The sequence below is a fragment of the Bombus impatiens genome, unplaced genomic scaffold (assembly GCF_000188095.3).
Source record: "Bombus impatiens unplaced genomic scaffold, BIMP_2.2 scf_0096, whole genome shotgun sequence".
Lineage (NCBI taxonomy): Eukaryota > Metazoa > Arthropoda > Insecta > Hymenoptera > Apidae > Bombus > Bombus impatiens.
The window spans coordinates 430417-574595 of record NT_176515.1 but is presented as its reverse complement, the minus strand read 5'-3'; the positions used below and the strand labels follow the sequence as shown (position 1 = coordinate 574595).

The following is a 144179-nucleotide window of genomic DNA, read 5'->3' as shown; positions in this document are numbered from 1 at the left end:
ATAAGAATTTATTTCTTGTTCTATACATTTGTAATTCCAATTAAATGTTTATTAGTAGCATCTAATAAAAATTCAGATATCTTACATTAGAGTACAATTTTACGTAAAAAGTATAGATATTTTTTCAAGAAATTATAATTTAATATAATGATTCTTTCCTTTACGAGTTCGTAATAATTTATCTCTGTAATGCTCGACAGATTCAATGCGTTGAGAGCAAAGTAAAGAAGACAACACAGTTGTCTCTACAAAGCAAAGAAACGAACGTAGTGAACTTCATGAGATTACTCGTGATGAGACTTGTGTTTGGAGTTGCATCGGCGATGGGTCTCGGTGAAAATTTGTCCGGTGTGCTCGGAGGGATTTTCGTACCTCCTGGAGCAGATGATTACAGTGACTATGCCGATGATGATTTTATATCAGATTTGTTTTAATAATAGTGCACGTTAAAGAGCAATTCGAACATACAATTGTGAACATCAATCGGTTCGAATTATGATCTTGCATTTGATTCTGTTTCGTCCTAAAATTGCTGCACAAAGTCTCAACCAAAGTGTATGTATATACTTGCGTTTTTATACCGTTATTCGTCATATTTTCCGTATACAACACTTGAAATATGCAATAACCGAAGATGCATCATTAGCGGTCTCTACTATCACCTCCTGTTTTATTATTGGTAATGAAAATACTTCTGATTCGAACAACTTAATATTTTTATGCGCAGAAATAAAGATATATTGTTTATTCTTATCTTCAAATAATTACACTTGACTATCTTTAGAACATTTAGTTAAAGTGAATTAGAAATTTTGGTTAATTTATTCTAAATTTAAAATTAATTCAACATTTCTCTTAATATTTTTATTAACTGAATCTATGACTAAATCTATTGTATCACGCTTCTTATGACAAACAGTAATTATTTTATTATTATTTGTAAATAATATTATATTATTTATATTTATTATTTATTTATCAGCATAATTATGAAAAAATGGAACCTTGCGTAAAAAGGCGTCTTATATTAAATATGTAATTTAAACTGCTCTTTGTACATATTAAGGTTTTAGTGAAAAGACAAATCGCTACTTTTATTTGTTTTCTAATATTACAAAATTATGTACCTAAAAATTGTTTAATTTAAAAATAAATTGAAAATTATGTTCTTAAATAATTATGTAGATGAACATTTGTGTTTCTTGTAAGATTTAAAAACAAAATAGATTATCAAAAACAAAATATATATATACATTTTATAAATTATTTATTTATAGAAAGGTATAATCATTTGTTAGCTTAAATATATGTACATATATTTTTGTACTAAAGTATTTTTCGTAATATAAGTTTATACATAAGTTGGCAAAGTAATTACGTATATGTATCATAATAATTTTGAAATTTTTATTCATAATAAATCACCATATAATATTCGATAAATATATAATATGTATATGCATATACATTCTGTCAAAATTGATACAAATGACAATATTCGCGATTACAATGTTGTCCTTATATACATTGCAGTTAATATAAAGAATAGAAATTTATATGTATATAACGTAAAAATATGTTGTTTTTTCAATGTATAAATTATAAATGAATGATATAATGTATTGTTTAATATAACATAGATAATAAAAGTGTATGAAGTATATTAGCATTTTAAAGATTTGTGAAAAATAAAATAACCTAAAATTCTGATTTAATATCTTGTCCAATGTATTTAAAATGGAATGGCAAGAAGTATTAGAAATTCTTACACATCAATTAAAACCTGTTTTAAAGAAAAAGGTAAAACGTGAAGATGAACTTATGTCAATTTTATGGAATGATCAAAATATGAAGTAAGTAACAAAATTTATCATAAAGAATAATTAATATTTTTTATAAATCTATATTACTTGTTATTATTTTTTATTTATTATTATTGTTAAATTTATATTATTACATTTTACTATCTAAAATTTTATTTTATTTGATGTTTAGGAAACTTGTGTATTTATGGTTGGAAGATCATTATGACAGGAAAGAATGTAAATCTATTTCCAAAGCACAAATTTTCAAGAAAATGGGTAATAAAGAATTTCAGGAAAAAAACTATATTAAAAGCATAGAATTATACACAAAATGTGCATTGTATGCTCCTGTAAATAGTTGTGAATTGGCAGTTGCAATCGCAAATAGATCTGCTTCATTATTTTATTTAAATAGATATCATGTGAGTAAAAAGTAAATAATACTTTAAAAATATGCATCAATATATAATATATTTTAATATTATGTTACAATTTTCTTTTTATGTGCATTTTATGCATGGTTAATACAATTTGATGATAAGAAGGATTGCATAAAAGATATTGAACTAGCAACTAAGTTAAATTATCCTAAAGAGTTGCAGTATAAATTGTATTTACGCGCAGCACAGTGTTATTTGAAATTAGGCAAACAGCAATTAGCTAAAGAAACACTTTCCAAGATACAAAAAATGATTCATGATTCTGATTATATTGCACCTTCTATGAAAGGTAAATAGTAAATGACTATGATTACTAATTTATGATAATTTCTTTATAATCAAATATTTTATTAACTTCTAGGTAGTATTGAAAAAAAGATAAATAATATAACATTTGCTGAGTCGTTTCAACAAAATATTGTACAAAATTTTGTACAAGATATTGATGATTTGTTAAAATTAAAATCCCACATTACGTTTGAAGAAAATACTAATTTCCCTAATGCATCTGTAGCTATAGATAGAATATACAACCAGGAATTAGGAAGACACGTAATAGCAAATAAATCTATTAAGAAAGGTGATATTCTTTTTCTGGAAAAACCTGTAAGTTTTGTGGTACTAAGTCATGATACATATAATCGGTGTCCACATTGTAATTGCCAAAACGCAGACATTCCTGTTCCGTAAGTAGGACGTTCACTTTGATATTAAATATTTTCTCCACAGTACAAAAGATTTATGATATTATATTACTTCAGGTGTACAACATGTTTAAATACCTTTTATTGCAATGAATACTGTTCAACTAAAGCATGGTCTTTGTATCATTGCTGGGAATGTCCAGGAAATCAAATGAAACTTTGGGAAGAAATTGGAATAGGGCATTTAGCCTTAAAAGTTTTATTAACTTGTTCAACTATGACAGATGAAATCAAATTTAATGAAATACAAAATTTAGTTACTAATTTCGATAAATTATCTATGGATGAGTTAACAGTATATGGAGTTGTATGTATATTTCAAGATGAAAAATACATTAAAGAAAAAATGTTTTGTGTAATTATCTAATCATAACTTCTACAGACAGCTGTTATGCTCACCATATATTTATTGAAGTATACAAACTTCTTTCAATCAAGTAATCTTGAAGACTGTTTAAAGAAAAAATTCCCAAATAATTCATTGAACACTTCGTTTAATATTTTAACAACCAATGACAAGCAACTTTATGTAAGTTCTTTACTTTTACGATATATTCTTCAACTTATTGTTAATGGACATGCAATTACAAAATCAAATACACTATTAAGAAAAAATGACTCTTCTATGAAACAACAAGATATTATAGCTACAGGAATTTATCCTTCTGCAAGCATGATGAACCATTCGTGTGATCCCAATATAATTAACATGTAATCCTAAAATTTATTTAATATGTGTATATATATATATATATTTATATACTTCAATATCAAATACATTTGTCTTATTAAATTTTAGCTTTGTGGGTCAATACCTTATTGTCAGAGCTTCGAGAGACATTGGTCAAAGTGAAGAAATTTTCAACTGCTATGGTACATTATTTAAGACTGTATCTTGTTTTAATTGTGGAAGGAACTTACTAATATAATAAAATTGTCATTAGGGCCACATTATAGACATATGACAACAGAAGATAGACAAAAGATTTTAAAAAGTCATTACTGTTTTACTTGTAAGTGTAAAGCATGCACTCTACCAAAATTACAATATTTTACAGTGAGTATGAAAACTATTTTCGATTTTTGAATCCAGTTTTGTTATAATGTATATATTGGGTCACATTATAATTGTATAATAGGATTATAATTACAGGAAAGATTTAATGCTGCGAAATGCCTGAAATGTAATGGTCCAGTATGTAATATAAAAGATTCTATATATTGTTTGGATTGTGGTGACAAATCTCAAATTTATTCCCCAAATAAAATAATACAAGCTAAAGAAATTTTTGAAGCAGCCCAAGTTTCTGTTGATTTAGGAAAAACGAAAGAAGCACTAAATAAATTAAAAAAATGTTTACATATTAGAAGAACAGTGTTATATGAATATAATGAAGATATTACAGATACATTAATTCTTATGGGAGAAATATATAAAACAATGGGTTTGTATGCTCAAGGATAATATAGTAGTACAATAATGATAAAATTAATTTTTAGGACAATGGATAGATAGCATAACATGTTTTGAAAACATACTTGCAACAGTGAGAGAAAAATTCGGTTCCTCTAGTATAGAACTTCTTAACCAATTAAATGATCTTACAGATATATGTCTTATATATCTAGAAAAGAAACTAAATATTAATACAAACACATATAAGTAAATATTTTTGCAGTTCTCTATAAATTATAAATATTTCAAAGTTATAATATTTGTGGCTTCTTGTTACAGAAAGATACTACAGAAAACTCAAAATTATTTAAATCAATTAGAAGAAATTACCAATTTTAATTATGGATCGTGGAATAAAGTTTATGAAGAAATAAAACAAAAGCAAAAGAAAATCGACTATTATATGCAAAATTTAAATGAATAAATAAACATATTTTCTAAAAATGTGTATATTTATTATTTCATATATGTACTTCCTTTGTATGTATTATATATATATATATATATATATATATATATATATATATATATATATATATATATATATATATATATATATATATATATATATATATATATATATATATATATATATATATATATATATATATATATATATATATATATATATATATATATATATATATATATATATATATATATATATATATATATATATATATATATATATATATATATATATATATATATATATATATATATATATATATATATATATATATATATATATATATATATATATATATATATATATATATATATATATATATATATATATATATATATATATATATATATATATATATATATATATATATATATATATATATATATATATATATATATATATATATATATATATATATATATATATATGGAGAGAAATTTATCTTATCTAAAACAATGAATACATTCTAATAAACCATTTCACGATGTGCGTAACGAGATAATTTATTACATATATTTACGAACATCAATGACAAAAAGATATAAATAAAATATAACTTTACACATAAGGTAATAAACTAAGTGAATTGTAATATCTGTAAACAATTTTACTTTGAATTAATATTCTTTCTTTCTTTCTCTTGTCTCTTAGTATTTATTATGTTGTAAGTAAAAAATAATGAAATATGCCTGAAATATTCTTGTATATTTATGTTAAGGATTTAAAGGTTATATTCCGTGACGTTGACCTGAGTCAGCCACACATAAATATATGTGAGCAAATGAGCGTATCTTTATTCTTGAATTATATCGATTTCAAGAGTATGAACGAAGATCATACCAATAAAAAAAGAGTAGGGAAGAAAAGGAATTATCAACCATAAAAATGACCGATTACATAGAAGAATATCTTGCTAACAGTTTACATCACAGTCACATCATGGAAGAAACCAGTAATGAAATATGAAATTGTTTGGTTAATTCATACGTTTTGACATAGCTATTTTTCACATTTGATTCATTTATTACAGATATTTCACTTTTTTCACTTGTTACTGAAGATGGCGTACCAATTAGAAAATTATTTATCAGCAACTTAGCAGAGAGGGTTTGTATATTTTTTTTTAACATTATAATGTTTTCTTGAAATATACAAATCAGTGTATTTCAAATCTAACAACAAAGTGTTTCTTTTTTTAGACATCGTTTAAAGATCTTATAAAATTATTTTCCAAGTATGGAAATGTTGAAAGTTGCTTCTTACGAAGAAATCAAGGAAACAGTAACTACGCATTCATTACGTTTAACAGCGTAGAAGCAGCCGCAAGGTAAACTTCAATTCCAATAAACATGAAGATGAAATTACAAGTAAGAGGATTATAGTTTTGATGTTATACGGTGATTCGTAGTGCTAGATATGATGAAGGAATAAGATTACACAACAGAGATTTAAGAGTCTTGGCAGCTGATTCATGGCATCAACCAGATAGCATAGAAAATCAATGTTACAACATAAAAGATAAATCAAAATCTAACAAAATATCAAATGACATTGCACATAACTTTGATTGCATACAAGATGGCATTACAGATACTAATATTCAAACATTAAATGATGATTGTTTAATACACATTTTTCTTCAATTGCCAATTATAGATAGAATTAGAATAGAAAGAGGTAAGCACATAAATTTTGTTATAGTATTATTATTGTTTTAAATTGTATTTTAATATTTAAATTTTATTTATATGTAGTTAAATATATTATACACAAAGTAAATACAACATTTTTTCAATAATTGTAGTGTGCAAAAGATGGAAAGCATTAAGTCAAGAGTCCTGGAGTAGTGTGAAAAGACTGGATTTATCCATGTGGAGCTTATCTGGCTTAAATGGAAGAGAAATTAGTATATGTACCGTTCGCAAAGTATTACTGCGATGTGGTCCATATTTAAACGAAATTAATCTGTCCATAGTACCATATCCTTTACGTCAGAGTACAGCAACTATTGTTGCGAAACTGTGCCCTAACTTACAAAAAATAGATATTACTGGTGTTGTTGTTTCTGCATCTGGTATCAATTCATTAATCGATAATTGTCACAACATTACAAAATTTAGTCTTGGTTCTACCACCTACATTTGTGATATAGATCTACAAAAATTATTTAAAGTGAATCCAAAGTTACGATATTTTAAAGCGTATAGCAGTAAAATAAGCGGGCGGTGTTTACTGTATTTGCCATTACAAACAATGGAAGAAATTGTCTTAGAATATTGTACCTGTCTTCAAGAACATTCGTTAACACAAGTAAACTTCTTAGTTTGTTTTATTTACCTCTTAACCGTTTGAGTCCCAGGGGTCTTTGAAAAAACAGGGTCGAAAAATCCCGAATAGCGCGATAGCGCTTGTCATAATCTATTGCGAAGAGAAACAAGCGGCACAATAGCACTCGTCACATTTGTTACTTTATGAAATACATCTATATTATTATATATGCGTATTATTAGTTTATAAGTATTTCAAGTTTTGTTCAATAAAAATTATTGAGAAGATAACAATGAAATACAAAATACCGTCAGTCGTCCGTAGCGTTCAAATGTACTGGGACTTTTCGACACAAAATCTAAACAGCGCGATCGCGCTTCTTGGGATTCAAACGGTTAAAAATGTTGATTTTAACAAACAATGTCTACTTTTCAGGCATTTTCGAAATTAGGAAACTTGAAATCACTTACGACGAATAGATGTATTGACGTATCTGGTAACGTTATCCAGACTATCGGTAAAAATTGTACAAATTTAAAAACATTAGAGGTCTCCTATATTTCGTTTTTATTACATCCGAACGACATGTTACATATTGCGCAATTGACTAATCTTGAAGTGCTGAAAATCAGTATGAATGCGTTAGTCACAGACGAATTTTGTACTAATTTGGCATCAACATGCCTGCGACTCAAATATCTAGACATTTCTGGTAAGTCAAATATCATTTGAAAATAATTTACGTGTAATACACATAATTTTTTATCTGTTGCAGAATGTTTGCTCGTTACAAATATTAGTATAGCTGCTGTAACAGCTTTACCCAAATTAGAAGTATTAATAATCAACTACTTAGAATTAGTAACCGATATAAATTTACAAGATACGTGCAACATAAAACAGCTAGAGTGTCGGGCTTGCAAATTTATAGATAAAACAATGATTAATTTTCTTGAATACGCGCCACAGTTGGAATTACTAGATCTATCAGGATGTCGGGGTATTACGAATGAAACGCTAAAAGAAGCTGCCACGGTTACGGTTAATCGAACTAACAATACCATTTTGAAAATATTTGTCGGCGGAACTTCAGTAGATCTTAGTACATTTGATAAGATATTACCGTTTCTGCAAATAGTAAATATAGATCTATCTAATAGAGAACTCTAAGTAGAGGTAGAGAACTCTACTTTAATCTAAATCAAAATACTGTGTATTATAGCGACATGCTCAAATTAATGTTAATAAAAACGAAATTTATTACTTTGTATTTAGTGAGACAAATTAATATTTTCATAAATATACGTAGTGTATATTTTATTTCTAATATTCGGATTTCAATGCATAAAGAGTATGCTTCAATGTAGGATAAATTTATTCTTTGAATAATTACAACATTTAGACAGTGAATCGATACAGCGGCAATTATTATGCACAAATTTGCAACAAGGAATATCCATATATTTTTAGTAAGTGCCAGAAGTAATTATCCTTTTGACAATTAAAATTCGCTGTTTGGTGAACAGAATCATTTTATGGTTGTATGTTAATAATATCTTACATAATTTTCTTAACAGGATTTATCGAAAAATGTTTCTTTCTGTTTACGATATATCACGAAATATAGTAAATAGGATTACGCACATTGTTATAGGACATATAAACATAATATGAAAGATCAGTTCTTGAGCGTCTTACGCTTAGGCACATAAGTGGATATTCCCACTGTGCTTGCAAACATCACAATACGCTCGTAGTACACTCCGATATTTTTTTAAGCCAAATCGGAAAAAGGCTAACACCTAAACTGGCAATCGCACATGTAAAAAAGTAATGGCTAAGCAAACATGAATATCTATGGGGTTGATATACTATAACTAGAACCTCCATACATATATATAACGGATCTTTCTCATTATTCTCAATTAATAATTTCATTACGACACTTTCGATAGGAAACAGAAATCGTAACGTATAACGTTTACATACAATAGAATAAGAATGCTTATAATATTGTTATACTATGTACATATAGACATTTTTTATCGGCACATTACAATGATAAGCAACTATGTCTACTGGATTGTACAATATTAAACATCTGTCTATTATTACGGACCAAATATTGTTCGACTAAGAGAAACAACTGATTATTTGTAACAAAAAAGAATTATTGATTTCTACGTTTGTAGTATTTTGATTGAACGCTTTGTTTGAATAAAGGTTCAAGAAATTTCAACCTTTTTCAAATTGTTTCCCTTAATCATAGATACAATAAAAATTATTAACATCTTTTAATTACATATAATTGTTGAAGTATGTGTAAATACGAAGGTAGCCAGACAGTGGCTCCGAATCTTTCAAACACAGTTCGCAAAAATTGCGCGGGAAAGACTTGATTCACAGCTATACAGTACATACAATCATGTATATTCATTATCGTGTGAACACATGGACGCGCATCAAAGTTATGTTGTTAATTTCACCTATGAAGTGCAACGTCTCAGACCGCGATATATGTGAGAAAATACGATAAACGTACGTATTTTTAAAAAGATATGGGTCTAACATGCACTGTTGAGAGAAGAGATAAAATGTTTAAAAAGGTATTGTTTATCGTTTTTTAATATGTCTTCCTTATGATTTGAAAGTCTCACATTAGTTGATGTTTAATAAAATAGTATTTCATAATTATTGTAACCATATTATACAACAATTATAATAAATATTATGGTTGATGATACAATTTTTATATAACGATATTCTAAATACATTATCATTATTATTATTATCGTGAAAGATTTCAGAACTTTTCAAAACAGTAGAAATACAAAAGTTTGTATCAATTTGTTGAAATACTATTTTATTTAACTATAATTTGAAATTTTGTTCAATCGCGGACTGATGTTTCATAAAAGATATCATAGCATTCTCGCAATGACTAAATAAAAGTTCTTTTTCAATGGTGTGAATAATGCTCTACGAATGTCAGGTACAAATGTTATACTAGTAACTTGTTCTCTAGTTAACACTTCTCTCTTCAAATTATGTCTTCATAAATCCGATGCCCATATGTATCCTAATATCATCATAGGAAACATAACTTGCCCATGAGTGTACAATAAACGTTAAACTTATAAGGATAATTGTTTATCTTACATACTTTCAACAGAATCATAAGATAAAGGTACGAAATACCTGGAAAACGAAATAAAGATCAAGCACAGTGACGCGTTGCATGCAATTTTATATGTCAATATAAAATTTCTGTACTTCACGATAATCGTATATACATTAAAAATGTTCATATTATTCAACCACGTTCTAACACGATTGTTATCGCGACTTCAAAATCAGACTGTAACGTACGATGAAAAATAATTTAATATCAAACAAAAATTCGGCACTTTACGTAAAATACATTCTGATACAATTAATAACTAAAAGCTTATACATTTAAATCACTAAACACGATTATTTAAAAAGGAATAAATCAGTGATACGTATATCGAAACCTATATTAATACTCTTAAGTTCTACTCGATAAATGCTGTCGCTCAAACGGTTTATGAATATTTGAGCAATATTATATAAAATATAGTAAAAGAAAAAACTATCATAAATTCTAGTAAATAAGTCTGTTTTCAAAATCGCGAAAGATTTTCGTTTCATGAATTATTAGAATGCTAAAAAAGAGAAAGAAATGAAATTTATGAACGTCACTGTTTATATTAATCTAACGAAAAGAAACGAAAATTTACTTAAGAGTACTGAACGCGTATATAGGTAGTCAAGTATGTAAGAGTGACATTTATTCAGGATTGTACGTTCGCCAAACGGGTTGGAGTAGTTGGTTGTAGATCCATTGTACGACATACCCAACCAGCGATATCTACATTCTCAGATTCAGCTTTTTTTATCCATTCGTGGTTCTAAGAATAAAAAAAGGAGAGCAATTTAGAAAAGACAAAAGAACAATAATTGTTTCATTTAAATAGACAGTCATGTGAAATAAAACACATACCATTAACGTTTTTAAATCTGCTCTTTCGGCGGGATTTTTCTTCAAGCAACGGTCCACAAAATCTGTAAAAGCATCACTGAAGATACCAGCAGGCAATTTTGGTGGTGGTTCATTTACAATATAATCCAATAATTCAAATATAGCCATTGGTCTTGGGCTACCTGTATCTATAAAAAATATAAAAAAATACAATGTATAAAACATTCCATATAATAGATACAAAAAAAAAAAGAAAATAGTAAATTAACTGTGTCCAGGTGATTGCGTTGTTGGAGTAGAAGCATTATTTGTAGCAACATTCTCCACAGGTGGTTGACCTGGTGGAGAGCTGAATATCGCAGCTAAAGTTTTTTCATCAGGAGGTGGAATTGGATACATTCCAATTGCCATTTCCACAAGTGATAATCCTAGGGACCAAATATCACTTTGTACAGAGTAATGTGTGCCTTGTAATCTCTCTGGCTAAAAATGCAAATATTCATATCAAACATTTTAAGGTGGAACTACAGAAAAGCTACCTCATCTCCAATTTCAATAATTTCGAGATATGTCACATAAATCAACATTTTGAACAACCTTTTCCTATACATATAACTGACGGTCTTGCTTATTGTCCAAGGTATTCGCAACAAACTTTTGGTACCATTACATTGAATTCTGCCTATAGATTGTGAGTCTGCGATTCTAAGGTTTTTCAATAGCATGAAATAATAACAAGTTAATAGAAAATAATAGACGAATAAACAATTGATATTATTTTACCTAAGCATTGCCGATCTCTTTACAACGTTGAGAAGTCTAACTCAAATCCAATACATTGATGATATTCATTTTTAATTGAGTTATAAATTATAATAGATATATCTTACAGCGTCGCATATGCAGTTGTGCATGAGGCTTTAAGCTCACCCAACTCTCGTTTATAAACAGAAGATAAGATGCCAGCAACTGGCAACCATTACTGACACATACGCTGCCATACAACTATAGGTAGAATTCACGCAATAGTACTGACAGATTTTTACGAAATATCTCGAAAAGTAAGCGAGATCGCCGGTAATACGTATAGGAAAAAGTTGTTCAAAATGTTGAGTTTTACAACGTATGCAAAAATCATTAAAATCAGAGATGAGATAGCTTGTCTGCAGTTTCACATATTTTAATATTCCTTATATATGCATGACATTTATTAAAATTAAAGATAATAATGCAATTATAACTACATAAATTCTTACCGACATATAACTTCTCGTCCCAACAAATGAATTAGCCATGGAATCAATTAATTGTCCGGAGACACCAAAATCACAAATTTTTATTTCTCCAGCACTATTTACCAAAATATTGCTTGGTTTTACGTCCCGATGCATAATTGCATGTTTATCTCGCAAATAGCTCAAACCTTTTAAAACCTGTGACAGAAAACAAAATTGTAATCTACAAGTAGAATAAGGAGGCCATGAAAATGTCTGCCATTAAAAAAGCTGAATTCTGAAAAAAAAGAAAAGAAAAAACAGATTTTGCAGAAGTACAATAGCATTATACTTAATGTGGTGAATTTTATATATTTCGAAATGTTCCATGCAGCAAATAAGGTTCTAAAAAAATCACCCAGTCAAATCAGTAAGAAGAAGCTTACTGATGAAGAAATCAGGGAACTTCAACAGGAATTGACAACACAAGATCATATGATTCCTTTGGAACAGTTATGTAAGAAATTAAATACCAATGTAGTTACTGGTCTGACTAAAGAAGAGGCAACCAAAGTTTTTCTTGAAGTGGGTCCAAATGCTTTGACACCACCAAAAGTAATTCCGGAATATATTAAATTTATAAAGTGTATGTTTCATGGATTCGCTGGTTTGTTGTGGGTCTGTTCATTATTATGCTATATTTTGTATGGAATTAGCATGGCGACAGAAGGTGAGGGTGGTGGCACAGAATGGTTAGGACTTATTATTATGCTAATCTGCCTATTTTCTGGTTTTTGCTCATATATACAAGAGAGCAAAAATATAAAGGTAAACAAATCACTCGTTGTTATACTGTGGATGTTTATGCATTTACAGGAAGTTTAATCATGTTAAAATGCACAGAGTGCATATAACTTAAAAAACATCCAAAGTATGATATTAATGAATCTTTTTCTATAATATCTTACAGGTGATGGAATCTTTTCAAAAAATGGTACCAACTTTTGCTATGGTAATACGGGAAGGTGTTAAAATGCGGATTCCAGCTGAAGACATAGTCCCAGGCGATTTAGTGGAAATTAAAACTGGCGATAAAATACCAGGCGATATCAGGATTATCGAATGTCAAGGACTTCAAGTTGAAAATTCGAGTATCACTGGTGAAAGCGAACCAGTACCTCGTACAGACTATCCTACCGACGAGAATCCCTTAGAATCCTCTAATGTTGCCTTCTTTTCCTCTTTTGCTGTGGATGGCACTGGTGTTGGAATTGTAATGACTACTGGTGACCAAACAATGATAGGTCGTCTTGCTGGACTTACAACATACCTTGAAAAATCCGAAACTCCCATAGCCAAAGAAATCAAACATTTTGTTCAAATAATCATCACTATTGCTGTATTATTTGGGGTATTATTCTTTGGCTTATCATTGTTACTTACTCCCAACATAGTGAAAGCATCCACTTATTTACTTGGCATCATCATAGCCAACGTGCCAGAAGTTTTATTGGTAACTGTTACTACAAGTTTGACATTAACAGCCCAGAAAATGGCTAACAAGAATTGTTTGGTTAAGAATTTAGAAGCAGTGGAAACATTGGGATCCACATCGATTATATGTTCAGATAAGACAGGCACTCTTACACAAAACAGGATGACTGTGTCCAATTTATGGGTTGGCTTCACCAGATATAATTGTCCCCCTGATCAGATGTTAGGTATTGAGAAAACTTTACTAATGGAGAAACCAGCTTTCCAAGTGATACTCAAGAATGCTACGCTTTGTTTACGGGCAGAATTCACCACTGAATCTGTCTTACTGAAACCAATCGAGGAACGAAATGTGATTGGCGATGCTTCTGAAACAGGTATCCTCAAATTCTGCGAGCACATCCACCCAACGGAGCCATTTCGAGATATGTATCCAAAAGTGGCAGAAATTCCTTTTAGCTCTATAAATAAGTATCACATGTCGATACACAGAGACAACAATGGATATATTATAATCCTGAAAGGTGCTCCAGAGGTGATCTTGGAGAAGTGCACTCACATACTGACTACGGAAGGAGAAACAAAAGAAATGACACCATTAGACCACTCAGCATGTCGACAAGCTTGTGAAGAATTAGGCTACCTGGGTGAACGTGTGTTAGCATACTGTGATCTTCATCTGCCCAGTTATACTTATGGTCTAAACTATGAGTTTAACACTGATTCTCCAAGTTCATACAATTTTCCTAATGAAGGTTACAGATTCGTTGGGTTAATAAGTCTCTTAGATCCACCAAGACCAGCTGTTCCTGAAGCTGTGAGAAAATGTCGCACAGCTGGTATCAAAGTGATCATGGTAACGGGTGACCATCCGGTAACTGCAATGGCTATAGCGAAGAAGGTCGGTATAATAAGTGAAGAACACGAAACTAGTTACGAGCGTAAGTTAATACAGAGCAAATCGTATTCTCAAATAACCAATTCTGACGAACACGCGACTATCATTACCGGTTGCGAATTACGGAATATGGACACTATAGAATTAGATGACCTTATAAAGAAGTACCAAGAGATCGTTTTCGCAAGAACATCTCCGCAACAAAAACTATATATCGTGGAAAGTTGCCAGCGATTGGGTGAAATTGTCGCAGTGACTGGCGATGGCGTAAATGATTCACCAGCATTAAGAAAAGCAGATATTGGCGTGGCTATGGGTATTACTGGTTCTGACGTAGCGAAAAATGCAGCCGATATGATCCTGATGGACGATAACTTTGCATCGATTGTAACTGGTATTGAAGAAGGTAGATTGATATTTGACAATCTTAAGAAATCCATTGTTTATACTTTGACGTCTAGTGTGCCTGAAATGTTGCCAATGTTAAGCAGTATTCTATTCGTCATTCCTTTACCCTTTATTCTTGAGATGATCCTCTGCATAGATATAGGAACGGATTTACTTCCTGCTATAGCATTAGCATATGAAAAAGCCGAATCCGATATCATGTATCGGCCACCGAGGAATCCTCAATATGATCAACTTGTAAACAAACGTTTAATATCTGTAGCCTATGGTCAGATTGGAATGACTCAATCTTTAGCTGCATTTTACACTTTTTTCTTAATTCTTATGTTAAATGGATTTTTACCTGACCGTTTGGTAGGATTAAGATTAGATTGGGAAAATAAGTCAATTAACGACTTGCAAGATTCTTATGGTCAAACTTGGACCTATGATACTAGAATGGATTTATTAAATGAAGCTCGTACCGGATATTTCTTAACTATCGTTATAACACAACTTGTAGATTTGATAATGTGTAAAACGAGAGTTAACTCGATTCTACAGCAAGGAATGGATAATTGGTTTTTAAATTTTGCCTTTATTTTCGAAATTATCTTAACTGGTATATTGCTATATGTGCCAGGAACTGAGAAGATATTTAAAACCATGCCATTGAGTTCTTATTGGTACTGGCCATGTCTACCACTTGGTGCATTTCTTTGGATATATGACGAATTAAGAAGACTATGTATTCGGAAGATTCCTGGTGGAATTATAGAACAGGAAACTTACTACTGAATATTTGTCTAAAGTTCATAACTAATGTTGAAGTATTTCAATTAATGATGTCATCATGGTTTTGTTTATGGAATGCTATCAATAAGTATAAAAGCGAAAATTGTATCCTTGAGCAAAATAGGGTAGAATAACGAAGAGTGAGTGTACTTACTGCTGAAGTAATTGTGCTTAATATAGGTTCTGGAATTCTTCCAGCTTTTTTCAGTATTAAATCTAATGAACCACCATCCATATATTCCATACATATACTAATTTCTCCATCACTATAGTAGGCAAAATATTTTATATTTAATGTAAATATGTTAATGTGTTGAATATGTTAACTTTGTAGGTAATTACTATATTAGATAAAATTACTATATTACCTATAGAAAGCACCATAAAAGCCAACTATGTGTGCAAAATTGCACTCATGCAGAACTTTCAGTTCTCTAATTATTTGTTTCTTAATGGCAGGTTTGACTTCTAAATGTATTAGCTGAAATTATGATCATTATAATACAATAAATTCCAAATTGAAGCAAATAAACACATTGAAGATAGATAAGTCACACCTTTCTTGCCATTATAAGTCCATACTTTTTGTGCCTCACTTTCATGACAACACCGCCATTACCAGCACCAAGTTCTCCAAGCTTTTCAAAATCTTCATCACATAATTCTCCGACCTTTTCTTTTTGACCTAAAAAGCTTTCTAGCCTCTTCTTTTGTTCCTCATCCATTTCTAATTCCTTTAATCTTTCTTGAATGGCATCTATGCTCATCTTTCCCATAACTCCGCTGTAATTGAAATAAATGAAAATTAGTATTTGCATATAAATAAATACAATATTTGTCTTTAATAATAAAAATTTTAATGAAAGAATTAATTACTCTGGAATTACTGGCGGCTCAGAATAAATGGGTAATGGTGGTACTGGTGGTGACGGTGACACAACTGGAACTGGTTCTATCGAACCAGGTGGCAGTGTCAAATTTAACTTGTTTTTTGACATTTGGATTGCAAGGTTGAATAACTATCTTTAACAATTCTTACAAATATTACACTTGTCAATAATGTTATTGTAGATTAAATACAGCTATCTAGTCAATCGAAAATTTATTCGATCGAAAGTTTTCCTAATCGTATCTTTAAATTATAATACATATACAATCATATACGTTCTCATTGTGAATTTCATTCGAAAATTTTGTAAGGAGTAGCCCCAGCTCGAAATGTTGTTAAAGCTGAACTGTCAGTCTCCGATCTGTCAAATTCTTTGTTTAATTAGATTTTTTGGCGAGCAACGAAAAAATGTATATTTTGTTTAGAAAAATTGTTAATTTAATAACAACAATCACGAAATAGCACAAGTATGCATATTTTTTACAAATATTGTGCAAATAAGAAGAGGTTATACGAATCTTCCCGGGACAACGACAAACACGTATATTACTCGTTTAAAAAGTTCCTAGAAATAAATTATCTAAAAACTGTAATAATTTGATCTAATACAATAAGACTTCAATTAGAATACAATACTCCCTAATACCATTAATATCAATGTAAACATATAAATAACCATCCATTAATTATAAATTATTATTTAAAATGTGATTAATTTCCATAATCAAGAATTAAATTATTCAAACGTGAAATTATATAAAATGTATAGAACTTTCAAGTATAATTCAAAATAAAATTATATATTGAAATTATGGTCTAATCTAGGCGTACTTGTATCATATTTAATTAAAATAAAGTAAATAGTATTCTTTATGGTTTTTTTACTCGACATATTTTAGGTTGGTAATACGTGCGTCACAGGAAATGTCTTTCTAGTTTCTAGTTACACGCGTGATGCTTTTTCCTTTAAAATCGTGCTGTTAAAAGGTATGTATGACTTGTATAATAGCAATTTTGGAATCTGCTTACATCTTCGATTTCATTTTTACAAGTTCATTAAAACTCTGAAATCTCTAAAGACGTGATACCAAATAATAATATTGTGGAAAAAGTGTAACAAAAATATTTGGTAAACGATAATTATCGGGGACCAAATATAAGTGATGGCAGGGTTAAGTCGCGACAGCTATTGCAAAAGGCCGATGTGAAAAATTATCGTCGACTTCTATAATTTCAGAACACGATGGGACGTTACTCTCACGAACCAGTAAATGCAAGCAAATCGTGCAAAGCACGTGGATCGAATCTGCGAGTGCATTTCAAAGTAAATAAAACAACAACTATATTTCAAAAAACTTAACCTCACAGTCTAAGTTGTGTTTACAAAATGCTATACTGGAATGGTTTGTTTTATTTAATAAATTTTCTAGTTGTTTACTGCTATTCTATGTTCTAGAATACGCATGAAACAGCACGTGCTATTAAGAACATGCCCCTACGAAGGGCGCAGAAATACTTGAAAAATGTAATTGAACACAAGGAGTGTGTACCATTCCGTAGATTTAATGGTGGTGTGGGCAGGTGTGCTCAAGCAAAACAATTTGGTACCACACAAGGTAAATCACAATAAATAATTAATAATTTACTAATTCTCTCTAATACTTAAAATTACTTTTATTATCTTTAAATTCAGGTCGTTGGCCCAAAAAGTCAGCAGAATTTTTACTCCAGCTGTTAAAAAATGCTGAGAGTAATGCTGATGCCAGTGGACTAGATCTTGACCGTCTTGTAATTAACCACATTCAAGTGAATCATGCCCCTTGTTTACGTAGAAGAACATATAGAGCTCATGGTCGTATTAACCGTACGTATTTAGAACATTCGTTTAAAATATATGCATTTCACAATTTAATCAATAGTTCAGTAAAATTTTGTATGTTTCCATAGCTTACATGAGTTCACCGTGTCACATCGAGGTAATTTTGACTGAGAAAGAAGATTTTGTAGTAAAGAGCCCGGAAGAAGAGCCATCGAAAAAGAAGCTCAGTAAGAAAAAACTCGCCAGACAAAAGGAGAAAATGATGAGAGAATAATTTTAAATATTAGCTCGATATTGAATGTATAATGGAAAAAATGAAAATTACATTGGTCTCGTAATTTTTTCACTTCATTTCTATCCTTTTTCATTATCATGTATGTACATTTTTCTTAACAGAGGAATAAATAATTTGGGCCAAATTCTATTGAAATTTAATAATATTTCTATAATAAAATTTAAGATAAGAATCTAAAGGATTATGGGTACACTATAGAGGAAAAAGCTCAATTTTCTTAAATTTCTTTACTTTCTTTCATAGTTACATCGTTGTTTTACATTTCAGACATTTTGTAATTGTTACATCTTATAAATATGATGGCTGTGTCAGGAGTATGGACAAGAGATACAAAAGTACATAACAAAAATTTTACAAACACCACATGAATTATCAGCGTAAATGCTGTATCTACATTTCACGTTTAGCGAATAATACACAAAATTCACACACGATTGGAGTGTCACGATATATCTAATATTTGAACATATAATAGAAATAATATATCTTTGTTTTTCTACAAAGAAAGATACTGTAGGAAATTGTGTATTCGTGTTTCATTTATTCTTGAAAAACATATCCTCTACTATCTACTACGAATTCTAATTGTTAATACAACTTTGTTTATTGTCATTCGAGATTGATATGTAAAATAGGAATGTGATGCTCAATCGTCACGACATACGTTGTTTACAATGAATCGTTTCATGAGTAAATGCGAACAAATGCATGAACATACAATGTGTTGTTTTGAAATATGGTAAGTTTAGCAATTGGAAGGGTACGTGTATGATTGTACATTGATTTAGTTGGTCTGATGTAACTTTCCACTGGTGTCAAGAAAGTGGTTCCCGTGTTGTGTTTGGTAAGAATAAGCATAATAATCCTCCACCTGTAAGAGAAATATAATTTATACTATTTAGTAAAATTCAATTCATTTATTAATTAAAAGATAAAAATGAAAAAAAAGTACAAATTGTTTCAAAATGTAGAAATCTCAAAAAGATATTTTTTTGTTCAATAAACATATCTATATGTGTAGTAAGCGAGCTTGTCTTAACAAGTGGTCAAAAGTAATTTTCTTCTGTTTTGAGTTTAAAATTGGAAGTACATTTTTTGCGAACTATCTTAGAAACTATCAGAGATAGAAGAATTATGCCCATGGCATAATATGGATGTATAAATAGATTTTAACAAATTCATTTGGTAAAATGAGTTTAAGCAATATATAAAAGATGATGACATTTTTGCTCATTTTTCTTATAAAATATGTATCGATTTCCATGTAACTATTTACATGACGTATACAAATCGACGTAACGTAAATTTTAACGTTAATAGCATTTTAATTAGCATTTAAAAAACTTAAAAATATCTACCTATTAGAAGAGCAGCAACAATAAAAGTTGGTGCTGGACAATACATGTCCAGGAGTTGAGCTATTACGATGTTACCAATAATTCCACCGAGACGGGCCGCAACCATGGAAATAGCAATTCCTGTAGCGCGAAGTGGCGTCGGGAAAACTTCGGTTATTAGACAGTCTAAGGCTGCGTTTCCGCAGCTTATCACACCGCTAAAGATTGCCGAAACGATCAGATTATGGTGCTTGTTGTATACGAAATACAGTCCGATTGAACAGAGCCCTGATGAAAATGTACTGAACACTGCAAATAATGTATTTTATTTACATTGCCATTTGCATAAATGCTAAGTAGTTATACGTTATTCTCGGCGTTATCCTTGTAAATAGTAGATTCGTTAAAAAAAATAGAAGAGGACAAAGTATCTTTTACACAAAATACAATTGTCGGAATAAACAAAAAAATTTTTAAATATTAAATTATTAGTTATACATTACAATAGAGTTCAAAGATTTACTCTAACATCCAAAGATTTCATTTTAGAAGGCTATCTACATTTATCGAGTACAATAGTAAAATTCTGTTGCTTTAGACTACTAAATTAGATTAAATCTATCAACAACTATAGAAAATTGAAGTTTTATATCAAAATTGACAATGAACGTGTTGTATATGAAATATATAGTATTAAAAAAATCTATCGAATGTAAAAAATAATAAATGTCTTTCCTCTTCTACCTTTCTCAAAAATCGGCCATCTACGAAAAAAAAATGTTAAAAATACGTTAAAAATTTAATAGCGTGTGATAAAGTATTTATGCAAATATTAAATAATGCTTACCTAAAAAGAATTTACGACCAAGACGATCCATTCCTAAAACAGCGACGATATTTGCGGGTATGGCGGATGCAACGGTAATCAACGATTCCATAAAAACGGAAGCGCCAATTTTATCCAAGCAAAAATTCTCGATACTTTGAGAACCTTTTTGAACTACATATTCGGTTACTTGACATATCGAAGCAACTTCATCAGGATGATCACGATGGAATTCGTCGAAACGATTGAATAATTCCGGAAACCACATCATGAGACCGTAATAACCGATGTGAAAAGTGAAATTGATGATGATCGATATTACGGTGAAACGAAGTATCGGTGAGACGAACAGTTGCTTGCTATTGTCTACGATGTCAGCGAGCATTGTTTTATATTTGTTTTTTTCAACGGTATTCTTCTTCGGTTCCGGTTCTTGGAAGTCGTCCAAAATTAATTCCTTTACCTAAACCCGTATCGTAACAATTAAAATTACACTCTTTCGAATTTTCTGAATTTCTATATTCAGAAAACATAAGATAGTCTATATCATTACGTATCTAAATATAAATATACAATTTTTAGTGCTAATTAAAACAACGAATATATAGTATTTACCGTGTAACTATCACGCGGTTTGCCAGTGTTAATGGCATAGATCCCACGGAAAATATCGAGTGCCTCTTCGTATCTTCCGCAGGACAAGAGGTATTTGGGGGATTCAGGGAGCAGCAGGAGTAGCCCCGCGACGATAAACGATGGAGCAGCGCAGATCAGCAGGAAGATTCGCCAAGAATTGTACGTGAACGATGAGCTTACGATACCGATGTCGTTAGGGATGATCGACCATGCTAAACCTGGTGGTAAAGAGAAGCATACATTTATTGAACCACAAATTTCTTTTTACACTAAAACAACAATGTTATTTTGTAACGAGAAACGGCAATGACGCGAGTATAGCGCGATATTGATTTAATAATAATTAAATTTAATCAAAAGATTACGTAGATTTACCAGCAACAAAGAGGTTTCCAAGTGTCCAGAATGCAGCCATGAAGGACAGCATGGAGCCTCGTTTTGCTTTCGGTTGAAATTCAGCAAAATATGACCAGATCACAGGTCCGCTGCCGCCAAGTCTAAAAATCAGTGAATTCTCATAAAATTTGCTATATCCTTTAAAATATCGCTATTAAACTATAATATAATACAAAACTTTGGTATTTTTTAATAATCTACGACCCATTTTAACATAGTATTTTAACTCGATTCAAGCGTGTATCGTTAAAGAATATTAAGAGTAAAGTTTCATTATTAGAAGTTACGAATAACGCAGAATAATTTCTCCCTCATATTTCGTTCCGCCCTATTCTATATGCTTCTCCGTATGTAGCATATCGAAGTAATCGACGAAATCGTCGCTGAAATCGCCGTTACAAACGTTCAAATTGTAACTTTAATGTACGTCGATGAAATTGGCCAGAGTATATATAATAAAAAAACGAACGATGTTAATAATTTAGATGCAAAGTGTAAATGGACTGACTTACGCAGCGCCATTTAAAAAACGGAAGAACATGAAAAGTTCATAGGACTGGCTGAAGCTGGAGGCGACGATGCAAAGGGCATTCGTGAAAGAGATGGCGATGAGAACCTTTCGACGACCTAGGGCATCCGCTACGGAGCCCCAGGCGTAAGCACCCGCCATCATACCAATAAAGATGATCGAGTTGAGCCATCCCTTGGCTTGGGTATCGAGCTTTAGGTCACATTGTGCACTAGGTAGAATGAAGGACATAGAGATTACGTCCATCTCTTCGCTGGTGCTGACGAAGCCGCACACCGTGAGGAGGAAGTAGTGAAATTTGCCATAGTCTGAAAAGAATCAAGTAAATTCGTATATATGTATCGTAATATAGGGAAAGAAAAGAAATAACGAAGTTACCGGTAAGTTCGATGGCCTTCTCAAAGTCTGCTTTAACGATGGATCCTTTCTCTGGGTCTAGGGTCTTGCCCGTCGTTCCAATACCTGTTACAGAACATCGTAATATATTGAATATATTTAATACATTTAAGCGATGCACAAGATAATATGGCGTTTCGATTTTTGTTAACAGATAGACAGAATTTCTGTATAATACTTACGGGCAAGTTCGAGATCCTTAGAGCCACAGCCGTTTAGCCGCTCGTCTTTTACATCACACTCTGAAATAAATGAGAAAACAGGTTCGTGTTTAATTTATTCCTATATAACTGTACCATTTAATGATTTCGAAATAAGAATTGCATATTATTTAAATCAATGCAAAGTATGATAATCATGTTTAATATTTATAGTATTTTCTATGAATTCATACATCGCATTACAATACATTCGGGATGTTCTGTTTAAGATAGATCTTTAATCGATCGTATTATCGTTTCTAATAAAGAACGAACAGTTTTTTCTAGAAGTTGTAGAAGAATTCATTAAACATCCGTAGTACTTTAAACCTCCGCTGTGTTTATAAACACAGCGTTAAACACGAATATAAGATATTTGCTACTTAATTACGTGAAAACCCATTGTAAAAGTATTGCTTTACGAATTTTAGCAATTTTATGATCCTTTTGCGTTACGATTCTTCGGATTTCAACTGTTTTGTACGCAATGTACGGTAATCGTAAATATCGTCGTCTAATCACTGCGAACATTTAAAATCTAAACTTAAGTACCAGCAAAAAAATTCCTTACAGTATACTATGCGTATTGGTTTAAAAATTAGATACTTTGAGAAATAGATCTTGAAAGATACGTACTATGATTGTGCTTTGAATTAAGTTCACTCTCTACCATTCTACGATGTCGGCGCAGTTGGGTGAATTTGGCTTTGTAATAGAGTTAGATGAGAAATCTTCGTGCTCGACGATGGGCTTCGTTCGATATTAGATTGATCTTGTTTTTGCGGGCTGCTGGATCTCGGCGAAGTCTTTCTGCTGAATCTGTGCTGATCTGCTGCTGCTCGTCGGCGGGGCTAGGTTCTACGCTCACTTGTGAGCTGAAACGCCATATAAAAACACATAACGTATACGACACATTATATAAACAGAAAAAGGGTATGTATTTCGCGTTACTTTTCACTAACAGCACTAAACAGAGATACGAAAGCTAGTGAAAGTGATAAAGCCTTGCTCCGTTAAACGAACGATCGTCTTATTAACATGTACAGGCAAGATATATGTATAGATCCGTCGTTGCTATCATAAACGATACATTCGTAATAAAATTGGCTTTGATAATTTGACATGTATATTTGAAATCCTCGATATCGATCATCGATCGCACTCGATTAATTTCCTACTATATTTTACGAGGACCGCAATGTTCGATGGTGAATTAAGAATAGACAAGTCGGAAGGAATTTACTCTTTCCATCGGAAACGATATCGAGGCTTTAAGTAGGGCCAATTTGCAGCGATAATAGTGGGCGTGAGTCGTAATATTCCGAAAGGCAACGATTTGAAATCAGAGGCAACGAAACGATAATCGGGTCTGCACGAAGCATCTTGCGAGAGGGACGTGATTCGCATGTCACGAGGGTACTTAAGTTTCAGTCCCTCTTTAATATCAAGGAAAATGCTACGTGTAAATGTGTAATTTATAACGGTTGTCGAGGATTTTTTCCCTTTGAAAATCTTCGTTCTTTTTAAGTTAAGACACTTCTTCTTTCATCGGCGAAGAACTGAATTTTCAGACGCGAGATGAAACGTCAATTAAAATAGAACGAAAAATTTGTATCATCTATACGGTTACGAAGATTGACCTTGATTCGCAGATGACTGCACTCGTTTAACATATAAACACTATGATCACTTTAATTATTATGTGTTCCCACAATTCTATGCTCGATGCAACTAGCCATCGCATACGTAACAGTCGGTTTTCCGCGCTATCTTTCGACTGAACAAAGTCTCGTAAACTACACACTGAGAATATCGTCATGGCTGAACAGATCAGGCTATGAATAATTTCTTGAATTATCATAACAGCCTCGATACAATCTAACGTGAAAACAAACTCGGCTGATGCATATTTATCCAAATAAAAGGAACGAACTGAGATGAATTTTTCCTGAAACTGGATGCCAGGAAACTGGGTTTCTTGTTTACCCCAACGAGAATATCTTTATTTCTAGTGCAACTATTTCAAATCAGTTATTAATTTTTTGCGAAACTTCTTGCTAACGTCGTTTGTGTTTTTACTATTCGTGTGATCAACGTTGGAGTGTAAAAGCTCTGACGACGTTTCTAACGCGGATCGATAAAAACGTGTGTCGCATAAATACATTAATCTTCGTTTATTCTTTTACAGAGTGTTCAACGTTGACAAATTTATATCTTATGACCGATGAATTTTACACAACTGCTATTATTTAAAATAAAGGACTGGTTTTGAAGCCTCTGGCGATTATATTTTTGCTTCGAACTCAATCTATGGAGTGTTCACTGTTTACAACTTGAAAGACAAGCCTCGAACCAAATTTCTCTACATAAACTTTCTCTCTTTTTTTTTTTTTTTTAAATTGAGTCTATATTTCGGGACACCCTGTACAATTTCAACCGATATATTTTTTATAGTGAGTGATACGACTAGATCAGGGTTGTAAACTAAAATAATTACATTTACGAGAAGGGAGAAAGAAATTAATTTGGCCGATCAAAATGGAAAGAAAAAAAAATGAAAAATGAAAGGATCGACCGTGACAGGACTCGAACCTGCAATCTTCGGATCCGAAGTCCGACGCCTTATCCGTTAGGCCACACGGTCGTTGAAGGGTAGTTTTCCGAAATTGAAATTTCATTGCTAAAGAGAATGTCACCCCTATTATCGTTCGATACGAATTAATGTTATCGCGCAAACACTTCAGCTTCCGATATACGATATTATTTGATAAAAATAAACGCTCTACGTTGCTACTCTAACGCATAAACGATTATAAATCTGCATTTACCGGAACATAGGTAATTTAGCGATGATTGATATAATAATTGTAGAGTAACTTGGCTATTTTGAAAACTTATTTAAATTATATAGAATATTATATAAAGAGTGTAGCTTATCGTTTGTTTTTCATAATTATAAGATGGAATTTTCGTATCGTGGTAGATATAAATTAGATCTTGTAATTTTGCGGTTAGATTCGCAATTGAATCGAAAAGTTTGGAATTTATAAGTTTGCACGCGGTTATGTTACTTTGAAATTTCATGTAATTGATATCACATCGATATCCAACGCAACGAGATATAGAAAAAAATACAAGAATTTCGAGAAAATGTTGAATCGAATACCTTGGCAAATCCCATTACAGACCCTGAAAAGCTCAACGACATAATTGCGAGGGAGGCGTGTCTTCGTCTCGTTCTAGAAAACGACTGAATATTAGCAGACATTGACGGACATCCTGTACCAAATACTCGCTAAGTAGACGATATCACGCGCGTCTCTTCGAAACCTTCCGCAGACTTTGTGAATCGCGATCATCCGGAACCCATTTTACATATTAACTTCCTCTTTTGTTTCGCTCTACGTGCGCATTTTCTGCTCGTGAACGTTTATTCCACCGTAATCTGTTAGTTTTATAATTTCTATCAGTCGGAAATAAATATTTCATCGTTTTAACAAATACGTACGTTTCTTGATATATCTTATAACGTTTTTAATTGTCGTTTGTAATTTTAAAACTGACAAGAGTGTCCCGAATAGAAAAAGGCGAGATTTAAACATCTTTTCTGATGCTTATCGCGATAACTTGTTTTACCAGCTGGTATATAAATATAAAGTTTCTATAGGATCAAAATCTTCAGGCTTTTAATCATTCTCGTGACAAAATGATGAACGTTGAGTTGAGTAGGTAATTAATCACGTTAGTTACTCGTTCGATTGTGAATGCAAATTGTACGATAATTTAATACCTTCGTCTAAAGTATTCCGTGTGTACCTATCCTATACCTAATGATAACGTTATTATTATACGGATGATTAATATTAATCAGGTTAATGCAAGGTATATATTTAATAATAGTTAAATTTCCGAGTACGTTGTATTATTGCATTTTCTTGTAAAGTTACGTCGAAGGTTCTATCATAGAATTTCTCTATACTAAATAAAATTTTTTTTTCTTTTTTCAATTTTTCCATCGAGACAACGATCTACAGTGAGATCCGTTGTAACGAGACGCGATAGAGTGCACGCGTATCGAGCTAAAGTTCAAAGTCGATTTTCTCGAAAACAAAGCCTCGAACGACTTCTTTTCGACTTCTTTTTTCGCGTAAAATCACCCCTTTCCGCTCGTATCACCAGTTACCAACCACCCTGTATATCGAATCTTTCAAAGAATGCTTTTACTTGCGCGAAATGTGTCCCAACAAATTTTCCACAAATCTTTCCTTCGAATCGATTAAATTAAAACGTGGACTGACGCGTGCCTGCTATTTTTCAATAATGCAAGATAAGTATGCTTTTATCTCGAGGGAAGAATTCCTTTAACTCGTGATTCTGCGTTTGAAGATCTCTTCACGAGTGGAAACTAACAGTAAAATCTAATATTTAAACGTTTTTCTATTTCGTTCGTTTCCGGTATTATTTCATTGATCTTACACGTAAATCAATATTTATAAAAATATGAATTTGATCTTAAATTAGCCATCTAATCGTAACTTATATCGACAATATCGTGCGTTTAAAAGGTTTAATAAACGGTAGGCGATATCGCATTCAGGTCGTTGTACGACACACCGTAATTAACTACATCGGTTAAACTGTCAATTATCCGTTGTGAAATTAAGTTCAATGATCCGTCGTAATGTAATTGCCATCTACGATGATGCGTGCTGCAGGTGCAATCTGTGCACCACGTGCACTCTTGGCACTAATACAGAAAACCTTTTAAGCAGAGAATCTATAGAGAATCTAGTACGTCGATTATTTATTTCCTTTCTTGGGAATTTAAACCGAGTGAATTTAGATAGAATTAGTTACAGCGTTAGTTACAGCGATAGATGTCTTCTATGGTATCGCCGGAATAAATTTAATCAACGCAAACACCGACCAGAGAATTAAAAATCGAATTCTGTTTAATCCCGTTTGGTATAAGAAATCTTACAATTTTTGAAAGATTTTCTATCGACTTGATCGTCGATTAATTTTGCGAAATATCGTTACTTGCAAACATAAAGAAAATTGATCTTTCGTTGAAAAATTCCAAGATATTTTGTACGTTCAAATTGTATTTATCGGAATTTTTATTAAATTTGGTAAAATATCAAGTATCATAGGTTGATAAAAAATGGAAAAATCGTTCTAGGATTGTTTTTTTCCCAAGTTCCAACGAATATGTATTAGAAAAGAATTTACTATCTTTCTTTCTCTCTTATTTGATACGATATATTTTCCAGTTAATTACACGTTTTACATCGGTCGAACTTGTCATTACAACGATTGTAACTTTTCGTACGTGATTCATTATCGACATAGAGACCCGTTACAGAACATAAAACATAAAACGAAACATAATAGCAGTTTCAGCTGATAACGATATTTATAAATTGTCATCTGTATAAACGTTTACGCATATAATTTACGATTCGAATTTTTTTAGATATACGTCAATTACGCCTGTTGTGCGATAAATTTTACATGTACAGTATGCCCTGAAAGTTTACTTAGTTGGAATAGTTTATACCAATATCTTTCAGAGTGTGAAAACTTCCTTTCATACAGGAAAACGCTGGTTCTTAGAATATACAAAAATAATCTTACTCTTATTTGCATTTATTATGTAACTCGCCACAGTTCTAATATCACGAGCTCTTCGACGAACTTTTCGACATTTACAATAAAAGCTAAGGTTGCTGGCAAAACGACAATTAAAGAGATCTTAACTCGAATTGTAACTCCGTACAGAAAAAAAAAAAAAAGAAAAAACCTCGAAGAAGAAATTTTCACGCGTAGAGCTTTTCCTTCCAGCTTTATCAAATATCAGCAGAGTAACAGAATAGAAAACAACGTTGTTTATCACGAGGATGAATCACAAACTGTGATAATAAGAATGAGTAGCCATTCGTTGACATGTTCAGAGAACACTGATTTGAATGACACTGTTTTTTAAATATCTCGTAACCTAACAAGTTGGATGCGGAAATGCTGAAAATAGAAACGAAAAGGTCGACAGTTTCAAGAGCATAGTCTCGAATTGGTCGGTGTTCTCGTACCTGCGATGACTATAAACGGCTGCAAAGGCCATAGTCTTTACTTTATCATCGTCGAACTATGTTCCGAACCATTTTTTACTATTTAACAAATTCGCAAATACGCGATTGACATCTGTATTTTTATAGTTTCCTGTTATCATTGGGAAAAATATGGTTTCTTGAAAAATCTTCGTCGATAGTGAAATAGTAATAACGGCACGACGGAATGGAAAAATGCGAAGAATCGTGTAATATTACACGTGTGAAACGTGTATTTATAGATTACTTGAGTTGCGAATGATTTTTTAACACTCCTCGCGTTTTTACTGAGATTTCTGCGCTACGAGAAACGAGGAAATACGAAAACTTGCTGTAATCTCAATTAGAAAGCTCATTTTTATTAATTGTAACTTTGATTCCACGTGATTGTTAGTAATTTTCTATTCTCGTTTCCTTCTATAAGACGAAGTAATCCGTGAGACAGTAGAAATACTGTATACGTATATTTTTTATTTAAACAAGACATCTTCGTAACATACGACACACGTACTAATTCCCTTAAATCAAATTGTAATGGACAAATTGTAAAATGTAAATAAATAAATAAATAAATAAAAAAAGAAAACGTACTAATCCCCTACATTCTACATCGAACGATTTTTCTCGCTGTTACACCTATTGTTTTTCAATCCGGTCACACGAGAACAGTTGCTACACCTTCGTTCTTCTTCCATCGTAAAACTACTTCGACCTTGCCGATTTTCCCATAAAAGTGATGGAACTGAAACGATATTGATATCGAATTAACATAAATTAATCCTCTTATAGGATTCCGTTTCGAGGCTTCCAAGTTACATTCTCTTTCGATTCCTCGCTTGTTAATATTACTCTATCGAACTATCGTATCATTTATTTATAATAACTATCAATTATTAAATAAGAATAATTTCCACGCGTCGGTGATTTACTTACGAAAATTACGAGTCGAACAAATTTTCTTTTAACGAGTACAAGTTATATCCTCGTGCAAAAGTTTTATATTCTAAGGTCTTTTGCACGAAAGCGAATGGAAATTTGGAGAAAAAAGCAAACAACATAAAGCGGTGTAAATTGGAAAGTTCGTCGAAACCGCAAAACGAAGAACTATGAATGATAAATAAACGAGAAATTTGATCGCCCAACTGTCGATGTATATCTACGATACATTTCGCTATTTATCACGCCGCTAATAAATACCAAGTTAAATACGCGATCTACTTGTAAATATAGGTAGTTTAAGAATCGTTCGTAACCAAGTTACTTAGCTCGACTCGAACATAGTGTCGATTGAAACAAAGATAAATGGGTAAAGAAACTCGTAAAATAGATAGAGGCCATTGTAGATAGAAAAAATTGGCGAAATTCGCGATCAATGCGAACGTCGAGCGTTCATCTCCGTCACGCGACTGTTAATCGGGGGATCGCGTTTGATTAAAAACGTGGACCGCGATTGCGGATCGAACGGTGCGAAAAGGAAACGAGGTCAAGCTGCTCTCGAAAGCTCTAATCGGCGTGTCAAGCGTGTGGCACTGAAAGTAAAGCGGTTTATAATTATCGTCAGTCTCGCAAGGACATAATAATCAGTCTCGTTGTCGACAAATTTACCGGCGGCAGAGAAGCGATGCCGTCGCTGAAAAGCGGTGTCATCATACTCGTTAAGACTGGTTCACACCACGCTACCACTGCTAACTAATTGGCACGTTTTCGATAAGCGTATCGTTGATTCATGATCGCTCTCAATCAGAAATAAACGTACGATAAATGGATTTCTTGACTCCTTTGCGTTTCCGTTTTCTTGCGTGTTTTATAATTTCCCTTGTCTCGGTGGGATAGACCACGATGTAAACCAGCTCGATCGAGTAAGAACAGAAATTTCTGAATCGTTGAATATTTTACGAAGAACGTTGGAGATATCGAAGTAATAATATATTTCTTTTTTTTTCAGATTTGTATGAAAATGAACGCAATTAAAAAAGTGGAACTCGAGAAAAGATTTATTTTGCACGTGGAATACTTTTAAACTGCGCTTCGTATCAACACGTTGAATACTTTTAAATCTTTCATAGCCTACTTAGAATCTGATTTAACAAGGTACAAGGTATTTCACTTGATTTGCGAATGATAAAGTAAGAAGGACGTTTCGGCGAATGATTAAATCACTCGCAGCGTAATTTGACGTTAAATATCTCGTGTCTTATCTGATATTCTAATAATTAAATTTTGTCGATCGTGACGAGACACGCGAAAAACAGCGTTTATCGAAAAATTAGTAACAATTAATTGTCAGAATCGATCGTTGCGATTAAGAACGAAAAAATAAATTACTTACTCCTGGAAGAGGCGTGGAATTTCATGAAATCACGATCCAGGGGTCCGTGGTCCGAAACGAAAGGATCAATTAATCGATCGACTGATGCTGCATACCAGTTAGAGGATGGTCGCATTTAGGAAACGCGGAAATACCGTGAATAGAATGATAAAAGTCAGGTGCGTTGAGAAACGACAACTATCACATATGTAAATCCTCAAATTTATCGAAATTATATAACATTTCGTCGAGGTTATCGTTTAATTAGCTGTAATTATCATAGCGAACCACCGGTTTATTAGACAAAGCGATTAAAGTGCGCAAATCGATAAGAACTTCGTGCACTCGGAATTTCGAAACTAATTGTCCGAAACATGCTTATTACTGTTAATAAATAAATTGATAAAATATGTCCTTCGCGATTATGGACATCGTCCCTCTTTCGAAAAATATTCAAACGATGAATTTCTAGCTTTAATGTCTAGCTCTACTGTCTACGAATAATGACAAATAATCCTGCAAAATAATTAACTCTGCTACTGTTCCACTTGGTCTTCGCGTTTTTAAAAGGTAGCAAAACTTGAACGAAACAAAGTATTTAAACAGTTGTTTTTTTTTTAATAAATAGTATCTAATAGTACGAGGAGGAGTAGCAGAGTTAAAAGTTAAGAATTTTCCAAAATAATCTCTTTACGATAGGTAGAATGCACTTGTTTAAAAGTCTCGAAAAGAAGCTTCGAATCGACGATCTAATAACAAAGAACATGAAAATGCACAAAAATTTGCGACGCACCGATTTGACGAATAAGAACGTGTTTTATCGTGTTACACGCGGCTTCTACGTATAATAAAATAATATTGGATCCGCGAGAGACGGTGCGGCGTTTGGTAATGAAGTGACTGTCAGAGAGTATCGAAGAGTAAAAGCAAACTGCCACCTCCTATCACTCGGTTTGCAAACGTTCCCGTTCGTTTCCTAGTCTATCGAATGACATGCCGATGGTGGCCATGAAGGGAGATGCCCCCGTTACTTTGCCCGATTCGCTTCAAAGGATATCAGATCCTTCGATCCTTTCGTTTCGACGTTGTTTCATCGACTCGTTGACGCTCTTGTTATCGCGTTATATCGTATTAATTTGTTAAGAGAGAAAATTCAGTTAACTGTTACTTACGTAGTTGCTATACGTAGATCGTTAATTCCTTGGATATAATAATTTTGTTATTTTCCTATATTTCAATTATGACGAATTACAATCCTTGATCCTATAGGAAATTACATCTCCTGTAAGAGGAAGCGTAAACCGGAAGCCATCTCAAGCCCAAAAGACAAGAATTACCAACGATAATAAATAATATCACGTTACTTGATATTTTATTTCTATTGAAAATAAATTGCATCATATTTGTACGTGGAAGAATTGAAACTGATCTACTTAACGTTTACGTGGCTTCGTTAGCTTTTACTTATGTTACAAAAGTTTCTGATCGACGGATGAACGTGTTAATAAGTTAAGCTGAATTTTACCAGCGGAGCTTTAGCAGATCTTAGTAGTAAGTTAGGATGATGCGATTAAAACGAAAAAACGATTATTATTATTAATATTACGGCTAAATAGATATTTAATAGCTAAAACACGTTTATACTCAGATCCTAATTCTTCAGTTGTTCATGACGCATATGAATCGCATAAACATTCACAGTCCAATTATTAAAGATATTTTCGAAGCGAGACAAGCACGTGTTTACATTCTATTTTTTCTATAAAATTATATTTACAAATATATCTAGGAATTTGCATAAATACCGGCAACTAATTAATTACGATAAGCGTTTCATCGTCCATTGCAGCTCATTTATGTATGCTTGCGCTAAATATATATCTCCGAAGTAACAAACTAATATTATTGGATTAATAGAATCGAAATGAACGTACGTAAGTATATATGTTGAAGATTGATCTAAGTTTAACGAGCTAAACGAAGTTGATGAAGTTTATTATTGAAGCAGCCATGCTTTTAGTTTTTACGCAAGAAAGAGTGCGCTTATTTTTGCAAAATCATTATGACGCGTTCTAACGTTAACGAAAATTCGTCTCCGATGAATTAATCGTTTGTTAGCTTGTTAATTAAGGGAGAGATAAAAGGCAAGCGTAACTGATAACAGCGGTGGAAAGCGACTTTTCGCCTAATGTAACATGGAAAATGGAAATAAATATGTCGACCTCGTCGTCACTAGGGCAAGGTTTATTCCGTCTACGCTCCAAGAATCATCGTAATTTCTTACGCTATATTTTTTTATCTTCTATAACAAAACGTATTTTAATCCTTTCCCATTGATATTGATTGATTATACAGTCAAAAAGTGTCGTGAAATTCTTGAGAAATGTGTAGAAATTCAGAGAACTACAGATAAATTAATCCGAGTTTTAAATTTAAAAGTACCATAATTTTCGAAATCGCTTCCTAGAAATGCTAGAATAAATAACTATATCTTCGCGTATCATTTGCAAAACTCGCACGTCGAAACGATTTCGAATTGAATTTGAGGCGAACGTAATTCCGGCATTGGCGAATAAAATCAAAGATTATTTACTAAAATACTGCTGTAATTTATAATTCATAAACGCCTTTAAACTTTATCGTATCCATAGGACGACCAATTTGTTAAAAAATCTATAATTCTCCGCAGTAACATCAAAATGAACGAAATATTATTTTAGTTGTTATTTTGTCGATATCGCGGCACGTCTTACAGCGAATCGACAATCCATAGAATAAGTTAGAACGCTGTTTAACATATGTAGCCACGCCAAAACCTTTTAAAACCGGTTACGTCGCGAATAGAATAAGATGCTCTAGTCTCAATGTCCACGTTTCGCGATCCTGCATTTGGAATTATTATGTGTTTACATGAAACGCGGTATGTTTACTTCGCAGACGTTCGCCATCTCGATGGCTAACTGCCGGCGTGCGGTTTTAATTTATTGATTGAGATTAAGATTCATTCGACGTGATGTCAGTCGACGTAATTGTTGGTCAATTTTGATCTTGAATAACGTGTTTAGCGTATTGAGCGAAAGTAGGCTTTTTACTGACATTTTTCAAACAGTTCAATGGCCGACGATATTTATACGAATTCAGAGTCGTGACAAACTGGTACGTTTCCATAGCTCGAATTATGGAAATCGGGTAATAAAATAGACGAAACGTAAACATCACTATAAGATCTTTAATTCTTGAAGATTCAATTACATTGATAAGTAACAGGTGCATAGATAATCATGAACAACTGCGTCCTCTGCTTCTATCGAACGTTCTAAGCTCGATCTGGCAAACAAGAAAGAAGACGTTTGTTCCTTCTCGCCATCATCTCTCAAAATAACGCAATAGAATCGAAGAACCTAATTGTGCCATTTGTGCGAAACAGAAAACACAAAGATATTAACAATTTCAAGAGATATTAACAAACGTAAATATCCTCCAACTATACTCGAACATCGTGATATCGATACATCTTGATCGACCGATATCGGTATAACCAATTTCGATGAAAATACGTTAAATATAAATATGAATCGACTGCTACGATCGTTTCTTTGCGTTTCAGACAAATTTCACATTTAACATTGACATCGATAGGCCACGGTTTTTTGCGCTATTTCGTATTATTATCGCAGAATATTAAGAAAAGTTTCTCTTTGAAACGTTAACGGGCATGTCTGAGCCAAAAATCGACACGAAGTTTTACATTTAACGGTAGTTAAATAGAAGAAAAAAAGAATTGTAAAACTTACAGTGTGCGGTTTGCCAAGTCTCGGAGAAGTTGCCCGAATTGGGGAACCGAGAGGCAATGGGAGAGCGCAAACCTTATATAGGGGAGGCCACGAGGCACCAATATTCCCCACTCTTCGTTCGTAGAAGCCACACACAAACGTATCTGCATCCAGAGAGTCAACGACGAGTCGTTGGAAAAAGAGCAAACGAGATCACGAAAACCGACATCCATCTTTTGATGAATAAATTACTTTATACGAGTTTATAGCGAAGTTTCGTTCTGACACACTTCGCGTTGTGCGAGTGTCAGCTTGCGAATGCTCTTTGAGAGAAACATAAAAGCGCATGGCGCTGAAGAAATTCGCGGTACTCGCGACGACGCGACCATCAGTTGCGTAACCTCGTGTAAACGATTGCCACGAATATCGCCGCGACATCGATAGCAGGAGTCGGTCGTTGGACACCCGCGAGAAAGCATTTTTTCCGCTTTAATTGATCGTTTATCGATAACTAACCTATAGTTGGAAAATCGATGATGCATTATCAGTGGATTAATATCGATATTAATCGTTTTATTGTAACGAGGCTCGCGGCCGAGTGCGATCTTTCGTTCGACATTGCACGTTTCTTGCGGTTTAATAGGTTATCCTGCTGAACATTATGTCGTTCGTATAATATTTACTAGATCGATTGTCAGTAAGATGGTGAATTCTTCTGCGTTTATGGGGAATTTTGAAACTGCGATATCGCACAAAATACTCGTCATATGCAAGAATATAGAAAGACAGTGGATATTATTGGAAGGTCAATTATTAGTAGACTGCGAATTTTTATACATTCGTGGGAAATTTAGAAGCGTAATATTCCACAAGATACGGTACATTACGGTAAATTGTGGAATATATGGAAAATTTCAAGATGCAAAAAAAATATGCAAAGAATAGAGCAGTAGCAGAGCGTTGATTCGTCAGAACGGCAATCTTAATCGCACACGTGGCCCAACAGTCGGTTCGAAACGAGGATCAATCGAGACGTTCAATTCCTTTAAATCAGTTCTCTAGTTGTTTCGCGTTATCGATTATCGACGTTTGATCGAAATGGGAATTTCGACCAGCAGCTAGTAGAATTCAGCGTTGGTTCGAAATCAAAGCTAATCGTGATATTGGTTTCAGATTAATTTAGTATCGTCGTATAAATTAGTTCGCGAAGCACAGCGAAGGACACGTTTCGAATTCTTCCGCGCCATCTACACGTTGTTCCATGTTGTACGATCATAAATTTAGACAAGAGCATTTTGACAGATTTATTACACTTTTCTGAACTTGCTCTCCTGCCAACGATTTTGCTGGTCATTAGCTAAGAAAAAAATTTCACCTTAAAAAGAATCTCGCCGTTCGAGAAGAGCAAATTTAACGAGTCGCTTAACGAATAAACAAATGATAAATTGAATTAATTCGACAAATGTATCTGGCGAACAATAAAAAGCACCGTAATACTCGGTCTTATTTTTTTGTTCTTCGTCTTACGCAATATTACTTAATCGCATTACCGACGAAAAAATAAAACAGCTCCTCGTGAAATTTTTTTACGCGATTTCTTAGTTCCTTTTCATTGTTACTTTAAATCCTGTATGATTTTAATACCGATATTATGCCATCGAAGCTATATCGAAACCAATATATTATCGAAAATCGAAATAAATATCGGTATTTTTCCGATTTTCCTCTTGTAGAGACGTTACACTAAAATATGTTTTTTTTTTCTCAATAACTAAGAATCACGACAATATATCGATGCTGGTCGTCTTCCGTGATTATTTATTTACAATATGAAGGAAGTACTTTACGGTGTAGCGAGATACAAATTTCCGGAAACGACTCGCCGAAATCACCGACGGGTTTTCGCGTTCTTGCCATCGATCTCGAAAACCCTGATCCCCGTTCGTTTATATTCCATATCCATCTTATTGCTTAACCTATCTGCTATTCGTTTCTGACACAAAGCATATAACGTATTTGCGTCGACTAAACTAGTTAAGGTTAACAGCTACCATGTAGTTATTATACATCGGGAAATTACGATAATTAGGAAAATATATTAGGAAACGTTTAAGATCTTCTGTTTTAGTTTTTATCGGAAAGTGAACTCAGCCTTTGGTTGTATCGAAAAATAATCTGAAAATAAATATCATACGGAGAGATCGAAAGATAATTTTAACGCAAGCTTGCAAACGAAATGTTTAACAATTACGTTGCTTGATTTTCGAAGAATATATCTCAATTTTTTTTGGTAAAGCAAAACATCGCGGATGGACGATTGTGCGTTTTCCAGAAGACAAATTGGTGGCTCATAAAATCAATCAACGGTAAGAACAGAGTCGAAATTGAACGAGAATGTATCGCTAATTGCGCAGCAATCGTGTCGTCAATCATGTGGGTTTACCAACTTTAAAAAGATACACGTCAACTCGTGTTGAAAGAAACGTGATAATGGAGACACTGTTTGTAGTAAATCTTACGGCGGCTTAACAAGCGCCAAAGTGGAACCAGCTTTTCGTGTCTTATGCACACGAACTACAAACCGTTGCGAGCTCGCCACTAACTTAAAGGCCGATTCAGACACGGCCAGTATCCATCAAATAGCAAGTAAAGCCGAATCTACACTCTTAACTTTCGATGATCATTGCGGATGAAACGAGGATGAAAGCGGTGTAAATTCGCTTTTACATGCTACTTGACTAAACTACCGACCGTGTACGAACCAACACGGCTTTACAGCTTCCAACTTTTACGATCCTATAAAATAGAATCGGATGATAAATTCGATATTTATTTCAAACTACTTGATGTTTATTCTGGCTATGGTGTATTAGAGGAATTATAAAGAAAGTTCGATTTTACATATAATTTCGAATTAAGAAAGAATTTACTAAAGATATAGTTATAGTTCGTTAGTATAGTCGGCCATATTCTATTTCATCGAATCCTACACTACTGAATTTTAGTCACCCTGTTTAGCCCATATTTCCAGAACCGAGGTCGCCTGAATTTCCCTCAACCTATAACTGTTAGTACGTATCTTATATCTTCCACCACCTTCGCGATATTGTCGCAAACTTTTACGGACAAATGAAACGTGTGTTGCACTCACAGTCATCGAGATACCAGGCGTGATACGCGGACAGAAACATGGTTGCATTGTCTTACAATCTTACTCGGCATTAATATACGCAATGATATATGACTATCATGTAATCGATTGTCTCGCCGCGCAATGATTGTCTCTATTCGTTTCTGTTTCGCTCGTTGCAGTGTCCTTCGCGATGGCGACTTTTCAAGCTCGATGTTCTCGAAAACGAAGCCCCGAACACAATTTTGGTATCCTCGATTTTCGTCCTATTTCGGGCTAGGACTTCCCTTGTGCTGCGAATTTAGTTTCTTGATGTATATTGAAGTTAGAAAATATTTAGTACAAGCGTGTGTATAATTATTTCGCAAAGATCATAGATCTATTTAAACGGTCGATTATCCATTATATTTTAACGAAGCTCGATAATCGCTAAGACCACGTTTGACACTTATTATATACTCAAGAAGGCTATCAGGCTTTATATCAATTTTTTATTGAATACATGTTTGCAACAAATACTTTCTAATTTCTATATACATTTTCAGATTAGTCTCAAATTTGACCAATACAATTTCAGATATACCAATATAAATTGCGTCGCATGTCTCTGCGTTTGATTTTCATTCTGTTACGATTTGTTCAATTTGCTCCGCTCTTTGACCCATTTCCTACTCGCATTTTCTGTTCATTGTCAGTCGTATTTCTCTATTACCAAGAGATTTCTTAACCCTCGCATAGTATCCTCGTGGATTGCAGACTACAATGATTTATGTTGGATCATTTAAGTTTACGACATTTAAATTCCGTATTTTTTATTCTCAGTGTTAAAAACTAGTAACAAGGTATTCTTCTATCTCTGTTTCTATCGCTAAGAGAAATTTCTTAAGTATGCGGATAACATGGGAGATTCATTTATTGATACGCGTTATTTTACATCCGAATTTTATTATATGTATATGATCAGATCCTCGGGAAATATCTGAAATGTTTGCCGAGACTGTATCATATATGCGTTAACTGGAAAGTATGTAGTATAATGGCCATTTTATTATGTAGACGATATCGTAGGCTTCATAGGACTGGATACTACCGATACATCGTCATGTGATCTCCCAAGTTCAACAAAGTTCGATAACATCATCGTTGATTAGAATGCCAAAGACCATAGTCTGGAAAATATTTATTACGTATCGTTTCGATCACCACGCCATTGTTTCGCTTTCTTAATCAGCCAGTAGCTAATGAAATCTATTTCTTACTAACCGCGATATTCCTAATTCTTTCTCTAATTTTGTACTTTTATTTCAAGATCGATATTTCTTATCTTACATTTTCATTTATTGAAATAAATATTTACGCGACATATATTTCGATAAAATAGTTTTAATGTAGTATTAGAGGCATTTTTTAATCAGAAGCCTCATCGGAATCGCAAAGTCAATTCTTCCTTAGAAAACCAATAAAGATCCAGTATTTGAACACTCACCATAGAAAAATTCTATATCCACGTTAAGCATTTATGTTATACAGGGTGGTTGGTAACTGGTGGCACCAGCGGAAAGGGGGTGATTCTACGCGAAAAAAGAAGTCGAAAATATAGAATAGAAATTTTTCGTTCGAGGCTTTGTTTTCGAGAAAATCGACTTTGAATTTTCGCTCGGTACGCGTGCACTTTATCGCGTCTCGTTACAACGGATCTCACTGTAGATCGTTGTCTCGATGAAAAAATTAAAAAAAAGAAATATTGTTATTCTATATTTTCGACTTCTTTTTTCGCGTAGAATCACCCCCTTTCCGCTGGTGCCACCAGTTACCAACCACCCTGTATAACATAAATGCTTAACGTGGATATAGAATTTTTCTATGGTGAGTGTTCAAATACTGGATCTTTATTGGTTTTCTAAGGAAGAATTGACTTTGCGATTCCGATGAGGCTTCTGATTAAAAAATGCCTCTAATACTACATTAAAACTATTTTATCGAAATATATGTCGCGTAAATATTTATTTCAATAAATGAAAATGTAAGATAAGAAATATCGATCTTGAAATAAAAGTACAAAATTAGAGAAAGAATTAGGAATATCGCGGTTAGTAAGAAATAGATTTCATTAGCTACTGGCTGATTAAGAAAGCGAAACAATGGCGTGGTGATCGAAACGATACGTAATAAATATTTTCCAGACTATGGTCTTTGGCATTCTAATCAACGATGATGTTATCGAACTTTGTTGAACTTGGGAGATCACATGACGATGTATCGGTAGTATCCAGTCCTATGAAGCCTACGATATCGTCTACATAATAAAATGGCCATTATACTACATACTTTCCAGTTAACGCATATATGATACAGTCTCGGCAAACATTTCAGATATTTCCCGAGGATCTGATCATATACATATAATAAAATTCGGATGTAAAATAACGCGTATCAATAAATGAATCTCCCATGTTATCCGCATACTTAAGAAATTTCTCTTAGCGATAGAAACAGAGATAGAAGAATACCTTGTTACTAGTTTTTAACACTGAGAATAAAAAATACGGAATTTAAATGTCGTAAACTTAAATGATCCAACATAAATCATTGTAGTCTGCAATCCACGAGGATACTATGCGAGGGTTAAGAAATCTCTTGGTAATAGAGAAATACGACTGACAATGAACAGAAAATGCGAGTAGGAAATGGGTCAAAGAGCGGAGCAAATTGAACAAATCGTAACAGAATGAAAATCAAACGCAGAGACAGATTTGATGTTGCATCGATCGCCAAAACGTACGCGTTAACTTTTAAAATTCCTTCTCTATAAAAGACGAGAAATATGAATTGTGCTTTTCATGTGCGGTCTTCGCACGATGCTGAATTTTATCGCGCACGGATTGCTCTAAATCGACAGAAATAGAATAAAGTAGTAACGTGAAAAACAATCCAACATGGTAAGAAACGCGAACGTGGCCGAATGTATCAACGCGGCAAATGCGTTCAGGTGTACAGTGTACACAGACGCGTGAAAGTAATGCGAATTATGCACACGCACGGTCATATGTGTCCGGCGTCGTGTACACGAGTTGCTCGTAGTGAATCATCGAGCGTACTGACGTCATCAACGTGCTCTGGGGGCAATCAACCGGCAAGCAGCGTAAAAATCTTGCGGATCACGCGTCACGTACTGCACGGTTGCAGCGTGATTGCGTGGGTGGATGTTGCGAGTTGAATGGGAGCTGAATGCGCGTCGTTTCGGCGGAACCCAAGAAATTCGATGCAGTTCGCTCTCTTCTCAATAACCTCTTCTCGTATATACAGTGAGCGACAAAAGTATCTCGATACTTATCAAATATTACAACGACCACTATACATTGAGCATTTCGTATATTTTTGCATATTATGCATTCTTCGATCTTCGAACTACGCATAAATATATAAAAATCCGCCATCCGCTTGTTATACTTATATTCGTCGTTGAAAGAGCGAATAGAGAAATAGATTTTAATTTACAGAATTTAATCAACCAGGTATGTTAATCTTGTTTACTTGTGTTCGGTTCAAGAAGATTATCTTTCATTCTGATTGAATGGGCTCACAAAGGAGTCTAATTTTCTCGATAAAGGTACTGCAAAAGAAACCATTCTAGAATTTCTAGGATCTAGGACTCTCGAGGGAGGTACAGGCTGTAACTCGTTGGCAATGACATCCTGGTTCAAATAGCGATCCACGTGAGAAAATCGGTTTCATTGCGACATTTGCATTTCAAGCTAAAGGTAAAGCAATATTTTCGCCTATTACGATGCTATATCAGGTTTACGTGTGTTAAACCACGCGCGTTTGTCATGCATGACTTGATTCGATCAATAGCGATATAATGAAATATTTAAAATATTTAACTCTTCGTATGTTTATCCGTCTCGCGTTTGGTTACTCTTGCTTTACCGTGACTTGCATCGTGGAATACGTATTTTAATATTTTGATCAGCCGTTTAAATATTTGTCTTGAAAATATATGTACGTGTGTATTTTTTAAACAGAGTATTATTTACGAAAATTACATTTTACGATTGTGATATTATACAAACATTGGCTGATTTTAAACGGATAAACAGAAGGATACAAAAATATCGCATCGACCATCCTGTCCGAGTTCAATAGAATCGCAGTAGATCGATTGTATACTTCTGATAATAAATCTGTCGATCAATGAGGCCAGAATCAACCGATCGATGGAAATCAGATTGGAAATCCAGTTGTTGCTGCGCTAGATTTCCGCCATACCTACGGTGAGCTATTACGTTTACCTGGTTTTATTACTCTTGCAAGATTTCAATTTGTTCGTCTCACGGATTTATCTCATTTTCCAACGCGAACAAATTTGAATTTCTGACGTTGGACGTATGATTTTTTTTTTTTTGAAAGAATCAACTCTGCGCTATACATACCAAGTACGTGTAATAAGCACGTGCTTCTGTCAGTTTTTATTATTACGACTCTCAATTCTTTTTTCATTTGTCTATCTGATTTTTCAATATTAAAATTTTTCAAATCGAAGATATATCTTTAAGTAAATAATGTAAAATTGTAGAATTTTGAGAATTTTTGCATCTACTGTAATTGCGAACAGCTGTAACTTTACGCAATTATCATTTAATTATCGTAAGACGTTGAATCGTTCAACATCTGTTTTTTGTCGATTTTTTTTAAAGATTTATTCTTCCGGGTGTCGTAATTTTTTTAACGTTGCTTAAGTTTTCAAAGAAAATTGCAATTTGATTGTGCTCATCTTTTCATGTCACCGTGCAAAATATGATAATGATGGGCTGTTATCTGTGTTTACCAAACCGTTTCGAAAACTAGCAAGCAAAACGTGCTCCTTTTAAAGAAACCAGATCCGCAATTGTAATTTTGTTTTCTCAACTACAGTTTACTAAAATATTAAATTTGTGCCTTCAAAAAGTGAGATACAGAATTAAGCTACTCGAAAGAAGTCTTAGGAAAATGATAAAATTAAAAGGTTATAAAATAATAAAATTATATTTTCCTGTGTCGTTATTAAATTATAATATAATTATAAAATTGTAGGGAAGTTAAGCTGCTCTAAAAAAGAAATTATTCTCTTATATGAACGAAAAGTCAGAACAAAGCACCACGTAATAAATTTTCCAAGGATTCGATCATTTAATAATATTCTGCTTTCTTTATTCTTTCCATAAAATTAACAATTTGCGTCACATTATGGCATATATATCGTGTACTTCGCAATCTATTGCAAATTGTACTTACGATGAAGAATTTTCAAATTTACGATATAGACACGATCTTGAATCTTACGTATGTTACCAACACGGTATAGGCATTTTGTAGGTTAGGCAATATTTCAATGCTGGATAAACTTCTTTTCCATTGATTTATTGTATCGCGTAAATCAAATTTAGAGGTCGGAAAATTACGTCGTTTCGAATGGAAAAGTGTCTAGCACCGAGCTTCAAACCTTAATTATCTAATGCATTACTCAATCGTTAACTCTGACTTGTTAATGTTGTTACATAACGCATATAGCTGGTCTAAATTTCTCATAGGCCTCTTATCTGTATAGGAAAAATTAAACGAAATATTTTCTGATCCTTGTTACTACTAAACGAAATGTGACTATTAAACAAAATGGGCGTCGTACATTTTCATAATGATATTTGATTTAGATAAGTTTACGAAAAACTAAAAAGAATGGTAAACGACATAAACCCTGTTGCTTTCATTGGATCAATGTGTCTTTAAATATTTAATTTTAATATTCGATGTAATTTTACCTTTTGCGTATTCCGTGCTTTTTACGAATAAAATATCTCAAGAATAGAAAATATTTAAAGACATACGTACCAATGTGAAGAAAAAGCGAGAACAGCAGACTTAAGTAAAATATTATTCGAATTTTCTGTGTATAAAACGTATCAGATCTTGCTACTTTAAACACCATTGTAACTATCCCGAGTGTTCATACGTGTCACAAATGACCGGTATGATCTATTTCCGCTCGAAATCCACTAGACTTATTATCGAGCACTGTAAGCTGATTTCACCACGAATTCATTTGATCTACTAGCACCCTATTAGACACTTGCAAATACTAGGATGCACACGAAATACTACTACTTACATCAGTTCATTTAATTTACTCGCTCATGAATGGAATGCACTTCACGAAAACGCAGCGAATCTTTACTTAAAGCAATAAGGAAGTTTGAATTAAGTAATGGATTTAAAGAGATCAAGCCAATAACAAAGTTTCACACTGATATATAACCATCGAGCTTTTTTTCTATTTTAATTTGAGTTATACTTTAACCTAATTTTTTGCTGCAAATGTTATAAAATAATCGATTTATATTTTGTTTAAAAAACGTTTAAAAGACGATAATAAAGTTTCAAATTAGTACAACCACGATATTGTATTAATTAACTCGAATCTAATTTTATAGAGAAAAGAATATAAAAAGTTATCTAAGAAATATCGAAAAAAGAATATTTAAAGGATATTACTATCTTATAACTAGCAATTCTGTGGTTTTTACTAATCATACATTACCTCGTAATTAATAGCTTAAACATTACCGAGATTAAATATGGATTAAGAAAACTGGATGTTGCGATATGATCCTCGTTTTATCCAACTGAATAAATAGTTCCACGTTAATATTAAAATCTCCTTATAGAGAACTATATATTATACTTGAAATATTACTTAATATTACTTAATTTAACTTGTATCGTTAATACTAATACAATTGCCTAACAAGCTTTATTCAAACGATCTTGTACCATAGAACTTCTTCTTCTTATTCGTTTATTTATAGTCGCATCAATTACGAGATTTTTAGCGACTACTTTGGGTTGAAGAACGCACATATATCGTTGTATCTAAAAGAAATATCTTGTCACTAGGACCAAAGTCACTGAAAAATCTCTAACAACCACTGAATTGCGGAACGACGGGACGACCACTCGAAAGAAGATCAAACCTAATTTAGTTACTCACCTAATCATAATATCTCGTCTCGAGACAATTTCAAACCGGCAGGAGCTCATTCAGCGTAGAATTCGCGTTACCTTTTGATACAACACTTCCGGTAACACTTTTTTTCCTCTTTCTTTTTATTACGATCCAAGTTATAGGAGTTGGCGAGGCGTCGATAGAGAGATAACTAAATCACTACGAAGGGGTCAGTTCGCGGCGAGTACGTCTGTCAATCTGTTAGTACAACTGCCAACTCAGGGACGTCGCACGGGACCGCGAAATCAGGCGGCCCCTTCCCCCTCCTTTCCTTTGTGCACAGCACTAGAAAAAAGGTATACCTCACGCGAAGGGGGATAATAGACGACCATTGACAGCTTCACGGAAGTAATAAAACTCACGGTTAAGGATAACTAGCTAAGCGCGAACTTGTCGCTGGATAAATAAATTTACGCTGGACCGGAAGAACTTCCTTTGCACCTTCTAAATCGATCACTTTTTGATTTCGATTGTATACTAGGATTTTAGGGGAAAAGTGGCACAAGTAAATTCTTTTTTGAAAAAGAAAAAGTATAGAAAATGATATGAGATTTGTGTTATGTACATTCGTATTATTTATGTACAAAATCTAATTACGAATTTCTTTAATATGTAACATTTCTATATGTAGCAGCAAATGAAGAATATAAGGCGTATCGAAGTGTCGACATATCTCATACGTAATGTTTTTCGATGTTTCCTCCATTAGAATTTAATTTCGTCCATAGATTTTTCAAATAAAAGATTTTATTACTAACACAACTTTTCTTCCAAAGTCTTCGTTGCATATTATCATTATCTGTAACATAGAAGATTAATAACTAGTAAAGTAACCATTGGCAATTGAAAATGAGAAGTCGTGATTAATTTTTATTAAAATTCAATTTAAGTTGCCATATTGAAATATCTTTGGCGTTCTCGTAAATTATTAAAAGTATTCTTCTAGAATTTTGTAGCAATAGTTTGCGTAAACATTACCTTAATTTACATAAACTTAATAATTTTATCGATTTGTTGAGTGTAATATTCGTTTCACACATGGTAATAATAATTACCTTAACTTTTTATAGAACATTGTCTTCTTGATGGAGTCCAATGAAACAAACGAATGAAATTACATCCGAGGATCCAATTAGCGAAACGTTACGCGAAACGATCGTAACGTTGATTCAATTTTCCTAAGCGTATAACTCCTTAATTACTCGAGGCTGCTATATTGTCGTGATTATTCAACGTTATATGCATACACGACAGAAAAGTAACTATGCGAAAGAAAGAGGTCACCGAACGACTCAACCTATGCACTTGTTCCAATCAGGTTTACAAACATGCACCAATTACTTCAATAGACGCGTATACAATGCATTTTAATGAATTTTTAGTGAATATTTATCGCAACAAAATTTTTACGAAATGATACTATAAAGATATAGAAGTATCTCGTAAACAGTATAAATAAGAAAAAATGAACTTGATTGTTATCTAGTAATCTAGTAATACTATATCTAGTAAATCTAACAATCTAGTAAATAATATATTTAGTGATTAATGGATGTCACAAATTTGACGAAACAGTCATCGATCTCTAACTAACATAGATTTCAAGTAGGACCTATCATTGGAACAGCTTATCTATAGTAATAGAAAAATGTAAAATGTACAGATAAAAAATGGAAAATTTATTAATAGGATTTATTAGCATTCATAGTATTCTCATTAGCATTTAATGAAATTAACAATTAATTAAAATTGCACACTATAATACTAAAAATATGCAATCAATAATTAAAACCTAACTGTTTATTTTAGCCTACGTTTTTTATATTTCTACATTTTTGGCGATGTATGAAGGATACTGAATAAAAATGGCCGAATAAGGTTCCTTATCATAACTAAATATTCAAATTGTATATACTGGCTCCAGCCTGTTTGATTCGGTTTAATATAGCGCTTAAGGTAGCCTTTATTACTTAAATGGTAGCTCACGAGTGCACCACTTGTCTGTGAATAGTGAGATATGGTAGATATATGTCTGGATTTAAAAAGATTTTTTATCATAATTCCAACAGGAAACCAAATCTTCTCAAAAGGTATTACCATTGTTTGAATTTTGTATTTAGCCAAAATTTGTTAAGTCATACTAATCTATGAGAACAAATTAAAAATAAATAATAAACCGACTATCTGAATAGCTGATTTATGAAATAATTTTTCCATTGTAATAAAATCCATAGATTATTTAGTTGGCTTAAAATTACTTTCATTCACTTGACACGAGTGATACTCTTCAGACATAATTCCCATATAGTTATGAAGATTTACAGAAATCTAATAGAAATCTGTCGCTCCTAAAATCTAATTTATAGGAAATAATTCACGGATCTTAATTAACCCTCGAACAGCGGATGATCTTAGCAACGTGCAAAGAGTTCGTGTTGCCTTCAACCTTTCTGCAAATATAGAATATACATTAAAATAATTGCAACTTGGGAGCGACGTACGTCTAGATCCGAATGGATTCGCCATCCGCCAGGAGTAGGGTTAATACATATATTCGAAAAGTAGTACATGTGATATAATTTATTATCATTCGTCATTTACATTCAAATATATCAATTTTTGTGAAACTGCCCAAAGGACTAAATAACAAATTTATTGACTTAGATTATTCCACGTGAATTGATAGATACGCCAGATTATTCAATGAATATGAATGTTTATTAACAAATTATACAGGATAGTTTTAAACATACAATATAATATTGAATAACAAGTTGACCAGATTTTTTGACGCTTACAAAACTACCGAGTTCCAGATGAATAAACATAACCTTCATTCTTAGCCAATAACATCTCAAATTCAAGCTTCGACTAATATCGAAACCTCAAAGGGACAACTATCCAAATGACGAACAACATGCTTTTGGACGTAGAGGTCAAACACGGCTGGTCGTTAGGCCAACTCAGTGATAGTAAAATGTAAAAGGCTGGTTATCTAACACACCCCTGTGCCCTGTTCGAGTTAAATTACTATAGAAGACTTTATCCACTTTAGGCATCGGCCGTCAGGCAATCATCCTATTGCCGTACCATAGTATCATGAATGATGGTAAGAAAAGCTACCGAGAGCCGGTTGCCACGAGTTCCCCTGAAATACTGTGTGCCGCTCACTCACTTGTATTCCCACGGTCCACTTCGCGGCGAGAAAACAAAGTGAAACGATATTTTCAATCGTAGCTGCAGACCACTATCAAGACACGTGGTCCGACTTGACGGATGTCGCGGTAGTTGATATGTTTGTCAGCGACTGGCTGACATTTTAATGGGCCAGAGAAGGATAAAGCACAATTGTTACCAATTTAAGGTAATTCGAGAACGGATGGGTTATCGAGAGAGACAAACGATACGCGTGCAATCTCCTATCGCGAAACAACAAAGAAATGAAACAAGTATGAGAAGCACTTCAGTATGTAGAAGCTTAACCATTGCGAATTATAAACACAAAAAAATTTTATAATATAATATGGACAAAACATTTTGGTTTATTTAATTCTTTATTAAAATAACGTTGTCAGCAAATGCAATAAAAGACTAACGAAAGCCACCCTAAACCATGAGAAGTAATAGAGTGGTTTTCGAAAAGCAATATAGAAATAGTACCCAACAAGGGAAATAATAAACTCGTAATTCGCTAATAATATTAGGTTATGTTTGGAAAATTCGTAGCGGAAGTTAAGAAGCTCATCATCTAAAAACGATTCTTTACGTTGACAAACGGAAAAAAATTGTCTGAATACAACTTCTCGAAAAGTTCGATTAGATTAATAAAAATATTCTATTATAAATGTTCGAATACTTTAAAGAATGTAAAATATAACTGCACTGTACGTTATATTTTTGGCCAGTTAAATCAAAAGTGGGGTTTAAATAGTATTTTATGCGAAGTGCGAGAATGAGATACATTTAAATTTTTCCTAAGGAATTCGTCGTGCGAAACGTTGCCAATCCACAAAGCTTCTTATTGCGTCTCTTGCCACTTTAAGAAGCAACTGTGAAATAATGACCCAATTAGATGTCATTTATACGTGACTCATATTGCCAATTTATCCATGTCCGGCTGCCAAGCATTAATGCCTTACGTGTGTGATTATCCACATTTGGTATAGAAAGGTAAACCGCCTCGAATAACGCATAGACAACGTCGATAGACACCTGCGAGCTTTAGTTAAGAGAAATCGTTTATCGTACGGCTTACAAGACCTTCCATCAGCAAATATTTCTAATCTCATAGATAATTACCATTCGCGATGAGAAAGACTGAAATTCATAGATCAAGCTTGATCCTTTAAAGATACATGTCTTTAAAAAGAATCTGTGTTTAAGTACTACAGTATAATGTTTGAGTAAATGTTTTTATAGTGTTTAAGTATATAAGGGACACAAAACGGTGGTATTTAATAAGTCGGTAGATTAACAAATATTTTCTTTTTCAAATAAATTAAATACTCGATAGAAATCCGTTTACATGAATTTCATTTATTTGAACGCTATTTGAAGCTTTATTTGGTACGCGATTATTCTGAAATAAACTGCTATCCTAGAAACGAGAAATCATAAATAGCAGGAAGAATCTATAAACTACTTATCCTTTGAATAATTTAGGAAGGAGAATAAACTAATCGCAGAAAACCAAAGAGGCAAGAAGCAAGGACGAAGACGGAAGTTGGAAAGATTGTTGTTGATAATAAGCGTAGATATTTGTAGTACCAAGTTATGTGCAATATGAAGAAGCTTATAAAAAATTGTCGTACTTCGTCCTATTTCAAAACCGTCACACTTCACCGTATTCGTGTCAGGAAGAGAAAAATATAAACCTACTTTTTGCGTTCACTGTACATTGGAGAAGATGGAGCAAATAAGTCTTAAACAACCTTCATCAGAAGCAGTTGAACTTCCGCTATTCATATTACATAAACATATATCATTATTTTATTCAACTTTTAACACATTCCATCCTTTTTAATCTATTTTGCACTAACTATTTTACCTTAAACTTCTTTTCTACATCTTTCATATATCGTGCGAAGAATTAAAAAAAAGAAGTCTATACGCTAAGTGACAAGTAAAAGACAAAGAGCGATTAAAGATGGTTTAATATCGAGACAATGTAAAAATAAAGTGATTGATAATTGTCGTTAGAGCGTCTAGCAGCGACTCTAACCACTGAGAGGGGGCGCAAAACTAGCTAGTTGCTGAATGACGTAGTAGCTCTCATTTTCTTGACCACCTAGTATACACATCCGGTCGGCTCGGTACTCTGCAACTTTCCTACTTCATTCATCGACGCATTCTGTGGCCTTTGAAGGTTGCACAGGCAGAAAAGAGCGGGCACGGTCGCGCGCCGCCGATCAGAGTCAGTCGGCGTGCACGCCGCGCCGCGCCGACCAGTTTCAACATAATAATTCCTTCTTGGAAATACGCCGTGACTACCACTACATTCTACACCATCGCGAATACCAATCGTATTCGTTATATGTGAATCGACGCGCCAACACTTTGTGACGATCGTCTTCTTCCCAGACGTTTTTGTCCCTCTTTTTGTCCTATAGAGAAATATCGTCCAAACAATTACGTGGTTATGTAACCGTAGAAATATTACTACTATGGTAAAAACAAATTTTATACGAAAGCAAAATTATGTTTCTTTTTTTAGATTGGACATAATATTTTTGGTAATATAAGGAATTTCTCGATGATACGATTTAGGATACGAGTAGGAAATTTTAAGGTTATGAACCTTAATTGTATAACGATGGAGGGTGAACGTATTTATAATTACTTACTAATAAAGATTCTAATATGACGACGTAGAATCTAGAAAACTTTACAACGACTGTAGAAAGTATTTGGCACACCGTTTTATTTATTGTAAACTTTACATACTAAGTAATTAGATTCAAGTGTATTACTGATTTCATTTTAACAAGCAAATATAATGTTTAAAAAAATATAGTTGGGTAGAGATTAATAGAGTTCTAGTTCTTTAAAATTAATAGGTAACTTTACTTAAAATTATTGAATAATTTTAAAACTTATTAACTTCCTTCGTGGATCATTTGAAATAATTCTTTTGAAATATGTTTCTCATTAAAAGAAGTTTCTCTTAAAAAGAAGGCTATCTACCGACAATTCAATGGAAGACAAACAACATGAATGGTGGACCCATGCGACTGCACAGCAGGAAGTTATAATAACAGGGAGCACGGCATCAATGAAATGGGAAACTACCAATGACTGGAATACTATCGTCATCCCCAACGATCTCTACGTCACCTTTAGGTTAGCAACTGTGACGTGGCTGGCTTTCACCAAGCGCGCCAGCGGCATTGGAATAAGTGTTGCAATTTCTTGAAATCCATATACAATTTTGATTAATATAATCTTATAATACATTATAATCTTATTGCTCGATAAAGTTATATCTTTATCGTTACTCTTAAATTAATATATTTTATATTTCACAAAAATAGTAGCAAATCATTTATTGCATAACACGTTGACTGTCGGGTAATTTTAAATTGAGTACACGCTTCATTTTGTGAGCACTTCCTGGTGCATTAAGTAATTTTATACTGTTATTTCAATATTAAAATTATTACAAATTTTTTACGAGGAAAGAATATATTTGTGACTGTCCTTTTTATTCAAGTATTCTAATTAATTTCGTTAGCGTTGGTCACTATATCTCTCATAACAGGATCGATAAATCTAAAGGTAACTTCTATGGCAAATAGTTTGTTAAATGGTAATAGATATCGTTCCTTTGCGTTACTTCTCTATGGAATTTGAATTGCTACAATGATTCAAATGCTGCCAAAAAGAAAAGAATAAATACTATATCAAATTTTCAAGATCGATACATTGTCACACTTCGTTGTCATGATTGCACCAACCACTGTAGCAACTATAACAATTAACCTTCGATACTTAGTATCAACTATAATAATATACTTGTTATCACGTATGTATACAAAGCGAATTCGATAAACGAACAATAAGAAATTAATTCCAAACAAAACCTCACTGTATCGTATATCCGATTATAGTGGCTTAATCTCTGAAGAAACATTCTCCGTGAATAATACAGCGGCGAGAATACGGCTAAGAACGGTGGCCGATAGCAGGCGAACTCCGCGTTCCATCGAAAATTCCGTTCGTTCGATTCCCAGGGCGCACACAGGTATTCGCGCTTGTGACCGTGCACGTGCGCGAGAGCACTCTTTCGAGGGGAAGGAGGTTATCGACGGCGCCTCGCTGAGAAGGAGAGTAAAGAGAGAAAGGTGAACAGAGGGTAGGGACGAGAGAGGAAATATAGAAGAGATAGTTGAGTCACTTACACATTTACAACATGCACGTTACATTCAAACGTACATGTACAGTGAGTTTGTATGGAGCAGTGGATAACAGTGTGAACCGCGTGCCGGAATACACCAATGGTCAATGGTGGGGAGAAATCGTGAATGATCCATAGAAGCCTGTACCGTTGTGTGCACCATTCAAGTAACCTGTGTTAGTATACAGAGGGTTACAAAATATGTAGCGCATATTTCAGTCTCTCAGAAGCCATGCTGATAAAATTTTGACCACTATATCAGAGTGAGAAATGTGAAATATCGTTTCTTCGAAATTTGAATATGGCGTGTCAATACCATCCGTTCAATCATGCCCTATCGTTAATTATCAAGCGTGTCAAAGAAAAAGAAATTTATATCACGGATATCCAATATTAAGAAGATTTATAACGAAAGTATGAAACTTCATTATTGTGACAACAATGTACGAACAAAATAAAAGTAATAAAATTCTTATATATAGAATGTACAGAATCAAATAAGAAATATTTGGACTTTTCGACTTTGAATTAACCTTTTTAGAGCCGCGAAATTTTAAAATTGGCATTGTTTTGGACTATTAATAATCAGGTATTTCACGAATTACATATAGTCGAACTTTCCAACTTTCTTATCGTTAGAGAACTTTGAACTATGTAAAATATCAGAATTATTAGCGACTTTGCACGAATATTGTTAGAACTGCAACGGTAATGAAATTTCAAAAATTTCACATAATACACATAACACGTTCGTCAAAGTTTTGTACGATAAGAATCCAAACATCTTCGCGAGCCACTGTATTTTGCAACGTCCTATACAACGTGCGATGTATAGATGGAAGGGAATGGACTAGTAGTGGAGTCTGGTGGGAAACGTAAAACTCGGAGTGGGGATAAGCAGACGGAGGAGTGAGGAGCGGTTAAAGGTTCGGCTTCGGAAATGGCCGCGGGAAAGTAGAGAGCGTTACGTCGTCTGGCAGGCGAGCCGAAGTTTTTCGTGTAGAGCGCTCGTTAACCCGGCGCTTCGAGCGTTAGTTCAGCAGCTCACTCTTCAACAGACAACCATGTTTTAAAAACCCGAGAAAGGAGGTTCGATTTTTAAGAATCGCGATTAGTGCCTACGACTAATCTGGTCCCTCTCTGTGGTGAGAGTGGTTCCAACTTCTGACACACACACCGGTGTCTCAAAGAGATCAGAGAGTGCGTGCACGAGGATGGCCGGCGACGACGGTGCACCACCGGACAATGAGATCCTCACGGATGGAGAGGGGCAGGGTGCGTCAGTGCGGGGGGAACCGCATTCCAGAGTGGGCGGCATCCTGGAATGCGATCCCCCCGGTAACAAGAATTCGTCGAGCCAGCGAGTCTCTAACGACAACGACTACGCCGGCGGAAGCGCTGATACTGTGATTCCACAGGATCGTAACGGAGGCGGTGGAACACCGATTGCCGGTGATAACGGCGCTCTGTGCCGATATGCTATCGGCACTGCACATACCGCTATGTCTTTTATCGAAGTTTGTCAGGTAACCACACACATATCGATACTTTCGCTTTAGTTAACTTAGGTATTAAGTCACCGAACTAAACTTTCATTTAACTCGACTCCGTTGTCAATAAGCTATATCCTCGAATTTCCTCTCTTTCGCGCCTATTTCTTTCTTCTTCTAACTCGCGCGTAGCTCTTGCCGCGTTTTCGAGGAAGGTCAATAAAGTCGGATTTCAAAATTAAACCTCTCGCTCTCTTGTTTATTTTTGTAATTTATTTACTAATAACTGTCTTCTTAATAACTGACTTTGACGATTTTCGTCAAATTGCTGAAATTTAGGATATTTAATTCTATTTCGTATTTTACATTCGCCGTAATGGAGATTAAAAATTCCCAAATTAAATAATCTAATCCTAGATTGTTGACTCCCTGATGATATGTTAAGATTTAATATACGAAAACACTAAACTATTCGATGTTCTAAGTAATGAGAGCGAAGCACCGTTAATCGTCTAGTTACTATTCCGCTTTCTCACACATATGTGTATTTACTTCAAAAAATTGAGTGTGACTAATTTGTTAAAATAACGAAGAAATGATCTCTTTCAGATCCGATTGCAGAACTTTTTTCCGCAGCTGATTTCGTCTTCGCGGTATACTCTCTGCGAAGATTCCATAGAACGAACAGCAGAGTGTTTAGCCAACGATGTGATACGGTATCTACTGAAGGAAGATATATATCTGATATCTCAAGACCCAGTTTCCCGTAGTATGAGACACAACGTGTATCAAATGTTGAATAAACATAGTATTCTCTTCGCAAGTATGGTAAATCGTCTAAACGTTGTGCCAGATACGGCATACGAAGCGTTCATGGGAGTTGCGGACGAATTGTTCTTACACGGTGGAGTTACATGGGCGAGAATCGTTTGTCTATATGCATTCATGGGCAGACTCGCTCTGTGGGCACGGGATAGACGAATGCACACTCTAAAGAAAAAATTACCTCTTTACGTCTCCAGATTTATTGGTGAGAAAGTTGCACATTTCATCAAAGGATACGGTGGATGGGTAAGTACTGTGTTTCCAAAATTAGGATACAAATACATAGAAATTGTAGTTTGGACACACAAGTTTTTGTTACATTGACATATGCACATATTGTATTTCCTTAGGAGCAACTGTGTATAGAATACCCTGTGGCAGAAGAAATAAGTGGAGCAATTTGGAGAAGTCTTATAATGACAGGTGCTACACTTGGTTTGGTTGCAACGATCTTAACAGTGACCTCCTGATATACTCTTAGAAATTAATGTATACAGGGTATGTTTCGTGTGAGATCTTCCAGTGTACTTATTTTTTACCAAAATATGTCGAGAAATGATTTCTGGAAGCTTACATAAGTTTCTATATTGGCACAGAAAGTGAAATTGTGTGATCCAAAAGGTATCTTAAAGAATAAGTACAGGATATAAATTAAGTTTCAACCTTGCAGCCTGCACAATTATCGTATCAATGTCACTCAACTTAGAATCATCCTACATTTTATATAACTCCAACAAATATGTAACATAAGTGAACGATAACGATACAAGTTTCCTATTATATTCATATTTTATAACAACTGCAGCTCGATGGACTAGTTAAATTAGCGAGAAAACAAATTTTATTTAATATTAATCTAGATATTTTATCAAAGTAATTTCATATAATACTCAAAATTGACGTTTTAGGTATTTATACCAAACAGGAATCTCAAAATTCTGTCGAATTTAGGTAGAATCAATCTAAATGTATTTATTTATAATTTATTCTAGGTAGAAAATATATTAATAAATTTCCTTGTCAATCAAAGACCATCATAATAAATGCTTGGAACTTATAAAAAAAGCAGTTAAAATAACAATGCTCACTGAATATACAGCAACATTCTCTTAAACAGCAATGAATATTATACGTGATAGTTTCTAATGATATTGCAAAAATTTTTATACGAGTATTCGGAATAAATATTTCCACAAAACCTCAGTTCTGTTAGTTGTATCAGTTATTTTTAAACCTGTAACAAGAAAAATCATTTACAAAATAATGTGATAGGCTTAATATTATATATATATATTACATATTATATATATAATATTATATATTATATATATAAGTATATATACATACTTGGTACTATATTTTGCATGAATGAAATATTTAGTTGATATATTTCCAACTTTTTAAATATAAAACTTTAGCAAATGCAAAGGAGGCTAGATAATAAAATCCAAGTAGCTGATTTTTATAACAAATGTTCATTCGTTGGATCTAATCGAAGATTTTAATGTCTTATTGTACACTTAACGACTATTGACTATAGTATTACTTGATAATACATACTAAATGTTATCGATGTCATATATAAAATATATCACGAAAAATATAAAACCTTAATACATTTAAAAAGAATGAAAAATAATTATGTATTAAATAAGGTCACTGTTAATTTCAAAAACGATTACTCTTAAATATACTTGCTTATATGTATTATAATACTTTGCAGAAACTGATTCGTATGAAAGTCGTATTATTACCAAAAAAATTCAATTTTAAAAAAGGTATTATCTTAAAAAAGAATTAATATTTTCGCGGTAGAATTATTAAAAATATATTTAGTAGATATTGATATAGTTTTATTTAAAATAGCATACTTATTCAAACGTAAATACAATCTACGTACTACTCAAAATATATTGATTTATTATTTGATACCAGAATGCAAAGATTTCAAACCACAAAAATTTCTAAAATACAGAATAATTAGTAATGAGAGTATCTATAATATGTCCTGTATCCTTTTACCTTCCGTTTAATACGGTACCAGCGTAAAGTATCGATGTGTTTAATCTTTAGATTAAGATAATCTTTTAGATTATTGGAAAATTAAACACATACTTTTACTAATGACATACTTTACTAATAAAATACTTTACGCGATTTCTGTACACATATCACCAGTTATTGAAAACTATTAAAAAATTTGTAAACCGGGTATTTGTTTCTTCGAATAATATCATTACTTTTATGAAATTCTTGTTGCTATCCAAAAATCTCAGCATTGTTTGAATGTATTATGTTTTTCGAGATATGTTTAACAATTCAAATCTAAAACCAACTACTGAAATTTATCGCACAGGTCTTAATAATAATAATCGAATGATCGATGTATGTATAAATTACACAAAATTTGTTAAATTTCTTTAAATACTTTTTAACGTTTGAATATAAAAAAAGAAATAATTCCTTGATTATAGTTTATAACTTTATGCATTACATGAACATACAATACAAAATCATAAACTTGAGAATAATTTGCTGTGAATATATCTAACAGTTTTTCTTATTTCTACTCAGATCTTGTGACTGTACAGAACACAATTGCTTTTTTTATTTTCTTTTAATTGTTATATCCTAACGAGGATAATAGTAAGAATCAACAATTCTTTTTAATAAACCTTCAAATGTTTCTACTTTAAGGTTGCTAATATCGATATTACAACTATGTATAAGTATGTATTATGCATTTACGTGTGAATATATAACTATATAACTATACAAACGGAACTCATTTCGTTCCCCACTTATATAACAATAAGTGACCAACGTACCACAATCATTAACCATCAATTACTTGATTAATGATATATGAAACATATCGTCAGTATTAAGAATATCTCTCACCAAACATGAAATAAATTTTAAAGAAGCAACGATCACATATTAAGTAAAAGGAAAATGTTTAATTTCTTCTTGCTTTTAAATAAAAAAATAAACGAAAATATTTGATATTTCCATACCTTTAAAATTGAGTGGTTTGGATATAAATTATATTCAATTTCCTATTCGGTATATTAATGCTGAATAATGTGAATTATTAATCCCTACAAATGTTGGACCCTGTTTTAATAATTTGCTTAAAGCAAGAAAATATTATAGTTTACTAATAATTTAAGTATCTTTATTTTTTACTTATGAAACAATTTTCGATCTTTTATTTTTACAAATGCAAAAAATATTCGTTTTAAGAGTATAATTTCGTTGAAATTATGTAAACAAAAACAGAATAAAAGGTAAAGAAATATAATTTTATCTAGAGATTGCAGACAATACTGACGACATGATCACTTTAGTTCAGTTTCTCATAAAGATTGGCAGTTATAGCCTGGACGTATTACTGTCCAAAACAGAGCAAAAATGGTAAGACATTTTATGAATCTTATCCGCACCAGTATCCTGTTATATCCAATTATTCCTTTATAAATCGAGTGCACAGGATTGACAATAAAAGACAGATCAAGGTAGTCTAGTTCTATATTAGCCTTTTCATGTACTATTCAAAGCATTCTCGAAAAGTTTTTAACCATAGATCAAATAACACTTTTCCGGAGAATCTTATAGTAGTATGAAAAGGGATACACAATGTATTATACTATGGCATTAAAATATATTAAGCAAATTTTTCGATAATCCTTTTTTTTTCAATACAGCAACACACTTCGATTTCTTTTATATCATCGTTTATCATTCGACATATTTAATATATAAAATTCATTTGAGACTTGAAAATATTATTGCAAGGCATGTTTATGAGGGATTGAAATATGTAACGATAAACAGCACACAGCAAGCGCAAATTAGCATCGTTAATTAATGCGAAAGTATTTTACAATTAGCCTGATGGTAATAGGATTCAATTTTAATAAATTCAAAAATTCATAACGATATATGTGTTGCCACAGATCATATTACGTTTAAAGTATATGTAACATGTAAATCACTTGATGACATGCTCTATTTTTGTTTTCTGTCAGCTTTCTTGATTTATCACAGCTGGGGCAAAAGTGTCAACAGTGAAATCTTGTCTCGTATGCCCAAAAAACAAAGTTGGTTCAGGTCTCTATTCGACATAGTCCCACCAATCTTTTTCATAACCTTCATGTACATGTTCCAAAAGCACTTTCCTCCGGCTATCGCAATATCTTAAAATAAAAATAATACACACATGTATATATGCTCTATATCTTAAACAATTTAGTTCTTGATTTAATAGAATTGTGTTATAATGATAAAAGAAGGAAAAAATATGTTTACTAATTAATGACCTACCTATATTTGTCTTGAACCTTTTGTTTAATATCAGCAAGATTTTCACTTGTAATATCTCGTTCAAGATATTCAGAGAGGCGTTCTGTAGTGCCCTCTAGATCCTTTTGGTTGTCTTCAAAAATCACAGATTGGTTATTTTTTCGCACATAATAAGCAAAAACATAAGTATACATAAGAGTCTGTCTACAGGAACACAAAATGTCTACTGCTTTCTTTAAAAATTGTACCTGAAAATGACTCTTTTATAAAATGCTGCTTTTCGTTTCATTAAACTACATTCGATTTAGCTATAAGTAATTTTACCTCAATCCATGACATGTTATGTTGCTGCATTTCTTCCATTTTTTCTTTTACACTTGCATATAGTTTACTTTCAAATTTCAATGATTGCATGTGATTTATGTATCTATTACAATAGAATAGATATCTTTGTAATGCAGATCGCGATTTTTCTTGAGCATCTCGTGCTGCTTTAGCTTCTTCTTCATCATAACGGTTACAATTATACCAGCTTGAACCATGTGGTTCCCATGGTCCAAGACACACCCAACAAAAGTCAGTTTTACAATTTTGATTTTTGCACACCATATGATTACAGCCACCATCTTTTTCGATAGTGACGTTACATTTTGGGCATTCTTTTGTGTTTGCTGCAATCCAATTTGACGTTTCAGAATCATCGTCACACTTCTTTATCCATTTGCGCAACAAATGGCATTTTACTGGATCATGCCAATTTTCACCACAATGGAAACAGAATGTATGTCCACATTTACAGGTTACTGGTCTTGCTTCTACATACTGCACTTTTATTGCATTATTACAGTCTGGAGATGGACACCACCTTAATAACCTATTGCACTATAAAAAAAAAATATTAAATAGTATTGTTGTCACATAATTTTTCAATAAAATGAAAGATTAAAAAATATGTACTTCAACAAAACTATTTGTTATTAAATGTTGATATTTCAATTTCACTTTAGAGTCTTTTATAAGACGCATAACACTGGCATCATCAACTAAAATGTCACAAGCATGTGCTGCACATGCAATCGTTTGGCCAACTCCTTCTTCCATAATTTTGGTTGTGAGATACTCTCCCCAACAGCCAGTACAAAAGCGATGTCCACATTCGAGTCCGGTCATCATCTAAATTTGTTTTGGATATATTTAATGCATACAAGCATCGATTTCAGATTTTAACACAAATTAGTATTTTGTAGGTATTCATATACATACTGCAGATGGTTGAACAGTAAAACAAATTCCACATTCTTCTGTACCACTTGTTGAAGTTCTTCTGGCCTAAAAATTTTAAATATATTGTTAATGCAATTATACACACATACACATACACACACACATTTGTTTTTATACATAGTGAATAGTATAGAATTTTATGTACTAGTGAACTTTGAGAAGATTGAGTTCTATTTATTAATGGACCCTTTCTAAATGGATTAACGACTCGTGCTTCTGCAAACAACTTTTCCTGATCACCATCATAAAAACGCTCCATTAATTTTTCTTTATCCCATTTAAAATGATTTAATAATATACGTGTAGTTGTGGCTGGTATCTATAATCAAACAATAAAATATTTCAACTGTAATAACAAAAATTAAAAGTTTTTTTTAATCTTGTGAATAAAACATACTTCTACAACTGTGTTAACTTCCTTAATAGAATCAACCATGTGTTGCACTATTTCCTCTGTTGATAAGACTTCAAATGGATAATCGTCAACATCCGTAGCCCGTTCTCTTAAATTTCCAGCCTCTATTTCCATTGCAAAATCAACATCATCTCCGCTAGACTCATTACCAGAATCAACATCATCGTATGTTTCTTCTTCAGAATCCATTGTGAATCTTCTGATTTATTAAATAATTGAAATACTAATATATCCACTTACTTTATATATTTTGTACCTGTATAAAGAAAGAAATACAATTTATATTATATCCAGTATTTTGACCTTTAAACCAAATCTTGTGAACATTCACTTGACTCATTTGTTCCACTACATTGTAATTGAAAACAATTAAACTATCTGGTGTACGTATATGATAGTTAAATAAAAACAGTACACTAACACATTTTTATTTCAATTTGTACCCCAACTTAAATGGCCACGAAATTATGCAAAAAATAATAGTGTGAACACGAATGTATTTGCAACTGGTTTGGTATTACACTTGATGAATTTCGACACAATTTTGGTTCGAAAAGCTATCACACCTGCACCCGCGAAATACTATTGTAGCGGAACAAGGTGAAAACAGCTTATGTTCAACACATGACGTCATCGTTCGCTACTTCTCGAATAAAGCAAGAAACTTCGTCATGAGTTTACCTTAACTTACTGTCGATAGTAACTAACGAAATTTACAATCACGATACTAAACGATTCTCAAAATAATATGAACAGTTAAAACTTCAAAATATTTTTGCCATCAACGCAAGCAAGAATAAAATCAGCTGCCAAAACATCCGAGTTGAACTCCGGCAGCTGATACACTGAAAGCTATTTTCACGGAGTAAGGATGAATGAGCCATCGTGTTGTTAGCCAATCAGAACACCTCTGTATACATACTACCCAATGACATCCTCTGTTTATTGAATTGATATTTTATATTGTCCTTTTCTTACTATTAATTTTTTGCTTTAAAGTCCATTCATTTTACACAATTTTAGATTTTATATTGTGATCAACTGATTTACATAATTACGGATAATTATACCTCGATGTAAAAAAATTGGTTTAACATAATTTGTTAAACTATATCTTATATTGAAAGAAACATTATGCATATATTAGATTGAGAAAAGAAAACATACTAACACCTTTAGTGTTGAGACTGAATTGAGGCTTAACTATTTTTTGCTCCCAAACGCTTCAATCATTTTAAGTAATTGGTAATGTTTATGAAAATATATAAATAAATAAAAATATCTTGTTATTTTATGGCGTACAGTATACTCCACTTTTGACATATTACGGAAATTAATGAAAACGATAAACTGAATATATAAATATTATTATATACTTGACGAATATAACAATCACAACAATTTTCCACGAATAGTAGAAAGATAACTAAGGAAAATTCACTTTGATATCGTTCTGAGTGTAAGAAGACTAGTAAGATGAAATTGAAGTTCGATTAAGGATTTTAATGAACACCAGATACACTTTATGCTAAATATATATCGATGTTGAAACACATCACAGATATATTACCATGCACGATAATCTTTTTAGCCATTGCACTGGACAAATCACCAAATCAGTAGGCTAATCGAGTAAAACCATAAATTAATCTAGAATGCACCGTTTGCCATGAAGAAAGAGACGAGCTTATAGCTCGAACACTACTGTCACGTCCATAGCAGTATGTGCGATGACTTTTTTCTTCTATCGAGTCAAATACGTTATTTTTTTTTTGCGCGAAAATGTAAGATTTGAGTTGATCGATGTACGACAATAGACACTAAATTTCACGTGATACTATCCGAGGAATTGAGAATCTAAGAGGGACGCGACAACGAAATGTCTCGTCACCAAGTACCGTTTTTACTGACTTTAGTCAACTACCTGAAGTTAGCTTCTTACGCGACGTACAACTGACACACATGGGCGTCTTTACACAAAAATGTTTTGAAAATAATTTTCAAATTATTATTATAATATGATAATAACAATACGTTGATTTTTTTTTAGAAAATTAATAATTATTACAATAAAGTCGCAATTTTATAACCTTTCAGAGTAATAGTTTCTAAATAAGTTACTAATTATAAATAAATTACGAACCTTTTAACTTTCGATCGAGGTTTTAAGTTACGAATGTTGTACAAACTCCAATTCTCTTACTTATTTTGCATAGGGAAATAGATGTCAAGATGTCAATTTTCTTAATAAATTAATGATTACAACCATAAAGTTGCAGTTCTTATAATCTGTAGAAGTAATAATATTGTTCCACATTCTACATAAACTATGAATGTTTAAGTTATTTTATAATACAAACTTCAGTTTTATATAGGGCATAAAAATATGTTAATTCTTATTTTCCAAATTGAGTATATAAAGGACGATTATATACAATTAATTATATATAATATATGCATATAGGGTGGTCCATGCAATTGTTTCAGGTTATAACTCCGTTACCAGTACAGTTATAGAAAAATGTGAAAGGCGAAAGATGAATGGTTCAAAGAATACTACATCCGTAGGATCATGTGCTTTTTAGGAGTGCAATGGTACATGTGAGCAATGAACAAAAGATATTTTTTAAAAATATCTCGATAACTAATAAGTCTTTTATCATTGTACTTCAATACTCTTTTACGTAGAATGTCTTTATATAAAAAAAGAAGTAACCAATACCATTAAAAAAAGGAATAGAATTGTTGACTGCATGTACACCATTACTCTTCTATAACAAACATGACTCTATGGGTATAGTATTTTTTGAACCATTCATCTTTCTCCTTTCGCATTTTTCTCTAACTGTGCTAGTGACGAAGTTATAACTAGACATGATTGCGTGGTATACACCCTGTATATGTGTTATATACATTATACGAGAGGAGTGAGAAATTAAAGTTTAAACAATCGTTTGAAATTTCGGAATATTACGCCAATGTGTGTACGAACGATAAGTGAAGAAGCAGAAGCTCACGGCGCGGCGTTCTGTCAAGTTACGTTAACCTCATAGTGTAGTAATATTCAGGACAAATGTCGAAGTGAATCGAATAAGAGTTACAGGGTAAAATGAGTTTACCCAGCGTAAGTGATTATTCTTTGTTAGAAAAAATCGGTGCGGGGAGTTACGCGACTGTTTACAAAGCCTTTAAGAAGGTATGTATATTTTGAGATTTGATACGTACATATACAAATCATATGATGGCATTATTGTAACTAGGTTAACAGGCGTCACAATTGCACATGTGATTCATTGTAACATAAAATATGTATAATTTCTATTTCACAGCTTTCCTTTAATATGCATGAAATCATAATAGTAAATTTTCATGTTATTTAGGTTTAGATATATCTGAACTGTACGGCAGAAAATTAATACTGTGTTAATAAATTATTGCTTTAAGATAAAAAGTTGCTTAACGTTATATGATGTGTTTAGTTATATTTCTAGTGATTTTATTATATAACAGTAAAACTTACTAGATTATTATATGTATTAATATTATTACTTTTTGGATATACATATTTGCAATATTTGTGTATTGTGTTTCCAGTAATGGAGCTTCATGAGATATGCATATATGTATGTCATATAATTCGGTAAATGAATGACTTTAACAGAATTCTGATTCTGACAGTTTTGAATTAATTTGAATTTAATGAAAGATTAATGCATTTTGTACGCACTGCGACTATTGTGAATTTTAAGCGTGCTGCATATAATACACTTAAAACTGTGGCATACAGTACGGAGAAACATAGTACACATGTTTTAACTTTTTAATTAATGGTCCTCTTATGAAAAATAAAATATCATTGTTTAGTCGTAATTTAAAAATACGAAATATATCTTTGCATACAATAAACAAATTGGTTACAATTATTGACACTTTTTATAATATATTAATAAAAAGTTTAAGTAAGTAAGATTTTTATTAAAGGAAGTACGTTTTTATTATCAAAAAAATTAATAAATTAATATTAACTGATTTAAGCAAGAATGACAATCCACAGCATTAGTATCGTGTAAATAATTTTAAAAACGTACTGCACATATTTCCGATGTTTCCGTCGTCGATCGTTTACGAGATTATACTAACCTTTACACTATTTTTTCCCCGGCATTGATAAACACAGTAAGAAAATGTAACAGGTCATCCATTCAAATTCAACTTGTTTTAATGTATTTCTATGACTGAACATTGAACTGTGTCGATTGTTAGCGCAGAATTGAGAGGCGGCCAGAAAAAGATGTTTGAAAGTAGCGTTATCTCAAGGCGAGGCTAACCCTATGCTATTGTTGGTCGTTTTATAGGATGGATGCCGAGAGGTAGTCGCAATCAAGTGTGTAGACAAATCATCACTCTCCAAGTCGGCTATCGATAATATCGTCACGGAGATCTATCTCCTAAAAATACTGCGCCACGAGAATATCGTCGAAATGAGGGATTTTTTTTGGGACGAAGGGTTAGTTCGTTGAACATCCAACATTCAGAGTAAAAAAAGACTATGAACGCCATAAAAAATATCACGTACATATATACATATGTACATGTATATTTATATGTATATGAACATACGTGTATGCAATATACGGAGTTAAGATTTATTTGCAGTTTTATTTCCGAAATGGAGGATAATAAACGAAATACGTCATCAATATTCTATTAATATTGTTTAAAGTATTAATAATTTATTATACTCTAATATATATTATTGTTTAGGATCTTAATTGATGGATTAGATTTCCAAGTGGTGGCGACACAGTTCTTTTTTATTACTGGTCATTTTATATTTAAAATTTATTCGATATCATTATTTAGAATAATTAGGGGATTTACGTTTATAAAGACATTAATTTAATTTTTAATTAATGTAAAATCATTAATATCTAAATTATATATACGAAATACTTTTGTAAAGCGTTTTCAAGAGCGGTATAATCCTCTAATTAATCTGAACAACGCAGAAAAGTATATCTATCGTTCAGGATAATACAGGCACATATACATCGTAATGGAATACTGTGATGGTGGCGATCTATCGAGTTTTATAAAGAAGAGGCACAAGTTACCCGAGCAAATTTGTCGTCGATTTTTGCAACAACTTGCACTCGCTCTAAAATATCTACGTAATAATAATGTTTGTCATATGGATTTGAAACCCCAAAATTTATTGCTAATCAGAAGGCCACAATTAACATTAAAAGTTGGAGGTCCGTTCTACATTCTGAATTCTTATTTCTTTTGCTAGTTTCATACAATTGAAGTTTTCAGTAATAGGGAGACAGCTCCAATATTCAAATTGTATCTTTTGGAAGAGAAAGAAAGATGTAGGTTTTATGTTTAAAGGTACAAAAGTTTATTACTAGGAATATTGATTGATTATGAATTTTCAGCACATTTGGAAAAATATTGTTTGATAAAAAATTTCTAGCGAAATTAAAAAAAATTTAAAGATTATCCAATAATAAAATTTTCCTGATATTAGATTTCATTTACTTAAATAAAGATCAGGAAAATTATTTCTTAAATATAATTCGGAAATTGTGAAACAATTAGCTTCATCGAATATACAGGGTAGTTGATGTAACTGGTGGTACAAGCGGAAAGGGGGTGATTCTACGCGAAAAAAGAAGTCGAAAATACAGAATACAAATTTTTTTTTTACTTTTCTTTTTTCTTTTTTTTTTAATTTTTCCATCCAGACAACGATCTACAGTGGGATCCGTTTGAACGTGACTAGATAAAGTGCACGCGTACCGAGCGAAAATTCATAGTCGATTTTCTCGAAAACAAAGCCTCAAACGAAAAATTGTTGTTCTATATTTTCGACTTCTTTTTTCGCGTAGAATCACCCCCTTTCCGCTTGTACCACCAGTTACCAACCACCCTGTATAGTAAAATAGATAGACTATTAAAAACGCTAGAAACCTTTTGATTAACCCGACGGATGATTTTCAATTGATTTTTAGTTATATACTCAAATTGCTGTAAAGTGGAGCTGCCTCTTTATATATCAATTTCTTCAATTCGAATTCGACGACATTTAGTCTACGTTCGTTTTAGATTTCGGTTTCGCTCGATTTCTTTCGAATTCGCAAACAAAATTTGCGATTTGTGGTTCTCCACTTTACATGGCGCCAGAAATTTTATTGAAGAACAAATATGATGCTCGTGTTGATTTGTGGAGCGTCGGCGTGATCATGTACGAATGCCTTTTTGGCGAAGCTCCGTATTCTAGCAACAGCTTCCAGGAGCTAGCTGAGAAGATCAAGGACTGCCGACCTATTAAGGTGATTACGTTGTTAATCTGTTTTATGTGTACATATAATGAATAATTAGTATTATCGAATAATTAAAATGCACTGCTTCGTTACTGTATTTGTCTCTGTATTCTTATTTGTCTTATATGTTTCGTCACTTTTAGTTTCTGAATAAATTATGTGTTTTGGCTCGAACTATCTCCTTGCATGCTTAAATTATTTGGTATATTTTGTACTCAAAGAAGTTCCAAGATTAGGCAAATCTTATGAAGAAGATATTAAGAATAGTAGAACTTTGATTATTCGAGCAACGATCAGTTTATTGAGAATTAATAAGCTGCGAAATAACGCATAAATAATGCATAAAAGATACGTAATCGCAACATTATTGCACGATAACTAGGTTAAGGATTTTTATGCAATTTCATATTTTTAGGAACGTGACTTAACATAGATAGAAATTTGTTTTACTCTTTAAATAGTATAGTGAATACTTTATTCTGGATATTTCATATATTCTCGTATATTATGAGCATCCTATATATTTTGAGATTTTTCAATTCCTTGTAAATGCTTAAATATCCGCGGTCTAGCAACAATAAATTCGAGAATTTGAAAATCTGAAGATTCGAATATTTGAATATTTGAAAATTGGAAATTAAGCGTTACAGTAACGCAACATTGATTAACAAAGAAACGGTCTCTTATAAGAAATTGTAAAGCGAGGATAACAATAGAAAACATCGTGGAATTTTTTACTGGAAAGTTTTTGTTCTCATTAAAATATTATGTTATTATATTTGTATGAAATGATCCAAAATAAATAGTCTTTCCTTATGCGAAAAGAAAGTTATTTGATTATTCGAAAATTATAATTGTCCGAACAGTGTGTGATTGTGAATTGAACATGTGAATTGAAGTAAATATGTACATAAGTATAAACTTGTTCTAAGTGCAATGGTGATATGTTATTTCTTAATTGTGTGTTTAAGAAAAATGTTGACTTTGGACGTTTGTATACGTTGAAAGTATGATGAGTTTTTTTTAGTATTGTATAACATATTTCTTTTTTGTTACAATGTACTATAATGCATGTATGCAATGTACATGCAGCTAAGAAAAGCAATGATAATGTGATTTAAATCGCTTATTATGTAATTACAAGGATAAAGGTAATGCAAATGAATAGCAGTACTGTTTCTAATTTTGAAACCATAACATCTGGAAAATAAACGTAGAAAATCCTGCAATCAAGTAATCAATCAATTTTATTTCAAGAGACATCTTTAGTTAATAAAGGCAAGTACCCGAGATTTTAGGTAGACAACTATTGCAGTCGACTGTTGACGTTTGCCGACATTTGGAAAGAACAATCTGAGTTATTTAAACAACATTCTTTCAATTGAGAATACATAAATAGTTGTAAAGAATTTTCCATGATAAGAATTATGGCTTGAAAATATAAATAAAACGATATATGAAGAGCTTTAAATAAACTGTCAAAAGATATTATGCTCTACTAAAAGCCAAAGACCAGAAAACTAAATATCTTTGAAAAAGTGATTTTTACAGTAACGACAACATTAATGAAATTCTTGCTGCTTTTAAAAATTATCTGCATAACTTTTAGTTTACCTTTAAAAATATCAGAAATATTCAGATATTTCTCTTTAGTATCTTTTATGCAAATATTTACAAATAATTTATATGACGTTTCTGTGTGTTTCTATAAATCTTTTAATTTAATTCAAGAAACATATAATGTACAAGATCTGTACAAAATATACGGAATATTACTGAACATAAAGAATCTCTTTTATTTCTTTATCGTTTGAAAATTATTTGTTCTTTGTTCTTTTGTTCTTTATCGTTGAAAATTATTTATTCCTGTATTTGTCGATGTGATGAAATCACAGTTACCGAAAGGCTCGCATGTCTCATCGGAGTGCAAGGATTTATTGATGTCCTTGTTGAGACACAACCCTGACGAGAGGATAACGTTTGATGAATTTTTCGCCCATGATTTCCTGGATTTGGCTCATGCGCCAACAAAGGAAAATTACGACAAGGCGGTAGAGTTAATTCAAAAGGCTGTGAAAATGGATGCAGAAAAGAATTCGAAAGAAGCTTTACATTTATATTGTGAAGCTCTTAGATATTTTATTCCTATTGTAACAAGTAAGAAAGAGTAATACAAATGACACAAATTTGATGTTGTTCGCTGTTAATTAATTACATTCATATTTTAACTAAATTATGAATTTATTAGGTGAGACTGATTTAAAGAGGAAAGAAAGTTTAAGATCACGCATAAATGATTATATTAAAAGAGCAGAGGTATTGAAAGCATCCTGTATAGATAATAGTAATGATACAGATAAATGTGTTCCTGTGGAGCATAAAGAATATTCTATTCAGAGGATATCATCTTTAAATGAGGCGTCATTTGTGTATCACGAACTACGTTTGTATCAAAATTTTTACAATACCACCTTTTCAATAAAATGTGAAAATAATATAATTTACTCAAATTAATTGTTAATTTATATAGAAGAATTCATAGAATAATATTTCTTCTGTTGCAGAAATTACATTACATTAATTGAGATAGTTTGTTATTATTTGATAATTACATTGAATCATAAAATATAAAATACAAAGACAGATAAGATTTTTAATTTAGTTTAAATTGAATTTATAATTAGAATGTTTCATATAGGTACTATAACACATAAAGTTCGTTAAAATTAAAAATATCTATACGAAGTAGTTGCACGCCATTGTATAATTCTAATTAGGTACGAGGAAGTTTCTAACATTATTAGTTTACAATTGATTCGTTATTCATCGTTACAAAAATGTAATAAAATATCCTTATGAAATTCCAATAAAATAAGAAAGAGCAATATGGCTTTAAAAGTATTACACCTGTTGAGATGAAACGGGGTGTGTGCTTTGTTTCAACGGAAAACTTTTTTATCCATCTAGAATAGCCTGTAATTGATAGCAACTCCTGATTCAACAATCGGTCTCGTCACCAAGAGATATTATTTTATGATTATTTTTTACTAAACGTTAATTTTTTATATTTTCTTACTAGCGAAATTATAAAATTTAGGTATATGAATAAAGATTTGTTTCTTATTTACTGCAAGATTACGTGTGTATATTTTATTATATTATGGATAATTATCGTGGTTATTTATCGATAGGAACGCTTAGCAAAAGTACAACCAGTATGGCGGATGGGCTTGAAATAGGAGCAATCGCCGAACTGTATCTTGCGGAAGGAAATTATGCGCTTGCGTTAGAAAAATTTCAATCTTGTCTAGGAATATTGGTACCTCTTTTGCGAAAAGAACCTCCAGGTCGAAGAAGAGATTTGTTACATAAACAGGTGATTAATTCTCATAATTAATAGTGAATGTGGATGTTTATGCAATTTCATATTTTTCTAAATGCGATTCAAGAAATAGAACTTAGGTAACAAATATGTAGAACATACATTAAATGTTCTAGACTCTATCATGGAAAAGGGTTGTTTTCGTTGCGACCTCCTTTAACCTCATTGCCACTTTCTGGTATTAATCGGGTTTTCGCGTTAGCTGTTGGAATAAAAAATTGAGGATAAGTGGAACCATGTAAAAGCATTTCTTTTATTTGATGGTCTGTTTTGCGGAGTATAAAATTATGATATAAAATATACCTACATAGCTCGAAAGTGGGACAGCTAAATAGAGGAAAATTCGACTACTCTAATGGCTTACTTACAATAGTGCGTTTTTAACGTTTCAGCCATAAATGCGGCAACTCGAAGTCGGATTAACCGGATGTAGAATCAAAATTTTTATTTATCTAATAATCTGTCCTCCTTTAAAATTATTTGATTTTAATATTTAATTACGCCAACTGGGACGAAATTTCCATTGGCGTCTACTTTTTAATTAATTCGGTAAATGTTTTTAATCATTTTCAATTTAATTCTACAGAGTCTGGAGTATATTATAAAAATAACGGGAAAAATTGATTAACTTAAAAATTCTTTTTATATAAAACATAGAAGATATCCTAAATTCTAAATTCCATTGAACCCTCTTTATAATATTTATTGCATCGTTTTTTTACATAATGTGGTCGATCTTTTTATACTTATATTTACACAAATTTGTTTCGTTGGTTTACAATGTTTAAATAGGACAGATTGTTAACAGTGGTAAATTTTTAACTTTTAATTATTGTACTTAGTTTTTTAAATACAAATTCGTGGAATATTTGTGTACTTTTCTAATTACCAGTTTGCACGGCGACTATTTAAACATGTATTTATTTATTCGAACAAAAATCATTTTCATTTAACTTCCTTCGATACCCTTCGTTGTTAATTGTTTGTATTTAATTTATTTGATCCTTTTATAAATATCAGAATAATTTTCGCTGCAATTAATATAATTTATAAACGTACTTTCGTCATTATTTAGTGAACGTTATATTATAATCATAGAACTGCATGTTAATAACGGTGTTACAAGCAAATTACATGTGGTTATCTTAATTATTATGCCATTCATATATTATGCATCATCTCTGAGGTTTCACGTATACCAATTCAAATAAATAATTTCCAACGACCATATATAACATCTATTAAATGACAGATGATCATTAATTTAATATCTTATAACATATCAAGATGGGCTATTGTAATTAATTATGGTGTCCGTTTCAGTACCTCTGGTTTCTAATAGATATCTGCTTACATAGATAATTCCTACAATTTACAACTATTAAAAAATATGTATACATACATATGTATTGAAACTCTTTCTTTATATTGCAAATTTACCATACCATTTTTCACGTTATTTTGTGCAATAACTAACGATTTTAACGATCGAACGATTTCAATATTGTGAGACAAATAATTCGATACAACGTCGTAATTAAATTTTATGATTACCCGCAACATTTATTGCGCGCTTTTAGTAATTACGTTTATGAATATGTATACATATATGTGTAATGCACAATTCTTTTTTTCATTTTATAATGTTATGCTAATTGACAGGTACAATACTGGATGAAAGGAGCCGAAAGTACCAAAGGGCTTTTAGCTACTAAAGATATCGAGGAGTCCGCACAACATGCCTCTGATACGTACGAGCAATGCATACTGCAGTAATTCAAAATTTCCATTTAATATAAAGCATTATTTGTACTGGTAGCACGTTCTGAAATTTTTTCCGAGACAAATATGAGTACTTACTGTGTCACTTGTATTATAATGTATCTATATATATATATATATATATATAGAATGTTTCCATTTATTTATGGAAAAAAATAAATAATTTTATATTTCATTTTTCAATGCAAATGGTATACCTCGGTAATATGTTACCCGCAACGTCATACAGCACGTAAAAGCAGCAATATGTCATTGCTTCTTTATTTATTAAAACCTCCTCTAAAACGGCGCACGAAAAGATAGTGCATAGAGTAACTAGTTTTCCATTAAGATAAGAAAGAGCAGTGAAAGGGAAACGTATCATGCTTAATTAATTTTCAATTTTAATAAATTAATTCTCGTATACATACTTATTTTTTATAACAATATATGTGCACATATGTGTGTGACATTTTATTTATTTATTTCATTCTATCAAATTAGATAAATTCACTTAGAGCGTTGCAAACCTATTTACATTTACACCAATTTACACCATTGGAACACCAATATTTAAGACGCACACAATTTCTGCTTTATTTATAAGTTATCTATATTGTACGTAGTTTCAACTGAAGTAAAATTACATAAACTGTTTATACTATCTTTGTTATACTTTGCTTACATTACTTTTAATGTGAAGTATGCATACTTAGACTTGATGTCACCTTAACTCGTCCTTGACATTTTGAAGAAAACATAATTTTGAAATTTACCTACAAACACTGATAAAATTGATCAACTAGAGTTTTCATCAAATATTCACAATGACATCTTTTGTTTAATATCCAATTTTCAAAAAACAGATGATTTATTTCTATAAGACTACTTGTCACAAATATATGTATATATACCAAAAAATAAAAAATGTTAAAACTATTTGTATTATTTGGCAAAATTGGAAAGGCACATTTGAGAGTATCACCTTTTTGCGATTCAACAATAATAATAATAATATTGTATATTCACACAAACATACAAATTTTCCTCTATTTTCAATTTATGAAATTGACTAATGTGACTTTCGGATGACTCGTACAATAAATGATAACAAGCACGAAAAAGAAAAAAAGTATCGTAAAATATAATTAAATATTTTAAAGGAAAAAAATTTCGAAAAAAAAGATTTGAAAGCGGAAAAGGAGGGCGCGCGCATCATGGCGCGTCGCCCTTACAACTTCCGGTGAAGCCACGTGATCTAGCTAACGGTCGCTGTTGCCCCGAGGCGTCATGGAAAATTCCTATTCCCGAGCAACAACCCTCTCCCCTTCCCTATGTACATACCCCCTGCTCTCCCCCACCCTTTCGCAGTCCCCACTATGTCGTTGTCAGGTACTTATGTACATCCCCCACTCTTTTGCAAAATTCTCTTCCCCCACCACTTACCCAATGGTACCGGATGTGCGGCAACGTCGCAACCGTTAAGTACATAAGGACGAATGGGAGGGGGACGAAGGGGGGTATGAGAAAGAACTGGCAACGTGTACCACATTCAAATCTGGACGGAACCCGGTCGGCCTCTCGGTTCACCTCCGCACAAAACAGCAGAAAACGCGGGCCGCGAGAGAATTGCGTGTACGTGTATAACGAACGAGGCAACCGACTAAACTGTTTAAGATTCTTCTCGTTTTCCTTCCTCGTGCTTATCGGTCGTGTCTCTATGTCTATCTCTCCTCCATTGTCAAGTACAACAACCACAAAATAGATTCGCAACTCACAGAGGCGCATTTCGCGGCGCCCTCGTGCGACGACCCATTCGCTTTCCCCGCTGTAACTGTGGTATATTATATTTCGCGCGCGCGCACACACAGTTTCATGTAAATGTCACGGGAACGTAAGGGTAGCGTATTCGTGTGGCGGAAGTGTTGTTTTGTTCTGTGGAATTATGTGCATGGACATTCAGGTTAACGAGAAGAAGAAGAAGATGAACGACAGGAGCGTCGACGAAGACGTACAAATCGTCGAAGCCCGAATCAACAGAGGTAAGCTTTGAGGTTATGGGTGGCGGCGGTGGTCGCGGTGGCGGCGACAACAGACTCGCGCGTATCGTTTCCCCCTCTCTTTCTCCCGATATTCCCCATCTCTTTTTCTCTTCCTATACATCTGTATTCCTTTCTCGTTTAGATTCTCATCTTCTATCCTTTTTTACTTTTCTTGGTACTCCTGTGTACTCCTCGCTTGATTTTCTACCACGTCCAACCTCGGTACCCTCTCGCTCTGTTATACGGGTTGTAGCAGCGCCCAGTGCCTAGAAGGTACATGTCGTGTTTTCTGTTTTCTATGAGCTGCGCCTCGTGCAGACCCGGCGAAACGTGGTTCCCCGATGCGACTACCTGTCAACATCTGCATCTCACGTGTTGACAATATACCGTTGCAACAACGACACATTGAATCTAAATACACGTCTTGTTCTCTTAAAATCTGACGTATACTTTTTACCTTCTATTGCATTCCTTTTCTTGTTCCATACAACGCAACGATTGAAACTATTTCATTTTTCTTTCTTTTTTAAAGATTTTTCTTCAGTCATTTATAAATATTATATGTACCATAGTTACCCTGTTTGGGCACATGTAAATTCACAGTTATATAAAACGTCTAATGTCTATTAATTTCAATATAATACTAAGGTTCGTTTATGTGCACGTGGATACATGTTTGTTGTAAATTGACTTTTAAAACACATACCAGGGTAATCCTAATTGAGTTTGAATATCAGTGTGTGTTATTGTATTTGAATGACATACATACAGACATCGATTGCAAATGCTGGGAAAGAACTCATTAAGATTGTTTATGTTTAACGATTATTGTATTTACGTTATGTGACTGTACATATAAAAGTAAAGAATACACATAGGAAACATTATTAGTGACATATGTACGGTGCTCAATGTTTGCAAAAATATGTCTATATCCTGTTAAATATACATACATTGTATTGATTATTACTATTTAATATTTACACGAACGATAAATCGTTAATAACAAGAATTATTTGCAATACGTTTCGATGTATGATCAATAAAAGGATGTTAATTCACATTTCATTTTATCCGCGTGTGCTTGCAGAAGATGACGTCACGGTTTATTTAAAGTAAACGGTAAGATGATCCTGGCAATATCGTAGATATTTTTTTGGGAAGAAAGTGTGTAATGAATACTTAAATTACAGTACCGTATAGCTCCCATAAACAAAAAATATTACGAGAAGCTTAAAGCGTGTCATCTTTTATTAAAAACTTTTTTATATTAATGAAAGATTATATTTAGATATATTCTTTTATGAAAATTTAATTACGGTCAGATAATAACAAGTCTACATTTATTCATAGATAGCTTATTTTTTGAGCTTTGTGTGCATCGCGAATAAATTAAGGTTAGGATAATAAAATAACATACTATTATATTGTATGACATACATTATGTACATGGTTATTTTATTATATAAAAATAATATATAGCCTGTTTTCTATCAGTACAATGAAAAAGTAAGTATAGTCATTCATTATTGAAAACGCTCATAAGAATTTGTGCTTCCTGTTTTACAACTATTTTCCTATAAGTAACTATAATCTTTTTAATAATTTATGGTTAGGTTTACCATAATATTACATATAAATATGATATAATATATATTACTACCAGTATCGATATGTAATTCCGTTATTATTAAGTAAAGAAATAACTGAAATAAAAAGATGGAAAAGCAAAGAAAATTAATCAACCGTAGATAGAAAAGATGTGGAATTGTCTTTGAGATTATTATAGATTATGTCCTTTTTATATGTGAAGTATTCCAAAAGTTTTTTGGCGCCACAAAGCGTGATGAAAAATAAACATTATTGATGTCAGTTATTAGTTGCAAGATAGATCTATCTATCACTAAAAACATTTTTTCAATAATGCTTTTTTATTAGTTTTTGAAAATGATACATATAAACTTCCATTTACACTTTTGCAATTGAACTACTGTCATTAGTGAAATTTTACAAATTATCAATATTAATAAATGTCCTTGCATAATAGTAACAAATTGTGAAATCGTAAAGGAGACGTTTATATTACTTACTATTACTTTATATTACTATATTAGTAATATTACTATTATATTACTATATATTACGTTATATTATATTATGCAAGAAGCCCCTGGATTTTGTTCTTTCAAAGTAATTTTGGTTCATCTTTATTCCGTAATTTTGAGTACTTTGGCAAAATATATTTTTTTAATAAAAGTTTAATATGTATACGAAAAGTTTTATATATATATATTTTCTGAGTAATGGAATAATCAAATTTTTAAAATGCAGAAAGCACTATTGTATATTACAGTGAAAACAAATAATAATTTATTTAAAGTTACGATTTATTTAGATCTAGTGAAGTTGTAATAGTTTAATATGGAATAAGATTAGTAAGAATTTTCTTTATTATAATTGGTAAAATTATAGATGATAAAACGCATATACATATTACATACTCTAGTGTCCGTTCTAGTTGATTTACATTTGTGCGCCTCGTGTAACATGGAGCTGATCTCACTCCTCCGACCGTCCGCCCGTTTGCTTCGCCGGCACATATATGCAAAGGCAGCTATATACACTGTACATACGAGAGCGAGAGCTGGGAGGGAAATATGTGCAGACGCAGTATATAATGTATCCGCCTCTATGTACTACATAAGAGCTAAAGAATGATGTAACAAAGAGGCAGTTTCACGAAGTTTGCCGAGCATTCCCGAAGCGGCGCGACTTCGTGCAAGTCGCATGCGTGCTTGTGTACCATGAAAACGCACACCACGATGCTTGTCAGCTGCTGCAAGTGCACGCCGCCATATGCAATTCTACTGAGTTGCGCAAAAAATTACATTTAGAAAAATGATAGAGCATATTTAGATGGTCCTCTTTCATTATTGTGAATATACCGAATATTCGTTCTCCCCACTCTTCGAATCATTCTTGTTTTTCTCGTCACAGAACACTAAAGCGATGGTAACCTCGTCCCATACGTCTTATCACGATTAAGACTATCGTATTTAATTGTGTCTCTCTGTACTATATTTCATCGCGTTATGTAATGTTTGCTCTTTTGATTTCATAATTGAACGAAATGAATGATATACGTTGATATTAGGAAAAAGAAGGAAATTGTAAGAGAAAGATTGTGAACGTTAGAAAGAAAGGACAATGTAGTTATGGCAAAGAGAATGGGTAGATCGGTACAGGGCACATCCTGTTCAACGCCATATTGTTCTTCAGTAATCTCTTCCCCCTCCATTTCCACTGCCTCCCCTCCCCGCGAACTGTGCCTTCACTTGGCATAGCAACAGCAGCAATAGAGGGCTGCTATAAATAGATTGTTATGACCTTCCAGTGTTGCCAAAACGACTGGCCCAGCGTATGCCATAGAAGAAATCGGGCCAATCAAGGCCGCGACGGCCATTTTGTAATGGCAACGTTGCACGGTCATATAGATTAACATCTTTGTTATTTCTGTTATATATATAATTATTTATAGAAAAACACAATCGAAATAAAAGAGTAACAAACATATAAACATTTGAATTACAACGTATATAGTTACGATTTTTTAAATATTCTTTATTTTAGTTCTAGTTGCTCAATCTATGCACGAAAGCTAGCGATTTTTTATTTTGTATCTTAATAAAGACGTATCTTTATTCGTAAACATGCTCATACGATGCTGATAAATACAACTTTGTACATCTTTTTGTTTTTATATGTTTCTTTAAGTATCGATCAAGCGACGTTGCTTTTCCCCGCATACATCTATGTATTAGTATGTACGACTGAAAAGTGAAAAAAGGGAGACCGAGTGGGCGTGCCTGCAGCGAGAACCGGCAACGTTGCAGCCGTAAATCATGATTAAAATAATAAGTATAATACATATGTAGTATATAGGAGGCTGTCGAGTATATGTATGTAAGGCTGCGCAGAGGCACAAACAGCGACGTATGTCTGGCAACGTTCTGCGCAGCTTCAATTCCCCCACCTTTGTTATTTAACCCCCACCATCACGCAGAATCCCACGGGTAAGTTCCAGGAATGGCGGTGGGGGTGAAACGCGGGCGTTAGAGGAGGGAAGGGCACCTGAAACCACGACTATATACCGCCGCGTGCGTTTACCAATCTTGGCACTTTGCCTGAAAGAGCATATCGACCGTGCAACGTTGTCACATCGTCTGCGCGATCTTACGCGCTGGCCCTGGCCACTCTTTGAGCGGTATGTACCTAGCTGCTGCAGCCGATCCCTGACACACGATGCGAAATCCGATTGAGGATATGGTTCACCTATTTATAAGATTCAGTGACGTATCTAGCATAAAATTTCATAATTTCCTGAATCTCTTGAAATAAGTGAAGTGAGAAGTACGACCAAGTGATAATGATACTACACTGGAAAAGCAGTTGAAAATGTTGATCACGATTTCGATGATTTCTGAGAGTTATGCAGAAAAGAATTTTGAATTAATGAAATACATATGGATTTATAGACAAAGTTTAATTAAATACTACGTGATATTGCTATGGTTATAATGAAAATAAGAAGTTTGAATGACCTATTTGTTTGTAAACATCTAAGAAATCCAATTTTGCTGTATGTATATTTCATTATAACCGTTGTGCAGTTTTACATATTAATAATATATATTTGTTATATGTATTATTGCCGAAATTTAATTAAAATCTTAATTTATAAAACGCGATAATATAGAGGGAACAATAAATATTTCCTAGTTGGAAGTATGAGTGATGAATGTAACACGTGACAAGCATGCGTATTAACACAGCGTATAAAGATTTTTTAATTTTATTTTCCAATTTCCGGTATTTAAATACTTATTTACTACGAAATTTGAAAACTGAAATGATCTTGCGCATTTTATTTATGCTTCTTATTTATATAGCACAAAATTATACCTTATGTGTAAATTGTATAATCACGATTTAAAAAACCGTAAATACTGGAATAATTTCTACCGTCTTCGAAATTTTATTATCTTTGGGAGAGAAAGTTGAGTACATCCTTCACTTGTCACTGATCGGCTTCGACTAAAGACTGCTGCCAGGCAACGGTCTTATATAGCTCTCGTATCGAACACCAAAGTATAGTAATTAGTATATAAACAGAACCTACCTTCCATCTTATAAAGCATTCATTTCTTGTAAGTTAATGGACATTTCTTCGTAACGAATGAATTATTATTAGAATTAAATGTAATTTAAGGATTTTGTTGCAATATTATTAATTTTTAAGTTATTTATATTTACCGTTATGTTTATTTAAATTATCAGCGCATGCGCAACATATATGTATTTTATGTCTGGAAATAAAATTCAACATAATTAATAATATTGAGCGCGACGGATAGATGGCGACAGTTATTGGGAAGACTACCGATCCCCTTTTACCCAGAGCAATAGAAATCTTTGTATACTGTATACAATTTTAATTCAAATTGTCAATTTATTAAATACAAAATATAGGCATATTATATTATAATAGGTTAATAATCTGAATTGTGTTTTTGTTTTAAGAATCTTTTTAAAGAAATTATTGTCATTTGTTTTTCAAGTAATACATATACTTTCAAGTATGTTATATATTTTTGTATACATTTTTTCAAGTAATGTACATATACAACTCAGTGTTTTATCGAATACTCGATAACATTCATTGTATTTTGTACTTGCACATTTCGCGCAGTAAAATGCAATACAGATTTACGAAGTTGTCGTTTAAAAATACCCCGCAGTGATATAAAATTGGGGTATCTGAAAGAATTATCGATGGACATTAGGGAGTGCAACAGTAACGTCAGATTCCTAAAAATGGAAAGTTAAAGCCAACGGGTGGTGATACGTCGCGGAGGACGATACTGGCACATACCTAACGGAGTACAGTCAGCGTGGAAAACTAAGCGTGCCTCTCTAGTCCGTAAGGATTGGCGGTCGGCTAGACCGCGGAATGCCTAGTGTCCCGTGCAACTGCAGGCAGACAGCTCGATGCTACGGCATGGCCTACTGGGCGGCCTGAAATCGCAGTTTTACAGAGGCGAAGTCCGCGTAAAATGGCGCTACCCTCGATCGAGAGCTCCTTAATCAACGGCAAAGCTTCGCCGGGGTCCAGAGGTACGCCCGTGTTACGAACAGCATGTACATAGTCAGTGTGAACGATACCACCGTCTACGTACGTTTATCTACCCTCGAAATGTATCCCTCGAGAGTCGAGTCGGAAACTCTTTCGCGCCACCTGCTATAATAATTGCAATCGACAGAGGCAAAGTGAAAACGTCGTCGAGGGAAAGCGTGAAAACTTCGAAGCCGAGAGAGTCGAAACAGAGGAGGAGGATAGAACTTTTCCTCTGTCTGAGCCTGTTTCTCGTCTCGTCGTGTAACATGGTCGTGTGTCGTCCCATCGACAGTGCACATCAGTAGACGCACCGCGTATAACCTCTTCGCTGGTTTACAACTCATCCAACCGATATGTGATTTCGACTCGGCTAGAAAGCATCGTTGATCGTCAAGGATGAGGAACGATATTACAGACATGCATACGGTGAACGCTGATAGCAGCACGGACGCCATATGGCTCGAGAAAAGGAGTCCGTTGCAGACGGCACCCGATCAAGTGTCACTCAGTACGTTTTCAAATGCATCTTTCTATCATTAATGAAAGATGCGTTGTGTCTTTGTAAATCCTAGTGTGGTGAATTTTTCTCGTATCTTAATGTACACGTGCGCGTACTCTTGATTAGCCCCTTGTTTTCGTTTGATAATCGATGTCGGTTGAAAAGAGCGCGAGAGTATTTTTTCCATCGATTTCAAAGAAAAGGAACGTTTTAATTTTTTACAGAACGTAATTTATGGTTGTTTTATTTAAATGTCGATGTAGATGACAGGGGATTCAAATCGATTAAACAATGAATAATCAATTAACACATGTCACGTGTACAGTGTACAGTGTTTTGAAGTGTCTGACGTTTTACAAAACTGCGAGTGCGCAACTACAGTTTCGAATTTGTGAATTCTCGGAAAATATGGTTCCTAATCCGACATTAGACAATTTTGCAGTCCTGTGTACATTACAAATCTTAGATACGTATATATATCATGCAAATTGCCGGTACCAATCTTGTGTTGTGTTATTATATTCATCTTTTGCAATTTAGTTGAATTGTAATGTTTAATTGAAAATGAACTATTACGAAAATGTTTCTATGCTCATTTTCTTTGTCTATGTGTTGTATGAAAGGAAAAACAATTAAAATTTGTATAAGAAAAATGAATAGTTGTCATTCATATTCATAAACTTAAATTAAATATCGATGATTACAGTGCAAAAATAACTTCGATTGGATAGTGCGTGTCTTGCGCATAGGTCTTGAACACGTGTATGCTTTCGTACAAATTAACAGCGCCAAATTTCGTATAATACGAAATATTTTTTTATGTAGAAACGAACTTTATAAGTCTTGTTTAAGATGGATAAAATTGACAATTTAGTGGGTTATTATTTTTGTGGGAGTTCGTTTCGCAGAATAATCAAAGATAATTGCTTGAATTCATTTGTGGCATATGATAAATGTATTTTCCCGCGCTCTTCTCCATCGATCGTCGTCTGTAATTTTTATACACAATCATCTAAAACAATAAAAAATAATTAATTTTTTCATTATTTTGATTTCTATAGATTTTGTTAATATGTTTTAATTTTGTTGAGAAATAAATAGAATTCATAATGGTTATTTATTGTTATTTAATTCACTAAAACTTGATAATATACTGACATTATGTATTTCAGTTATAGTCTAGTATTTATAACGAATATAAGTTATTGTAATAATTAAGTGGGCTTTGTTATTGTAAATAATGTGTTAAAGAAAAGAATTATACATATAACGTATTGTTCAGTAATTTGGATTAAGCTGTTTAATTTTAAAGTATTTCATTTTAGTTTGTATTCTGTAAGCATTTTTCGTGATGAAAATTATTAATAAATGTAGAATACACATACAAATTAAATATTGGAATTAAGTAATCTAACTTAGACTACTATGGTTACCTATGGGTACCACTTAACCGTTAAATAACAAACAATTTAAGCAAAATAATTTTATCTAGAGTTCAATATTCCTTAAAAAATTTATACCACATAAATGTATATATCATATTCTCTATTTTGTAATTATCAAAAATAATAGGAGTATATTGTATATTTTCCAGCTTTTGATAAAGTCGTAGTTAAGCAAGAACTTCCCGATGAGGCGGAGATCCGAGAACTGGCTGCCAAAATGGTGGAAGCAAACAAGGCGAAAATGGTCACAGGAGTACCAGGGGCCCCACCACAACAAAGGCCCCCACAATGTCTCCTTCCACAATCAAATCTTCCTGGTATCCTGGGATACTTGAATAAACGACCAGCGGATTCGTCAACTGCCGTATCAACGAAGCCTCCTACGACGGAAGGCAAAGTACCGCCTGACGATGAAAGCCAAAGAGGCCGATTCGGATGGACCAGTTTCGACGATTGTCACATACCTTATATATTTCGCTCTGGCGAAAAGTATTGTGCTGTACGAATTTTAGAATCTAAGTTGCTGAACAAGTACCTGAGTTACCTGCACTCGGATATCTACAGTTGTACGTGTATAAGGAGTTACTATATAACGGAAGCGGAGAGTAAGCTGTTCACCGATATAAACGTTAAACACTGCGAGAATCAGTTTGGAAGAGATCCATTCACGTGTAAAGACTTAGTGGTTCGGCTTTCGGACGCAAAGGAGTTTTATACGTTTTTGGACGTGTGTTACACGAAATTAACGGCCGGGACGAATCCAAACGTGTCAAATGGGCAAAAAGCTGATAAATGTGGATTCATTCGGATAAATAAGGAATCCGTTGTTCCTTACACGGTGAAGGACGGCCTTCAATACGTCCCTCTCTTTTATTTCGAGGGCGAGACCGAGAATCTCAAGTTGAAAGCGGAAAAGCTCGAGGGTTGGGACTTATCGTATTTAAAGTTTTGTTGCAAAGTACAGGGTATTCGTAACGAACTGTTTGCCAGTGAAACATGTTCAGTGATTAGTTTGAATGACATTAAAAGTTATTTCCCGCCGGGCACGGGGTTCGAAGATTATTGGCCGACGAAAGTGATGGACTCTCAGTTGTTAGTGAATAGCAAAGGTGGTGGTAGCGGTGGCGGCTGGACCAAACAACCTACACCGCCAGCGACCAAACCAGTTCCCGTGCAAAATAGTGCGAATAAAGCGACTGTTAACGCACGTGCTGCCCCTATGCATAACATGCTACCACGTGGATCTGTCGCAAACACATCGCAAGTGCAGCAACGAGTCAGCCAACCTAGACCCGTTGCGACCACCCATCCAGCACATTCTTCGCCAACAGCACTATCCTCAGGCAGGTCGAATATCGTCACACAGCCGATGTTGAACACAGTGCAAAGTGTTAATGGCTGGACAGGCCTCGTCGGTGGTCAACCCACCTTTCAAACGGCGGCGCTTGTTTCTCAACCTAGTTCTATTGTGCGAATGCCTTCGTCCCTAAACATGCACAATGTAAGTCGCTCTCCACTATATTTCCGCTTTTATATAATTCAATAAAAAGTGTCCAGTTGTTTAAAAATATATTTATATTATTATATATTTTTGTTGTAATATTATTAAAATTTTATTAAAGTTAGAATATGTAAGAATATTTTTTAAATACATCATTATAATTAGCTATTTTTTCTATTTCTTTTTGAAGATGTTGAACCCCCAGTAAGGGTCAATGTTGTGTTAGTATAATATATATATATATATATATTATATGTCGGAGATGAAAGGACACCGGAGCCGTCCCTCTGGAACTTCGGGATAATCCGTAAAATTGCAATTAAAGTTTACAGTCGTAATTAAACAATTTGCCGTCATCCTGTCCAATTGTACTTGTTTGCGATTTGTGATAATAAACTTGGGCTCAAGGCGACCATCAGTCACCGAACGTAACCGCGGTCAACGGGACGGGCGCTTCGCCTAGCAAAGGTGTGGAATTATAGTATGATCCTCGTTAAAAGAAATACCAATAGAGGTACTTGACAGTAAAACATTCCAACGGTTCCTTCGGACAATGAATACCTGATATTGAGGCACGTACACAGCACAAGTCCAGTTAGCCCGAGGACCCGCTATAAAACCTGGGTTTTTCCGGCAATTAAGATCTTCCAAACGGACAGACGGTCTTTGTCCCAAACAGACCAATTGACAGCGACGCCAATTTCCCTTACTTTCGGAACGAGGGCTATATCCGACGAATCCGATGATCTCGTGTCCTTAGATACACCCCATCATAATTTTCCTCTGTGGCATCATTGGGACGAAGATTCTTCTTTCTTGAGATCCCACCGACGAAGGGAGCAGCGCCTGACGATCCGTGAGATTGAGTTAGAGCAAGTATCTCTTTCATCCCGTTGACCGTGGATGCGTCATCGAACCTAAGACCAACGTCGCTAACATCGCAAGTGCCTAATCACCGCTGCTGATTGTCGAATCGGTAGTGTCCATACTCGTAGCATCAGGCCGCGTCTTCGTTATCACACAACGATGGCCAACTCCAAGGGAGGTCTATCAAACGCCCACAACCCTGTTCCTGACTCTTCTCCGACATATATATTATATATTATAAATATCAAAATATAATTATATTTATATATATAAAATTATATTTTAATAAACAAAGACAAATTGAAATAATATACTAATGAGTTTTTCATTGATAATAGTTCAAGATCTTTTATTATAGCAAATATCTACAGCACCAAAAAATTATTCCCAACAATCTAGTAGGAGTAGAGGGGGTGGAGGTAGTGCAGCAGCTCAGTACCCTGGAGTTTATCCAGTTACGACTATGCAGAATGTTGTTCAGGCCCAACCACCCCCTCTTGTCAGAGCAACAGTTCACTCCAATCAACCTAATCTCGGGTAAGCAATGAAAAGTTTTCTTAAAAGTCTTCTTTATTCTTCTTTGTTTCTTAATATACAATATCTATGTATATGTTTTTTTAAAATGAAGCTTTAGAATATTCGGAGCAACTTTTCATTTTTAATATTAAGCATTCTCTCTTCTTACACAGCATTATCAATATTTTATGCTTGCTTCCAATTTAGTGATTGAAAACAGTAAATTATATATTAGATGTGAGTTTTTATTGTTAAAAAGCACGTTATGGAATATTTTGCTCAAATCTATTTAAATAACAAATCATATACACGTGTTAAATATCGTTTCCCTTTTGACAATTAATTACAATTTATCTTTCTTGATGTGTTGCTCAAATTCAAGGTGAAATTAATCATTAATTCAACACAACTTCATTCGTGTAGTAGTTACATTAGTGTAAAAATGTTTATTATATTTATTACTCACACTGTATATAGTTTATCAATGCATATTAAAAGTTCATAATAGCTTTATTTGAAAAGTGATCTTAATATGATGTATACTAGAATAAAATGAGCATGCAGTGTCGAATTTTAGGGAACCACTTATTTATTTGAAATATATAATTATACTATTTGCAAAAATGTTATTATTTATTATCTGGAAAACCTGCACTATAGCTTCTTGCATTTGTACATACAACGTATGATTTTTTTGTATAGTTATCCAACCTATGGGAAGGATGACTGGTGAGTCCCTGTAAAATGTACTATAGTCATGATTACTACACAAAAGTAAGATAGCATGCACAAGAACATTATAATTAACAAATTTTTGATTTATATAAATCTGCAATAACTATATATTGCCTGTGTTGCCTCTTCAAACAGTACTTATATTCTTTCTAATGTTTTTATTTCTTTTATTTACTATACACATATATCTACTTTATATTTCCTAGATATACTTTTATTTTCGTTTTTTTGTAGATCATATTATTATCGACCTTTTTTCATAGAAATGCTATTAAATGAGATATTGATATATGTGAAAAATGTGAATAATTTGTATTCGTTATTATTATTATTTATATACATATATGACTGATTTCTACACTTTCTTTGTTTATTATTTTAAATAATAAACTATGTTAATTTTTTATTTTAGTTATTTATTTGTTGTTTAAACAATGAAATATTGAAATTTATATAATACATAAAATACTCTTGATGCTATTATACATTTAAGCATAAATATAGTAAATCAATATATACATTTTGTAGGGAATCTGATTACAATGATTAATATCTCATGTACATATTTCTCTATTTATATTCTTTTAAACTAGTATACACTTTTAAGTTTCCCAAACTATTCAACAATGTGTAGATTTTCTGTACAATATTGTATCTTACATAAACATTTTGTAACTTTATTAAGTACTGTAGTTCGTGTAAATTACATAATTATAGTTGATCATATATATTTCCTAATTTGTATGTTCCTTAAGATTTATCGTAGAATGTTTCCATTTTAGGGTTACATCGACATATACTACGCCTACTTTAGGTGTCCCAAATGCTGTTACAGCAAGTACATACCCTCAAATGCTAGGTTTAAGCGAACAAGTACAAGCTCTGATGCCGTCACCTACTCAGGTATCTACGCTATTACACCCACAAAGGCATACACCATCCGTGCATAACACATCTCATGCGAAATATCCACCACCATTAATACCAGTTAATGGTAGTAATAATAGTTCCAGGTATGACATTGTTTGCTTTATTATATTATCATATTATTATATTTAAATTTTTAATATGAACTAAACTACTTTAAAGGGAATAAATAAATACTTTATTATTGTATCGAAGTATTTATTTCTAGGGATTCAAGAGGCAGAAAGCCATTGATCCCAATATCAGAAACACATATATCAACCTGTCAAGTTCAACCTTATCAAATTCAGAAAGCGCTTGTAGAAGACAAAATGGTACCTTGTATTAATTTCAAGCCATATATATATTCTGAATTACTGATGACGCTTCCTGACTTCGTCGCTCAGTATTTTCCTATCTGTGACATTAATAGCTGTCGGCAAGTCCTAACAGATGTCTTGCATATAGACTTATATCAAGGAAATAGGTAAAAAAGTATTATTTTTTGCATATGTCTGTACACAATGCTCTTAACTTTGTCAATAGTAAGAATTTTGCAAGTATATCCCTTTTTGTTTACCTTAAAATATTTTATAGGAATGTACATTTACCTCACATTATGACTGATGTAAATAATTTTTAATTTAAGATACTTTCTTTTAAAGGCTACAAATGAAAATGTTAATGGAAGCAGGGAAGTGTTCATCTTTAAACGAAGAACTACCATTAATACAAGTAAAAAGTATTATGAAATACATGCCTCAATTGAAATATATGTTTAATAGAGGTGGTGAGATGGTAATGCCTGCACCTGCACATTCTTCTGAGGAACACCCTGCCAAAAAACGTCAACGCACCAGCTAGGACTGGCTACAGCCTTACTGGCCTACTTATGATTACTATCATTCGGCATTTTAAAAAAAGCCGTTTCCTTTACTCTAATGTAACAAATCAGCATTATTATATGCCCTGAAAAAACGTAAACCAGATTATTCTGTATTGACGTCATGTGCCAGAAAGAGTGCACGCAAATGAAGATTACCTTTTATAATACAAGGAATCTGTGACATACTGTGAGCTACTTCTTTCTCCAAAGTGTATCTATCGACGAAAGAATACTTGTAAATAAAACTGAGATGTATAAAACTAGTGTTGCACAGTTGGCAGTTTAGATATGCTTTTATATATTAAGATTATTAATACTTTTCTTTAAGATTTTTCGTTTACAACTGGAAGTTGTCGAACGAACAATATAAATACTGTGACTATCACACACACACAAGACCATTCCTTTCTTCTTTGTTTGTCCTCATTTTATTTTTCTACCTCTACTATAAAGTATCTTACATATAGTATTTCTTTATAAATAAAATGAAAGTTTTAATATTAATGTGATTCGGAGAAAGAAAGTGCCGCCATGCGATAACTCATTAACAGATGCGAAATGCAAGAAGGTGGTTGTTTGAACTTGCTTATATTGCACGTTGAACGGATATCAAAAAGATTTGGCATTTGTATATTTAAAGAGACGGAGGTAATGCTTCTTCAAGTTCCTAGTTATTACTAATATGTATCATGATAATTGCTGAAAAATAATTTAAAACTGTTACTAATTCACAACAATGGTTTAACATAAATTGTGACGTAAGTTTACTGAATCTTACTAGAGAAAAAGTATTCTAAGTTTTGAATCTTGGAAAACTCTATTTTCTAAAGTTCACTTATCAGAGACACCGTACACAGTGATGCAAATAATTTTGTTCAAGTATTGTCTGTGTAAATATCTAAGTCAATAAAAAGAAATGCAATTTAGAATATCATTAAAAATATGACACATATTAACAGTTGGTGAGATATCTACTACCAATGTTAGTGAAGGCTTCATAACTATTTCAAATGTGAACACAATCATTTAAAGGATGTAATTGGCTTCTTTTATTTTTTATAAAATGAACAAAGTAATTATTAATTATGTAGAAAGTTATGTAAAAAAAATACAAATTTATATTACGTAAAGCATAAATTGTCTTATTTTTTGTATTAGCAAATTTCATGATTATTATTTATTAAAACATATTTCATAAAGCGAACATAAATTATTAATATATATATATGTATATATATATTAATTAAATATAATTAAATACTATATGTATATATATATATATATTAATAATTATATATATAATATATTTTATATATGTATATGTATATAAAACATTTATTTATATGAAAACAAGTATCGCAGAAAAAAAGTTTAGAAAACTTAAAAATTGTTAAACGTATAAAGCCACCTGAGATGGTCTTCCGCTTTAAAAATAATATAGGTACGGAAGTAAAATTATTTGAAATAATTATGTAATATAATTTCCGTTTACGTGCATGTTTTTAATTCGTTTAATTAAATGGAAGGTAACTAAGAAAAATGAATTTGAGTGTAAGTACGCTATTTCTGCTGATCCTGACTTTGAAAAATAGAGGCTTAAATTAATATTATTGACTGATTAACTTTCACATTCGCTTTTACTATTACATGAAACAGAAAAAGCTATGTATATGCAAAGAAAGAAACGTGTGTATATATATGTATATGTATGAAAATAATTCTAGTGATAAATTAATGTTGACCACTATGGATTTTCATATAATAAAAAAGGCTTAGGCATCCTGTTACGGTGGAAATGGTATATTTTGTTATTTATAAATTACACTTAGTCATATCACGACTTCAAAGATTCTATTGCCATTAAAAAGACTATGTACCATGGACTGGTGTCTACTCTTTTCCAATGCTAACGAGAAAGATGATAAAAAAATAACCCAAGAAATTCATACACGAAAAGCATTCAGTGAAAAACGTCTGTACAATATGTAAAATAATATATTTATTATTTACGTTTTATAACACGTCGGGTTTTGATTTTTGTATTTTCGTAAAAAAAAAACTTATTGTTAGAAAGAGAAAAGGAAATATAATTGCAATTAGTATCATTTTAGCTCGTTTTAATTTTAAGCGCATGCATCGTGGATCCTTTATTTAATAAATTAAGTACAATATGAACAATGTTTCTTGTACTAATATGTTTGTGTTATATTGAGCGCTGTTATAAATAAATATTAATTATTTCTTATGTATGTATATAACTACGTGAGAACAAAAATATTATTACAAAAAGATGTATGCCACTGAAGAGAATACGAATACAAACTGGTAAATAAATATCTAAGTTGGAAGAATTTCTTGAATTATTTTAATAATTGCTTCATGTTATCCCATGAAGTACATAGAATGTATGCACTATATCCTGAAATTAAAAGAAAAAGAAAGAAGAAATTTGTGGGCCCAGTCGAAAAATTAGAACTTAATTATTTTTAGTATATTAGATTAGAGCATTCATTTGTTAACATGTTAACATGCGTGTATTATACTTTATCACACTATCATCTGTACATATAGATCATAAGAACTAGACATATTAGACATTTCAAATAAATTCATGATATAATTAACGAGTGTTGGTTATTTTATGTTAAAATTAAATACATTATATTGACTAAAAGGAAGATTTACATTTGAGTCAATCAGAAGTTGCATTAATCTACTCCATAAAATGAAAAACAGAAGAAGGTAACGATGTTACAAATACTATTTTTTAAACTTATTTTAAAATTTAGTATCGTTTATGTCATTTTCTTTGCAATGAATGAACTTACGGAAATAAATTATTTGTTTCTTGAAAATTGAATGTTAATCATGTATTCATGTAATGAAATTGTGGAATTAATAAAAAGTGAAGTTGATTATTTTAACTTCTGATTTACTGGTATTTATTAATATAGTATAATCGGTAGAGTTTATTAATACAATATTTAAGTGTTTAGATCGAGATTAATTAGCAACCGAATTTTTAATATTTTAAGTACGTATAGTATATTTTACGTAATCTCAAGTACAAATACAATATTATTTTCGGAGCTCTACAACTAATAAGATACTTAATCATTGGTTTTTAAATATAAAGAATATGTGATTATATTTTTACAAATTTTTAGATTTATTTTGAACTTTATTAATATATTTCTGATAGTCGTGTTCATTACCGTTCTAACGAAATTTCAATAAATAACATATTGATAACACATTTTTATAAACGTACGAATACTTTCGTGAGCAATTGTATATTATCCGGATTTCGTTTTAAATGCCACAACACGTTGAGCGGCACTCAGCTGTACCGGAAAGACGTCACGAGTGTTTGAATGTTTCAGTGCTGCCATCTGTGACGAAAGAGGACGAAATTGTACGAGACTAGCCGAATTGGTCAGTTGCGGTCGCCATTTTGTCGGGCAGTCATCGGGTACGTCGTGTTTCTTTCGGGTTGCTGTACTTTTTGGAACAAGCACCGCCGAAAAATTTGGGGTCCGGCACGTTCGTTCGCTCCCCCAAATGGCTTGTTTGAACACCCTTAAGCAGGAGATTAAAACTCTTGAGTCCGTCTTCCCTAAGAGCCATGAGAGATTTCAGATAATGTCTGCGAGTGTGGACGAACTCAGCTGCAGGTTCGTCGGTAAAAATGGGAAGAAATACGAAATACACGCCAATATTACAGTAAGTGTACCAAGCATGGATGCGATTTGAGACAGTAAATCGATTCGGAACAATCGACAGTATTTTCATTTTTATATGGATAGCGTGTTAAGTTTCGTCGCTGTCTACGACCGATCGGACAAAGAAACAATAACAGTCGTGTTGTTATTTGAGGCTTTTGACAAGAGCCATGCTCGGGAGCACGTATACCGTGTCTATCGTGTACGCATTGTCCTCTCCATAGTTTCTTATTGTTCTGTACGTTTTGTTGTAGTTACGATCGATCCTTTCTCACCTCAATCAGCTAGTTTCCGTGGAGATTTTCAGACGAATTAATATTGCGCTAGAGGTCAATGTATGTCACAAATAGAGGGTAAGCCCCTCGTAATGGTATCTGTTCTCTCTGTCCATTTTTGTGTTTGCAATTTGCAACAAACAAGTTCGTTTAGAATCGGTGCCATTTAGACAGTTATATCACGATTACCAAACTACTTACTAATTTTGTGTACGCCAGATAATATTTATAGATAAATTAGATAACAATGAGCATATCCATGTATGTACGTTCCTCTTACCATCGTTGCCATCATCGTTCGCTTTTTTGTTATGAAATTACTTTCAATTTTCATTTGACTACTCCGAAATTATAATAGTTAACATATTAATGCTAAAAGTAAATAATTGTTTATTCTTATAGCTGTTTATGTTGTTTAGAGTTGAGTTCATTAATTTGTAGCGATTAATTTTAGATTCGGATCCATGTAGAAAGTTTATTATCAGCGTGTGTAAACAATAAGTCATCGCGTATAATCGCGTGCGTTTAAAAAAGATTTAAGCTCTATGTTTCTTTTGTTATGGAGCTCCGAATGCAATTCGAAATTTACAATAGTTGTCTTTTCTTTCATTAAAGGTCGATTGTGAATAAAATTATTTAGCGTTTTAACAATTCGAGCGTATTCAAAACTATCTTTTCATCTTGCGTGTATCAAAACAAATGTTGGACTTAAAAATTTGATTCAAATAGATATTAGTGAAACGCATTATTGTTCTCGTTTTATCTATTCGTTTGTTACAAAATTGACAATTTTTGTTCATTTGTTTCATTGAGAAAATATGGTCTGGTATTGCTAATTAATAATATGTGATTTCTGTTACGCACATGCATGGACGTGCACCGACGCTGAGCTAACTGCAATTGCCGATAAATCCATATTTAAATATCCTGTATACGACCGTGATAAACATTCGCCGTGTATTATAGTTGATTTTTTATTAATCTTTTATTTCACGAATTATCGTCGAACACAACTATTTTACAATTTAAGAATTTTCATGTCCATTATCTTTTTTACTATAGTTTTTTTTTTAGAATCTTAAAATATTTTTTACTTTATGAGTCAGCTTTAAACACCCAATTAGGTAACTAATTTTTATCAGTAATTTTTATATGCATAACAATTGGTAAACATATTTTTTAATTTGTTAGAGGATTTTATTATTGTACACATACTTTAAAGTGGTAGTAGTTCATTTTATATTTAGACAATTTTCTGTCTTAGTTGAAATAACAAATGAACTATGTTGAGGGAAATTATAGCATTTTTTGAATAAAGTAGTTAATTGCAATATTGAAAACTATCAAGTTTATCGAAATATGTTATATAAATATTCATTATTGTTATTCAATATTATGTAAAGTAATATATCATTACATATATTACATATTATAAAAATTAAATTATGATTATTGCGGTTTTGCTTTATAAAGTGATTATATGAACTCTAATGAATGTCATAGGAAACCTATCCTTCTACACCACCAGTTTGGTTTGCGGAATCAGAGGAAACAAGTGTTACAAATGCGGTACAAATTTTAAGTACTACTACAGGCCGTGACAACCATGTCATTAATCAAGTTGGGATTCTCTTGAAAGAATTATGTAGACTGCACTCATTACCCGAACCACCCGATGTTGAACGGTTAAGGACAGCTTTGGATCCATTACGTTTAGGAGGATCGAACGAAGCAGCGGCACAAAGGATGGAAGCTGAGGATGTAGAAGATATTGATGATGATGAAGAAAGCGATGCGGAAGAAGACCTACATTTAGATATGGACGAAGGGGATGCCAATGCAAAGAGTAAGGTAAATAAAGTAACATTAAATAAAACAATTGTTTTAATACGTAGATTATACTTGTACTGTTTTATACTGATACAAATTGAATTTTTAAGGGTGAAGAAATAGAATTGGAACATCTTGCAACGTTAGAAAGGTTGAGACAAAATCAAAGACAAGATTACTTAAAAGGATCTGTCTGTGGCAGTGTGCAAGCCACAGACAGACTTATGAAAGAATTGCGCGACATTTATCGGAGTGACAGTTTCAAAAAAGGTAGTCACATGTTTTTCATTCTATAGTTGTATTAAGACAGCTTAATAATCATATTATAAAAGGAAAGTGCAGATTTATTGACATATTCAAGTATTTACTTAAATTTGTTGTAGGAATGTACAGCATAGAATTAGTAAATGACAGTTTGTATGAATGGAATGTCAGGCTGATGTGTGTTGATCCTGATTCACCTTTACACAGCGATCTCATACTTCTAAAAGAAAAGGAAGGCAAAGACAGTATTCTCCTTAACATGCTTTTTAAGGTATGTCATTAACTTGCAAGTGTTTTTATTGTATGAATTTTGTGTAAATCAAAATTATTGATTCTAGTTGTGTTTTAGATAATAAGTAATACATCATCACTTTTAAGAATCTGTTTATTATATCTTGATGTTTTAATTACGTATGATATCAATGTAGTTTGGTAAATACTTTAGAAATTTTGTTAATTCGCATGATATTGATATTTAGGTTATTGATTTTGTAAAATTAAGAAAAAATTCTTTATTCTTGTGATTGCAGGAAACTTACCCATTCGAACCCCCATTTGTCAGAGTTGTGCATCCCATGATCTCTGGTGGTTACGTCCTTATAGGAGGTGCAATTTGCATGGAACTCTTAACGAAACAAGGTTGGAGTTCAGCCTATACAGTGGAAGCAGTCATCATGCAGATTTCAGCAACACTAGTGAAGGGAAAAGCACGCATACAATTTCAAGGACCAGGTAGTGCTAGCAAAGTGTGTGGTCAGGGTCAATATAGTCTAGCCCGTGCACAACAGTCATTCAAGTCTCTTGTACAAATACATGAAAAAAATGGTAAGACGGTCATTTTATTTCTCATTTCATCGTGTATGTTAAATTTTTGCAATACGAAGAATATCTGATGAGAAAATGATGAGTTTAATGTCTAGGGTTATTTAGACGATGAATTTTTCATTATCGTTATTATATAATATGTTTTTTAATGCGCGTTTCTTTAACAATATTGACTTAAATAATTTGGGAAGGATAATTTTAGAAACATATGCTGCTTCTTTTTTTCCTTTCCTTTTTTTTTAATATAACGTCGATATTTATACGTTATATTACTATTTGCATTCCTAACTCGAGGTTTAACGATGCAATCCTATAAGATTCTGTTATGTTAGTAAGTCTTTGTATCACATGGCTCTTAATCTTTTACTTTTGACGTATGTTTTTCCATCTCTTTCTGAAATACTTGTTTCTGAAATATCTATATACATGGTATTATGTTGTTATGTATTCTTATAGGTTGGTTTACCCCTCCAAAAGAGGATGGCTAATGAACATGAATCACGGAGAAAGAAAAGTTTGACGCGTGCTTATGGCTGAGACTTTAATTCGGTGTGTGCCCAACAAATAATTGTTACGATAATGATTTGATACACAAAACACAACATTAACTAGGTAATTTAAGATACTGAATTAATCTAATGCATAATTCCATTTATAGCTGAAAAGGCTGCCGCGCAAACAGTGAAGTGTTTGATTATGTATGCATAGATTTTTCAGTAATTAGTGATTAAATCGCCAATCGCATTTGTGAATGTGAGATGTAATCATTTTTATCTGGAATTGATTCTTACGTTTGGAATTACTAAGGATCATAATTATTCCAAATAACATTAATCTTAGTTCTTTTTTCGTGAGTACACATGTTGTACGTACGTACGAAACAGTGTAAACATTCTCTGTGAAAATGCGTTTGCGCAATCCGTGCTTCCTTTCTTCCAACAGAGGGAACACGACGATTATCAACTTAGATAGTTATATTGACAATTTTTCTAAGTGTTTTTTTATCATTGTGAGCTTTCATTCGTTCCATTCTATCTTATTATATCTTAATTTTTTCATCGTGCAATTCATAAGTAAGTTTGTTTGGACATATACATTTGTTAAAAGTAGACAGTAAACGAATCTGATATGAGAATAGCGATGTTTCTGGGGGTAAAGCGAATTTTGCTATTACCTTTTGTATTTACTCGATGCTTTCATTCATTGATCAACATGATTCGATAATGTGAACGAGCACACAACTAAATCATCACAGTTCTAGAGTATTTCGAGATAGTATATGATTTTAAGAAAATTAACATCACATACAATGAGGCTTTAGAGGTTATAGTATTACTTGTAATTCTACATACTATGCAAAAGATGAAAATTCACGAATGATTCAATTTGACAGACTAATGAAATTATATATTTTCTTTTATCAAATAGAAACTTTTTACATTTTTATTTTGTTAGATATTAAAATAATAAACGTATATATTTCTAATGTTATCTTACGTTGTCTGCTTTCTAATTATTCATATTTAATCTTTAACTAATCTTTATTTGAGGTTGCATTCTGCAAAATATTTTATAATTTACGTTTTAATTGTCAAACATTCTTATAAATAAAGAAATCGTATAGCAATACTAGGTAGTATGTATTTCCTTAACATAATTGACTACTATACAGTTAAGGGTTGTATAGATGTACAGATACACGTTCGTGTGTTAATTTCTCGAAACTAATGTTCTTCGAAGTCCATATTATTTTTTCTTGAATCTAAAACTAAAAGTATGCAAAACAATGTAGGATTCACCATTTGGTTGTGTGCTTCGTTTGTCAAGCTACTTTTGTTATATCGTTTACAAAGCGGTTGATGTGTGCTTGAGATTGATATGAAGGTTTGGTCTGTATGTTGGGCGTACGCTCAAGCGAATTTTTAGTGGTATTCTATATACATATATATACACATAAATATATATCGTGACAATTTATTTGCAATTGAAGCTCTATTTACACGACGTATCGAACGTGAAATTACGCGAGTAATTGTCGAAATTTCTTTGTGCCACAGTAGAGTTTACACTGGCCAGTTAAAGGAAACGATAAGGCATAACAAGCGAACACGCGTACATTAAAGGCACCATTAGGATCGCGAAAAACGAATTACCGCTTCTTAAGAAAAAAAAAAAAGAATTATATACACATGTATTATTGCACATGTATTTGAAATTTATGAGACTATGCTATCCTCGTGCGTTTTTCTTCGTGAAAACATTTTCTTCTAACTGAACGGGTATCGTTCCCTTGTCTATAAAAGAAACAAACAATTATGGACTTCCGGTTCTTTTTTCACGATGACTTCATCCCTAGTTAACGATAGTAGTCGATAAAAATTATTATCCTTGTATGGCAAAGACCGATGGCCAAACTATTGCGTATACGTTTATTAACAAGCGAATTTCTACATTTTTAAAAACGATTGCTTTTCATATACTCGATATATCTTGATTCCACTCCCAGAACGTCTATGCGAAATGTTTCGTACATACATACATACGTACATGAAACGCGACGTACATTTTACAAGGATACATACACATACAGACACATATGCACGCACGCACGCATGCACGCACGCACGCACATGAGCGCGCGCGCAAACACATACACACACACACACACACACACTCTACACACGTCATATTATACAGAGATATACATTTACATGCGTGCATATTATGCATTCATAACACATGCTCCGATTCGTGTATATAAATATACATATTCCGTTCCTTGTGTTTCATCTTCGTACGTTGTACATATGCAAATTTGTATCAATTAGTCGACGAAACACGTTTGAACGGCGATTCGTTTGATCACTGCGCTACTGTATCTATAAATTGGAAAAAAAAAATATGGATTTGATGGGTACGTGAATTTCAACGAATAATATAATATTTTCATCGTGTAATTTAAATAATTGTAACTAATTTTTTTGAATGTTCGACACACCGAATTGCACGGGAAAATATAATATGTATCTCAGTTTATGTCTGTGAGGTTGTTCAACAAACAACGGTACGAAGATGAAGCGGTACATATGTTATTGGCAATAACGCATGTACGATGCATCCGTAAATATAATTATTGGAATAATCGAGCGAAGTAGCATGGGTCAATAGTTTCTTTTTCGTGGTGTAATTAAAAGAAAAAGAAGAAAAAAGTAAAGCAAAAAGAAAATAAGAAATCGTTTGTGAAATTCGTGCGAGCAGTTTCGTAATAAAATCTAGATTCTTAAGTATAGGTGTACAATCGATGAGCTCATTGTCAGTGGGTATCAATGATTTGTACAGCCGCACCTGACTGACACTGAGTGATGGTTGTTTTGACGTCGTTAACCGTTATGTTCTTTGTCAAAAGAAGAAAAAAAAACAAAAAAGAAGAAAAATAACTTTTCATTTCTTTCGCGTTTGTTAAGTTTTTCTTTCCTTTTAAGAATTTGCGGAGCGTATATTGTAAGCAGCCACGTGGCCTGTATATTTTTGCTACAAATATCGTTGGTAGTACCCGTTTTTAAAAATTAAACGTTCTTACGTTTCTTCTTATTATTATAAAAGTAATTACTATTATCTCTCTCTTTTTTCTTTCATATAACTCATTCGAAGTTCTTAGAGAAACTAAAAGAGCTGATGAAATATTGACGTAATAAGATCGATTAAAAGCGAATTATATTTAATGGTTTATATCAATTATCCGTAAATCCATGCTCATTTCTCTTAGCTGTTAAACGAGACGAACTCCTTCGCAGATGCAGAAGTAATGAGAATTTTTGTAAAAAAAAAGCACACGAAGCGTGTATTTTTTATTTGATCGTTACTAATATTCGATGAAATACACGAATACAAATTCGAATATGCACGAATTTGCAAATCGAAGTCCTGGCTCTTTTGTTATTTGTTACAATTTATTAAAAAGATATCTTACGACGAGTCTACCAACGATGGAAAGATATCAAGCAAAATTTCTCCTTACTTTTGCATCGAAATTATAATATAATTTACAAAAAGGAAATATACTGTGTTTCTTTGATCAAAGTAGATCGAATTTCCCTTTGGTTGTAATTACAAAGAAAACGGTGAAGAATAGCGCGTTGAAACAAAAGCGTAGTAAGTAAAAGTAAATGATTTTTTACGGATTCGCTTCTTAAATAACGAGAGTAGTTTGTATATTTGCGATATGCTTGAACGAAACTTTGAATTTTTCACGATGATTTTACAATGAACTGTCGATTTGAAGACTGGTTTAAAAAAGAAACGAAAACACTTCTTGCGTTCCTTTTTCCACTCTTAAGATTTGTGCGTTATCACGACGTTCTATTCTCTAATTGCTATGGGCGAGTAACCGAACGCTAAACGATCGGCCTGTATCGTAATGAAAGCTCTATTTTTTATGTATTTGATTTCGTGTAAAATATAGGACGATACTGGTGTTTCCGGTTAAACAGATCGGAAGAAAGATTTGCGAATATAAATGTGCCTAGTTTTCGAATGTATTTGTGGCAAAAATAGTGAATTTGTTATTAGAGGGTCTCAAGTTCTCCCTTGCTTTCCCGACACCGTGCTTTTCTAAAAATTTTTCTAAAAAGTAGCTTTTCTTAATCCGTTAAAGGCCAACATTCCATTTGCAATTTATTTGCGGTCGGTTTACTTGTATTTGAATTCTGTCTTTTAACATTATGATTATAAAAAGGATTTGTAAGCATTTATGTAATATTTTTTTGCTCGCTATTTCTTTTTCCATTTAGATCCTACAACTTTATAAAATTCAAATTTAATTATTCGTGGCGCTATAAGGAATTTTGCATTGAACACCGGCGTTGCCAATATGCGTAGTGTTCCGATATATATTTAGCCTGACAAAGGACAAATCAACGTTGCAAGTTACTTTCTCCAATCTTGCACGTTGTTTCACTGCCCGGTTCTTGATGGGTTAATTCTTTTACTCGTCTTTTTTCCCCATTAGGGACGGGGAGCAGACTATCATTTTCAGCCAAATTTCTGTCTAGCCAAACAGTGTCTTTTTACAAAAACCGACAAAGATAGGATACGTAGAATAAATGAAGAAAAAAGACAAAGAACAATCATTACACACGACTTTTCCTATCCACTGTATCTGCCTATTCAATTAATGAGTTAATCGACGAATAAAACAAAGTGAAATCGGCTCGCTATCTATGATCTTAAGGTGGTCTTACGCGTCTTAGGAACAAAAGAAAAGTAAAGATTAGCCGTCACGTAATGTATATCTCGTTAAGCGAATATTTCGATATTTCTAGTATAAACGAAGATTATACTTTGTCTCTTTCTCTCTCCTCCTCCTACTCCATACACATGCACACCTACACATAGAGCTACAAGACACAGAAAATAAAGAATTTCGATAATAAAGGCAAAAAAAGATGGTTCTTTTGATGCCAGTTAATTTTCTTCATTCCCCCTTTATTTCTTCAACGATGAGATAATACGTATAATAATAATAATAAATACGATTCTTTTATACGATCTATCGTAAATTCTGCTTTTGTAATTTTATTTTATCAATAGCACATTTTAGCAAAAGATACACGGAGGAAATTTTCTTTATTGATCTTTGCTGTAATTCCTTCGATAACGTTTTGTCGGAATAGATATATTTATGACTTTTGACAATTCCAACTGTATTTCGATCGATGACGCTTATATCGCAAAGCAGCGTAAATAATATTCATATTTAAACGCGTAAATGTCCTGGATGTGTCGTAACGAATCGAGCGAACGCAAACAGTTGCAAATTTACCACGAACAATGGAACGACCACTCGATTAATCAACGCGCGAGTACGATGTCGTAATAATTGGAAGCCTTGGAGGGACCGCGGAGGGCTTCCGCTGTCCTTCCGGATGACGCGGTGCTCGCAGGACATGGAATGTCTGCAGAAAATCGGAAGAGAGGCGACGAACACACGTCACCACTGCGGTGAGGGCAAGGACACGGCCCAGCACACGTTGCGATTTTGTCCAGCGTGGGAGGCCCCACGTTGTATTCTACGGCTAGCGATCGGCGACAGACTAGACCCCTCGTCAGTTGCGAAAGCGATGCTGAGGGGGCAACAAGAGTTGCTCGCAGTCCGTTTATATCGCGAAGACGTAATGCTCGTAAAGGAACGAACAGAGCGCGAGAGCGTGAGAGCGTCTTACCCTTGCAGGGTTCCTCGCAAGGACGACCCTGCGCTACCCAAGGAATGCTCCCTCGGACAGGAGAAGACGCAGGAGTGCTCCGGCAGTAATTCGAAAGAGGTGCCGTGGAGTTTTAGTCGGTAAAGTCTGACACTGTTACGTTTTGTTTGGCTCGTTTTGGTTGTGTTGCCGTTAATTTTTGAATTCAAGTTAAATTGTAGCGTTGTCTGTCGTTTAATGCGATTGGCAATTGAACTCTGCTACGCGCAGGAGTACCGACACGGGAGAGGATTAAAGTTGGTGAAAATAAACGCTCGCTTAATCCTATTATATTATTAGACAAATATTCTTCACAAAAAAAATGTTTATTCGTATTCTAATTGGATATTGACAGAATTGTCGTTGAAATTTCGAATACTCGAAGTTACGATCGTTCGTAATACGTTTTCCGTCTCATAAATTAATTTGATAGATTTTCAATAATTTACAAATTGACAAAAAGAAACACGTCGATTAATAAGACTAACAAGAACTGGAAACTAATGAAACAAAAAACTAAAAGCTAAAGAACTAAAGGACCGAAGAACTTAAGAACTGAGAGCAAAAACTAAGAGCTAAAGGAACTAAGAGCTGAAAAGCTAAGGAACGAAAGAATCGAAAGGCAAAGGAATTGAGAATTTAAGAGCTAAAGGAATTGAGAATTAATCGCTATGAACAAAGAAATTATTTGCCAAGAATTGGAGAACTGATCGCCAAGAACCAAGGAATTATTCACCAAGAACTGACGAACTAATCACACAAAACTGAGGAATTAACTACTCCGAACTAAGGAATTATTTCTTCTTTCTTCTATGTCGCTACGCTTATTTATATTTAGATCTTCCGTGGAGGGGTCGTCGTGTGACGGGTTATTCCGTGGGGGTTGCGAGGCTCGAATTTGCTTTCTATACAAATTGTTAAAATTTATTTAAATTTCAAATTGGTAGTTTTAGTCTACGTTACGGCGCGTGTGCAGCGCGGGACGTGACAACACTATTCCGCCGCTTGCCAGAAGAGCGAGGGGTGTCGATGAGGATTTCCCCGCGTATAAAAAAAGAGAACATCGTCGTAACGGAGCTACCAAGCGACGAAGAAATTTTGCAGAGTTATTTCATTCATCGCTGGATGAGAATTCTAAAAAACATAAAAATATTTCCGTATGATCATTGATCATCGATCATTCTAAGAGAATTATACTTTCGTTATTTTTAAAAGTATCGATTCAAGCATCTTTTTGCATTACGGAAATGAAACGAAGAAGCTTTGTAAATTTTTATTTGTTTATGCGAAAGTTGTCCCAAAAGAATGTACGCGTTGTGACCAACGATAAGGTCGCTTGAAACTTTAACGTTGGAACTTGGAATCTTCTAAACTGTAGGTGAATAGAATACAAATTTGGGAAATCATGTCAAAACATCCGCTGTTTCTACTTTCCTCGAGTTTCTTTTATGGAATCGTATCGAAACTGTGATAGGCAAAACTTTGGATATTTGGAATATATCTCGCTTTTTATTGATTGGAAGAACGTTCGAAATAATGCCACGAACGAAGCTATTTTTCGATAATAAAAATTCCGTTCTGTATTATTTAAAAAATAAATGAACGATAAAGGATACGAACAAAAGACGAACGTACTGAAACGCATAATTTTCTCTTGTTTTAGTAAATCAAGGGATACTTGTTCGTGGCAGAGGCATATCTTTCAAGTTCCTTACGACACGGTTAAGAAACAAATTCGTTCTTTGTTTAAATCACAGTTCGCAATGGGGACAAAATGACAATTTAACGTTTAATCTCAAGAAACGAGGGTAAATTCTACAAACAAGCTGCTAATTAGAAAAGGTACAAATTAAATTGGTGTTCTGACGTTGCAGTATTTGCCTGCTACATATTTACTCAGCTTGTATTTCTTAATGACATGCTTGCAAATGATAAAAGTGCTTTTTAAGCTTTGAAAACTCGTCACCGGCAAGTCTGCTCGTTTATTCTCTTCGTATCGCTATTTCTTACGATTTTAATACGATTTATAAAAGAAGTTTCGTGTTTTATTTCATACGGATCGTACGGTGGATTAAATTTTTTAGTATTTCGTTAAAACAAATTCCGTCTATAGAATTTACGCGACTTATTATAATAACACGGTAACATTTCCATGAAATCAATTTTTACCATTTTTTTTTACCAATTTTTGAATCTTAAAAATTGAATCTTAAATTACGAATTATCCATATACGTATATCTATATAAATTAGATCTTTTTGAAATGAAAATATTTCTCTAAATGGAAATATTAAAATGAAAATATTCTGTTACGCCGGGCGACTCTCTGCCTGGCCCAGGTCACACACCGCGGGCCAGACGGACACCAAATGTCCGCTCTTCCGTACGGCGTATCCTCGATAGCCTTAAGCACCCGTCATAAACCCGAGTAACTTGCCTGCTAAGGACCTTCAGACCCAACAAATGTCTTTTTCTAAATCAGTTTCTAAAGACTATTGTTTCCTCGGCTTGACACGGGAAAGTTAGTTTTTCTCACGTACGATGCTTCCCACTAGCAACTTTCTATCGAGGGTGGTTAAGATCCTTCCTAGTCCACCAACCTTCGTTTGTCCAATCCGAGGCAATGTATACTGCCTTCACTTCCTGACCTAAAATTTTTTTTTTTTTTTATTTATTTGTTGAAATTACAATCAATTCTCGCGTTGAGAATTTTCAGTAATTTTTCTGGCGTGGCGCAGTGACATGGCTGTTTATTTACAATAAGTTAATACTTGTTATAGATAGGTATAATTTGTAGGTATTATAGGTAAGTGCATATGTTTAGTTTGGATAACTAAATGAATCTTGCGTTTAGGTCTAGCGGGTAGTGCCTCTTCAGCCTGCGAATCTGGTCGGTCGTGTCAAGTAGTCCAGTGATTAGGGGGTTTCGGTGTTTGTTGACTCTTTTGCTATATCTGTCGCTGTATTTTGCTATTTCCTCTTTGACTGTGGGTATCTTGAGGCCTGACCTAAAATGGCATGAACAAATCCGACGGTCCCGCGCGCTAGACACACCCATCGCTAGTTTTTCTCCGACACAGCATCGTCGCTCGACTTCGCTTCTTCTACATCGTTGGAAAAGTCAACTACTAAGTGTAAAGCTAACGCCTATCGGGGCAGTCTAAACATAACGCGAGAGTCGGTTCTCGGTATTGTCGAGCATACATCTCCTCTACTAAATATATTATAGTGCTACGTCCACTAATACGCTAAATCCAATTATAAGAGCCCCGCTCTAACGTACATATCTATCTTATCTTCGTGCGATAAGCGATTATCTATTTATCTATGGTCATCGGTGTAATCTAAGTGTTGGAAATATATAATTTATAATTCTGTGAATCACAGTGTTATACAAACTCAATCACCCCTATTATCTCAACGGAAATCAGGGGATCGATCAATTCGTGGTGTCGATTGTTATAATCGTAACGGGAATTTACGACTCCCGTTCACGTCTCTCCCCGCGATTGGTCGAATAAACAGATTCTATAATTTTACCATAGAAACGAACTTTCGATTCATAAAAATCTATTTTGCGTCCCTAATTGTTATAGCGGTCTTCTATAAAGTATCTATTACTCTAATACACTTTGTTTCGCTATCTCGACGAAGCCTTTGATAATTGTCTTATTTCCACACACTTTTATGAAACGTATGACGTACTTGACTTGTTCTTTTCGACAATTTCGCGTTTACTTTTACGCTTTGTCTTATCGTTGATCGATCAAATGATTCAAATCGTTAGAGATTGAAAAATGAAATTCAAGTGGAAGCAATTATCGTTGCGATTTAATTAACCGTTACAGGGAATCTCGTTGAGGATTTTTTGTTTCGTCGACACGAGAAAAACATTGGTTTTGTGCGAAAGGACGCGCGGTGCACACGAACGAAAAAACCAGCGAATCGTTGGCCGGACACGAAGTAGTAAAGAGAGGAAAAAGTCGGCCAGTAGAGAAGTCGTATAATGATCGTATCGCGTTAGGAGGTTGTTACCGCGAGTGGCGTCCACGCGCGAGAATCTTCTCTCCGGTATTGCTAATGAGATGCCGCATTTGTCTTACCTCGTACGGCTCCTTAAATCCAACGACCTTCAACCGCTGTTATTGTTTTATCAAATTCATTAATTATTCGTTACCTCGTACCGATTAAATAGAACGGTATACAGCAAAAATTGGTTGGGTGTTAGAGATGTATCGGGTTGGCGACTGAGTGATCGTGGATTTTGTCATTAGGTGGTATTGACAACATGCGCGATCGCTTAGTTGCCAAGCCAATGCTTTTATTCCGAACGTAGAAAACGTGAGAAATTTGATTAAAACGTTACGTTACGATTAGTCTGCGTTTTCTTTTCTGTACTCGTAGAAGGATTTGGGAAGAGAAGCTTTGGGACGCAGAAGGAAATCTATTTTCTCTGATTACTCAGCGTATATATCCTGCATAAAAAGTCGTCTGGGGAAACGAACCGCTTTTCTTCGTAACTTGGAGAAAAATGACGTCTACCGTGGTACGAGTCGTAGATATTTTTTATGCTATGCTTCGTAATGACGTTCTAGGAAAAGGGTTTCAAAGGGTCCGAAGAGATTCAGCCGTCTCATATTTATGCATAAACATAGCTACACTCGCGTATCTTTTATCCGAGCATCGATTATATTATTAACTCGCGATAGAGGGTTCGCTCGTTGATAAAAATATTTTCATAGCGACTCGGTGTTTAAAAATATCTCGTCTTGTTAAAATATACTTGCCAGTGTTTCCAACTGCGAGTTTTATTTTGTTCATTCGTGGATAAAAGCGCGCGTGCTATCATTAGATTGAGAACTTTTTAAACTTTTTTTTCTTTCTTTATTTTTTTAAATTTTACAATTTGTCCAGTAGGACATTTGGTAAAATATTATAGCTTAGTGGTATGATAATATAACACGTGGATGGTTATCCTCAGCGGGGTTCCATCTTCCAAGTTGTTTATTTTATTTCTATCGTGAGGTCCGCGGGATGCTTCTTCTTCGGTCTTCTTTCCATTATGGTTTTATTCGTTTCAGCAACCAGCTGGTTTGGGTGTGTTACAAGTCTTTCTTTATACTTTTTTGCATATCTAGCGATTTCCTCTTTGACTGTTGGAATTTTTAAATCTTTTCGTAAGTCTTCATTTCCGACGTACCATGGAGCGTTAACTATCGTCCTTAAAATTTTTGCTTGCCCTGTTTCTATTTTATTTACGTGACTCATTGCTGCCTCCCCCATAGTGGGACTCCGTATGTCCAGCTTGGTTTGATCATTGTTTTATATATATTTAGTTTATTCATTATGCTTAATTTAGATTTTCTATTGGTTAACCGGTACATTTGCTTCCTTTCTTCGCGTATTCTGTTTATTATTGATTTTATGCGATGCTTCCGTGTAACTTTTCAAACCCGACGAATTTTTTTTTTATTTATTTATTTACATTTTACAATTTGTCCAGTAGGACATTTGGTAAAATATTATAGCTTAGTGATACAGTGATATAGCACGTGGATGGCTACCCCCAGTGGGATACCATCTTCGAGTTTGATTGATTTATTTCTTTAGTGTGGCGAGTGCTTGTATGTTAAGTTATGTCCTTTGTGAGATCTGTTGGGTATTTCCTTTTTAGTCTCCTTTTTATGTTTGTTACCGGTTCGGGTGCGTTGCTATTCTTTCTCCGTACCTTCTTGCGCTTCTGTTAATCTCTCCTCCTTGATCGTTGGTATTCCCAGGTCTTTCCGAATGTCCTCGTTTTTAACGTACCATGGCGCGTTTGCTATTGTTCTGAGTATTTTAGATTGCATTGCCTCTATTTTGGTTATATGGCTCTTTGGTTATATGCTGCTGTTCCCCATAGTGCTATTCCGTATGTCCAAATTGGTTTTACGACCATTTTATATATTTTTAGTTTGTTTTCTATGCTTAGTTTGGATTTTCGACTTGTTAGCCTGTACAGCCTGACGAATGATGTATACGTCGATGCTTAGTACGTCCGGTCTACGTACAAACTTTGTCTGTACTATGTCCCAACTATCAGAAAAATAAAATACTGCTCTTCTAATTAAACATCAATTACGAATTTTACAGTTTACTGAAAATTATCGACAAATCACCTTTGATTCTTTGATCCTCCAATTTCGTTGTATCGAGAAAAGACAAACTACCCGCGATCTGTGAGGATTCTTCTAGCGTCCAATCGTTGTCGTATTAAAAATGGTAAAAGTTTTCTTTTTTAATTTATTAAAATTTACAATCAATCCTTGCATAAATGGTAAAAGTGTTCGGGATTTGAAGTGTCGTCTGGTAATTAAATTTGAGTAAAGGTTCATCGAACGCCCAAAATTCCAACCCTAATCCGACATATTTAAATAGCCAGTGTTAGATAATCGATATTAGAATAGCCAGTGAACTAAAAGACAGTTGTATTCAGAGTATTGAGTGGCATAAACAAGGTGAACTAAACCTTGCTCTTTACATTTCTTATAATCCTTCACCTTGGACGCCACACTGGTCGCTAGTTAGTAGAGTGTCGCAACAAAAAGAGCAGCTTTGAAATTAACTTTACCATTCGCCGTTTCTCGCTAAACAATCGGTGATGGTTGATTTCGTCGTGACAAGAGTGGACAAGACAATCGCGTCGCGTAGCTTTCTTCTTGCGCGTGTGACATCGACATCGTCAAGTTTTCCGGTGAATCGATTCGACGTTTAACGGTTCGGCGTTGCAGTCTCGTCGCACGAAAGTCAGGCCAAACTTGCCCCTTATTGCTTCCGCAGCGATGGTCAAATCCGGTGGCGAGTAACTCGGTAAATTGTCAGACTTGTCGACTACGTGGCGAATGAATTTGTAACAACGGCTATCGGCCACTGTTAGGGACGTGTTTCGACGCAATCAGTCGGTCCGGTTGTATCGAACGTGCAGCTTTCCGTGCAAAGATACACACGCGCGATCCTTGTCTTTACCATTAGCTCTGTCACGTCTATTTTCCACGTAATCCTACTTTTATACGATTTCCGTGTTATGGGTTAATCTTCCAAAGGGACTTATTTTTTTACAGTTAAGAAATTTCCTAAGTTTAATACGGAGAAGAAGATAAAAAGTTATATGAAATACTTGCGTCATTATGAAATAACACGTCATTTTGAGTTTCAAAACATATTCAATTGTACTAAGAGTTAACCCGTTGACCGTGGATTCGTTCGAACCTAAGAACATTGTCTTTACTTTAAGAGTGACTGATAAACACGTTAAATTGTTAAACCTTGTTAAATCAACACTTGTACATAATTGTAAATATAAACCTCATTGAACAACTACGATGGCTTGTTCTAACGAAGATACGCAACGCGCCCCTAAAACTAGCGCCAAGCCGACAAACCCGACAATCATTAATTTTTTTTTTTTTATTATTTATTTATTTACATTTTACAATTTGTCCAGTAGGACATTTGGTAAAATATTATAGCTTGTGGATGGCTACCCCCAGTGGGATACCATCTTCAAATTTGATTGATTTATCATTAATTTAAAATACTCGTCTCTTTCGATTTCCTCGATAATATTTCCTCGAACGTATGATTGGTAAGACCTATCTATCCGACGTTTGTTAGCTCGTCGCGTAAACGATCTTTTCACCGTTATTCACTCGGTTTCGTTCGTTTGGCCGCCACTACTATCGCCGTATTACGGATTAACTGGGTCGACGAAAGATTTTCAATAATCCAATATACCGATGTAATTTTACCTTATATACGCTGTATCCTTGTCGATGCATTTCGTATTACTATATATATGATACTATAGGTACACGAATATTGCCGAAGCATCGATGCACAGCGTTCCCACGCAACAATAGTTTACGAATAAAGTTTGTTGGCACTGCATCGCCAATGAGAATTAAGAGAATTCGTTTCGATCAATTTTGGCTTTACGGCGTGTTGCGTTAAACTATAGCGAAACGCGCACACCGGTGGGTTCTACGTTCTATATTTGCTTTTATATAAATCTGTCGCGCGACAGCTTTGCAGTATTTTTTCCAAAAATGTTTCCAAACGAATAGAATATCGATTAGTTTGTACGAGTCGATGTTATAGGACAAAACTGATAGTACGTGTCTGTGCGTACGGTTTTGCTTTATTATAAAATTGCAACATTAAAAAATCCATACAACAAAGACGTATCGATCGGTTAACGTCATCGAATTCCTAGACATTGGATTGCCGATACTGGTAACGTGTAACCAGTGATTTCCAAAACGATATCGGTAATAACAGTTGGTTCGATTGCGCAAGACAGTGTCACGTAATTTTTAGGGTTGGTTGGTGAAAATAAAATATAGTTGAGTCGTAACACAACTATTAACTTTGTATTAATTAAACTTCATTACGAATTCAGCAATCACAATGTAACACGCACTGAATTAACATAAATCGCAATTCACTCCAACCACGTTATGTAAGACTTAGTTACAACGATACGTTAAGTACGCGACTTATAAGGGTAGAGACCGATATAGATATGTTGACTATTCTAAAGACATAGAATAAGTCAGTGTTTCTGGCGATACCGTGTCCGAGGAAAGCTAGGGGTGGGTGTGTCTAAGGACACGGGACTATCGGATTTGTCGATGACGATTTTGGTTAAGGAAGCGAGGGCAGTAGACACCGTCTTCGATTGGATAATAAGACGGTTGGTGGAGCAGGAAAGGTTTCAGCCGCCCTCGCGAGAAAGTTGCTAATGGAACATACCAGATGTGGAGAAAACCAACTTTCTAAGCTAACACGTGGTAGATAATAAACGTAAAGGGAAATCTAAGACAGGAAATACTCGCTTGGTCCGAAGGACCTTAACTATGAAAATGCCAAGGCCCCTGGTGGGCACTTAAGACTATCGAGGGTGCGCACCAAGGATATGCAGACATCTGAGTGCCATCCTGTCCGTGGTGTATGGCCTGGTCTCTGATGTGAATTGACGTTACAACAGCGTCGATACGGCGAATAATTGCTGAATTCGAATGGAACGAGAGTCGATTCGCTGCTAATCGTACACTACTCTTCCAAGTGTTGCTCGTTTCGCGGAACGAGGCTTGAGAAACGTTGATGTACACGTGTGTACGGTTGTATACCGTACACGTAGGTGGATACGGGTGTGCAGTGGCTAGGGAAATATCAACAGGTGCAGTCAGTTGGTTGTTTCGCTTAATCGGTTTCTATTCTGTGACGGAGACTTCTAAGCTCCACCCTTTCGGTAATACGCGAGTCTCCAGGGAATCGAGTCGATGCGATTCCATTGTCTTAAGGCGGATGGAATTATTCGATCGTTTTTCCAAATCGTCCGCTACGCGATTACTACCGATTGAATTTACGAAAATAATTCTCTTCTTGAGAGATCTGCAGTCAGGAAAATTTCCTATTTCTAGCATTTAGACAACTACGGAAGTTGATTCACGAGCAATCTTGTAAATAATATCTGGTGGAAAGACGTATTTCATGGAAATTCAAATCGTTTCTCCAAATACGCGATTTTGTGATTTTTAAACGATAAGTTGCCTAAGTTACGCTTTGTTTACGGTTTGCTTAAATTGCACTTTCCTCGAGATGTACGTTCTCTCCATAAAGAACATCGTTTTTAGCAATTTTTAACCTTGTAACACGGATGTACGTATTTTTCAATTCTCAGGATCTTTACTGTAGGATTTTTTATTGATCGATGGATCTATTCGTCTGGTTATTTAACGCAAACTAAATACAAATAGCAATGTGCTATAACTCGGACGACTAAGTAGTTAATTCACGACACTCGTCACCACGGTTCCAACGCTCTCTTTCACGCGGACCATCCTCCTCGACAACGCTGATGTCACGTAATCTCGTGACTTAGATTATAAAAAAAAGAAGGTTGAGCCGTAGCACAACTCTTAACTTTCTTTCGTCAAACTTTATTATAAATTTAACGATCACAATAATCTTACAGAGGTAGCGTAACATACCGAATCAGAGAAAGCCCGAACAAGAACTGCCTGAGCTTGCTCGAGTCTCGGCCTATATATGTGTCGAGTCGGAATCCGAGTTCGAGCTCGAGTCGCCATTCCAGGGAGGGCTTGCGGTAGGTAGCGGTTCGGCATTGGAGTTCTCCATCGTCTTGTCGCACGTAGGGTACTTTTATCGTCGATAGGGGGATGTTACAGAACAGACGAGGATGCACAGCAGACACACGCACGCGACACTAGTGACGATGACCTCAGGCTTGATAACGAATCCACGGTCAACGGGAGGATAGGTTTCCTTGCTCTAACTCACGCGTGCACCACTCCCTGATCGTAAGGCGCGACTCTTTCGCCGATCAGATCTCAAGTAAGACTGCCCTTCGTCACAACGACGCCACCGAGACAAACTCTGGTGTGGTGTCTAAGTACACAAGATCCTCGGATCGACGTCGCTGTCGATTGGTCGATTTGGGACGCAAGCTACCTGTCCGTTTGCAAACATCTTAATTGCCGAAAAAACCCAGGTTTCATAGCGGGTCCTCGGGCTACCGGGACTTGTGTCGTATACGTGCCTCAACTTCAGGTATTCATCGTTCTAAGGACCGTTAGCATGTTTTACCGTCGGGTACCTCTATGGGTAATTCCTTTAACGAGGGTCATAACACCGCTCCGCGCCTTTGTTAGACAGAGCTCCCGTCCCGTTGACCGCGGCTACGTTGGGCGGCAGGCTGTCGCCGCGAGCCAAAGCTCACCGTCACTAATCCCGTACAATTACCATCGGTTTGGATAACTGCGATTGTTTCATTACGACTATGGTAGGCTCTAGATCACAATGTTAGGGTGTTATCCTGAAGTTCCAGAGGGGCCCCGGCGTCCTTTCGTCTCCGACATATGTTTCGCTTTGGGGATGTTGATGGGCTCGGTGTAGGTTATGACGATAAGGTGGTGACGCGTGCAAAAGAGTCCGAAGATCAGGAGCAAGTCTTATCTCTGATGTAGATCGAGATGTGGTCGATGTCACACTGACGACACTCTGACTTCTCAACTAGCTATTGCCTGTTAATTCGTCTTTCTCCCTTGAGCATCCCTTTGTCTTTTCTCATAGCTCCACCACGTACGTGTTCCGCAACTGGTCAGGTAGGTCTTTTTTCCGCGTAACTATTCGACCGAAGGACCGACGACACGTTGACGAACCTGTCAGCACTTAGGTTCTCTCGCGACATTGTTTATGGTTCGCCCGATATTTCTTACACCATTTGTCCACGATACTACAGGATTATACGTCATTTTATTTCTCGTCCGGGTCATCCTAATTCGCAAAAGAATTACATCGACGAATATTTAAATTTACGAACACCCAATTTCGCGTCTCAACCCATCGCTCAGCCTATCGATTTTCGTATAATTCTTACAAACGCGCGACGCGAGATCGACACGTGACATCGCGCATATCGTATCGCAGACGTATTTCGGAAGCGTTGGACAAGTCGGTCTATCGTATTGTCCATCTGATCCTTCCGTTTTGCTTTCCTTCCTGCGTTCGGCGCTGTAATCCAGTCGACCGTCAATCATTATCAGCACGCACAGACAGAGAAGCGTTATGCGGTCAGTGTGTGTACGAAAAACTGTACAATCATGACACAAGAGCAAAGGGATTGAGGTAATTAACGTGTACGCTTGTTTGATAAAGAAACGAATGGATGAATTGGTAATAGCAAAATATATTGAAATAAGTATAAGTACAGAGATAGCGTATGCCAATTTGATCGTCGCTCACTCAATGCTACATTACCAAAAGAATATCATAGGGAGCTGATATCATAGGGATGTTAGCAGAAAAAGTCAAGCTTCTTGCGTAACTGAAAATGACAAGAAACAGCAATAACGATCCAGTCCTTGTAACCCAAAACAACGTTAGTATTCAAGGGCACGATAGTATGGATCTCTCCCAGTTTTGAATTTTTCCATTTCAACTTGAAACTTTTTTTACGGCCATGGGCCGCTACAAGACTATTGTACGTGGCGAAATAAGTCGAAAATATAAAACACAACGCTTCGCTTTCGAAAATATAAATCGAGTTTGAAAATGTATTAGGTTGTCCGAAAGGTTTCTTTCGTTTTCTAAGGAAATAATAGACGCACAATGTTTTTGGTTTTACATTAGTTTATCGAACTATGCACGAACATAATAACAGAAATAGAACGGAATGGATCACGCCTAATTCGATAAAATAATATAAAACAGAAATTGTTGTTTATCTATCATCGCCTTATGAGACGAAAGAAACTTTTCGGACAACCTAATACATATGTATACGACGAAAGTTTGAGAAGCGAAGGACGGCCCGTTCCGAAGGATGCCGAAGGATGAATCGAAAATAGAAATGACAATTGGTCAGCTATGACAGAGTTACGTTATTAAGGTATAAATAGGGAGCGAAGCAAAGGGAAAGAAAGGAGGGAAAGTAGAAAAGGACGAATGGCGCGTAGAAAGAGGTTGGCACCGGCGTAAGTTGTTTGGCATTCGTTTGGCGTGCAATGCCGACCTCGTTCCAAGATTGAATCCCGCAAAACTGGCTGCACCACGGCGTTATAATTAATTTATAATACCTCTAATTACGTGGCCATGTCGGATGCGGCTGCCCCGACGTTTAATTTGTTCGCTAATTAAACAGGATACGCGCGCGCCTTGCAAGGCAGCAAACGCGGCTGTCTCGTTTCTCTGCTTTTCTCCGTTTCTCTTCAACCTTCGTCGTTCGCTGTTTCCAACGACCTACCAAACCTTCCATCCACTCGTGCACGGGTTACGCGCTTACGAACGATGAACACACGACCACTCGTTGCGGTCGCGGTTCAACACGCGGATGCATCACTCTGTCGCTTCGAGATTCGACGCTGCGTGCTTATCGACCATCATTTTAATCTTCGCGCTTCATCATTTGCTCCTCGAAGGTTACGTTCCCTCCACCGATGGAATGGGCGATCGAATATTTCATCTCGATCAATGCTTAAAATGGCGAACTAAAGTTCCTTCTTTAGGAAGGGAAATATAATAACCAGACGAATAGATCCATCGATCAATAAAAAGTCCTACAGTAAAGATCCTGAGAATTGAAAAATACGTACATCCGTGTTACAAGGTTAAAAATTGCTAAAAACGATGTTCTTTATGAAGAGAACGTACATCTCGAGGAAAGTGCAATTTAAGCAAACCGTAAACAAAGCGTAACTTAGGCAACTTATCGTTTAAAAATCACAAAATCGCGTATTTGGAGAAACGATTTGAATTTCCATGAAATACGTCTTTCCACCAGATATTATTTACAAGATTGCTCGCGAATCAACTTCCGTAGTTGTCTAAATGCTAGAAATAGGAAATTTTCCTGACTGCAGATCTCTCAAGAAGAGAATTATTTTCGTAAATTCAATCGGTAGTAATCGCGTAGCGGACGATTTGGAAAAACTATTTTTATAATCTAAGTCACAAGTTTACGTGACATCAGCGTTGTCGAGGAGGATGGTCCGCGTGAAAGAGAGCGTTGGAACCGTGGAGTTGTGAATTGATTATTTAGTTGTCTTAATTATAGCATATTATTGTATTTAGTTCACGTTAAATAACCATCGTTTCCTGTTTAATCCATTTTAAATAAATAAATAGAATCCTACAATTGTGTTCTCCGGATGTTTTTTCTATACGTAACACGTTTCCGCGACGATGTCCATTAATTACGATACGAATTTGATCGATAGAATTACGTCTAAATAGAATCGGGAATAATTTTCCAATTCCGTCGGAAGTCGTAAATCATGCATTACACGGTCAAATAAAAATAGACGCGGAGGAAACCGTTTCATTTAGCTTGTCTTTCTCTTTGATGGTTCGCTTTCACGCTGAAGTTTAATTTCCTATGGGAGTTCATGGCCACTCCGCAGGTACACTATCTATTATCCTGGTCCTCCTGGTTCGCTGCTATTCTGATAAGTATCCGTTTCGTATTTCCATCCTAAATATTACGTCGTTGCTTTACCGCGGCGTTTTTTAAACGTGTACTTTGCTCTCTCTCAGCAAATTATTGAAATATCTCTAACTCGATGGTTTCTCGTTACTTGGAACTTTCAGGTAAAATCGTTAGTTTCTCTATCGTACTGCGTATACTGTTCTAAGTTCTGTCGAATTAATTAGGGAACTAGAAACTCGTTCGTGACACGAAGTTTCGCGTGATTTTAAATGTACATTTATATAAAGCTTTTAATAAAATTCTACAATTACATCAGCGATCCGAAAATCCCGGTAAGATCGAACGGATTGGTCGTGAAGATACGTCGGGACATTCGAAAAAAGTCGAATCCTTTAGAAAAGTTGGATAGCTACTCGGAAGCCGTTATGAAAAATGGAGCGCTCCTTTCGGTATAATATATTTTGAGCCGGTCACTTTTGATTCTTTTCCATCAATTTTAACCCACCGCGTACGTACGAACGCGCACGTTAATCGTGCATTTACTGTTCGTACGATGCTCGACGAGCATATAAAACGAGATAGAAAAATCGGAGAAAAGTCAACGAACATAGAAATATCAATTACTTTTTTGTTTTCGAATTACAGTGTTTATAAATGATTAGTTTTGCTAGATAACGGCGGAGCCAAAGAATAGATTCATTTAAAGCAAAGCTGTTTGTTATCCAGTGTGTTGCGTGTACGATGGCAAGTTTGGAAGAAAGTATGATCAAAGTACTATCGAAGTAATCTGCGATTGCACGTCCCATATTACTTGGAAAGCTCTTGCGCGCAGCTTCCGAAAACTTTGCGGACGAACGTTTGAAGTTCGGATTGGAGTTTCAAGTGAACTCGGGGGTTCATCCCAATCGCTTATCGATGAAACACAGGTTCGAGTTCTAACTCGGAGATGTGGCGACATGTAGGAAATGTTCATCGGTTAGAGAAAATATCGGCGAATTGATTTTTCGCTGGTGAAAACTCAGGTTCTTTAAACGCTGCTGATTTCTATCGACGATTTCTATCGAATGAAAGGGATACCGATAAAAAGAACGCCTATCTACTTCATTTGTAACTCGTTAGCCGGTTTGTACACGTAATTTATTTATTCTACGCGATCAATCACTTTGTTATTAATTTTAGTCGAAACACATTTGAAATTCTAGTTTCGAACGTTTGTTACGCTACAAATAACGACTACAATTTGCATAAATCTCATCAACCAGTTACGTGGTTTCATGTCACGTGTAAATAGCTCTCCGAACTCTTACTAATTTCAAATAACTCAATTATTATCAAAGTTTATTTATTTTATTATGGAAAGCGAGTAATATATATATATATATATATATATATATATATTCTTTTTTCCTTTAGGGGATTTTCGACTTCTTATCGAAGCTCTTCGATTCGTCAAGCACTCCTTTTACCTCGATTTTTGAAAATCCACCATCTTTCACGAAATGCTTCACGGAGTAATTCAAGAATTTTATATTCAGTTCGTCGGTTTCTGTTTACTTTAAACCTCCAGGTAGCTTACCTAAAAAGGAATTGCATGAAAAATTTCGTTCGCGCTCCTTGTCTGATCCTTTGTTACTCTATATTTTATTTTATTTATCGTTAATGATCGTTTCGCAAGAACTGTTGAAATTTTTCGTTCGTAATGGAGAGAATTGAACGTACTTGTACTCTTCGTGCGAGAGATGATTCGTCAAAGAACATAGTTGTGCTTGGAAACAGTCGTTTCAATGCAAAAGTTAATTATGAAATTGTATTCTGAAGAAAAAATTTGTTTCCAAAGTGGACGGAATTGTTGACGGAACTTGTTTCACCGTGCAAGAGATTATAAACAATTATAGGTACAAAGGAATAGTTCGTGATAAACGTGGACGTGGAAGAAAAAAATTATTATTCGAACGGAGTAGAATATTTAATTTCTTTCTCATAAAACACGATATTAAAAAAATTGATATTTTCTTTCCTTTATTAAATCGCGTAATTTCGAATTAACTTCTTGCTGCTGAACAAACGTATCGTTTCCTACGTAAAATCGATAGAACGATATCATCCTTTCTACCATTATTATCTCTTATTTGTACACTTGGCAGATATTTGAGATATTGAAAGTTTTTCGCTTACTTCCAACGATCGCTCGATATCGCCACGTCATTTCTTCTCTTTGCAGAATCACCGTTTACTCATTATTACCTTTAAATTTAGAAACTGAGAGTACTAGTCTTCTGTTAATTGTTACTCGATTTCTATCGTAATGGTTCATCTTACGATGCGAAATAATTTTATCCGAAAACGGAAACGTATGTTACGAATTATTGTCAAGAATCGTCGAAATTTGATCAATGGTGTTTAATCGATTATACGAGGAAAACGCGTATTCACGATCTATCGCTTTTATCAGTACCGTGGAACTTATTTTTAGACCGATATTAATTATAAAAAATAAATGCACTGTCCGGTTGAACGAATATCGATTATAGTAATGGTAAATAGAGAAGTATAGTATAAATAGACAAAGAACGTGGAAAAGCGATTAACATATCGTGCTTTGAGCTTCAATAGATTATTTTGCAGTCTCGTTGTTTATGGAAATTGTAATTTTCGTTTATATAAATTCTTTCGAGCGCAAGTATTTTGCACTTCAATTTCTTTATAATGCAATGTATGTATATTTTACATAATTATTACGTCATTTATACATTTTTAAGAAATATTTACAAAATACTTTTTTGAGGCTGGTATGCCGATATATTTGTTAGTCGAAGCAGTTGCTTTTGTGTTATACATGCATCGCAGTATTTTAATTATATCGGCTTAATTTGCGACACTGCAAGACGTATAATTCTCTGCGAACAACTGACGATTAATAATTTTCACTTCACATAACATTCATTGTTACATATTATAATAGGATCGACGTAATTCATCTCGGTTTGCGGAAAGAGCAAGCAAACATTGTAACTCCAATGAATACCGAGTTTCTCGAGAACCAGAAACTTCTGAGTTTGACGAAGATAAAATCTCTATTATCATTTTAGCGGATTTGAAATAAAAATAGATAAACATTTCATTGTCTTTTAGACAATATCGTCTTCCTGCGATAAAAATAATAAATTTCATAAACAAGTTTATTTCGAATATCATCATTAGTAGCATTTAGAATCAAAACTTGAATTAGATACAAAATTATAAAGCATTACCAATATTCGGAATTAAAATTAGAATTAGACACAAGATTATAAAGTATCGGTATTGTTTGCAATCAAAACTAAAATCAGATATAAAGTTATAAACGAAACGATACAGTTTTATATCTTTACTTATTTATCTTTATACCGAGTGATTTTCGTATTAATTACAACGTTAATAGCGATAGTAAATAAAATATAGAATAGTATTCTATAATGGTAAAAGAAGTATAAATTTCTATACTTTCATAACGTATATATATATTATTTATCTCTGTGCTTTGCTTTACGAGATTACTTTATTTCTACGGATTGCTCTTACATTATAAATAGACAATTAATTAGTAATTTAGAACAGAAATTACATGCTCTTACTTCTTTCTTATCAATCATGGAATTTAAATTTTGCGGGAATTCGTATTCAAAATTGCGAGGGAAGTGATTGGCGCCAATCGTTAGTTCCATCCTATACCAAGCGCGGCGCTGAAGTCAGTCTGCTCACCGGAGAGAAGCGTCACATTTCGCGCGCGTTGTGATGCTGTCATATTTTTGCGGTTTTTTAGTGTAAAGTATTCTTTTCGCGCGTTCATTGTGCCTTCGGTGGTTTATAAGAGGATCCATCTTCAACACGTATCACGATATCATCGGTAAATCATTTATTTATCTTTTAATTTAGTGTCCCATGTCAGCTTGGATATCAGACGCAATAAAGTTTCGTAGCTCTTACAATTTGAAAAATGGTGTGCTGTAATTGCAACGGTAATAAATTATAACTGGCAGTTACGTCAAAGATTCATAAGTGTCTGTCAGTTTGTTAATAATAATGAGGTAATAAGCTACATCGACGTATTTGTTAATTTGTCAAATGGCAAATGTATATAAAAGTTTTGAAATATTTTCTATAGTAATACAAACGCATGTTCATTTTTCAGTGTTACCACTACTCCGTGTATACGTTTATATATTCGTATATACGATTTTTAAAGTAAGTTAACCTCAATCATTAAAATGTTCGTTTACGAGAGAGAATTTATTTTAATTGTGATCATAGTTTCTTTAATTTAATCTGAAATTTGTAATTAGAGGTTAATAATTGTTACAGGCATATTGTTTCGTGTTACAAATTGAGAAGCTCGAAGGACAGTAGTGCAAGTGACGAATAATTTGAGAGAATTATTGGTAAGTTACATTTTAATAGAAATCAGTATGCTTATAGATGTTAATTTTCTAACCCTATGTCGAACTAAACTTGAAAAAATATATATTTTCAGCAAATGTCACTTGTCTTTAGATTTTCACGTATATATAATATACATATAATCATAACGATGACGTGTCTCGTTACAGCGTTAACGAAATTGGGAAACATTTCAATACGATATGAATATAAAAGTTTTTTATGGTACCTGTTCAAATACTTTCGCGAATAGACACACAAAAATTACTGTGTAGCAAATTTTCTGTTATTAGATCATAGGTTGACATATTATTACTTCGTTAAAAGAATTGTGCATTTCCACTTACTTTCGTGATTCAATATATGTTAATTATTTCATCTTCATCTTCTACTAAAGGATAATTTACAGAATTTTCGTTATTAACAATTTTTTTTATTTATTTTATATTTGAACGAACCTTAATAGAGTACCCTTTGATATACAGAATAACGAAAGTAGAGGGAAGATTAATATTAACATATATATAGAGATAGAAGCATAAAAATAAATTAAAGTAAAATTGGTAAAATTTGTAAAACAATACATTTACGATGCATTTTCATGTACGTTCGTGAGTCGATGTATGCTAATACAATACTACAGCCAATCATACAACCCCCTTACGATAATTCTGCGTCGATGAACAGGACACGTAACATCAATGGAAAGATCGATGAGCAACGGGACGCGTGATCGACGAATCGTTGTTGGGTTGAACATCAAACTGCATCGGGTACCACTGTCTACAGGTATACGTATAGCACTCAGGGATCATCGCGACGAGGAGACGCTCGCTGGCGTACGTTGGTATTGGTTGGTATCGGTGCGACACAGGGGCCAAGGGTTCTAAGGGGGTTGATGCGTCGGCGTGTTGCGCCGTAGCTTTTGCCGCGGCGCCCGGCAGTCCGTAGGCGAAGTCCTAACGAGTAGCCGGCGAGCGAGCCGTTTCTCCAAAAAACTTCCCCTCGATTACATTGCGCTGAGATTTCCGTGTCCATCTTTCGAATTTTCGGCTCCTCGACCCGCGTGGTTTCTTTACTCGTCGCGTTTTCGCCGTTCGTTTTATGCTTCCCTCGTAAACTCGCCGTAGGCTGTTTCGTTCGAACTGTTTGGATAAGTTCGAAGTAAGAGATCGAACAAGTTAATCGATAGTGAGATTAACTTTTTATTTTACGAAATACGTACGATCGATTTATGGGTCGAGGAAGGTATTCACGAAGTGCGAACAGTGTTTGTATTGACGAATATGGAAAATTTTGATGATATGTGACGAGATTCTGTCGATCGTGCGACAAAAAGTAAATGACCCGATTTTCGACTGACAAGTCGTAAGACGGATGTACCTTGGTGGAATGTATCAGTGAGGAACGATAGGTGTTGTGATTTCGAAGAGTGTACAAAATTCACGATTCGTGATTCTCGAGACTAGTGATCGAATCAAACTCCTCGAAAGGATCTCGTATGCGTGTAAGTTGAGTCGAAGTTCGAAACGTAATTAAAATTCTGTAAGAAGTAAAAAGAAAGAACGTAATTGTATCTAATTATGTCATCGAATGATTCTTTCGAAAGAACGTCAAACGTTCTCACAAATTGTTTCTGAGATATTTCAAACTCGTTTCATTTGCCCAGGACTTTCGTCAAGTCAAAAATTTAAGAAATTCCCAGTCGATTTGCTTTTCTTCGCGGTCATTCGTGTGATCTACTGTTGGATTTTAATTGTCCACAATTAAAAGACTCGCGATACTTGAATGAGAGTGATACTTTTAAGGGTAGAAATACAGTGGCTGATTAAAGTATTTGAATAATCATAGAAAACTTTTTATGAATACATTGTGTGTATTATGCGAGACAGTTTTGAAATTCCATTAACGCTGTAGCATTACAACAATTACATTTGACAAGGAATTGCATTTTCTATTTGCATAGAAACTAAGTAAGTGTTCGCTCTCGTTATGCATTCAAAAACGACAATTTTCAGTACAAAGTTTGTAACAAAAGATATATCAAAATATTGCTTTAAATAAAAATTTATTTGAATAAAATTTTACAAAGTTTCGTATTCGTACGCGTAACACGTTCATCAAAATTTGCTACGTTAAGAGTTCGAATACTTTCGTGAGTCGTTGTACGTGTAAACCAAAATTCTCGAAATCTGCACCCACGCCGTTGTATGAATCATCGTGGATGGTTTAGCGAGACGATTCGAAGATGACGAGCTCGATAATGGACGTCGATTATAAACTTTGGTCCGTGGAAAACTGGGCCACATCCAGTCCAGCTTTCCGTTATCTCGTGATTCGTGGATCGTGCACGAGCAAAATAGAAAGGCAATATAGTGGATGAAAAAAAGCGCGTCGGGAAGAATGGGGTAACCGAGGGAAAATAAAGGAGCGAAGGGTGGGAGGAGGTTGTACGGAGAAAGAGAGCGAACCCGGAAAACCGGGAAACACCGAACAATACCAATTGCGACAAATTACACGTTGCTTTATCCGGTAACGCCGGCCCGCGATTAAAAGGGAACACAGAACGACGTGGCATCGAATACTACGAACCGTGATTCACCCCATTTTCTTTCTCTTTCTTCTTTTCTTCTATTTTACTTTCTATCTTTTTCATTTTCTTTGTTTCCCCGTTCTTGTTTTCTTCGTCCGTCATTTTTGATCAATCGAACGAAGGGGAAATTGCCGCTCCACCGAAAGTTATTGAGGTTTCCCTATGAAAATTTAATCAGTGGGTTTTTTCAAAGCTCGTTCGTTTCCCTTTTTGCTTTTACTTCTCTTCTTTTATCGCGTTTTCCGTTGTTTTCGTTTTCTTTCTTTCGTGGTTGTTTGACTTGTTCCACTTTCGATCTATGCAACAAAGGGTAAATTGTTATTCGACTAAAAGTTATCGAGATTCTCCTATAGAAATTCAATTAACGCACTGTTTAGCGTAGGTACCGATCATTGTATTTCCTTTTCCGCTATGTTTCCCTGTATTTTTTCCCTTTTCTTTTATGTTTCTTTGTTACTTGTTTCTCCGTTTGTGATTTTTGATTTCCGTTCAATGAAAGAGAAACTGCGCCAGCCGACTAAGCATTATTGGATTTTTCGTATGGAGGTTTAATTAACGCGTGGTTTACACTTTATATATTGGCTTCGCCGTTTTGATGGCCGAAGCAAATTAGATTGGTACGGAATCAAACGAAGTTGAGATACGTGATTCGAATGGTGTGCTTTGACTACAGCACATTTTTGTATCTAGACGATCCACGTGTCTTTGATTCGTTGAGAAGAATCGAGAAGAAGAAAGTTTTGCTTAAAATTAACGTCTCGCTTGTCCATATTGCTTTCTGTTATATCTTTATCGTTATTTCTTTCACAGGATTACAATGTCCCGATTTCATACACATATCGCATACGATGTTCAATACAGTGCAACAAAATATTGCTTTCTGTTTGACAACGAATATCATTAAAATTTTCATCGAACTGTTAATCCGAGGATTTAGAGATTCGATCGAGTATCACTTTCTACTAATTGTGAGAACGAACTTTGCGCTTCGTACTGAAACAGTCGAGCATTACACGGTTATATTTTAACGGGCTCCGTTACGAGAGATTCGCTTGAAATGTCGCAGCTGTCTTGCATCGGAAGAATGTCTTCGCTTTCGAAACAAAATGCCGGGACTTTGTTACTTCCGGAATATTCTCGTTTAATTCTGCCGTGTTGTTTGCGTATTTTTTTAACGATTACAGAATATCCAACGTTTCAACAAAATGTGAAAAAATTCTTATTAGCGTGCACGATTTTTCTCGCAATGTTACGTTAGACATCGTATACACCCTTTTCACTTGCTAAAATAAGAGCACGATCGAAATATAAAAATTCGAAATATAAATAAATCGAAGTTTCTTTACCGAAGATCACTTTCCATTATGGAAAGCTCTGGCTAAGCGAAAGCGAGAAAAATCGGATTTCGTATTTACTTTTCTTCGTATTTTCCTATTTTCCATTTCTGCCGATAGGAGCATTTCGAACACCTGTGATTGCAACGTATACTAATTTTTTTTCCATTGGTTCTTACTTCCAAACACGAGGTATCGTTTTTATCGGAATACTTCGGTGGAAATGTGATTCTTTTCTACTATACAACTGTCGACCGTCAATTTTAATTCAACTATATTTCGACGATATTTGTTTTCATGTTTTCGTTCTTTCAACATCCTATTTTACGTTAAATCCGTACGTTGAGATACAATTTTTTAATAAAAAATTATTTTTCGAAATTGTATTGGAATACCTCCTATCTGTTACTCCTTTGTTCTATTCATTTGCATTGATTTTGGTCAATTTTAACTGCACGTAGGAATGATAAGGAATATCAATGATTTCTGGTCGATATCGGTGGCAATCGGTTTAATCCCAGTGTATTCGATCCATTCGCAACGCGATATCGTTTCCAGCGTTACGGAGATCGTGTCGACACGTGTGCCGCGCACGTTTAGCCGTACTTGTAATCCGACAACGAAACTGGCGTTTCGCGAAATTTATATGATCCGCGGAAGATTTCTCCTAATCTCTCGGTGTTTCGGGCTTGTTTCGATATACACGCTATTTTCGTCGCGGGTATAATGTACAGTATGTGGCGTAGCATGGAGGGCCAAATGAATCGATGCTTCCTGCTTGAACAGCTTCGATGGGTCAATAATTGAAAGTGCAAGCATAGAAAGATATTTATTTCATTTCTCCATTTGTTGCATGGAATAGATAGCCTGCAATGCCGTGTTTTCACAGTTCGATTTATTATGTAAATTTGACGAAAATAAAGATAAAGATGACGGTTGTAAATTAGGTGAAATATTGGATTAAACTTTACTGTAACGGTTGAGAAGTCGAGAAATTGATTGGAACGCAAAGAAACATCCTTGAATCGTTTCGCTGAATTTTTCAGTCGTATTCTGTCCGATATAGTTGACACGATGGTTTACGGTTTCTCTATGGTCTCGATCAAATAATTTAATAATTGAAGATATAAAGATACGTAAATTTACTTTTTTCTCCATTTATCGATCCTATTGTACATTTAATATTACTTCTAAATAGCATTTTCTATATGATTAAGATTTATAATTTATTCAATTATTAATTTTCCTTTAAAAACTTTTAGTTCCATTTAGTTCCATTAAATTCTCTAAAATTTTCTCAGTTATAATCTAAATTATATAAGTCTTGCTGTCTTACTAATATTCCTAAATTCCAAGAAATTTGACAAAACTTTAATCACGGTCTTAGAAATATTCTTCGAGCAGATCGGATTACTGGTAATTGTATCTCAATAATTGTAGGCAATTGTGTATACATATGTGCAACAATTATTTAGTATAATCCATGCTAATCCTATCGAATTATCATCTAAGACAGACTTGCTTGTTATATATACAATATATGGCTTATTCGTATATTCCAAGAATTGCGTAAAGATTTAATGGGACTCAGGGAAATACGATGAAGCGCGATCAGTCGCTTCCTATCCTGCATATACGCGCGTATATGTACATAGGATATGCATATCTATGTTTCAAGCATTTCTGGTTCCACGATTGTTCTTTCCATTCTCGTCACATTGGACTCGATTTATTCATACAACAGACGTGTAATCATTTTTCTGTTTCGCATTATTCTTATTCATATTTTCCTTCGATATTCCACTACCTCGCCTACCTCCTAGATAGCTTTTCTTTCTCCCTCGATATTAGCCTATGAAAATTTCAAAGAATTAATTTTATTTTATTTCGTTCATCTTGTACGTTATTCCCACCGCAAAACTTATTTCCCTACCCTATAATTATAGTCCTGCTCAGAGAATCGATATATTGGGTTGGCAACTAAGTGGTTGCGGATTTTGTCAATACCACCTAATGACAAAATCCGCAACCACTTAGTTGCCAACTCAATACATTACATACACACACACGACATACGTACGAAAATTGATGTTAATTTATACTTTCATAAAGGATATAAACTAACATACACGAAGATGGTACCCCGCTGGGTGTAGCCACCCACATGATAATCAAACAGCTAAAAAATTCTACCAAATGTCCAAATTGGACAAACTGTGAATGTGAAATATTAAATAAAAAAAAAAATTTATACTTTAATTACCAAAACATGAAAAATGCAACGTATCGTATTTTTCTCCTTGGTCTTTGATTTTATTCGCACGTCTCCCGAATATATCGACTATTTTCAAATTTTCTATTTCTTCTCATTGAAAACGCGATAAATCCTGTTGTACAGTTCTACCTCTTTCATTTCCTTCTTCCTTTTTTTTTTTTACTAATTTACAAGATGAATACTATTCGTTAATGTTTCTTATCGTCGATAATAATATCAGCGATAGTACGCGATAGTTACGAAATTTCTTAACCGTGTATTACATATGCGAAATTGTAAGTTACAAGTCGCCGGCGACGGGTGTGCTAACAAATGCAATCGCAGCCGGCGCGATAATTCGCGATCGAGTTAAGCGTAACCAAGTGCTACAGAACGTGATGTTTCCAGGTGTCGTCATCGCGTCATCGTGCTGGCCTTAACGAGGCGCAGTTAGCGTCGGCATCGTTAGGGAGCGTGGAACGCGAGTGGACTGGTGCTTCCAAATCCTCGAAATTATCGCCGCGATTCCTAGCACCCTTGGTGTATAGTGAGAACAGTGGTTCGTCGTTCGTGTCCACCTCTTCTCGATAATTCGTCCTCGCATCTCGAAGAAGGGAAGCACGTAAACGATCGTGAGTACGCGAACGTGCTTCCTTAAAGTGAACCTTACGCGCGGATATGCGCCGTTAATGAAAGAATCTGGCGTGATTGCTCGAGGAGACGATCGAAGCGTCCTTTCGTGGCTGGTAGCCGCGAGAATAGCGAACCAAGCTAACGAAAAAGGGGCAAGTAGAAAGGAGGGAAGAAGAAATCGAGCAGAGAAGGGTGAGTGCATCGACGACAATAACAGAGTAGAAGGTAATTATTCAGAACAGGATACGATGAGAATACGACGAGGAATATATTACGAAGCTCGTGATTCTGAGTAACGTTTTCCTATGAATATAATCGTCGTTCGGTTTTAGTTTTCAAGATACACAGTGATTCACGTTCGATGTTACGTGCTATACGTGATGGTATTGAAGATAAATTGGTTTATACGTTGAAAGGTATAAATCGGTGAAAAACTATACCTCTGTTCAGAATAATTACCCGCTAGGATAAAGGAACGTAGATCTATGCTTTGGGTACATTCGTTAGCGGTTCCTCCGCGATTCGATAATACTGATTTACATATTTGCCGATAATGCCGCGTATTTCGACGTACCGCGTTAGAGGTGTAATCACGCGTGTAATTCTTGTCCGTACGTGCAGCCAGCGACGCTTATAATGGTAAGGTATTACCGGAAATCCGTCTTAAATCTCTTGTAATTAAATCTTGAATGTAGCGAGCATCATCGCGCCACACAGACCGGCATCGATGTTTCAGATAACGCGTCCGTTAGTTTGCTTTTCTCGGGATAACAGGTCGGCTTTGTCGAAGCCTAAAATGTGCCTTCAGTTTTGAACATTGTGTACATTATCGGCGCGATTCGCTATTATTAAGCGGCGATGAATTATCCTTGTCGGATTAATAGAACTTTATATGCAAATTTAATGGACTTCGTTCTTTTCTCTACGAACGCGTTTTCTAATTTTCTCGATGAAAATAATCGTAACGTGAAAATACCGTATTACAGATATTTCCGTCAATTTTGTTTGTAAAGCGTGAGACACTTTCAACGAGGAATTAAATTTAGAGTAACCGTATAATTTTATTAGAATCGTATACACATCGGTAGGTATAGGCAAATATAGGAAGTAAAATCTGTTCGTCCGAAGCTTGATGTTTGGAATAAAAATCCATTTGCACATTGCTGTAGAACAAATTAATTAATGGATATTCGATTTTATTTAGAAATAGCTAATAGCGTGCTGTGTATCGATACCTAGGAAATACTAATGATATTAGCAATATAGCAAATGGACAGATTGTGTACTCTGTGGCCGTACAATTGGCTGTGTACAACCAATTGTTTTTCTCGCTACAATTCGAGGTCTTTGTGACCAGAAATACACAACGTTCGGATGAATACAATTGAAACTGTTTATTTCGAACGGTTCCTACGATATTTCGGATAATTGCTTTCCTCGTAACATATTGCACGCGCCTTTATTTCTCTTCGAGATTAATGAAGTCTATCGTGGAGGATATCGTCGTTTTATTTTCTCTCTATCGTTATATCCAGATAAATATACCGCGCTTCACTATATTTTAATAACGCGGCTGTATTCGAAAGTACAGTTTACGAAAATCATGTGTTCGAGAATTAACTGTACCCTGTTGAGTTCTTTATGATTTCGTGACACGTAGGTGGATAATTTAAAAATATTTTGATCAGATCGAGGAAAAGGACGCGTTCAAGGGTGAACTCGTAGCTTGGTATAGCCTTCTGAATGCATTAGCGCGAGAAAACGAGTACGTGTGTCGATGTGTACACGCGAACGGTTAGGAAAGCGGCTTAGCCTCTTCTAAGAAATGCCATAGCTGGGGTAAGGTGAAAATGGGTCAAGGAGTTTCTGCATAAGAAAGCTAATTCCACGGCTGTCGCCGAGCACGCCTCGTAAAAACATCCCACTTTTCAATGATAAATTATCCTTGACTGTAAATTTATTCTTTGGCGTTCTTCGATCGGCTAATTTTTATTTTTTCCAAACTAGTTTACCGATTACGTACAGTTTACAGTGCACAGGTGCGACGTGTAATTCATGTTGTCGATGAAGTAGCGCGATTAACATAAATGGGTCCCATTTACGACTACGGTCATTTATTTTGGGCCCGATCGCAAACAAAAACACGCACGATGGAGGTTCGTTCGATGGAGATTTATGGCTCGCGAGTCACGTATTGTTCCCCTAATGCGAAAACGTACACTGGCTCGCAATTGATTTACCGAATATCGCTGCCAGCATTTCGGTCAACGGGGCTGTACACAATCTGACGGTGTGCTGGTACACGATCGTAGGCGTTTCTTAGCTCCAGACAAATCACTATAACGTGTAGTGCGATAGACCGTGATAGGGAACGATCTGTTTCCTTAGTACTCGATGTGGCGGCATTTACTTTACGCAGTTGGAAATTTACTAGCTGATAATTGCTATTATTGGCACGAATCTCGGATAATTGATGGAGGAAAAGCAAAGTAAACGTTAAATATTTCTAATTCATGTAGGAATATTATATTATTAGTTTGTAGGTAGCAGTATGATTTATGCAATATCGCTTGCACTCATACGAAATCGAATATAATACCCCGTTTCACGTATTCGTTACTCACTACTTCTACGACACAACAACGCAACGATCTTCACACGACAACGATAAATTCAACTCTGACTCTCTCGACTCTCGTTACGATGTCTTCCACGCTCGCTTTTTTCCTAAACATACCTTGGTAACGCTCGCGACACTCTTTGACAACGTCAACGTATCTTGACAACGCTAATAAACAATTACCTCTCGCGCCACGTCCTTCCCTGATGTCACGCTATCCCACATTTATGATATAATTATTTAGACGTTGTATAGTGTAGTATCGTGGACAGATTGCCTAAGAAATATCGGGTGAGGCGTAAACGATGTCGCGAGAAAACCTAAGTGCCGACAGACCAAAAGGGTCTGGAAACTTCAACGATCCCATCAATTTATGGTCGGTCTTTCGGTCGAATAGTTACGCAGAAAAATGGCCCTACGCGATCATAATCGCGGACGGTTGCGGAACACGTACGTGGTGGGTCTATGAGAAAAGACAAAGGGATTAAGACGAATAATCCTTAAGGGAGAAAGACGAATTAACAGGCAGTCGTTAGTTGAGAAGTCAGAGTATTGTCAGCGTTGATGGTCCGCGTGAAAGAGAGCGTTGGAGCGGTTGTAACGAGAATAGTGAGTGACGAATGATGACTGCTTCATCATACTTGAAGCATCATACTTGATTTTGTGTTGTGTTGTGTTGTGTTAACGCGAACGATATTGAGACAGATCATACCGTTACCAAACCTACTAGCACTATATTTTTTCCACCATAGTATGCCCGAATACGATCACTCTATTCTTCCATTAATTTTGAATTGTAAGAATTATATATGTCGGAGATGAAAGGACATTGGGGCTTCCCTTTTGGAATGTTGGGAAAACCCCCAATACCCTAGCCCAGACTTTTACTATAGCTACGCTTAAGTAACAAAACTAAGAAATAGTTGTGATATTCTAATTCGATTTTACGACGATGGGCCTGGGCTCGAAGTGACATAACGGGTCACTGAACGTAGCCACGGTTACGGGAGGGATGTGTACCTAACAGAGGTATGGAATAATTATATAGCTCTCCTTAAAAACAAAGGTCGACCCGAGAGGTGGGGAAAGGACTATATAAGGGCAGTTCCACTTGGACTGCAAGTTAGTTCATTCAGATAAGTTTTACTTGTACATTGAGTCATACGTGTATCACATCGCATTCGTCATCTCGTTGACCGTGGATTCGTTATCGAACCTGAATTGTCGTCGACATCTCGACCATCCGATTATCACGTGAACTTGAGGGTCTGGTGTCACGTAATTTTTGGGGTTGGTTGATGAAATAAAATAGCTGAGTCGTAACACACCTATTAATTTTGTTTTAATTAAACTTTATTACGAATTCAGCAATCACAACGGAATACACACTGAATTAACATAAATCACAATTCACTCCAACCACGTTATGTAAGACTTAGTTACAACGATACGTTAAGTACGCGACTGTTATAATGATATGTTGACTATTCTAAGCATACAGAATAAGTGAAGTTTTACCGACGATACCGTGTCTGAAGAAAGCTAGGGGTGGGTGTGTCTAAGGACACGGGACTATCGGATTTGTTGATGACAATTTTGGTTAGGAAAGTGAGGGGCGTTTCCGATTGGATAATAAGAAGGTTGGTGGACCAGGAAGGGTTTTAGCCGCCCTCGTGAGAAAGTTGCTAACGGAACATACCAAACGCGAGGAAAACTAACTTTCCGCGTTAACTCGTAGTAAACGATAAACGTAAAAGGAAACCTAAGACAAGAGATACTCGCTTGGTCCGAAGGACCTTAACTATGAAAATTCTAAGACATCTGAGCGCCATCCTGCCCGCGGTGTGTGACCTGGTCTCTGATGTTAATTACACGATTGCCGTTATTATTTGTAGCCTCTTGCAATAACCATATTTGTGCCAATAAATATCAGCTATAATTCACGATGGTAAATTCGTGCGAAGGTTCGTCAAACGCTCAAAATTCCAACCTTAACCCGACATATATAATTATACACAATTTTTATAGTGACGGAACAAAGTGAATGCAGCGTTTTATTTGTCATCTGTGATCGCATAGTTGGCGATAAGTTTGCAACGCTACGTAATTTTCGGAGCAGTTTACTTGGCTGACGGCTGTGTTTTGCGTCTCGAGGATATCGCTGCCATCGTAGATAACGCATAGCAATTGTGTATTCTCTAAGTAGACCAAGTAGACTAGAATTATATGTATAGCGCTACAACACGATAGATGCACTTTGGTAGAAGTAGTAGGTTTGTGTATAAGCGAAAGCAGTTGCAAGGTGCGCAGGAAAGGGACCGAATACTTAATGCCACCGCTGTCGTTTCGAACAATTCGCGATAAGGTTACTTTGAGAGCTCTATAGTCATTGATTTTCTCCAGAAACTTTGTCTAATACGGCTAGAATGTTAGAGCATTTCGACGGTAAGCGTTTTGAGGCATTAGGTCTAGTATCGCTATTGTTTCCGACGTTATCCTGTTGCTGCGCATGGTTTCTAAAGGCTTTCATGGACGACGCATTCCTGAATATTGCATCGCTGCTTCGAATTTCAAATCGTGATAAATAAAGAACATTCTATGTTTTTACGACCAGAACGACTTGAAGTAAAAAACTTCGTACGTTTTCTCATTTGTACTCGATAAGCGCTAAATTCATGGAACGTGAAACGTTCAACGATCGAATCGTTAGGCGAATGCGGAAATTATTATTTCGAGCGTTGTTTAATAAGATATTCTATAGAACGTAAAATTGATACTTATATTGAAATTATATTCAGTCGATCAATGGATTTTATAGTTTTATCTTACGTTTAACGTATCAACTATCGTACGAATAATAGATTTACTTGACGTTTCATAAAAATTCATTGCACGATTATGATTTCATACTGATAGCTCTACTAATACTCTTTCTTGCCAAAAGTAAGTCCAAATAGTTTGTACGATCGAACTAATGTCGTTAGTGGAATTTTACGAGTTGAAAATTGTTAGTATTAAAAAATTCTCTCACGAAATAACGCGACACGCTTGCTGACAAATAAAGCACAAATTTACAAGTAAATTTGACAAATTACCACAAAGCATACATATTTATAAATTCATATTTTTACGAATTGTTATAATAGGTGCTACACATAGCAATTTATACATTCTGCGAATTCATATTTTAAGTGACCAGAAACAGACGGATAAAAAAGCAACGATTTCTATTAATATGGAATGTGTTATTTACATTCGTCTATTGTCTGACTTTCTGACACGCCAAACATTTGTCTTCAGTAAAACTGTAACTGTTGTACGATGTTCGCGAGCAACATTCCAGAAGATTTAAGAGTGCCATAACAAAGCGATGAATCTACAAACAAGAAAACGCAATACCGTCCGCAAACTCTTTGAACATTTGACTAGGTTCCTTCTATCCCATTACACCAACACCGACAAAAAGACACGAGAACTTCCTTCGTCTTACACAAGGATCCTTCTACACCTACTCGACACCTAACTCGTAACTCGACGAATCTCAGATTCCTCTGTTTTTATTCCTTCGTTTGACTTCCCTCGCGGAAGAACAGGGGGAAAGGAGAGAAAAGGACCGAACTTTCTTTTGGGACGCGCCAAATTTCTGATATATTCTATAACGTACGGTAAGCTTTAAGGAATAGCATTTAACACTGGAACTACCGATAGTTAACACGAAGCTATTTCTATCGAGACCAGTGAAAACGACTGGTCTTTAAAAAATACGTAATAATAGAATATTTTTGTATTTATCGATTTATTACTTTCTTACAGAAGGAGTTCCATGTTGTGTAGTACATTTTTGGTATTATTAATCCATCTGGGATCATGATCCCTAAACGAGGGTCGACTCGTTTATAAAATTGTAGAACCAGTCATTTTCACTGCTGTGGTATCTCTAGCATTAGCATCTAGAGATCTCGCGATCGATCCGGAATTTTCCCGATAACTGATATCGTCGTATCGAATGATACGCGGTAAAAATTTGAAAAACGCGTGGCAAGTTGTAGAAAACGAGAAAACTGGTTAATCGAGGTTCGATAAACGGATCGCAGCACCCTTTTACACTTTGACAATTACCAGCCATTTCGACTGGTATTGGTATAAGTAGCCTTGATACAACATTATTTTGAGATCGAATACATAAAAAACAAAATAAAATTCATTATATTATTCTTTTAGTCATCGTTGCGAAAGTCATTATATCACTGCGGAAAAAAATATAACACGAAGTAGGAATTTTAAAATAAAATTATAAAACCAGTCGGTTCGACTGATGTGATGGTTCTAGTGTTAAAAGTGTTAGTTTTACGATGCAGAAAGCATTACTTTAAAAATTTATCATACGAGTAAGCTGTACAATTTGTATAAATTTTGTATAATAGCACTCACGCCTTAAAATTCGCCTTAAAATTTTCGTGTTCTACTCGTCAGAAACTGAAACGTGCGTTACGAATCAAGTAAGAAATTCGGTGTTGCTTAAAAGTTGGACCAAAAAGTGAAATCGAAGGGGAGAAAAAAAAAGAAAAGGAAGAATCAAGGAACGGCAACGAGAAAAGAGAAACGGCTGAGAAAATGCTTTCAATCCGAGAGAAAAATCCACGAGATTCTTATCTTGGACGCAATCTTCCAACACAGCCTCTGTTATGCGATCTAACTTCTTGACTTTCTTATGCCATTCAGCAACAAGTAAAGGTCCTATGAATATCTATGGAGTTTCCGTGCTTTTCATTCCGAATCATCGGTTACGCGAAGTTCATACGACGACTAAATTTACTTAAAAAATAAAATCGTTTGCCGTATACGACGATAGAAGATAAATGAAAAGCTTAGAACGCAATAAACGTGAAATATCTGCATAAGTCAAAATTAACATATCGTGGTAATCTTATTATATCATTCTTGGTGCGAGAAAATGAAAATTAATTAATCGAATTATTTTGATTTATTAAATCAACTGAATTATTCGAAGGTTGATATCACAGCGAGATCTTGCAGTTGCTCGATACTTCACGGCTACTCGCGTCCAGACGTAATTTTCTCATGACGTTCGGTAAGAGGCTGTCTAATTAAACGCCTTTGGAACGTTTATAGGTTTACGACGGAAAGAATGAAAGAAAAGAACTTACGTAAAGTGGCGAGACGCGATTCATCGCTTTGAAGATACGACTGTCACCGAGCTCGGGACAACTAGCAAGATAAAACATTTATAAGAGGAGTTTTCGGTTCGTCGTATCTTGTTAAGAGACCATCAATTTACGACTATTGGACGTTCCATGCGCTTAACGCGATCGAGTATTCCTTTAAATCATCGCGCTTCGCGGTCCTACGCTACCGTATCACGTTATACGTATACGTATCATAAGCGTCGACCTAAGCTACGACTTTTATCCTCTGCTACAGCATTTTAATATTTGGCCAGACAGCCGAAGAATCGTTTCCTCAGCGTCGCATTTCACCTCGTATAATATGAAAATTCGTTTGAAATTTACTTTTATTCGATTTTGACTAACTTCGATCCTATCTGTGAAAACGAAAAATTCGAACGTTTCATCTTGGCGAGCGGATTCGTGCAAACACGCGCCCTTTTCTCATTCTTCATTTGTTACAACTGAAGTTGTAATTCGATTTACTATTTATTATCTATTATTGTTTAGTCCGTGCCTTTCGGCTTTGGACGGACTTTCGGTTTTACATCTCTTACATCCAATTCCCTTTTTACGTGTCTACCTCTCCTCTTTTCCACTCTATTCTATCGCACTACCTTGCTTATTCTACCTCTAAAAACTAAGCATTAGGAACTATAAATTATCGATCAATGACTAAACACTACTGCCACTTTGGTCCTCAGCCTCCTTGTTGTGCCTCTTCCTTGTCGTTTGCCCTTCTCTTCTCTATTATTGCTTTCAGTTCTGCCAAACCTTCTCCAGTCTCGTTCAGCGTCTTTCCTATGTCTTTTGGTCCTCCCGTTATTTCACATTCTTCTATTACGCGTCTTAGGTCTTCTTCTTTCCTTCTGCACAGTCTGCGATGTCTTTTGGTCCTCCCGTTATTTCACATTCTTCTATTACACGTCTTAGGTCTTCTTCTTTCCTTCTGCATAGTCTGCATCCTTTTTCCCCCCTCTTCTTTCCAGTATTCCCTTGCTTTGGTCTCGTTTCCGCATCTGAATCTTGCCAGTATTCTTCCGTCCTTCCACTTCATCCTCCCTTCTAAGTACTTTGGTAATTTCTCTTTGGCTATGTTTCTGTTGTAATTCCATTTCCTATGTACATGGCTACTATATACTATACAGGGTGGTTGTTAACTGGTGGTACAATCGGAAAGGGGGTGATTCTACGCGAAAAAAGAAGTTGAAAATGTAGAATAAAATTTTTTTTATTTTTCCATCGAGACAACGATCTACAGTGAGATCCGTTATAACGAGACGCGATAAAGTGCACGCGTACCGAGCGACAATTCAAAGTCGATTTTCTCGAAAACAAAGCCTCGAACGAAAAATTTGTATTCTATATCTTCGACTTCTTTTTTCGCGTAGAATCAGCCCCTTTTCGCTTGTACCACCAGTTACCAACCACCCTGTATATAAATATAACGCCAGAAATAGGTAACAGTAAATTTCAAGGTAAAACGAAAATGACGTTTGTTTTTCTCTACTTCTCAATTTACGAAGTTGATCGTTGTCGCACGGCCAACGTTATCGTTATTCCACGAATTGCGGAACAGAGCTGTTATGGGAAGATAGGAAGACGAAATGCTCGCACGATATATTTCGGAATGGGCAAGACGAGTGATTAATTAAGATTTGCGAGAGCAAGATCGGAACGACACGCGATTGTGCGCAAGAACGCCGGCGTTACACTGATTGGAATTTAGTGTAGACTAGCAGAGGGCCTGGTAACGTTGCCGTTTCTCCAATTAAGCTGGCCGAATGTAAATCAGACTAAGGGAAATTCCGTGGCCTGTCGGCAGGATTCTCGCTCGCGGAAGGAACACGGCCACCGTGAATTCGTTCTCGAGAAAATTGTTAACCCAGGAGAAGATCCTCCACGACTGAGATAACAAGTCGGGAAGTTCGAACGTGAAACTTTCGTTGTCATAAATTCACGGCCGATCGCGCGCCATTATCACTTACACGACCTCTCGCGAAAAGAATCGAGCAAACGATGGAACCGATAAACTGGAAATTAACGCTCAGACTTTCCAAAAATATGGTATTTTCGTCAAATGAATTTTAACTGTAACGGTAGAAATTACACGGATAATAATAGGAAACACGTGGAAGATTTAAATACGTTGCACTTTGATGTTTCTTCTATCCGTATCTTAACGTTAATTCTTTTACTTTGACGAGATATAGCTGCAAACGATCGTGTAGTAGTCTTTAGAATCTAGCAAACGTTTACGTCGCTCGATCCTAAAGCATTTTGCTTTCGTATAATAGTTATTTCTTACCTTGGAACGTGTAAGGATCTTACGCGCGCACACATACACATTTATTATATATCGCGTGTATCAAATCTTGTTTGAGCTTTGTTTTTTTTACGTGACATTAACGAAGAGGAGAGCCGGGGAAAGGCTTCCATTTCTATCTTCTCGTCATAGATTCAAAGTAGGTTTCCGTCTGTGAATGTCTGGAACAAGACGCGCCACTTTAATTCAAGCGATCTTCATTAATTCAAACGACGCATCGTTCGTCCTCCTTTTCGTCTCTCCTCTCGGTTTACCGTATCCACGGTTCTTCTCACGTCCTTCCGCATAATCCATTTTTTATTAGCCACCATACTTTAGGAAAGCCGGCACGTTATTTTTATCGGGTCGTTGGTATCTTGGCTGTCTCCCTTGTGGGTCGATCGCGTCCCGCAGATCGCACCTACTTACGCTCATTAGTGTCAGAAAATTCAATCAACTTTTCCTCCGATATAATCGACGATATATAGCCTTGCGATGTTGCTATTTATACGCTTATTTACTCGTACGTTTTTATGTCTGCGAAGCGATGGAAAAGCAGAAAGAAAGTTGAAATAGGTCTTCGGCCCGTTAACACGCTGATACCGTGGTCGTCGGCGATCCACGTAATTAAACGTTTTACAACGATTCAAGTAAGATAAGTTTCATCAACTAAAAAATTTCCAACGATGCGAACGATTAAACGTAAGTAAGAGTAATAGTTTGGAAAAATGAAATGTCGTGGCGTAGTACGTTTCGATCGATTTCCAAGGCAAAATACGTAAAATTAGCGTGGTCGTTTAGGTGTTAACGATCGAACAAAGGGATAACGCGTAAAACTTGCTCGACTGCAACTTTGTTGATCAAACGTGAACGAAGTAAATTGTTATTTTCTCAAGACAGACAAATGTATTAAAATGACAAATACGTTGCAGAAACCTATCGCGAATCAGAGACGCAAAAAGATGTTCTATAATTCGATAGAAAGTAGCGATGTATCGAAACTGTATTAAACGCCCTTAAATCATCGTCAGATCATCCCGTACCTGTACGCGTCTCTTTTAAGCAGCCAAAGCGGTTTATTGTTTTACGAAAATGGTTTAAACGATCATAGATGCATCCATATACACATAACGAAGCGTTTACGATCGTTTTAAATGCTCTGAAATCGTATTACAGTGAATGCAGTTTAATCGGTACGAGTGATTCTCACTCCTCTGATTTTCTCATTCGCGTAGCTTTTTTCCCCATCGTCCAAAAAGTTTCGTCGAATTTGGTATACGTGATCCAGTGACGATTCGTTTTAATCACACGATACAAGCGGGTTGAACGATTGCTTTGATACGAGGACACGAAAGTATAATTACCAAGGTCTGCAATACGAATTTCACGTTGAACTGTCGACGTGTCAGTAGGCAAATTGTGCGCTTTGAAATATCAAATGTCACGGGCAAACGTTTGAATAATTGATAAATTATTATATGGTTTCCGGCAGTGGTAGGGGGTTAAATCCGCTTCCTAAAGAAGCGAATGACATTTTTCTACTCGTTTGCACATTGCAAATCGCTGCGTATGTTAATATCAAAGTTAATCGACTATGAATATTCGAAAAGCTGTTGCGCTCGTGCTTGCAGCACTATATCTGTCGTTTTCGTGGCATTTAGTTATTAAAAAAATATTTTTATATAGGTTCGCGTTCAAATTTTATGTACATTGATTGGTCAAAGTATCCGAATAGGAAAATGCCATAGAAGAGTTTAACGAATGCGTTGCGTGTACTATAAACAAAGTTACTTTTCGCATGATTGATATTTATAGATATTCGATGGATCGATGTTTGTCACGCAATTAAATAATAACTTTCAATACGGAGTTGTTCGATCGGTGAAAATTATGAGCCGGAGGAATTTTTCATTGGAAAGAACGGAAGATTTGATGGAAAAAACGCGTTTATAAACGGTTATAAAAGATATATCAATACGGTAATACGTAATTTATTATCAACCATTGAATGAAATTTCTAATAGTTTCCTACGTGTGTAGGACAGGGCCGGTTCAAAAATTTCGAGGGTCCTGAATACACATTGAAATCCTACACTCAAATTTTACAACGAGGAATTATTTATTTACAAATGCTGTTACATATTATATATTCTTTTGAGCAGTTTTTTAAACAAATCCAAGTAATATTTTTTCGCTTTCAAGGGGCAAAAAATTCAATGAAAGTAGAAAATCTGTAATCGTGTATGACTTTTGTAAAAAAAACTATTGATGTAGTTTAATTTCTCTTTAAAAGTACATTTCTCTGAAAGCGTCTGGATTTTTTTTTTTTTTTTTAATCTAAAGTAGTTTCCAGGATATGAGGATTTTACGGAGTTACATTGAATTTTCATGATTCTTCTCACTCCTTTAAATTGAATCATCGTTACTAAAAAAAAATGTCTTGCATTTATTAATCGTATCATCATTCTGTAAAAAGTTAATCAAAATCGGTGTTTTTTAATTAGGTAATTTCCCGGCGAACGTGCTGGAACGCGCTGGTGTAGGTTATAGCGTACGTGTAAGGCTATAGTATAGCTGTATATCTATTAGGTCGTCCGAAAAGTTTCTTTCGTTTTATAAGGAAATAATGAACGCACAATATTTTCCGTTTTATATTATTTTATCGAATTACCTATAATCCATTTTGTTCTATCAAAATAGAAATCACACCGTTCGATAGATTAGGTTTCATGTTTCTACGAATTATAAATTATACTTATCTATAATAAGTATTAACTTATTATAAATAATCAGCCATGTCACTGCGCCACGCCAGAAAAATTACTGAAAATTCTCAACGCGAGAATTGATTGTAATTTTAATAAATAAATAAAAGAAAATGTTTCTACGAAGATGCGTCGTTGTAAAAGACGTGTCCGTAAAAGAAAAAGACACTTTTCGAACAACCTAATATATTGAAATATTGTCGCGCGTCGTATGTACGTACTTTCGTGAAATCGTTTAGTCCCTTGGGCAATTATGTTGTTCGCGAGAAATCAGATACAATGCGATGCGCCTATCGGTATGCTCTTTCCAATGAGGGAACTTCTTTCTCCCCGGTATTTGCATATCTGAAATATTAATCACGGTTCTCCGATGAAACGCCTAAAGCTGCAAAATTTTGCATACATATAGAAATTTCTCGGTATGGCCCTATTAAAGTTTGGCAAGCCGAGATATAAGAGGAAAGTCATTAAGATAACTAATTAAATATTTTACAGCGAAAGTAGCAACTTGCCTTGTAAATTTTGTAGAACGGGGAGTTCTCTGGCTCGCGAGGAAATGCATGTTACGAGACGGAACCATAAATTTCAAACTATTCAAGATCCCGCCATGTAGTTGGATAAAGTAGCGTGTCGGAACCTTTTCTACTTTCGGTAAAATTGACACGAACACGTGTTTCAGCCAATTATCTCTAATCAATTACCCTATTGTTCGAGATACATGCTGTATTTTATCGTTTTTAACGTTCGATCGATTCTCCTTGTTAGAGATATTATATTCTCGTTGTTGATTTTATTTTAAATAATCCATCTATTTACATATTCACCGCTACTGGCGCATATGCCGCGTCGCTAACAATTATTTAATAGTTTTTAATTTCAACTAAGCGCTATTGACGCCACTATCGTGACAGAGATAGATATAAAGATATTTCTGGCGGAAAAAATGTCTACTTTTCTTCTTTCGACAGCGAATACGCGTTAACATTCTTTTTTCTCTCTGAATCTAAAATTGTACGAGATCCGAAGAAATATTAGGTTGCCCGGAAAGTTTCTTTCGTTTTATGAGGAAATAATAGACGCACAACGTTTTCTGTTTTATATTATTTTGTCGAATTACGTACGATCGATGTTGTTCTCTTGAGATAAACACAGACTTGATTTCACGTTTGTATAAAGGTGCACTGTTGTAAAAGACACGTTGGCGAAAGAAGGACACTTTCCTGACAACCTAATATCTTGCTCTCCTTTTAGATCGTAGAAATCTCTTCTTCCGTATAATGGACCTGTATAAAATTTCTATTATTCCGATAAATTGCTTAAATCTCAACCAATAGAAACAAACAGAAAAGCGACTTGTGGTACATATTCTTGAACAACGGAAATGTAACTCTTACGAATTATTTAACTATGTAGGTCCTAATGGGTAAACGCGATATTTCCTGCTGTTCTCGATTGAATTTTAATCCGAAGCAACCGGTAAAAACGCTATTAGAAAGAGGTAGAAAATGGGTGCGGAATTGTAGCGAGCTAATTGCGTGCAGGCCGACGGATAATAAACAACGGAGAGTAGGTTCGTTGAATTACTTTTCGCAGTCGGTTTTGCCAGTTTTCCACCACGATTTTGGTATCCTTTTCGTGTGTCACGGTACGCAGATAGTCCGTGTTCGTTTAACTCGCCAGTGTTTACCGCATTGGGAGATTATATCATGGTTTATAGTGCACTGCAGCGAATGTTTAATGGAGTGATACAATAGCCAGGATATACGCAGTAAGTATGTGTTACATGTGTATACGCGTACGTATATGTATTTAACCTATCCCTTGCCTCACAGATTCTTCCTGACCCGCGCTTTTTCTTATTTCTTTCACTTGTTCGTTTTTCTCCCTTCTCGATCGATCTTCTTTACTTTTTCCTTTCCAATTTTTTCCACTAATGCCCGATTTTTATTTTCCTCCGATGCCCTTTCTCGCTTTCCTCTACTCCGTATAAAGTTTCTTCGTTACATTTTTTTCCTTTCCTCGTTGGCCAACTGTTTTCCTTTTTGTTAATTTTGGCTTGTTAATTTTGGTTCTCAACGCATTTTTCACCACTTCTTATCTCTCTCGTACTTCATTTTACGCATAAAAGCAACATCGTATTTTGCAACGTTGTTAAGTAATTAAGCGACAAATGTATTTGAACAGCAAAAAAAAAAAAAAAACACGAAAATATCACTCTTGTAGACTTTATGATTTTCATGTCACTTGGTTTGTACGTGCATGCAGTTGGAAAGTGGAAGAGTAGGTGACGATTTCATGAAACGTTGGGAAGAATCGATCTTACTTAATCTCGCGATCGTGTAGAAAAGCAATCTTAATAACACAGAATCGATCACTGTTCGAGTTGATTTTCCCTAATAAAAAAATGAGCAAAAATACATGTTGTTATTTCTGTATTCAGAGGTAGGATTACAATAGCTATTGTTTTATTCTTTGGATAAACCGTTCTAAGCCGAAAAACCTTTATTGCACTTTCTTGCATGGACTAGAGATACAAACAAAAGAATATCTTCTAGTTACTATTTATTGTAATTAGTTCATCCGCATATGGATGGATCTGCATTTATACATTAATACATCTCTGTTAGCAATAATTGGCAAATAAGAAGTTATTTCTCACGATCGAAGAAACGTTGAATTGCGAAAGTTTAACATCGATTTGTTTTTTCTATTTTGGTTTTGGAATTGGCTGGACAGTTTGACAAAGGGAAAATCTCCTTGTTCCGGCAAAAGTTTTCCTCGTTAGCGGATAATATCTACTTTGACGAATATGCGACTACGCGACTAGGGGGCTACGTCTCAAAGCTCGTCACGTCATGGAAATTGAGTCGCACCTAATGATATCGATGTTAAACTAGGCGTTTACGCTGTTTCAGTGAAGTCTTTGACGCTGTTGAAAGTGTAGATTAGCTTTATTCTGAACGCATCTACTTGGAATCGCGTTTGAAACGACTGAATTGCGCTTCAGGTAATTAGTGCTCGCGTTACCATAGACGCTAATTTATTGGATGGCAATACATTCTCGAGCGATAGTGCAAAGTAACACCCATAATTATCGAAATTAAGAGAGTAGCTAAAATTTCGATTTTAATTAAACCGCTATAAAATGCTAATTCCATTCTTAAATACGGTTGACTTATATTTTCTCTATTTAGATATCTAAACGTAAAGCGTTAGAAAGTACCATTTTGTCATCTTAACGACGGCTTCATGCAGGAATTACGCGTTAAATATGGAAAGTTCGTAGATCAATATCTCGACGTCGGTACCGCTAGGCTTCCTTAAATTTCAACTAGACGTACATTGTATCTTTCTTAATAGGTAGCTAAAATTCATAGAAACTGCCAAGAAACTCATCTCGGGAAAATTGCCTCAACGCGTTTTCGATACAACGTGCAACGAATTAATCGTTTTGTATAGGTTGTCCGAAAAGTTTCTCTCGTTTTATAAGGAAATAATACACGCACAATGTTTTTTGTTTTATATTAGTTTATCGAATCATGCACGAACGTAATAATAGAAATAGAAGGAAATGGATCATACCTGATTCGATAAAATGATATAAAACAGAAATTGTTGTTTGTCTATCATGAAACGAAAGAAACTTTCCGGACAACCTAATAGGAGCGTGATATCGACTGTATTATTAAAACATTTAATTCGTCGTTCTGAAAGTCTTTTGTTAGGTAGATGATACATTTACACTGTACATGCGAATGTGTGTGTAAGGTCTGACTCGAGACAAAAGGCGGTTGGAAGCCGTTTTAAGAATCTAGAGGAGTCGGTCGACAACGAGCGTACGTGCGAGAAGGTTATCGAGGTCTTCAGAGTGTAATATATATGTATAGCTGTTGTGTGTGAAATAAAATAAACTATTTGTATTTTCGAATCCTCTCTATACCTTAACATCTTTGTTCAGAGTTGAACGATAAATTATCACACACGCTATATAACAGGTTATCAGAAGGAAGAAATCACGAGGATTCTAGCGGTTATCGCCTGGCCAGTTAATCGTAAGATCCTATTCGTTTTCAACCTCGGCGAAGATAGCTTTCGCCAGATCGTATTTTAAGTTTCTCCGTTTTGGGTTTGCTCGTTTTTCGATCGTAACAAGCTCGATCGATAGATCGAACTGATACACTAGCATTTCTCATTTCCATTCCGTCTTTCCAATTATTTTCTTTCATTAAGGCTCTGACGTTTCTCTCCTTGAAACGTTCGCTTTTTCCTCGCTGCCCTTTCAGGAAGCATCCTTTAACGCGTCGCAATTTACTTTTCATTCCTTTTTCCTTAGACGTTTCTCCGCCATGCCAATAATTGTATGCCATTTCTTTCCAGTGATGGAAATTGGATGAAAAAAGCGTTAAAAAATGCTACGAATATTATACTTGGTATTATACAATTGGACCGTGGCCAAGATTCAACGATAGCCGAGCGAACGTGATTTTAGTTTTATTTTCGATCAAGCAGACTTTTGTTAGCGCTCGTACGACGCTGGTGTAGCACACCGACAGTCATCGTAGCGT

At 34.3% G+C, this 144179-nt stretch overlaps 14 protein-coding genes, 2 long non-coding RNA genes and 1 other non-coding gene across 30 annotated transcripts in view; 12 read left to right on the top strand and 5 right to left on the bottom strand.

Annotated features, from left to right (window-relative positions):
• The window catches only part of LOC100742413, a 1475-nt gene extending 729 nt beyond the window's left edge, over window positions 1–746 (top strand). Inside the window, exon 2 of the mRNA XM_003486030.4 lies at window positions 201–746. Coding sequence (XP_003486078.1) covers window positions 201–434 — 234 coding nt within the window. The 3' untranslated portion in view covers window positions 435–746. The remainder of the gene's footprint in view (window positions 1–200) is intronic.
• Window positions 747–1484: 738 nt separating this feature from the next.
• LOC100741210 (SET and MYND domain-containing protein 4) lies at window positions 1485–4842 on the top strand. Of its 3 annotated transcripts, none has more exons than XM_012394665.2 (11): window positions 1485–1853; window positions 1996–2227; window positions 2351–2534; window positions 2607–2931; window positions 3007–3256; window positions 3332–3660; window positions 3749–3822; window positions 3894–4006; window positions 4103–4394; window positions 4450–4612; window positions 4685–4842. In XM_012394665.2, exons 1-11 carry the CDS (start codon window positions 1738–1740, stop codon window positions 4827–4829), a joined length of 2223 nt encoding a protein of 740 aa, XP_012250088.1. In that variant the 5' UTR covers window positions 1485–1737; the 3' UTR covers window positions 4830–4842. The 3 variants fall into 3 exon arrangements, with proteins under 3 accessions (XP_012250088.1, XP_024220213.1, XP_024220214.1); XM_024364445.2 differs by having other exon boundaries at window positions 2348–2534; window positions 4685–4839; XM_024364446.2 differs by lacking the exon at window positions 4450–4612 and having other exon boundaries at window positions 2348–2534; window positions 4685–4823.
• A 593-nt stretch (window positions 4843–5435) lies between these two features.
• Window positions 5436–9385, top strand: LOC100746484 (F-box protein SKIP2). Its single transcript, XM_024364428.2, has 8 exons — window positions 5436–5538; window positions 5602–5826; window positions 5905–5981; window positions 6074–6201; window positions 6283–6551; window positions 6679–7184; window positions 7578–7854; window positions 7918–9385. The coding sequence occupies exons 2-8, from the start codon at window positions 5760–5762 to the stop codon at window positions 8310–8312; spliced, it is 1719 nt and encodes a 572-aa protein (XP_024220196.1). The 5' UTR covers window positions 5436–5538; window positions 5602–5759; the 3' UTR covers window positions 8313–9385.
• Window positions 9386–10097: 712 nt separating this feature from the next.
• On the bottom strand, window positions 10098–17379 carry LOC100742289 (dual specificity mitogen-activated protein kinase kinase dSOR1). Its single transcript, XM_003486029.4, has 8 exons — window positions 16810–17379; window positions 16491–16716; window positions 16302–16414; window positions 16088–16199; window positions 12402–12578; window positions 11415–11628; window positions 11167–11333; window positions 10098–11074 (listed from the first exon to the last, which is right to left on the bottom strand). Exons 1-8 carry the CDS (start codon window positions 16929–16931, stop codon window positions 10958–10960), a joined length of 1248 nt encoding a protein of 415 aa, XP_003486077.1. The 5' UTR covers window positions 16932–17379; the 3' UTR covers window positions 10098–10957.
• Window positions 12585–16204, top strand: LOC112212010 (sodium/potassium-transporting ATPase subunit alpha-like). Its single transcript, XM_024364427.2, has 2 exons — window positions 12585–13187; window positions 13330–16204. Exons 1-2 carry the CDS (start codon window positions 12741–12743, stop codon window positions 15934–15936), a joined length of 3054 nt encoding a protein of 1017 aa, XP_024220195.1. The 5' UTR covers window positions 12585–12740; the 3' UTR covers window positions 15937–16204.
• A 338-nt stretch (window positions 17380–17717) lies between the features above and the next one.
• Window positions 17718–18975, top strand: LOC100742171 (60S ribosomal protein L17). 2 transcript variants are annotated; one of them, XM_033318439.1, is made up of 5 exons: window positions 17718–17809; window positions 18060–18146; window positions 18279–18438; window positions 18516–18686; window positions 18770–18975. In XM_033318439.1, exons 2-5 carry the CDS (start codon window positions 18066–18068, stop codon window positions 18913–18915), a joined length of 558 nt encoding a protein of 185 aa, XP_033174330.1. In that variant the 5' UTR covers window positions 17718–17809; window positions 18060–18065; the 3' UTR covers window positions 18916–18975. The 2 variants fall into 2 exon arrangements, with proteins under 2 accessions (XP_033174330.1, XP_003486076.1); XM_003486028.4 differs by having other exon boundaries at window positions 17791–17809; window positions 18054–18146.
• A 178-nt stretch (window positions 18976–19153) lies between these two features.
• On the bottom strand, window positions 19154–45832 carry LOC100742048 (synaptic vesicle glycoprotein 2B). 3 transcript variants are annotated; one of them, XM_012394649.3, is made up of 10 exons: window positions 45599–45832; window positions 23893–24131; window positions 23239–23298; window positions 23039–23122; window positions 22644–22968; window positions 22111–22232; window positions 21715–21953; window positions 21121–21562; window positions 20295–20582; window positions 19154–19807 (listed from the first exon to the last, which is right to left on the bottom strand). In XM_012394649.3, exons 2-10 carry the CDS (start codon window positions 23927–23929, stop codon window positions 19752–19754), a joined length of 1653 nt encoding a protein of 550 aa, XP_012250072.1. In that variant the 5' UTR covers window positions 23930–24131; window positions 45599–45832; the 3' UTR covers window positions 19154–19751. The 3 variants fall into 3 exon arrangements, with proteins under 3 accessions (XP_012250072.1, XP_003486075.1, XP_012250073.1); XM_003486027.4 differs by lacking the exon at window positions 45599–45832 and adding an exon at window positions 35466–35620; XM_012394650.3 differs by lacking the exon at window positions 45599–45832 and adding an exon at window positions 24897–25039.
• Window positions 25828–25900, bottom strand: TRNAR-UCG. The gene has a single exon. It is a non-coding gene; the product is annotated as a tRNA-Arg (tRNA).
• A 5902-nt stretch (window positions 45833–51734) lies between the features above and the next one.
• Window positions 51735–53144, top strand: LOC117151154. Its single transcript, XM_033318427.1, has 3 exons — window positions 51735–51952; window positions 52720–52853; window positions 53053–53144. Exons 1-3 carry the CDS (start codon window positions 51807–51809, stop codon window positions 53142–53144), a joined length of 372 nt encoding a protein of 123 aa, XP_033174318.1. The 5' UTR covers window positions 51735–51806.
• A 363-nt stretch (window positions 53145–53507) lies between these two features.
• Window positions 53508–56524, top strand: LOC100741571. Its single transcript, XM_003486023.4, has 3 exons — window positions 53508–54532; window positions 55106–55567; window positions 55672–56524. The coding sequence occupies exons 1-3, from the start codon at window positions 54221–54223 to the stop codon at window positions 55789–55791; spliced, it is 894 nt and encodes a 297-aa protein (XP_003486071.1). The 5' UTR covers window positions 53508–54220; the 3' UTR covers window positions 55792–56524.
• A 2310-nt stretch (window positions 56525–58834) lies between these two features.
• On the bottom strand, window positions 58835–63252 carry LOC100746368 (potential E3 ubiquitin-protein ligase ariadne-1). Of its 2 annotated transcripts, none has more exons than XM_003486062.4 (8): window positions 62896–63252; window positions 61308–61581; window positions 61056–61229; window positions 60890–60955; window positions 60584–60799; window positions 59951–60508; window positions 59648–59874; window positions 58835–59520 (listed from the first exon to the last, which is right to left on the bottom strand). In XM_003486062.4, the coding sequence occupies exons 2-8, from the start codon at window positions 61512–61514 to the stop codon at window positions 59439–59441; spliced, it is 1530 nt and encodes a 509-aa protein (XP_003486110.1). In that variant the 5' UTR covers window positions 61515–61581; window positions 62896–63252; the 3' UTR covers window positions 58835–59438. The 2 variants fall into 2 exon arrangements, with proteins under 2 accessions (XP_003486110.1, XP_012250066.1); XM_012394643.3 differs by lacking the exon at window positions 62896–63252 and adding an exon at window positions 62007–62188.
• Window positions 63253–63878: 626 nt separating this feature from the next.
• Window positions 63879–72990, top strand: LOC100745601 (serine/threonine-protein kinase ULK3). 2 transcript variants are annotated; one of them, XM_003486057.4, is made up of 8 exons: window positions 63879–64521; window positions 65681–65832; window positions 66366–66580; window positions 67434–67660; window positions 69547–69808; window positions 69900–70094; window positions 70843–71027; window positions 72696–72990. In XM_003486057.4, exons 1-8 carry the CDS (start codon window positions 64435–64437, stop codon window positions 72807–72809), a joined length of 1437 nt encoding a protein of 478 aa, XP_003486105.1. In that variant the 5' UTR covers window positions 63879–64434; the 3' UTR covers window positions 72810–72990. The 2 variants fall into 2 exon arrangements, with proteins under 2 accessions (XP_003486105.1, XP_024228499.1); XM_024372731.2 differs by lacking the exon at window positions 63879–64521 and having other exon boundaries at window positions 65695–65832; window positions 66356–66580.
• A 1191-nt stretch (window positions 72991–74181) lies between these two features.
• On the top strand, window positions 74182–89322 carry LOC100744198. Of its 7 annotated transcripts, none has more exons than XM_003486046.4 (7): window positions 74182–74836; window positions 83105–84456; window positions 85682–85860; window positions 86542–86568; window positions 87357–87587; window positions 87710–87967; window positions 88146–89322. In XM_003486046.4, exons 1-7 carry the CDS (start codon window positions 74740–74742, stop codon window positions 88342–88344), a joined length of 2343 nt encoding a protein of 780 aa, XP_003486094.1. In that variant the 5' UTR covers window positions 74182–74739; the 3' UTR covers window positions 88345–89322. The 7 variants fall into 7 exon arrangements, with proteins under 7 accessions (XP_003486094.1, XP_003486093.1, XP_024220193.1 ...); XM_024364425.2 differs by lacking the exon at window positions 74182–74836 and adding an exon at window positions 77167–79100; XM_012394655.3 differs by lacking the exon at window positions 74182–74836 and adding an exon at window positions 80798–81010.
• Window positions 80467–80859, bottom strand: LOC117151147. Its single transcript, XR_004460848.1, has 2 exons — window positions 80769–80859; window positions 80467–80653 (listed from the first exon to the last, which is right to left on the bottom strand). It is a non-coding gene; the product is annotated as an uncharacterized LOC117151147 (long non-coding RNA).
• A 2467-nt stretch (window positions 89323–91789) lies between the features above and the next one.
• LOC100742888 (ubiquitin-conjugating enzyme E2 Q2) lies at window positions 91790–96663 on the top strand. The gene is made up of 6 exons (XM_003486034.3): window positions 91790–92089; window positions 93867–94214; window positions 94304–94463; window positions 94577–94728; window positions 94988–95282; window positions 95739–96663. Exons 1-6 carry the CDS (start codon window positions 91928–91930, stop codon window positions 95768–95770), a joined length of 1149 nt encoding a protein of 382 aa, XP_003486082.1. The 5' UTR covers window positions 91790–91927; the 3' UTR covers window positions 95771–96663.
• Window positions 96664–105540: 8877 nt separating this feature from the next.
• Window positions 105541–112442, top strand: LOC117151149. The gene is made up of 3 exons (XR_004460852.1): window positions 105541–105551; window positions 106231–106233; window positions 112410–112442. It is a non-coding gene; the product is annotated as an uncharacterized LOC117151149 (long non-coding RNA).
• An 8414-nt stretch (window positions 112443–120856) lies between these two features.
• Window positions 120857–144179, top strand: part of LOC100741329 (peroxidasin-like) — a 348980-nt gene continuing 325657 nt past the window's right edge. The window contains exons 1-2 of the mRNA XM_003486021.4: window positions 120857–121431; window positions 126514–126930. The gene's annotated coding sequence lies outside the window, so the exon portion shown is untranslated. The remainder of the gene's footprint in view (window positions 121432–126513; window positions 126931–144179) is intronic.

Coding starts and splice junctions, on each gene's coding strand:
- LOC100741210 (XM_024364445.2), top strand. CDS start 1,738: ATGGAATGGCAAGAAGTATTAGAAATTCTTACACATCAATTAAAACCT. Junction 1,854..1,995: donor TGGAATGATCAAAATATGAA/GTAAGTAACAAA, acceptor TTTGATGTTTAG/GAAACTTGTGTATTTATGGT. Junction 4,007..4,102: donor CAAAATTACAATATTTTACA/GTGAGTATGAAA, acceptor TTATAATTACAG/GAAAGATTTAATGCTGCGAA.
- LOC100746484 (XM_024364428.2), top strand. CDS start 5,760: ATGACCGATTACATAGAAGAATATCTTGCTAACAGTTTACATCACAGT. Junction 6,202..6,282: donor AGCGTAGAAGCAGCCGCAAG/GTAAACTTCAAT, acceptor GGTGATTCGTAG/TGCTAGATATGATGAAGGAA. Junction 7,855..7,917: donor CAAATATCTAGACATTTCTG/GTAAGTCAAATA, acceptor TATCTGTTGCAG/AATGTTTGCTCGTTACAAAT.
- LOC112212010 (XM_024364427.2), top strand. CDS start 12,741: ATGTTCCATGCAGCAAATAAGGTTCTAAAAAAATCACCCAGTCAAATC. Junction 13,188..13,329: donor AAGAGAGCAAAAATATAAAG/GTAAACAAATCA, acceptor AATATCTTACAG/GTGATGGAATCTTTTCAAAA.
- LOC100742289 (XM_003486029.4), bottom strand. CDS start 16,931: ATGTCAAAAAACAAGTTAAATTTGACACTGCCACCTGGTTCGATAGAA. Junction 16,717..16,809: donor GAGCCGCCAGTAATTCCAGA/GTAATTAATTCT, acceptor TTTCAATTACAG/CGGAGTTATGGGAAAGATGA. Junction 16,200..16,301: donor TTTTATGGTGCTTTCTATAG/GTAATATAGTAA, acceptor TGCCTACTATAG/TGATGGAGAAATTAGTATAT.
- LOC100742171 (XM_033318439.1), top strand. CDS start 18,066: ATGGGACGTTACTCTCACGAACCAGTAAATGCAAGCAAATCGTGCAAA. Junction 18,439..18,515: donor ACAATTTGGTACCACACAAG/GTAAATCACAAT, acceptor CTTTAAATTCAG/GTCGTTGGCCCAAAAAGTCA. Junction 18,687..18,769: donor AGCTCATGGTCGTATTAACC/GTACGTATTTAG, acceptor ATGTTTCCATAG/CTTACATGAGTTCACCGTGT.
- LOC100742048 (XM_012394649.3), bottom strand. CDS start 23,929: ATGGTAGAGAGTGAACTTAATTCAAAGCACAATCATA. Junction 23,299..23,892: donor TAATTCAAAGCACAATCATA/GTACGTATCTTT, acceptor CATTTATTTCAG/AGTGTGATGTAAAAGACGAG. Junction 22,969..23,038: donor GAAGGCCATCGAACTTACCG/GTAACTTCGTTA, acceptor GATTCTTTTCAG/ACTATGGCAAATTTCACTAC.
- LOC117151154 (XM_033318427.1), top strand. CDS start 51,807: ATGGAAGACAAACAACATGAATGGTGGACCCATGCGACTGCACAGCAG. Junction 51,953..52,719: donor GATCTCTACGTCACCTTTAG/GTTAGCAACTGT, acceptor ATCCGATTATAG/TGGCTTAATCTCTGAAGAAA. Junction 52,854..53,052: donor GATTCCCAGGGCGCACACAG/GTATTCGCGCTT, acceptor GTACATGTACAG/TGAGTTTGTATGGAGCAGTG.
- LOC100741571 (XM_003486023.4), top strand. CDS start 54,221: ATGGCCGGCGACGACGGTGCACCACCGGACAATGAGATCCTCACGGAT. Junction 54,533..55,105: donor CTTTTATCGAAGTTTGTCAG/GTAACCACACAC, acceptor GATCTCTTTCAG/ATCCGATTGCAGAACTTTTT. Junction 55,568..55,671: donor TCAAAGGATACGGTGGATGG/GTAAGTACTGTG, acceptor GTATTTCCTTAG/GAGCAACTGTGTATAGAATA.
- LOC100746368 (XM_003486062.4), bottom strand. CDS start 61,514: ATGGATTCTGAAGAAGAAACATACGATGATGTTGATTCTGGTAATGAG. Junction 61,230..61,307: donor AAGTTAACACAGTTGTAGAA/GTATGTTTTATT, acceptor GTTTGATTATAG/ATACCAGCCACAACTACACG. Junction 60,956..61,055: donor AATCTTCTCAAAGTTCACTA/GTACATAAAATT, acceptor TAAAATTTTTAG/GCCAGAAGAACTTCAACAAG.
- LOC100745601 (XM_003486057.4), top strand. CDS start 64,435: ATGAGTTTACCCAGCGTAAGTGATTATTCTTTGTTAGAAAAAATCGGT. Junction 66,581..67,433: donor ATTAACATTAAAAGTTGGAG/GTCCGTTCTACA, acceptor CGTTCGTTTTAG/ATTTCGGTTTCGCTCGATTT. Junction 71,028..72,695: donor GAGATTTGTTACATAAACAG/GTGATTAATTCT, acceptor GCTAATTGACAG/GTACAATACTGGATGAAAGG.
- LOC100744198 (XM_012394653.3), top strand. CDS start 81,408: ATGAGGAACGATATTACAGACATGCATACGGTGAACGCTGATAGCAGC. Junction 85,861..86,541: donor TCCAATCAACCTAATCTCGG/GTAAGCAATGAA, acceptor TTTTTTGTATAG/TTATCCAACCTATGGGAAGG. Junction 87,968..88,145: donor GACTTATATCAAGGAAATAG/GTAAAAAAGTAT, acceptor TTTCTTTTAAAG/GCTACAAATGAAAATGTTAA.
- LOC100742888 (XM_003486034.3), top strand. CDS start 91,928: ATGGCTTGTTTGAACACCCTTAAGCAGGAGATTAAAACTCTTGAGTCC. Junction 94,215..94,303: donor ATGCCAATGCAAAGAGTAAG/GTAAATAAAGTA, acceptor TGAATTTTTAAG/GGTGAAGAAATAGAATTGGA. Junction 95,283..95,738: donor ACAAATACATGAAAAAAATG/GTAAGACGGTCA, acceptor GTATTCTTATAG/GTTGGTTTACCCCTCCAAAA.